The 111,011-nt window shown below is 42.7% G+C and overlaps 3 protein-coding genes and 1 pseudogene across 4 annotated transcripts; all 4 read right to left on the bottom strand.

Moving 5' to 3' along the window:
* Positions 1–3,128: 3,128 nt before the first annotated feature.
* LOC112217815 lies at positions 3,129–4,319 on the bottom strand (annotated as a pseudogene).
* Positions 4,320–8,748: 4,429 nt separating this feature from the next.
* On the bottom strand, positions 8,749–12,970 carry LOC112217806 (tripartite motif-containing protein 16-like protein). The gene is made up of 7 exons (XM_024378356.2): positions 12,286–12,970; positions 11,992–12,087; positions 11,214–11,447; positions 10,531–10,690; positions 10,369–10,428; positions 10,177–10,230; positions 8,749–9,751 (listed from the first exon to the last, which is right to left on the bottom strand). The coding sequence occupies exons 1-7, from the start codon at positions 12,820–12,822 to the stop codon at positions 9,207–9,209; spliced, it is 1,686 nt and encodes a 561-aa protein (XP_024234124.1). The 5' UTR covers positions 12,823–12,970; the 3' UTR covers positions 8,749–9,206.
* Positions 12,971–14,603: 1,633 nt separating this feature from the next.
* On the bottom strand, positions 14,604–27,179 carry LOC112217803 (striatin-interacting protein 1 homolog). The gene is made up of 21 exons (XM_024378343.2): positions 27,008–27,179; positions 22,459–22,528; positions 22,283–22,357; positions 22,055–22,189; positions 21,792–21,912; positions 21,593–21,661; positions 21,389–21,495; positions 21,174–21,301; positions 20,912–21,094; positions 20,576–20,796; positions 20,368–20,433; positions 20,173–20,236; positions 18,108–18,179; positions 17,919–17,993; positions 17,719–17,816; positions 17,505–17,631; positions 17,220–17,320; positions 17,070–17,136; positions 16,782–16,886; positions 16,464–16,668; positions 14,604–16,275 (listed from the first exon to the last, which is right to left on the bottom strand). The coding sequence occupies exons 1-21, from the start codon at positions 27,113–27,115 to the stop codon at positions 16,028–16,030; spliced, it is 2,445 nt and encodes an 814-aa protein (XP_024234111.1). The 5' UTR covers positions 27,116–27,179; the 3' UTR covers positions 14,604–16,027.
* A 10,919-nt stretch (positions 27,180–38,098) lies between these two features.
* Positions 38,099–105,616, bottom strand: LOC112217821 (S-adenosylhomocysteine hydrolase-like protein 1). Of its 2 annotated transcripts, XM_024378380.2 has the most exons (18): positions 105,444–105,616; positions 105,098–105,282; positions 59,218–59,329; positions 58,979–59,122; positions 56,448–56,548; positions 53,761–53,863; positions 48,723–48,817; positions 48,475–48,581; positions 48,253–48,369; positions 45,459–45,522; positions 44,584–44,672; positions 44,148–44,218; positions 43,845–43,939; positions 43,567–43,665; positions 43,415–43,483; positions 39,571–39,649; positions 39,068–39,188; positions 38,099–38,850 (listed from the first exon to the last, which is right to left on the bottom strand). In XM_024378380.2, the coding sequence occupies exons 2-18, from the start codon at positions 105,272–105,274 to the stop codon at positions 38,844–38,846; spliced, it is 1,650 nt and encodes a 549-aa protein (XP_024234148.1). In that variant the 5' UTR covers positions 105,275–105,282; positions 105,444–105,616; the 3' UTR covers positions 38,099–38,843. The 2 variants fall into 2 exon arrangements, with proteins under 2 accessions (XP_024234148.1, XP_024234158.1); XM_024378390.2 differs by lacking the exons at positions 105,098–105,282; positions 105,444–105,616 and adding an exon at positions 87,612–88,006.
* Between the last annotated feature and the right edge of the window lie 5,395 nt (positions 105,617–111,011).

Here is a 111,011-nt window from a genome sequence, read left to right as displayed (position 1 = left end):
TTACAGAGGATTACTTTATTTATTTTTTTAGCACAATGTTCAAAGCCATGGTGTTGATGATTGAATTGACTATATTTATTTTACTATATAATATTCTGTGTATGTTGGTGTACATTTCATTGTATATTTGAATATTTCTCCATTTTGTAGCTGGTATACCTTATCTGTGATTATGGGAGTGTAAAATTAGTGGGAAGATGGTTTGGGGGGGGGATACAGTACGTTTACCTTGTGGGATCCCAATGTAGACTTTATGATGGTGTATTGTCGAACTCTGGCGAGCTCTGGTTCTCATGTGTTCCTCTCTCAGCTGCTTATAAAGAGGCGTAGCCCTCCAGATAAGAACACATGGATAAGCATCTCCATACAGTAGGTTACTGCACTATCCCACCAGTCTTTGGTTTAAGTTCTAGTCAAGCTTTGTTTTAGTCATTGGCCTGGAGCCAGTTGCTCTTGTAATTGTACCATGTCGAAATCGCTCACATTAAAAGTCTGTAAATATTAGTGTCTGTAGGATTCTACAACCAATAACAATCAAATTATTATAAAGATAGAACAAAACTTGTGAAATATTTAAATGTCTTAACACTGCAGAACTGTTTTAACAGATCATGTGGAAGAAAATACTATTGAATGTGAATATGAAAGCACTTTTTCACTTAATCTAAAATAAGTATTGTTTTGTTTTTGTTTTGTCTGCATATTGGTACGCTCAATGTTTGCCCTAGCTTGGGTACAGTCTGTGTTAAAGCAATATCTTATTATATATATTATACTGCTGGAGCTATGGGAGGCTAAAACCTCTATAGGGAAAATAAATAGTGGTCAGACACTGCCCCTTTGTAGCTAAAGTGTTATAGTGAATCTCAACATAATATATGAGTGTGTGGATTTGTGTATTTGTGTGTCTGAATCTGTGTTAGTGTAGTTTTCTTCTGATAATAAGTGGGTGCAGGGCCTTACCAAGCACTCTCTCTTCAGCCATGATGATTGTACAGTATTGAAGCTACATGTGTAATAATGATTTGTGGATATAACTGCACATATCAATAAAGAATAAACAACTTGGAAGTGATTTGTGTGGAACTTTTAGGACAAGATATACAGTTGAAGTCAGAAGTTTACATACACCTTAGTCAAATACATTTAAACTCAGTTTTTCACAATTCTTGACATTTAATCCTAGTAAAAATTGTCTGTCTTAGGTCAGCTAGGATCACCACTTTATTTTAAGAATGTAAAATGTCAGAATAATGGTAGAGAGAATGATTTATTTCAGCTTTCATTTCTTTCATCACATTCCCAGTGGGTCAGAAGTTTACATACACTCAATTAGTATTTGGTAGCATTGCCTTTAAATTGTTTAACTTGGGTCAAACGTTTCGGGTAGCCTTCCACAAGCTTCCCACAATAAGTTGGGTGGATGTTGGCCCATTCCTCCTGACAAAGCTGGTGTAACTGAGTCAGATTTGTAGGCCTCCTTGCTCGCCCACGCTTTTTCAGTTCTGCCCACAAACTTTCTATGGGATGTGATGGCAACTCCAATACCTTGGCTTTGTTAACCTTAAGCCATTTTGCTACAACTTTGGAAGCATGCTTTTTCCTCCAAATATAACGATGGTCATTATGGCCAAACAGTTCTATTGTTGTTTCATCAGTCCAGAGGACATTTCCTCAAAAAGTTTGATATTAGTCCCCATTTGCAGTTGCAAACCGTAGTCTGACTTTTTAATGGTGGGTTTTGGAGCAGTGGTTTCTTGATGGCTGCGTGGTCCCATGGTGCTTATACTTACGTACTATTGTTTGTACAGATGAACGTGGTACCTTCAGCCGTTTGGAAACTTCTCCCAAGGACGAACCAGACTTGTGGAGGTCTACAATTTTTTTTCTTGGCTGATTTCTTTAGATTTTCCCATGATGTCAAGCAAAGAGGCACTGAGTTTGAAGGTAGGCCTTGAACTACATCCACAGGTACACCTGAAATTTACTCAAATGATGTCAATTAGCCTATCAGAAGCTTCTAAAGCCATGGCATGATTTTCTAGGAAGCTGTTTAAAGGCACAGTCAACTTAGTGAATGTAAACTTCTGACCCACTTGAATTGTGATTCAGTGAATTATAAGTGAAATAATCTGTCTGTAAACAATTGTTGGAAAAATAACTTGTGTCATGTACAAAGTAGATGTCCTAACCGACTTGCCAAAACTATAATTGGTTAACAAGAAATTTGTGGAGTGGTTGAAAAACGAATTTAATGACTCCAACCTAAGTGCATGTAAACTTCTGACTTCAACTGTAGCTAGCTAGATTTGGCTGGACCTTATCCTGGAACACTGTGTTTGGTGTATAAATAATAAATAGAACATGGGAGGATAGGGTTTCCTAAAACTAATAAAATAGGACATAACCATGGCCACAGTGGAACCCCATCACGCATGTTCTCACTCTCATTTAGTACTGTACACAGAGGAACATATTGTATACACAGGAAATGGGAAAATGTCATGGTTCACAAGGATAATTTATTCATATTTAAATTCATTATAAATACCTTTGTACAGATCTGTAACGAAATCCCTTGGATAGAGCAACAGATGACACACATCTGTATAAAACTTGTTATTCCTCCCTCACTGTGGCCTCAACAGATGTTTTGGCAGAGAACAGTTAAAGGACTTATTGGAAGCCCATGAATGACCATTGAATTAGATAGTGCAAGAGGGCATGTATCTGAACACATTCAGGCTTCACACATCAGAACACAGGCGTTAGACATTTTATTAGACAACTTTTTGAGTTGTGTATGATTATTACAGACAGATATTGTGGTGATATCACGCTCACACAAATGTGGCATATGTGTATAAGAAAATGACTTGACTGAAACTTTCATACATAGGACCTTGAATAGTCAAGTAGTCCTTTCCCATGTTTGCTTAAAGATGATAAAATGTAACATTTTATGATGTTAAATATGTTATAATATAGCTATAATGTCCAAATCCGGTATAATGGAAATATCAGGACTCAGTCTTTACCTCCAGGGTCTCATAACCAGACTATGCCTGGGATTCAATTAAAGGCACATAGGACTCTAAGAGGGAAAGAGAGATAAATGTTGAGCTTGTTTTCTGAGCAACAAAAATAGGGATATTAACATAATAAAATAATATAAATATACAAATACTACTGATGATATGAAATACCTGAACACGACCTCTCCTCTCCTAACAGGCTTCGTTTTGGCTGCTCCCCTCTTGGAGAAGGCTGGCTGAGTGCTCCAGACAGGGCAGGTGTTGCCTCTTCTTCTTCTTTGGGAGCTTTTGTTGGGCCATGGCCAGGGAGTAGTACAGGCGGAAGTTATTGACTATGACTGGGACAGGCATTGCTATGGTCAGAATGCCTGCCAGAGCACATAGAGCTCCAATTACCATACCAGAATAGGTCATGGGGATAATGTCCCCATAGCCCACGGTTGTCATGGTAAAAACCACCCACCAGAAGCCCATGGGGATGTTACTGATATTATGTTCATCATGGTCAGCCTCTAGGTGCTCTGCGTAGTAGAACAGGGTGATGAAGATGAGGATTCCAATAGTGAGGGAGACAGCAAGGAGGCAGAACTCTTAAACGCTGGCCTTTAGTGTGTAGACTAACACACGTATGCCCACCATGTGGCGCGTCAGCTTAAAGACCCCCAGCATCCTCACAAAACGCAGCACACGCAGGAAGCCCAGGGCATTACTGCTCAGCCCCAACTCCAGGAAGAAGGGCAGGACGGCTATAAAGTCAATGATGTTCAGTATGTTCATTACAAACACCAGCATGTTGGGACAGCAGGTGAAACGGACCAGGAACTCAAAGATGAACCACACCACACAGACGCCCTCCACCATGGTCAGAGCAGGATTGTTCACGATCTCATAGTATGTCACCTCTTCGGTGTGGTTCCCGACCATGACTAGCTTTGTGCGGTTCTCCATCGTGTGGAAGTTCTGATGTGTCTCCAGACAGAACGCTGTGATGGAGAGGAGGATGAAGAAGAGGGAAACAAACACAATGACCTGCAAAGGACAAGGGGCATCATCTGACTGAGTGGATCATGTCATAATGATTAAAAACACAAACAACACATTATGAACCAGGTTGAAAGTCTGATTTATTCATTTCTAGGTTTGATTTATGTGTTGAACACACAATGGTATCAAAAAGGCTGTTGATCAGTGAGATTGTTAGGCTCGTGTGTTGTCTCCTAAACTGACTCAATCCCATGGCTGCTGTTTCATATGGAGCCACGTTACCTTCCATTTGGGTGACATGGCTAGATGGGAGTTACATGACTGAACCTTTTAAAAGGACTCTGAGGGTGAATCTCAATTGTATTTTCTTGATTCCTCACATCCTCTCTCCTGATTTCCTTCTCAAAGCATATTGGTGCAGAATATCTGAGGTTTGTCCCCTGTGAACCTCTCCTGCAATGTTTTAAGGAGGATATAAGGAATCAATCAATTAGAATTGAGATTCACCCTGAGGCATCACTTCTGGTGAGGCTGCTTTTAGTTATTACCGTCTAAAACATATGGAACAGCCTACTGGATAATCTGAGGGTAGCAGAAACATTGGACATTTTTTAAAGAAAACTTGAGATGCACCCTTTAGCCTTGCTTTTCCTTACTTTAAAATGTTGGTTCATACAACTACTTTTGTACTAGTTGTTATTATTGTCATTCACTGTCTCCAATTATTATTATTTAATTTGTATTTGTTTTCATTACTTGTGAAGTGAATTGTGTTGCTACAAGGCAGCAATGAAATGTGGTATAAACATTTATTTAGAGTTGTATTTGTATTTATTAGGGAACCCCTAGGCAGCAGCTACTCTTCCTGGGGTCCAAACACATTAAGGCACTTACATCACACATAAAACAAAAGATAAAACAGTACATCATCTAACATTTTTATACCACGACATATCTACAGTACAAAATGTATAGTACCACCATACAACAATATTGTAATGTACGTGCATGTGCTAGTGTGTGTCTCTTCACAGTCCCTTCTGTTTCACAAGGTGTATTTTTATCTTTAAAAAAAAAAGTGATTCTACTGCTTGCATCAGTTACCTGATGTGAAATAGAGTTCCATGCACTCATGGTTCTATGTAGTACTGTGCGCCTCCCTTAGCCTGTTCTTGACTTGGGGATTGTGAAGAGACCTCTGGTGACATGTCTTGTGGGGTATGCATTGGTGTCCGAGCTGTATGCTAGTAGTTTAAAAAGACACCTCTTTGCATTCAGCTTCTCAACACTTCTTATAAAACAAGTAGTGATGGAGTCAATCTCTCCTCCACTTTGAGCCATGAGAGATTTACATGAGATTTATATTATTAATGTTAGCTCTCCGTGTACATTTAGGGGCCAGCCGTGCTGACCCGTTCTGAGCCAATTGTAATTTTCCGAGGTCCCTCTTTGTGACAGTTGACCACGGCTGAACAGTAGTCTAGGTGAGAAAAAACTAGAGCCTGTAGGACCTGCCTTGCTGATAGTGTTGTTAAGGCAGAGCAGCGCTTTATTATAAACAGACTTCTCCACATCTTAGCTACTGTTGTATCAATATGTTTTGACCATGACAGTTTACAATCCAGAGTTACTCCAAGCAGTTTAGTCACCTCAACTTGCTCAATTTCCACATTATTTATTACAAGATTTAGTTGAGGTTCAGGGTTTAGGGTTTAGTGACTGATTTGTCCCAAATACAATACTTTTGAAATATTTAGGAATAACGTATTCCTTGCCACCCATTCTAAAACTAACTGCAGCTCTTTGTTAAGTGTTGCAGTGATTTCACTTGCTGTAGTAGCTGACGTGTATAGTGTTGAGTCATCCGCATACGTAGACACACTGGATACCATTATGTTGGAGGCGCTTCCATTGAAGAACACCCTCTGTGTTCTGTTAGACAGGTAACTCTTCATCCACAATATAGCAGGGGGTGTAAAGCCATAACACATATGTTTTTCCAGCAGCAGAGTATGATCGATAATGTCAAAAGCCTCACTGAAGTCTAACAGAACAGCTCCCACAATCTTTTTATGATCAATTTCTCTCAGCCAATCATTAGTCATTTGTGTAAGTGCCATGCTTGTTTTTTCCAAAAGTTTACTTAGGGTTGGTAACAGGCTGATTGGTCAGCTATTTGAGCCAGATAAGAAAAAAAAGCCCTCTTAGGTAGGGGAATGACCTCCAGGCCTGAGGGCACACATTTTCTAGTAGGCTTAGATTGAAAATATGGCAAATAGGAGTGGCAATATTGTCCACTATAATCCTCCATCCAAGTTGTCAGACCCCGGTGGCTTGTCATTGCTGATAGACAACAATAATTTTTTCAACTCTTCCACATTTGCTTTACAGAATTCAAAATTACAATGCTTGTCTTTCATAATTTGATCAGTTATACTGTTGATATCACATACATTATCAAGCATTGCACACATATTACCCAGATACTGACTGTTATCACTTGGTGATCTATAGAAGCTTCCCACAAGAATGGGCTTTAGGTGAGGAAGATGAACCTGTAGCCATATTACTTCGACAGTATTTAACATGAGCCTCACTAAGCTTTACAGGAATCTGGTTCTGATTATAAAACAGCAACTCCTCCACCATTGGCATTTCTGTCTTTTCTATAGATATTTTAACATGTTTTTGGTTTTCTATTATGATTATCTTGGGTATTTAAAAGTATTATGGAGCATTTCCTGGACGCCCCCCTTTTCCCCATGTTCCCCTTCCCTTTACCTATTTAGTTTTTTTTGCAGTATGGGTCCACTAGGCCTTAGGTATGGCAGTACCTTACAGTTTTTTGACAGCTACGCTACGACTTGGAACTAAGAAACCTGCTGCTAGTCTACATATTTTGTTTACAGTTTAAATTTGATCGCTTTGACTTTGTTCATCGATGGAATACAGCCTATGAAATTACCCTTTGTTTGTTTTTACACTATTGGAGTTTTGGATTCCCTGTTCTGTGGTTGCTTGGAAGCGCGTCTGACTGCGGCATCACACACCTGTGGCCTCAAGGCAAGTTTAGAATTGGATTAAGAATTGCCTTCATACATGTGCACATCTTATCATGTGCATCTGTGCCTGTGTGTGTGTGTCTTTTCCCAGTCCCCGCTGTTCCATAAGGTGTATTTAAAAAAGAAAATCTGATTCTACTGCTTGCATCAGTTACCTGATGTGGAATAGAGTTACCTGTAGCCATGGCTCTATGTAGTACTGTGCACCTCCCATAGTCTGTTCTTGAATTGGGGATCAAGAGGTCAAAGTGGATTTTTTTTTAAATTAGGAGAGAATAAATAATACATACCGTGGCAACCATAGACGAGAATGGGTTGTCAAATAGAGTACATTTGTTTGGTTTCCACCTTTTGAAGCAGCTCTGAGAATTTGTTGTGTTGTCTTCAACATCGAATCGATCTGGAAACTCTTCATTGTGGCACACATTTGAATGAGATGGCCCGAACGCTGCAAGGGTCTCTTCAGCATCCCTATGTTGGCAGAATGTTATCCAGCAACAAGGTTCCACAGCTGCCTCGTCGACCTCCTCTTCAAAAAGGGGACCGCAGACATCTGTTGGACAGTGAAGCTTGCCGGTTCTGTAATAATTCAGAACATTGGAGAAAACACCTGGATGTCTGTCTAATAATAATTCAGTGAGGTCATGGTCGGCAGGGTAGCCTAGTGGTTAGACCGTTAGTTAGCCCACCATTCCAGGGCCGTCATTGAAAATAAGAATTTGTTCTTAACTGACTTGCCTAGTAAAATAAAGGTTTTTAAAAAATGGTCCATCAGTTTAGCTAAACGGGTACCGGGCAAGCTCTTGAGAGTGGCCATGGAAGTTTCATGACGCATGCCAGCAACATTGATCACAACCTTTTTCCTGACATCCTGTTTTCCGTCCCAGTCTTCCCGTAGACATGTTTTGGATGAGGTCATGGCGTGGGTCAAAGTATGGCCCTGAGAGGACACACACATTGAGCAGATCAGGACTTGGAGTGGAGACAATAGCACGTCAAGGAATGTTGTTTAGTCTATGGTCCTCGTTTGCACCAAAATTGTTGAGAAGATTCAAAACGTTTTTTTTAGGCCCAGGGGTAAAGCAAAAACACATTGGGGCAGGCTATCCTCTCTCTCTTTTGGTAGTTCAGTTTGGGAAGAAATCATGAACCTTCCTTTTATTTATCAGTAGCCCACCCTGTAGGCAGGCCCCTGTCTGCATTCCAAAGTGCCACTCCTTCTGACAGTTAGGGGTACAGCCACATTTTTGCCTATTACCAAGTTTCTATTCAACTTGATTTGATTTCAAAATAAGTAGGACATCCAAACACAAATCTGTGGCAAAGAACAACCTTTGGAAGACAGTTTTCTGGAAATTTTTCCATCAGTGAACAACCCCTGTCACTTTCACCTTCATTGTAAGCATTAACAGTATATAATAATAAGAACATTAATATTTAAATTAAATTAAGGTACAAATGGTTGAATTTTTTTTTCAAGTTCCTTGATTTTTAACATTGACTAAACTTTAAATCTTTGAAAAGTGCAAGTGTAAAGCAGTAACTACTGGACTAATGACCCCATCCTCTCATGTCATCCTGCTGTATAAGGGACATGACACTGCCCTCTAGTGTGAAATAGTCAGAAAAGGTATGTCATAAAAGTTGTATAAAACAACACTTTAGCACTTAATTTACGTGATTTTATTTTTATAAAAATTGTATGAAAAATGTAAAAAGGTTTCAGTAGATATTACAAATACGTCGATATTACAAATGTAAAGAGGGTACAAGCTGATTTTAGAGGTTTACAAGCTAATAAAACCAAGATATGATCCCCCAAAACAGCATTCTAAAGCCTTTTAACTGTTATCCAGGATGTATACCATGTATATAGCTTTATTTTGAACTTCTATCCACAGTCTACACTTTCTAGTATATTATTTTCTATATAGGGTTGCAAAAATCTGGTAACTTTCCCAAGATTCCCAGAAATCCTGTTTGGAGGATTGTGGATTTCCTGCTTATTCCCTCCTGATTCTGGGCATTATCCAACCTGGATTTCTGGCAAACATGGAATTTGGGGAAAGTTACCAGATTTTTGCAACCCGATCTCTATGTCCTAGTTTTACTCTCATGGTTAGAATCATTCATGCCTCAGATTACATAGTGTGATGCAACTCTCCTCCCCAAGCCAGAACCCTGGGTAGAGGGGTTCAGTGAATGTGAACTTCTTGGTTCTGTAGAGTAACTCCATCTTATCTGAGACTTCATAAAATGTTATGGTGCCATCCTTAAATTGCAGGTAAACCCCTAATCTGCACTGGCTGGGGGTTGCACAGAGTGCAACACCTTCACTGTTGTGGCACACAGAATAGCCTTTAGAACGGTCAAGGCTCCAGGATTGGTCACTGGCCCCAAAAGCGGATCTCTTAGAGACTGATTTTCTGTCTATGCCCCAATAGGCCAGGGCAATCTCAGCCTTGTTCCCCACCACTTCCACCTCCCAATAGCAGCGCTCAGCTTCAAGCCCCTTCTTGCACAGCACCTGGCGACGGTAGTTAAACCTCTCAGAGTGAGGTTGGACCGGTTCCTTCTGCTTTTTAGCATCCCATCTCACCATTCTGCCGTCCTCTGAGAGGGAGAGGTCCTTGTGGGCAGTGTTGGGGTCCAAGGTAAGCTCACAAGCATCTGAAGGATCAAAGACGATGGTAAAATGAAGTTCATGACCATGTTCATAGAAAGCCAGTATGAGGGTTAGCGCTCAGGCTAGAATGAAAAGCATACGTTTAGTCCTTGATGAAGGCATAAGGCCGAAACGTATGCTCTGTTTCTTTAAAAAAAAAATGTATTAGCACCTTACACTTTCACTTTTTGTATTCTTTTGAACATGGTCTAAATTAATTCTATTATTTTTGCATCTCGGTCTCCTTGGGATATTATTCCTCTCATGGTTTTGAGTGCGAGTACTTTTTGAACTCTACATGATCATGTTCAAACAGCATTATCATGAGGTTGGTTCAGATCCGTTTAAAAATAAATCTCTTTATTACTATGTTTCTGTTGTAAAGGTTGAGTGAAGATTCGATGTGTTACACAAAGAACATAGGACTCACACTGTAGAAATTCTGTTCTGGTCGTAGGCTCTGGGGTCTGTGCAGCACTGATAACTGTGTAGGTCAGGAGAAAGGCTCAGTTGTGGTTAAAGTTCTTGTTAATTACAAACTCTCATTACTAAGGGTCAAGTAAAATGTGACTGATTTTCTGAAACACTTGGGATAACACATAAAAAGAAGGATAAGATTCACCTGGAAGCTGCTCAGGTATGACTCTATGGTCTGGAGACTGGGAACCTCCATTTCCAGCCACTGTTGAGACAGATCATAAAATCCTTTAGAAATGTATTGTATATTGGTCTGTCTGTCTGCCTATGTGTACGTCTGTCTGCGGTATACCTCCCTTCAACTGACCAGTTTGAGACACTGTACGGATTTCCTCCTCAGCGAAAGCCTCTAGTCGATTCCCAAACTCTGAGACAGCACTCCTTATGGCCTCAAAGGGGAGGTGTGGATCCGTCGAGACACTGGACAAGTAAGGGGGTTCTGGGAGGTTAGAGAGAGAGGGCAACCTCTTTTTTCATGATAGAGAGGGAGATAGAGAGACTTGAAAATGATAGAGTTATCATTATTAGTTGTGAAAATTCACCATGTCATCATGCATACACTTGTGAACCTCAGAACCAGATCCTATATCTATCTACTACAGCCTGTGATCAGTAGCAGTGTGTGGGTAAAATCACTGGGGAAGCCATGCCACCCCCCCTCCAAAACAAAACGAGCCATATTGCAACCTATGTGTTGTGAGAATTGTGTTGTTTGCTCTATAACTTGTTAATTCATATGCCTTGCGACCGTGATATACTGTATAGGCCTAAAAGGGCTCCAAAGTGGCTCAGCGATCTCAGGCACTGCATCTCTTTGCTTGAGGCGTCACTACAAACACCCTGGTTCCAATCCAGGTTGTATCGCAACCGGCATTGATTGGGAGTCCCATAGGGCGGCGCACAATTGGCCCAGCGTCGTCCGGTTTTTGGCAGGTGTAGGCCATCACTGTAAATAATACACACCACTGCCTGTGATACAACTAACCATACCTGGAGGAAGTGGATATCATCATCTGTCTGTGAGAGCTGCCCCAGCTCAGCGTCTCTCCTCTTCAGGGCAGCCATGTCTTTCTCCATTCTGCACAGGGAGCTCTCAGCCTGAGCCACTGCAGCTGTCTCGTGGGCCAAGATCAACTCTCTCACTGTGGAGTAGTGCCTCTGGAGGGAGTCGATCAGCCCAGAGAGAACGCCCTCGCAGTGCTCCTCAGCAGCCCTACCACCTTCCTGTTACACATACAGTCAGGGACAGACTTAGTGATTTACGTTTGTTCTTAATTTCAGGACGTTTTTAAATAGGCCATATAAAGTTAACACATTGGCATTACATGTCAGGGCCTTCGTCAAAGCTTTTGGGAGTGTTTTTAATGTGCACCCTTATGTTGACATTACTCCAACCCCTTTCAGTGCATTGAATGGATGTAGGTGGAGCAATGTCTGACGAAGGCCTTGTAGGCCGATATGTAAAGCTTAATAAAGAGCAGTGACACTAGCAAGAGCAGCATGCAGAATTCTCCTTTTTTTCTCTCATGTTATTCAATTGTTACCATACACCTGCATCAAAAGACACTGTAGCTCAAATGTGCCTTTAGAATTTTGAAACACATTGGTCATTAAAATCTGTCAGTGTGGGCCACCTGGGGCAGTACACACCCATGAGTTAGGAAGGAGACTGTGGCCTTGCTGCTATGTTACTATTATAGTTGGGTTTGTCCAGAGAGCATTGTAAATAACTATATTGACTTCCTTGTCTGATCTACTGTATACCCACCTTAACCCTCTTTATGTTCTCTCTTAGGTCCTTCTGCTCCTGTTCCCTCATTTTGATCCTCTGCTTGGATTCCTTCTTAATGTCCTGGAGCTGTTCCTGTGGGGGGCAAATTTATCTGCAGATTAAATATTTACAAGGTCAAACCAATAATAACCTCATAAATCTTGGAACGCACACGGTAATGAAGTGTTATTTACATACTTATTTGAATTGAATCACTAAGGGATCAACTGAGAATTATACACATAACCTTTGGGATACTCGAAGCGCCAGATTTGAGATAAAGGTCAGTACCTGCTTCCTTTTCCGTCCCTCTTTCGCCAAAATTTTTTTATGTGCTTTATGCTCAACCAGGGCACATAGAGGGCAGATGCATTGATCATCATCACAGCAGTAAATCTCCAGCAGTCTGCCATGTATAGGACATACTCTGCTCTTCGGTACCTCTGAGACTCTAGTGGTTTTGGGTATCTTCGTGGGTCTGGCCCAACCCAGAGCATGACTGGGCGAAGGGCCTGCCTCCTGACCGTCTTCAACAGGTCTGCGCTTACCGCCAGAACCCACATTATTTCCACACTTGGACTTCTTCATTCCTTCTACCATTTCAGCCAGAACAATGTTCTTGATCAGGATAGGCCTCAGCTGAAAGGAATCTTGGCATTCAGGGCAGCTGCAGAAACGATCACCCTTTTCTTCATTGTCCCAGAAGTCCTGGATACAGATCATGCAGAAACTGTGTCCACAGGGAATAGCAGCTGGATTACTGAGCACCTCCTGGCAGAGTGGACAGCTGAGGTGGTCCTTCCTGACAGATATGCGAGACACAGCCATATCTGAGAACAAACTATAACATGTTGGTCTTTCTTTTCCGACAGGAAGAGAACAGTTTTGATTCTGTGAAAAGGCACGCCTTGTGGTTTCATGGTATGTTTGAGAGCTGAGAGGGAGTGGTGAGTCTGAACTGAAGCCAAATGGGAGGATTTCAAAACCTTCAAGAGAGTACTGAAAGAGTAAGTAAATCAAGGTTTATTTATTGCTTAGTCTTATTCTGTTATCATTGTGTATAAATAAAGCAAAAAAATAGTAATATATACAGTATGTATAAAGACATACAATGCTAAACATATTGACATGATAAATAAGGGTTTTTCCAACATCCTAAAGTCATACGATGTCATAATTACATTTCTCCATTTTAGATTCTCTCTTCAATAACCATTATAATAAATCAGGCAGATGTGGAGTCTGCTTGCCAGACTTTTCTCACATCTTTTAATTCTGTAATTCACTACCTTAGTTAACCCACGTAAGAGAGCAGCAGAAGGGTTCTGGAAACCTTGGTTTTACAACCGGTCTCAAAATATCCTCGGTTAAAAAAAAGTTGTATAAAAAGGTTTCTCACAAATCCCTCTTCTAAATTCTACAATTTACAAAAAGTATAAGAACAAATTTACTCACCTACTTCAGATATCCCCCAAAATATATTTTACCAACACATTTCAAGAATGCTTAAATAAAATCAAGTCAACTTGGAACTATTGAAAAAGAAAATGGCATCTAGAACTATTCCATCTCAATTTATTGTTGGAAATAATACCTAGAGTGATTCTGATGTTATTTCATGTGAATTTAATGTTTTTGTGAATGTGGGTTCCTCTCTGTCAAATACAATTTAGAAAACCACTTAGATTACATGAAGTGGCATTTCCCTTCTATGCTCCAGTTTGATCCTTCTGCTGTAATGGAGGTAATTGGAAACAAAGATATCAGCAGCAGGTCATGAGATTGGTGCCTCTCTGGTGAAATCAGTGTCTTCCTTGATTACTGAGCCTCTAAGGTATATCTTCACCAAATCAATGCAAACTGGTATTGTTCCTAAAAAAAGTGTAATTGCCAAAGTTATCCCACCCTCTATAAAATCTGGGGATCCAAGATCTTTTACAATTCATCACCCAATATCTGTACTACTATGTTTTTCAGAAATCGTAGAAAAATTGGTGTATAAAAGAATGTTGAAAAAAAACATGGTTTGGTTCATCAGGCTTGCTTCCTAACTCTATACTATAGCTTAATTGACCCATATCTCATTACGGTAAAAACTTCTGGGCCGATACATATGCCTCGTACCTACAGAAATGAGTCATCATATAAAATACATTTGCAAGTCTAGCCACCTCCTCTAATTACCTGGCTCCATCTGCACCTTTGTTTAAGAAACTCAATATCCTGTCTATTTACAACATTAAGGTACGCCAATTATGCACTTTCATCTACATATACCTCCCAGACAGTTTACCTAAACCTGTTAACGGATTCTCCCTGGAAATCCTGAAATCCATCTACATAATGCAAGACACTGCGATAACCTTCACCCTCCCCACTGCCTCACATAGAGAATTCTCTATCAGATACAGAGGTACCATACTCTGGAATTCTTATGTTCACATTGCCAAACCTCATCATCCATCAATACGTTCAAGCGAAGACTGGGGGTCCGCCTGATGAACCAAACTACCCAATAATCCACTCCATGTCTAACTCTCACACAGATGCACACACACATAGTCTTGTATAATGAGTATATCATGTTCAATTATAATTAATATGCTTTGTTTAACTGATGGAACATACTTTATTTTATGTACTTATATTTATGTACTTATATTTTTCATAAAAGCCCTTTTGGGCTTCCAACCTCTCCTGCACACAGTTTCTACCATTCTTTGTTTTATCTGTACGGTTTCGTCTTTGGTGCAAATAAATAAAACCTAACACAAAAAAAGCAATAGCGGTGGTAAATTAGTATAAGCACAACGCAACTATACAATTATCTTAGAAATGAGGAGTTAGCAGGTGGGCATAATTGTTCTTGAGTAAAAAAAAAAAAAACATTAGCTAGTGAAGAGTGAGTGAGAACCACTTTCTTGCCTCACTCTCTCAAACATACTGTGCACACACACACAAAATTATGATTTGTTTCCCAAGTTCTCAGCCAATACGGTTGTGTAGTGGGCAACATGAGTTCCTGTTGCTTTAGGTTACAACATTAGGCTGTAAATTCCATTAAAATGTCTTAATACCAATCTAAATTGTCTCCACCATGGTTGATAGAGGTGTGTGATTCATACAAGCCAACGGTCACTCAGTGAGAAGAGTACTAATGGAACATCAAAAGCCTGGTCAACAGGGGGTTATATCAGTAACCATAAGACATACTGTACACACACACACAAACACACTCAAGCAACCCTTCCCTCACAATCTCTCTTCCACACACACACTTTATTTTGTACTTCCTAAGGGTTATAATAGTGTACTATAGTGCTTGAAGGGCAGAGTACTGCTCCGACAGCCAGGGGAGTGGCATCATGGCAGGCTGGATGTGTAGAGTTGTGTGTAAGTAACAGAATACAAAGGGTTTACATCCCCAACCATGGAGGTTGAACAAGGCTGATAAAACCTATATCACTCTGTAAAGGTCCAGTTGAAAACTAGAAAAGGCTCTACATGGGGTAAATCAAGACCTGGTTCACCTTGGCCATGCGTGACACCACTCTCCAAATGGGATATGCAAAAAAACACATTTCCATTTCACCACACGCTTGTACAGGTTACACACTTGTACATGTGTGAAACAGGACAAATATAAGCACCCCCTATTTGCACTTTTTTTTTTTACGAGTTATCTAGTGCCTGGATTCAGATATTATAAATGATTGATCCAACTGTGAAGGGGTAATGCTAATGCGCAAGGTCCACATTTAGGTGACTTAGCTGTTGACCCTCTAACTCTTGAATATCCCTTACTGACTGTTATTTTCTCTGCATGAGGTAACAACACAAGGATCATGTTTGTTATGGGGACTCTTGTCTGCGTAATTTTCAGAAACAAATGCAGTGCTCTATGACTGCTGTAACACGTATGCTTTTTCAGCACTAAACGATGTGGAGATGTAGACTAGTGTTGCCACCTTGGGGAGGTGTGTTCAGAAAACCTTCCTATAGCACCACCTCCCACCACCACCCAGCCCTGTTATCATTGCAGAAGCTCCTCCCAGGATATGGGCTTGGAGAAGACTTCTCGCTCTAGCCAGAGGTCATAGTTCATCTGGAAATCCTCCGGCAGGTCGACGCGCTGTCCAAGAACGCTCTGCAGGCAGTTGTCCACGGGCAGGAAGTCAGGGTTCCTCTGGTTGTTGTCGTAGCGGCGGCTGTTGAAGCGCTCAATGTTGGCGCGCAGAGCACACTCCTCTGCCTGGAAGTCCCAGGGCCGCGCATCCAGGTCTGCCATCAAAGAAACATAGAAGCTCATTACTTGGGGTTCTCATACCCCAAGCTACATAGGGTGCTTACACTTAACAGTTCACAGTCACTGTGGGGAAATATGAGGCTATCAATCATCATATCAAATCACTGACTGAAAAACACAATGGACACTTTGTGGGTTGATTTTGGTGTTGAATGTGACTCACCATTACCGTAGGCCCAGTCGTCATTGAGGCGATGGCGGACCTTCTGGTATATGGCAGACATGGTCTTCATGTTGCTCTTCCTCCACTGGCGGCCCAGGTACTTGGTTTGCACTTTGAGCAGCTTGAGGACGTACAGCTGCATCATGGCCTGTTTAACCTTCAACGCCCTCTTCAATATGGGAGCAGATTTGAACACCACCAGCATCTGACAGAGAAGTACAAGGTATGCAATTATGACATAAAATAATCCCAGATTGATGTCTGTCCTAGTGAATAAGAGTAACTGTATTGTTTTGGTTGGGTGGGTCTCGCCCTCACCATGGTTCTGGAGTGCTTCCACTTGGTCAGCTTGTTGAGGATCCTCAACAGGTTGATACAGGAGAACAGGTTCCTCCAGCAGAACTGGTTGTTGTCGCCAGCCTCCTGTAGAACACAGACAAACCAACCATTGGGTAACAACACCTCACCTCCAACCTTTGACTACTGTAACATTTCCATTAGGTACAATGGTGTGTCCCCCTTCTACAAAAACATTGCCCAGGCGTTTTGAGTTCAGATATTACAATCAGTATTTTATTTATGTGAGGGAAGGAGTGTGAAACTTACCAAACTCTCTGCAGTAAGTTCAGGGAGCTCATGCACCACACAGTATGGGAAGTCCAGCACAGAAATACTGCAGGAAAGAGAATGAGAGGTGATTACTAAAAGGGTCTCAGATAATCAGAGTCTTGGAATGGCTCAAATTCCCCAACGTACCTGTTCTTGGCTGTGATGTAAGAAATTATGTTCTGGTTGAAGAACTTGAGAATGAGAGGAATACAGTTGGCAAACACCAGGTGCTGAGCCATGTACTCAAACTGTCAAATTAAATAAATAAAAAGAAACAGAAGGGTAAGGGAAGGCCACTCACAAGTGTATGGTGCTTGTGAGAAATGACCACTCCTATTAAATGGTTATCAATACTTGGTAGATGAGGCTAATTCAGGGTTTTGAGAGTTTGCCTGTATGTGGTGGTAGTGGTTGAGTGTCGGTTGCCAGTACCTGGTAGACGTGATTGAGTTTGAAGTGTTTGAGCAGCAGCAGCAGGATGGCAGAGATGGCCTTAACAATGATCTCCTTGTGGCGGTTAACATCCACACCAAGCTTCATGCTCTGGAGCACCGTGGTCCTGCAGATACAGTATTCAAATAATAAAACCCTTTCAGTTGGAACTCAACAGAATACAGCCCCCTTTCAAATCAAACAATTGACTCACGGCATCTCTTCAGGTAGCACATCTGCCAGGATGTTGATGGAGTCTGTCTTGGCCTTGGAGGTGGGGGCAGCAGCTAGCAGGATCTTCAGCAGGGCAATCTGAGAGGGAGAAGAGTCACAGGTCAATTCTGCCAAGGGTTAGAGGTCATAGAAATGCACTGGAGACCTAGATTCAGTATACAAGAGGAGCAGAACACTCACCATGTACTGAGGCAAGCTGGGAAGAATGCCCTGGTATAGCAGCTCAGTGGAGCACATCTCCACATCCTCTTCCCCCTATAAACAAACACAAAACATGCAAAATAATGTTTTTTAAATTAAAACACATCGCCCTTTCTCTAGGACAGTGATATTCCAACATACATTTCAGTGATATGCAATGGCACTCACCCCTGACAGTGGAGTTTTCTGAAACTCATCCTCCTTGGCAATCTGAATCTCAGCTATAGAGATGTACTTATGCTGCAAGGAAATAGAAACAACTGTCATTGTAAAGAATTCCCACTGCCAGTGGTGCTCTTATCACAGCTCACTCCACCCATCCCCCGATGCTGCCAGAGAGACTGGGGGTTAACACTATAGAATTGCTATAGCGGTCATTTAGACTGCTCATGACTTTCATTATTTTATTTCTGACATTTTTTAAGTCATGCCCCATCCGTCCTCGACTTTTCCTAAAATAAATCTATAACACAGTTGTTTAAATCTTAATTCACAAACAGAACTGGACTTATAACCAGTTTAGTGCATGTCCTTTTTTTAATGGCTTTCCCCCCATTATTGCTTTTGTGATGATTTTCACTATTTATCAAGCACACTTAGCACTTATAATGATGTTTAGGCTACTGATGCTTTCCATTAGACCGTGCACCTTGATGGTTGGGGTAGGATACTTTTCTTATTTTGTTGTTATAAAAAGAAGCTGTTAGGGCTTTTCAACACATATATGTGTTCTATTTCATAGTTGTAACAAACGCAATTCACAAATAAAATGAAAACTTGAATTTGTGTTTTTACATATAGCCTACAGTAAGATAAACCTGTGGTCCCAAACAGGGGTACTAAGACCACTAGGGATACTTTAGAAGAATCATGAGACCATAGGCCTACTGGTAAAATTCACAATTAAGTTGAGAATTTTGATAACTAAAAAAAACAAAACAGATTGGAGTCTTAAAAAAAGAAGAAGAAAAAAGTATACAACTATAGTATTTCCATTAGTTTATCTCAATGGTTCCCAACCTTATTCAGTTACTGTACCATCCAACAAAAAGTTTTCAAATGTTACATAAGACATTCATAAACACAACCAAATCATTATTTTTACGATAGCATAAATAGAATGTATTAATTACACTGTTATAACGTTATTAGTAGCTTGAAGGAGGGCCCCTTGAGACCCAGTGGTTCTAGTGTTAATAAACCTGCCCCTCAAAATCCCAGTGACATCTGTGACCAGGCCACTGATCGGTTGCTAGGGTCAGGTTGCTAGATGGCAGGACACCAGACAGCCCTTCGGCTTACTCAGTCTCTGTCCAAGTGGACACGTGTGATGGAGTGTGGATTATTTTAAATCACATAGCCTACAGTCGGAAGGCCCGCAATTTGGGCAACGCAGAAGGCAAGTATCAAATAGAGATGACTGTTGAGTTGCGACTGTCAGTGAAAGGCAGAGAGATTTAGCCAAGCATATCGCAACATTAAAAAATACAATTGCGGAAAAACAGTTTGGGAAGCAAATAGCTATCGCTGTAAAGAGATGACAAAGATTTTAATCTGTCTTTTAGTTTAAAAATTCTCAACTTAATTGAGCGACCAGTAAGTAGCCTCGTATCTTATTGGCACTAGCTGAGAACATCGGTCATATCCCCAGTGAGTGTGCATATTCACTGTCTTTATCATTGGGTCAGTGCCACTTTTGTTTGTTTTTGAACAATAATTTCCCTCCTCCAGGTTAGATGGACGTCATATTTTATGTGTCTCCCCTTATCATTGGCCGATTATATGGAAGAAACAACGTTTTCATTGATCTGTTTGTCAGTGTAAGAGTAGGATACCGTGTAATTTTTGTAGTATTAAAGAACAATTCTGCTAATGTCTCCATTCATATAAAGTACAGTAGAATTGCATGAAATGTGTTTATAAAAGGCCAACAAGAGGCCTATAGCCTCAATGTGCTGCATTGAACAGTATTTTTTTGCAAACAATGATTGAGTTGTATTATTAGCCTAAATTATGAGTTTCCAATCTAATTATCACATTAGTAATAGTCGGCCATCTTACATAGAGTACTTTCACCACTGTTTATCCATCTGACTGGGAAAGGTGCGTCAGGGACCAGCCCAACTGGAGAATGGCTCTCTTTCAGGCATAATGCAGCAATATTATGCAATATCTAGAAAATGTCTCCATGTTTCACAATGTTTGAGACTTGTTGAGTACTGTATAATATAACCTGCTTCAAGGTTCTGATGCTTTCATGGATGGGTCTGGGTAGGCCGACAACTGTATCTGTGTCACTGCAATACAAATACAGAAATAACCATGAAATCTAGGTCAAGGATCCTCGAAAAGAAACGACATTAAAATGGATTAAATCTCTAGAAGATTTAATCTCTATTAATGAAAAAAAGACACCAACTGAACTTACTTTCCAAGCGTATAGCCGATAAATTTGCTTCTACTTGATTCCAGGAAATGTTCTATGTCCTTTTCCCTGTAAAAGCATTAAACAAAACTCTAGTCATAAACTTTAGGAACCCTATACAAGACACATAAAATAACAAAGCACATCTATAGAAACAGCACTAATCTGTAGCAAATGTCTCCCTGATGTCTCATTCAGCCCCGGACTGTACCTGACTTTGGGGGCCCAAGGCAGGCCCTTGGGGAAGTTCACCCTCTCTGAGGTGGGGTGTAGGATGGGTGGGGGCATGACCTCATCCCGTTCCATGGGAAAAGGCTCCGCCTCCATGGAGTTGTCATTGTCATCGTTGTCGTCCTCATCTTCACGAGGTTCATCTGACTTGTAGGGGTCCTTCTCATTGAAGGCGTCCAGGTTGTCCTGTTTTATTAGGGACTGTAAGAGAGGAGGAGTATTTTTCAAATAAGCCTTACACAATAGTACATTGAGCAGGTGTTAAACAGGGGAGGCGTAACTTTTGTGTGCCGCATTGAGACGTGGTAGAGGTTACCTTGTGTTCACGGCGTGCCCTTTTCTGCTGCTGTTCGATGAGGTCAGAGGCAGATGCGGGGGGCGAGGCTGCCCTCATGCTCCTGATGACCCGGATGCTGTCCTCTGGGAGGGGGGGCAGGCGAAGCTCCTCCCGCTTACGCACCTTAATGTTCTGGAGCTGCTCAAACCCCCCGAGGGTGAACTGGGGCAGAGGAGAGTACATGTTGTAAATTGGATATGCAAGCCAAAATCCACGAAATATGATAAAATCTCTCTCTCACCAGTATGCTCTTCCACAGCAGCATCAGAACCTTCTTCATGGGGAAGTGGGGGGCGTGACCACTGCAGAACTTCGTCACCATGCCAAAGAGCATGACAGAGATGGGCTCGTTGTTGTACAGAGGAGAGCCTGGGAGAGAGAAGGGAAATAGAAAAGACTAGTTATAAACTAGTCCTTGACAAAACCCTTCTATCTAATAGAAACACACACTCCTACCCAGCTCTGTTTTAAAGGTCTCCCTGGTGCCCCTCCACTCAGGTGAGTCGGCTGGGTCCTCCTGCTGGATGGTCACCACCATCAGATACATGATGTTGAGCAGCACCCTGGGGAACCAGAAAAACACCCCAGCATCAGAGGGGGACTCCCATACACTGGTGTTTAACTATATAGAGCTGCAGGAAAGTCAGTGTCTAATCTTACCTGAGGTCTGTGCTGTCAGCCAAGGAGATTGCTGGCTTTCTGACTGCACTGCTACAGGCAGCACTGTTACTGTGAGAGAGAGAGAGGGGTTGAAAAGAGGAAAGAAAGAATCAGCAACCTGATTTTGACCACATTTTGTGTAGCAAAGAAACTCCTCCCAAAAACAATGACATCTCACTGATTTGTAGTTCCAACTTACTCAACCTCCATGTTGAGCAGCTCCACAAGGGCCGTGAAGGTGCCAACATCCAGCAGCAGGAAGATGTTATACCTCATCCAGTGCTGCACTTCTGCCTCAGAGCTGCACTCCGCAAATGTCCCTGTAGAGCCACAGGTGGGAAACATGACTTTAGTGCTGAAACACTGTTTGCTTACTGCATCACTATAAAAACATACGGAAACAGCTGTCTCTTCCCAGGCTTCTTTAGTCACAGCAGGCTACTAAACCTGCTGAGGACTTACCCTGAACCATGTAGAGGATTGCCCTAGACACCTTCAGCCTCTTCTCCCTGGTGATCACCTCCAGGCCGTCAAGTAGACGCATGGCGTGAGCTCTGTGTTGAGCCACATCCAGCTCGGTCCATTTCTTGTCAGACACTGAGACAGGGCAGGAGCAAAACACTCTCAGTAAGAGGTACTGTATAACCACACTTGAGGAAGACAATGCATTCAAGTTGAAAAGGTGCATACCATGAGTTCGGAATTCCTCCTCAAAGCATTTTCTGTTGAGAAGAAATTCTGGTCCTTCAGTGTAACTGTATAGCTCTGGAGAAGAGATGTAGGCATAGCTGGTACCAAATTCGCAAGAGAACCTGTCACAGAGGTCAGTATTTAAAAGCAATAAGGAGTGTCCAGTAATACCTCACCTGACAGTTCAGCAGACCACTTGTCTGTATCTGCATACTCAAACTCAAGGTCTGGAGACTCGGAGAAGCCCTGTGTTGGAGCACAGACACAAATACAGTGCATTCTGAAAGGATTAAATTGTTTCGTTTTTTTCTCCTCAATCTGCACACAATACCACATAATGACAAAGCAAAAACAGGTTATTAGAAATTTTAGCAAATGTATTAAATATAAAAAAGTATTCAGACCCTTGGCTCAGTACTTTGTTGATGCAAAGCACACCTGTATAGCACACCTGTATGTATAGCACACCTGTATTTGGGGAGTTTCTCACATTCTTCTTAGCAGATCCCTTGGACTGCGCCGTTCATCATTCCCTCAAGCCTAACTAGTCTCCCAGTCCCTGCCACTGAAAAACATCCCCACAGCTTGACGCTGCCACCACCATGCTTCACCGTAGGGATGGTTCCAGGTTTCCTCCAGAAGTGACACTTGGCATTCAGGCCAAATAATTCAATCTTTGTTTCATCAGACCAGAGAATCTTGTTTCTCATGGTCTGAGAGTGTTTTAGGTGCCTTTTGGCAAACTCCAAGCGGGCTATCAAGTGCCTTTTACTGAGGAGTGGCTTCCTTCCGTCTGGCCACTACCATAAAGGCCTGATTCATGGAGTGCTGCAGAGGTGGTTGTTCTTCTGGAAGGTTCTCTCATCTAAACAGAGAAACCCTGGAGCTCTGTCAGAGTGATCATCGGGTTCTTGGGCACCTCCCTGACAAAGGCCCTTCTCCCCCGATTGCTCAGTTTGGCCGGGCGGCCAGCACTAGGAAGACTGTTGGTGGTCCCAAACTTGTTCCATTTAAGAATGATGGAGGCCACAGAGTTTTTGGGGACCTTCAAGGCTGCAAAAACATTTTGGTACCTTTCTACAGATCTGTGCCTCGACACAATCCTGTCTCAAAGCTCTAAGGACAATTCCTTTGACCTCATGGCTTGGTTTTTGCTCTGACATGCACTGCCAACCATGGGAATAGACTGGTGTATGCCTTTCCAAATCATGTCCAATCAATTGAATTTACCATAAGTGGACAATCAAGTTGTAGAAACATCTCAAGGGTGATCAATGGAAACAGGATGCACCTGAGCTCAATTTCAAGACTCATAGCAAAGGGTCTGAATACTTAAGGAAATAAGGTATTTGTTTTTTATTTTAAATAAATGTGCAAACACTTCTAAAAACCTGTTTTAGCTTTGTCATTATGGGGTATTGTGTGTAATTTGAAGAGGAAAAAAATAAAAGTAATCAATTTTAGAATAAGGCTGTAACGCAACGTGATTTTTATTTCAACTTTATTTAACCAGGTAGGCCAGTTGGAAACAAGTTCTCATTTACAACTGTGACCTGGCCAAGATTAAGCAAAGCAGTGCGACAAAAACAACACAGTTACACATGGGATAAACAAACGTACAGCCAATAACACAATAGAAAAATCTATATACAGTGTGTGCAAATGTATTAAGATTAGGGAGGTACCACAATAAATAGGGCATAGTGGCAAAATAATTACAATTTAGCATTAACACTGGAGTGATAGATGTGCAGATGATGATGTGCAAGTAGAGATACTGGGGTGCAAAAGAGCAACAAAAAAACAATATGGGGATGAGGTAGTTGGGTGGGCTATTTACAGATGGGCTGTGTATAGCTAAAGCAATCGGTAAGCTGCTCTGACAGGGTCTCCAACTTCAGCGATTTTTGCAATTTGTTCCAGTCATTGGCAGCAGAGAACTGGAAAGAAAGGTGGCCAAAGGAGGTGTTGGCTTTGGGGATGACCAGTGAGATATACCTGTTGGAGCACGTGCTACGGGTGGGTGTTGCTATGGTGACCAGTGAGCTGAGATAAGGCGGGGCTTTACCGATCAGACTTGTAGATGACCTGGAGTCAGTGGGTTTGGCGACGAATATGTAGCGAGGACCAGCCAACGAGAGCATACAGGTCGCAGTGGTGGGTAGTATATGGGGCTTTGTAGATAAAACAGATGGCACTGTGATAGACTGCATCCAACTTGCTGAGTAGAGTTTGAGGTTAGTTTGTAAATGACATCGCCGAAGTCAAGGATCAGTAGGATAATCAGTCTTACGAGGGTATGTTTGGCAGCATGAGGGAAGGAGGCTTTGTTGCGAAATAGGAAGCCGTTTCTAGATTTAATTTTGGATTGGAGATGCTTAATGTGAGTATGGAAGGAGAGTTTACAGTCTAAACAGACACCTAGGTATTTGTAGTTGTCCACATATTCTAAGTCATAACCGTCCAGAGTAGTGATGCTTGGCGGGCGGGGATTGGTTGAAGATCATGCATTTAGTTTTACTAGCATTTAAGAGCAGTTGGAGGCCACGGAAGAAGTATTGTACATTGAAGCTCGTTTGGAGGTTTGTTAACAGTGTCCAAAGAAGGGCCAGATGTATACAAAATTGTGTTGTCTGCGTAGAGGTGGATCAGAGAATCACCAGCAGCAAGAGCGACATCATTGATATATATACAGAGAAAAGAGTCGTCCCGAGAATTGAACCCTGTGGCACCGCCATAGAGACTGCCAGAGATCCGGACAACAGGCCCTACGATTTGACACACTGAACTCTATCTGAGAAGTAGTTGGTAAACCAGGTGAGGCAGTCATTTGAGAAACCAATGCTATTGAGTATGCTGATAAGAATGCGGCGATAGACCGAGTCGAAAGCCTTAGCCAGGCCGATGAACATGGCTGCACAGTATTGTCTTTTATCCATGGCGGTTATGATATCGTTTAGGACCTTGAGTGAGGCTGAGGTGTACCCATGACCAGCTCGAAATCAGATTGCATAGTGGAGAAGGTACGGTGGGATTCAAAATGGTCGGTGATCTGTTTGTTAACTTGGCTTTCAAAGACTTTAGAAAGGCAGGGTAGGATAGATATAGGTCTGTAGCAGTTTGGGTCTAGAGTGTCTCCCCCTTTGAAGAGGGGGATGACCGCGGCAGCTTTCCAATCTTTAGGGATCTCAGACGATAAGAAAGAGAGGTTGAACAGGCTAGTAATAGGGGTTGCTACAATTTCTGCGGATAATTTTAAAAGAGAGGGTCCAGATTGTCTAGCCCAGCTGATTTGTAGGGGTCCAGATTTTGTTGCTCTTTCAGAACATCAGCTATCTGGATTTGAGTGAAGCGGGGGGACTTGAGCAAGTTTCTGCGGGGGGTGCAGAGCTGTTGACCCGGGGTAAGGGTAGCCAGGTGGAAAGCATGGCCAGCCGTAGAAAAATGCTTATTACAGATTACAGATTTATCGGAGGTGACAGTGTTTCCTAGCCGCAGTGAAGTGGGCAGCTGGGAGGAGGTGCTCTTATTCTCCATAGACTTTAGTGTCCCAAAACCTTTTGGAATTAGTGCTACAGGATGCAAATTTCTGTTTGAAAATGCTAGCCTTTGCTTTCCTAACTGACTGTGTATATTGGCTCCTGACTTCCCTGAAAAGTTGCATATCGCGGGGTCCATTCGTTGCGAATGCAGTACGCCACAGATGGTTTTGTGCTGGTCAAGGAAGGTCAAAGCTGGAGTGAACCAAGGGCTATATCTGTTCTTAGTTCTACCTTTTTTTGAAATGGGGCAGGTTTATTTAAGATGGTGAGGAAAGCATTTTTAAAGAACCAGACATCCTCTACTGCCAGGTTGAGGTCAATATCCTTCCAGGATACCCAGGCCAGGTCAATTAGAAAGGCCTGTTCACTGAAGTGTTTGGGAGCGTTTGACCTCAATACTTGCCGAAAGCACTGTACCTCGTACATCTGCACATTAATCTGGTACTGGTACTCCCTGTATATAGCTACATTTTTGTGTGTACTTTGTTTTATTCCTCGTGTTTACTCAATGTTCTAGTAGTGTAATATGAGTAAATTCAAGAGGGTGGCTGGCACACAGCGTTACCATTTTAATTTAAAAAATCTACATTGTTGGGAAGGGTTCTTACATGTACACGGTAAAGTCTACACTAGTTGTATTCGGTGTATGTGACAAATAACATTTGATTTTACAGTAAGTGTGTATTTTGCAATTGTGAAATTATTTTTTATGTGATTATGTAGAGAGCAGGGATTTAGCTATGTGAGACTCGACACACAGGTTATTTTGCTGTATTGGCTTCCAGAGAGAATTCTAATTTAAATAGAACGTGTTAAATCCTTGGATTATAAAGGAGTAACGTTAGGCTCATTTAGTCCATTATTAAGCTAGCCACCTAACTAGCTAATGTAGTTACTAGTCGGTAAAGTAAACTAACGTTAGCTGGTTAACGTTGGACAAGTGGCAGTTTCAAATTCAGGGATAACCATTCTAATATCGTATTTTTGTTACAGAGAGGTCGCTATACTTCAGAACAGTTGTAATGGGTAAAAACGGACTGGGGGCTCAATAATTAAATGAACGTTAGCTAGCAGCAGGTATCGGCTAGTAAATTTGCTAATTTAGCTAGTTCTAGCTAGGATTGTTGACAGCACAAACACGATGCAGAACGTACTTCAATAAACCATCACTTTTCTTCCTTACCTCCGAGTCTTTTCTCTGATTACGGACAAATTCACCCCTACTTTTGTTGGGTAACATAGCCCTCTGTTTGTTGATAATCAATCCACCACTATTACCACCAACGTCCATCTCTGATTCAATAACAAAATCACAGTTTCGAAACACAGAGGCGCAACATCGCGAGACTTCGGGGAACGCTTTGGAAACAGACCAGACTGGTGTTTGGGGTTTGAGAAGGAAACATTCTTTCTTAGTTGTTATTTTTTTCCAAATCTAAAGGCACAACCTAGATTCGAGACAATGTCCTAAGTAGTCGAACATTTTATTACTCCAACCCCGTGAAAGTGACACACTCACACGTTTTATTTTCGTCAAAAACAACTTTATATCGAAGGAGTGGCTTTGATTTGACGGCCTGCACTTGAGCATTTCATTGTGTTTCTACGCATGAGTTTAGCTAGCCAACGATTGCGGAGAGATGTACTGCTTGGATTCTTTACCTACGATAGGAATACGCTGAAACATTTTTATGTAATTGATTTTTTTATTCTTTTGGCCAAATTTCATATTCACAAATTTAAATTTGCAAACAAAAAAAAACATTTTCTTACCCTACAAAAATAAACTGAACTCTATTTTAAGACACTTAAATACTAACAAAAAAGCTGTTAGAATTATAAGTGTATGTATGTCCCTTAAGGTCCTTGTGTAATGTGATATTGTACCCCCTTGCTCAATTGTCCATTGTATGTAATCTATATATACTTGTGTTCCCTCATGTACTTTCTGTATTGATTTGTTGTTAATAACAAACAAAACTAAAATAATAATAAGTTTAGCTAGCCAACGTCGCCATGACATCGCCTACAACTTCTACAAGCGTGATTGCTATTGGAAGGGCAGATTTACTGTATCTTCATACTGCCTGACAAAATTCTTCTTCTTCGTATGGCTTTCCGGCAGACTAGACGCTTTCTTTAGTGTCTCTGCCTTTCACAGGTCGGAGTGTGAATTGTACATTTGTCACCAATAAAGGGAAAACGAGAAGAATAAATCGCACCACCATCGAACCCAGAGGTTCCCAACCAGCGGTACTAGGACCTCTTGCGACCCGTCATTCAGTGCAGGTGAGGCAGAGACACATTTTTAGCCCCCCAAAATAATATATTGCCTAGTTGCATGTTATTTTGGCATTAATACGTGCCACATATCAGTTTGCAAACAATGTAAAAAATAATAATATATATAATTGAGTTAATAAACCTACATACAAACATGGTCTCTTTTTTGTTTTCTTGAGTAAGGCTGCTCCAAAATGCAGGTGTTTCAGACTAGCTCAGCGCTTTCTGTGGTGGTGGGGCAGCCAGCAGAAAATACAGAGCGTTGTGCCGTGATTGGCCCAGTGTTCTGTCACTCATGGGGACTTTACGTCACTGCCAAGTGTAAGAGGAGACGGCTGCTGCCATAGAAGTGCCCATCCAAGAAGGCTCAAGGTCATTGGCCACAGACAAAATAGCTTCAAATCACGTTATATCTACAGTAGCTTTGATTGGACTGATCATGTCAACATCATACCTTCAAGATCTTAGCTAGCAGTCATCATCAAGAGAAATTATAGATACCGTATCGGTGCTCATCGGCCATTGGACATAAACATTACACTCAATTGGTTTCGAAGGAATCAATGACAGTGGCTATGTGTTCCCAAATCTGTGTTTAAGGGGCTCTTTTCCCAGTTCAAAATGATAAACATTCAACATTGGCCATGCTGTCAATGAAGCAAGATTTGTGCTGAGGTCAAAACAACGGTTGACTTGGAAGACCGCCGCGCCACCTTCCTGCACAACAATGTGAGTCCAAAAATGTATTGTATGCTGCTTCATAAATGATGTAATATGCCAGGGAGAAATGTATACGGTAGCTAAGAAAGTAATATTAAGTGTATGTTGTGTAGTAACATGTTAGTAGCCCATTTTCCTCACCCTAAAAATTTGGTCTATTTACCCCTCTTAATTTCGCCTATTGTTCTGACTGTTCTTCTGTAGCCTATAACCTGTTTTAGAGAAATGTAATCATTGAATATTGTAAGAGCTTTCATTGTCTGCTTGTATGCCCCCTTTATTTATCCTATGGTTCTAACTTGGTGTACAGGGAGAGCACTGTAAGAACGGCCCATGTTCTGAATTCTGTCGCTGTACATTTCAAAAGTGCTAAACAAATAGTTATATTGACTAAAGTTCATCCTAGCTCGCTAATGTCTTAATCGAAATTACTGGATTGCCTCTTATCCGCTTGTCGTGTTTTTATGCCATAGTTTGTACATCTCAATTGTCATTAGAAACTACATTTGTTTAAGCAAGTCAGCCATATCAGCTATGTTTTTTTAGAAAGCAGTAAATGAGGCTGAATGAACTGTTTTGCTGCCAGACAAGGCTCCGCTGATAGCCAGGTGTAGCATTGGTAAGATGTTAGGACAGCTTTATGTAGGCCCTAACAGTTTGGGGGCACCGTTTGTCACCGTTATAGTACAATTAATGTATTGTTTAGTGTTGTGTCGTGTCGTGGTTTTCCTGGCATGCATTCCACTTAATTTAACATTTTTCACTGACTAGGACCCCTTGGTTCACTGGGCCTGTCCACATGGGGTACTAGTACTTGAGAAGACTCATGAGACCTGTCGTGTCTTTGGCTATGCCGGATTAAGTGATATGACATGCAATTCTATAAAATCCTTTCTCCGTAATTAATATTACCTGATTGAGCTAATCATGTAAATGTAATTAACTAGATAGGTGGGGCACCACAAAATAATATTTATAGAGCTGTTATCTTCCGAATAAACTCTTAAAGACCTAGTCATATTTTACATCAATAGCAGTCAATATTAATCGTCACCTTAATCGTCACCTGTCCGGGGGTGTCCTCGGATGGGGCCACAGTGTCTCCTGACCCCTCCTGTCTCAGCCTCCAGTATTTATGCTGCAGTAGTTTATGTGTCGGGGGGCTAGGGTCAGTTTGTTATATCTGGAGTACTTATCCTGTTCTATTCGGTGTCCTGTGTGAATTTAAGTGTGCTCTCTCTAATTCTCTCTTTCTTTCTCTCTCTCGGAGGACCTGAGCCCTAGGACCATGCCTCAGGACTACCTGACATGATGACTCCTTGCTGTCCCCAGTCCACCTGGCCGTGCTGCTGCTCCAGTTTCAACTGTTCTGCCTTATTATTGGACCATGCTGGTCATTTATGAACATTTGAACATCTTGGCCATGTTCTGTTATAATCTCCACCTGGCACAGCCAGAAGAGGACTGGCCACCCCACATAGCCTGGTTCCTCTCTAGGTTTCTTCCTAGGTTTTGGCCTTTCTAGGGAGTTTTTCCTAGCCACCGTGCTTCTACACCTGTATTGCTTGCTGTTTGGGGTTTCAGGCTGGGTTTCTGTACAGCACTTTGAGATATCAGCTGATGTACGAAGGGCTATATAAATACATTTGATTTGATTTGATTTAATTCAGTCTCATCTGAAAGTTGTACATTCTTGGTTATCTTCACGAACCCTGGCTAACAAGTTGAATCAGCAATACAAAATTGGGTTTAATTATGTATTTACGAAATACCTAACTAATCACACAGAATTACATATACACAGAATGAATTATACCTTGATTACAAATTACATCATAAAGGAAAACGTCCCTGGCGGGCAGAACAGATATGACAGCTGGTTACACAAAAGAAAAGGGGTTGGGTTTGAGTGAAAGAGCGGGAAGACTGAGGAACAAAAGGGAGAAGCTGTGCTATCATAAATATAGTATCTTATGCATTCTAAATTACTGCCCATTTGGAAAAGGAAAATGCAATAAATATTTACTCTGAGATGCGCTTCGGTAGATTGGTGGTAGATGGAAGGCCGTGTTGCCAAACCGAGTCCTTTGAAGAATGTCTCTGGTGGTCAATTGAATGCGTTGTAGTAACGTCGTTGTGTGGTAGACGGGATACTCTGTCTGTTCTTTCCTAGCCCGCGTTTGCAGCTGCTGTTGTGCACTAAATATATAGTGAAAACAATAGTGGTCCTAAAATGGAGCCTTGAGGAACACCGAAATGTACAGTTGATTTGTCAGAGGACAAACCATCTACAGAGACAAACTGATATCTTTCTGACAGATAAGATCTAAACCAGGCCATAACTTGTCCGTGTAGACCAATTTGGGTTTCCAATCTCTCCAAAAGAATGTGGTGATTGATGGTATCAAAAGCATCATTAAGGTCTAGGAGCACGAGGACAGATGCAGAGCCTCGGTCTGACTCCATTAAAAGGTAATTTGCCACCTTCACAAGTGCAGTCTCAGTGCTATGATGGGTCTAAAACAAGACTGAAGCGTTTCGTATACATTGTTTGTCTTCAGGAAGGCAGTGAGTTGCTGTGAAACATCTTTTCAACATTCTTTGAGAGAAATGGGAGATTCGATATAGGCCGATAGTTTTTTATATATTCTGGGTCAAGGTTTGGCTTTTTCAAGATAGGCTTTATTACTGCCACTTTTAGTGAGTTTGGTACATGTTTATTATGTTCAACATAGGAGACACAGGACAACTGAGCTTTGGAGGAATATGCAGATTTAAAGAGGAGTCCGTAATTTGCTTTCTAATGATCATGATCTTTTCGTCAATGAAGTTCATGAATTTATCACTGTTGAAGTGAAAGCCATCCTCTTTTGGGGAATGCTGCTTTTTAGTTAGCTTTGCAACAGTATCAAAAATACATTTTGGATTGTTCTTATTTTCCTTAATTAAGTTGGAAAAATAGGATGATGGAGCAGCGATGGCTCTTCCTGCCTTTCCAAGCTAGTCGGAAGACATCCGGTTTGGTGTAGCACCATTTCCGTTCCAATTCTCTGGAAGCTTGCTTCAGGGCTCAGGTATTTTCTGTATACCAGGGAGCTAGTTTCTTATTTTTATCTTTATTTAACTAGGCAAGTCAGTTAAGAACAAATTCTTATTTTCAATGATGGCCTAGGAACAGTGGGTTAACTGCTTTGTTCAGGGGCAGAACAACAGAGTTTTACCATGTCAGCTCGGGGATTCGATCTTGCAACCTTTTGGTTACAAGTCCAACGATCTAACCACGAGGATACCTCCTGCTCCCACTCAGTCGATGATGGCTCCAAAAGCCTTTTGGAGTGAGTCTGTGGACTTTTCCATGTGAATATTAAAGTCACCAAAAATGTGAATATTATCTGCCATGACTACAAGATCCGATAGGAATTCAGGGAACTCAGTGAGGAACGCTGTATACGGCCCAGGAGGCCTGTAAACAGTAGCTATAAAAAGTGATTGAGTAGGCTGCATAGATGTCATAACTAGAAGCTCAAAATATGAAAACACAGTCGTTATTTTTTGTGAAAATTGAAATTTGCTATCGTAAATGTTAGCAACACATCCGCCTTTGTAGGATGTGCAGGGAATATGGTCACTAGTGTAACCAGGAGAGGCCTCATTTAGCACAGTACATTCATCAGGCTTAAGCCATGTTTCAGTCAGGCCAATCACATCAAGATTATGATGAGTGATTAGTTAATTGACTATAACTGCCTTGGAAGTGAGGGATCTAACATTAAGTAGCCCTATTTTGATAATGGCAGGAATGGAGGAGGTCTTTATTCCAGTGAGATTGCTAAGGTGAACACTGCCATGTTTAGTTTTGCCCAACCAATATCAAGGCACAGACACGGTCTCAATGGGGATAGCTGAGCTGACTACACTGACTGTGCTAATGGTAGACTCCACTAAGCTGTCAGGCTGGCTAACAGCCTGCTTCCTGGCCTGCACACTATCTCATTGTGGAGCTAGTTGATAACCTTAGCAGTAAATGCAAGAAATCCTACCTTACTAAAACTCATCCTCTCTCAATCTCTCTTTAGGCCTACTCACTGGGGGGCTCCCAGTCGAATGGCTTTGGAGGTTCACTGTGTTTCTCCCTTTCCAGTCCTAACCTGTGAGAGTCTGTCACTCCCCTTGATACAGGTGTTTATTAGCTATCAATTCCATTATTTCCTGTAGTGTTCATGATCTCTCAACTTGTGGCCTTTATTTTCTGTCTTCCTGTAGCATAAAAGCTGCAATTGAAGTGTAGACCGTGGCTCAAAGGGACCCACCCGGTTTGCGTCCAGAAGCTTATGCCGCATTCAAGTACTAGTCGGACCAAGGAAACTCTGACATTTCCAACTTGCTAACTGGTTGTTGTTACACACGTGCCGCATTCAATGAAATCAGCAAGTTGTACATTTCAGAGTTTCCTAGTTCCAACTAGCATGTGAACGCGGCATTACTCCAAAAGGTAATTGAGGACATCACATCAGCAGTGACTTGACCTGTCTCCCAGCTTCCTGTCTACAGAGTGAATCTTGGGTGGTGGTGGAAATGGTCACCAGTCTTATTCCCAGCGTTAGAGCCAACCCAGCAGATAGAGACTCCCCTGAGGGAGAGGGATCCGCCAGCAAGGCACTTGTCGACCTAATGATTTGGGTGGTGATATCTTTGCTTTAGGAACTTGCTGGTACTCTGCACTTCACAGATGCTTTCAATCATACGAAGCAGCTACATATCTTCTTCTGGGGTCAGGATTGTGCGCTCCATACTTGATGACATGATGAGTGTGGCTGGTGGCCCCACTGTCCTGAGAAAATCCTGAGTGCTGGAGATAGAGGTTACAGGAACTATCATGACAGCTGTCAGTCGAACATGCTGACCACACCGCTCGCTTTACGTGCGCGAACGTTGCAAAATAAATGTACACGTACATATTATTCAATCATTGCATACACACTGCTCGCACGTGTCTGCATAGCCAGGCGATAAAATAGAACTTGGTTCTATTTGTGACGCTTGACGTGCTGCAAGTCCCACCTCTCCCATCTCCTCATTGGTTTTTAGGAGCAGATACCTACATGGGTGATTGAACGATGAACTGAGGTCCATACTCCAGTCCAGTTGGTGGTGGTAATGCACCTTAAAGTTGTTTGCCGACATATAAAGTCCAAAGAAAGAAGACTGAAAGAGGAGAGGTTACTAGAAACTAACTCGGTTTACCCTTTTATCTGTGGATTAATTGTCAGAGTAGAGGACATTGTGCATTTCAAGTAAAATAACTACCCAATGTTTATTTTTTAAATTTAACTAGGCAAGTCAGTTAAGAACAAATTCTTATTTACCATGACAGCCTACCCCGGACGACGCTGGGCCAATTGTGCGCCGCCATATGGGACTCCCAATCACGGCCGGATGTGATGCAGGCTGAATTCGAACCAGGGACACGTCTTGCACTGAGATGCAGTGCCTTAGACCACTGCGCCACTCAGGAGCCCAGGACAAATTAGCTAGCAACAGCAAGCTAGATAGCTAAATTGCCATGAATGTTTAATGCTTTTCAACCTGTCCCCAAATTAATGTAGTTGGTTCAGAGTTCACGTGCGCCCGGTCCAGTCAGTGTCTGTCAGCTATTCACGTGACTGCAAGACTGGACCCTGCTCCTGCATAAACTTCTGCTTTATCTAGAACTCTGAGTCACATCTTGGCAGTAAGTTCCCTCTTGTCCATGGAGAACGTCTTGTGATTGGTTTTCCAACCCTGCACACCATTGTGACCAAACTTCTGGACCAAATCTACTGTGGTGCAGCAAAGGAGGATTCCATTCGCGTCCTGAGGGACTGGCCTTTTCTGGATGATCTTGGTCAACAAGAGGTCAACTTATAACCAGCAGAGGTGAAAGAGATTGTAGCCTCTGCATATAATCAACTGACCCAGCACTCAGAATCCAAGATGATCGTTCAGTACAATGTCCCCTCTAAGAGCCAAATGGTGTCCAGAGACATCACCTGTCTGATTGTGAAAGCCATGAAGGTCTTTCCCAGTGGCTACTCTGGGAGATACCCTGTGAGACCTGGTGACTGGGGAGCACTGCAGAGTGGATGAGCACAAAACGGTGAACTACTGGACCATAATGTAACTTGGAACTGTTCCAAATGCCCTCTTTCTACACATTATTGACACGTGTGTATGGCATCTTTGCAATTGACCCTACAATTCCAGTGAATGGTGAAGATGTGAAGAAGCACTTCTGCTTGGCACAGCAGCTTTGGGTTGTTCACCAAAGCGCCAAAGAGCGAAGCTCTCCTATGAGCCTTGAAGAAATGACCTGTTTGTGAAGAGAACCTGGACAGGTTGACTCTGACCTGGGAGACATGCCCTACTCTGGATACGTTGCAGCATTCTCTGCAAACCAACTGAATATTGATGCCTTCATGGAGGACAAGGAGCCGTGCTTTAATGTCTCCCACATGGTCTGCTGAAAAGTTGCTGTATTTCTAGAGCCCGTCTGCCATCAACAACAGCCCTGCAGTCGTTGTAGGATCAGAAGACTATGAATACAGTTTGTTAGTCAGACATGCTATTTAGTGAGTCACAACTGTGGTGCTATTTTGTCGGTTTACAGTTGAGGAAACTTTGCAGCCTCGTATGCACTTGGCAGATTGACACTGGAGGAGAAACCATGTGAGCCAACAGAATATAATGGATTTGGAGGTGAATACTTAAAATACTTCTTTCAGGTGATCATTAAATCACCCATGAAAGGAAGTTTCCTCCGCTGTTTGGAGGGCAGTGTAGCCTGTGGCAGCTGTAGACATCCTAGCGCTAGACCAAGCCTGCACTAGACCAAGCCTGGACTAAAATACAGTCATTCTTGGCCCAGTCTTAAAAAAATGTAAACAGCCAAATCAAATATTGTTTATACTTGAATCTATATTTTGTCATTTACAGCACTGTTCACATGAATAAATAGTTTATTCATTCCATTTACTTAGTTGTTTTTCAAAATGTCTATATTGTGAATTTGTATAAAAAAATAGTTGCTTAAGTAAAAAACCCTCTTACAGTTAGTTCCAGAATTGGACCTTGATCACATTAGGTAAATAATCACTTGTTAAACAATGGTGCACTAGCAGGTTTTAATTCAAACACAGAAAAGTTTATTAAAGGGATCGGTACACATCAACCAACAGAAAGCAGAAAAATAAATAGCAGCATCAGAGAGCAGTCAGATTAAAGTAAAACAGCTTGAGTTGACTCAGCCAGACTATACATCAACCACTCAGATAATACACAGAAAAATAATACATAGTACTGTATAATTTAACAATATAATTTAATTTGCAAAGCTCAAATAAAAAAGGTAGTTTTGTCACAACCAGAGATACATAAGCGATTCTCGCATCATGTACATCACAGTGCTCCTTGCTTTACATCAGGGATGTGCACTGGCGCCCCACGGCCCCCCTTTTGTAGGCCTGCGGATCAATTTCACCAAAAAAATAAAAAAAATACATTTTAGGAACTCAGTCGGGGTCTCAACTTATTTTTGATAGTTGGAATAGTAGAATACACAAGGTGCAATTTCGAAATTTGGTTGTGTGCATCAGTTTCTGTTGTTATGTCAGTCACCGACAGTCACTCAAATAGCCCAAATTGCAGAACACTGTTGCATACAACATCCAAATGACCCTGGACTTGTGAGCTGGTCAGATAACACTTAACTGCTAGACAGTGTTTCATAAACTGACTATATTTGTCAGTTATTACGACATCCTGCGAGTCGTTATGGTTCTGACATTATAAACAAATCTAAAGTATGGGAGATTCAATGAACTAAAACAGAATTTAAATTCAGAGGCCTTGTAAACAACACAGTGCATGTAAAGGCATTCTGTTTTTACTTCATGGCATGCTTTTGGTAGTGCTATACAGACAATATCCAAGGGTAGAAATAAAGATTTACTGTAACTTCAAAAAGTCCAAAACAGGTCAATTCAAACTACTATGTTCTCTTACAATGGAAGTAACTAAATGCTGACACATTAAGCAGTTTGGGTACCCCCAATAAGTACAAATATTTATATGAGACCACTACAGTGATGCACATCTTGGTGCATAGTGATTATACTGCAGAATCAGAACACTGTTGGACAGCTTTCAAAGAGGAATAGAGTGGACAGACATAATCCTACAACTGATGAATATGTGCAGTAGCAGATGGGTCACAAGGCACTGTCACTTGACCAGTAACCAAAGTTACGACGCCAATACCCCTCCAACAATGTCCTTCTCACACATATGTCCTTGGTTGTAATGCTCAACAGCTTTAAGTAGTGCAAAGAAGAAAGCGCTTTATCTCACAGTTGCATCAGCTAATATATATACAAATAAAACAGTATCTGTTTCACACAGCTAAAATGGAAGGACAGAAAACACTGAAAATTGTACACACAGATGTGGTCTGTATTCAACCGACTCAGTGTCCCATGTTACCAGACCAGAGTGACAGTGCATGTCATTTTAAATGCACCGGTAATACATACAGATTATTTACCCTGTGTAATATTCATCAGCAGGTGGAACTAAAAAACAACATTACTCAACTGAATAACCACTCTCCTTATGAAGTAGACCTTTCAATGTGATGGTGAAATGAAAACAGGCAAGTATGGATGCAGAGAACAGACAGAAGGACAACATGGTGATCAGGAACGTTAAGTGAAAAACATTCACATCACACAAACAGGGATACTAGTTACTACTAGTAATAACAATACTAAAATCAGCCAACTACTGTATTTAAAAAAAAAAATCACGTCAATAAACCTAATTCCACATTGTTTAGACCAGGAATGGAGAAATAGCAATGCACTATTGTCCTTGTAAGTCTGATAAGACTCCTACAATGCAAAACATTCCAGTATTATTACCATATTACCATGTGAGACTCAATCAAAACCAGTGCCAGATTGGATAGTCACTCTTCTGGTTGCACATACCTTTCTGTATATTACACTTATAAATGTTGTTAGTGAAGATAATTGCATTTCTGTACTGTACATGCACACATGTACTATTCAAAGAAAATCATATACTGTATGTCTGCCCTTTAGTCTATTCATTTAAAAAAAAAAAAATTAACCTTTATTTAACTAGGCAAGCCAGTTAAGAACAAGTTCATATTTACAATGACGGCCTAGGAACAGTGGGTTAACTGCCTTGTTCAGGGGCAGAACGACAGATTTTTACCTTGTCAGCTCGGGGGTTCAATCTATCAACCGTTCGGTTACTGGCCCAAACGCTCTAACCACTAGGCTACCTGCCGCCCCAATACAGTACAGTCAGTACAGGTACTCATATTTTCAATAAAACCTCAGTTCTGTTTCAGAGGAAGAGAGATAGAGATCAGTAAAATGACAAGCTGGAAGTAAACATCTCTATGGGTATACACATGGTCCAGCAGGAAATGTGACAATGCCTTTAAATGGGACATTGAGGTTGAGTCTTTCTAGTGTGGAGGCCATTTCTCCCTGTTCCCTTGGCTGGAATGTAATTATTTGAGAAGAGCGACATCAATGCAGACAGAAAATATAAATCTCAATTACAACAATCCCCTTCCCTACACAATCAATTGGCACAATAATAAAGATCTATCAAACTACAAATAACACATCAGAAAAATGTCTATTCTACTGGAGAGTGGGAATGAAATCAGACGTGTATATAAATATCTCAAGCAGACAGCTGAGTTTAGGTGCTGTACTTTCAATTGGTCATTGATGCCCAGTGGGGTCCTGTATGTTGGTTTGTTAGAGTGTGTATTTACAGAACTAATGGTGAAACTAAACACACAAAACAGCAAGTGAAACAGGGTAACACCTACTGTAGAAAATGAAGGAATAGGAGCTTTATACATATATATATATATTTCATTATCTTATCCATGCCTTGTCCAAGTCAAGGAGTGCAGAGTTGTGGTCCGTTCATGCAAGCTAATACCTATGAATACCAAAAATGAAAATATTAGTCAAATGTATGTACTGTTATAAAAACCTTCACTTAACTTGATTGTACCAATAAGAACATTTGTTGTGGCTGTGGGGGATGATGTTGTTGTGTTGTGGCTGTGGGGATGAAATGCAAAAATGAAGATAAATCTGACATAAATCTGATATTTTGGTGACATTTAAAGGGATGTTAGCAGGGAAATGTGTACCTGTAGTAGTTGGGTTTGAATGGGCCATTCTTGTTGAGGCCCAGGTACTTGGCCTGCTCATCTGAGAGCTCCGTTAGGTGGGCATCAAAGGTGGACAGGTGCAGGCTGGCAACATACTCATCTGAGACAATCACAACATACATACAATTATAGAAGTAATAAGCAATGTTTTTATAATTGTATTCAACAAATATTTGTGTCTGTATGCTTGAATACCAAATAAAAGTTACAGAATTGATTTGTAATGTCTCATTCCCATCACCAGATGGCATAAGTAGGGCCTCAGAGACTAGTGAAAGTGGTTTGCACAGCTTGTCCAAAACAGGCATTTGTGAAACAGTATTATGTCCACAGAGACAGGGATAAAACAGCTAAAGCAGGAATTGTGTTGTGTAGCTAGCTAGATCATAACATAATTATAACTATCACTAAAGACATTATTTATCTGTATTTCCTTGTAACGCACCAAACATGGCAGGGTATAAGGGCTGTCCATTACTCACCCATCTTCTTGGGAAGCAAGTAGACATCCTGTTTGTAGCGGCCCTCTGGAGCATTGTACAGCTCAATAAGAGCCAGAGCCTGTTGGAGAAATGAAGCACAATACACAATCATGAGTATACACACAAACTCAAGAATAGATGGGTCGTTACAACAATTAGGTGCCTTTTGATTTGTGTAACTACTTTTGACTTCACGTTATTTAAACCGTGTCATAAAGAAACATGTTCAACGTCATAAAAAAACACGTTATTTTATTAAATGTTTTTGTAGTTGTTTCTCTGTAATACTACTAGTCACCTAGCAATTTTATGAAGTTGGCTTTAGCCCAGATAGCCTGAAATGTAGCTAGTTATCAATCAAGTTAGAGTAACTAGCTTGTCTAACTATCTTAGCTGGCATGCCTGCTGGCAAGGTTGGTAGAGTTTAGAAAAGTAAGCAATTACTACATGTACTGAAGACTCACATAACTTTCAATCTTTTACCCATTGTTTACCAGTGATGCAGAGAAGCATATATTGTTTATTTAAACAAATTACCATCAGGCAGGAGGATACAGACAGCTCAAGAGGTATGCTTAGATATACAGAAAATAAAACGTTTTTATATATTTATTTATTTATTTAATTTGTACATATGATCATGGCTTTAGATTGCAGAAAAAAGCTATAACTTCCAGATGGGGGGCGAGCCCCTCTCCTGACCACACACCCAGACATCCTAACGTACCTTGTCCCCTTCCGATTTTTGGGGTGCATGTGTAACACTGGTCAACTAATGTTGAACACTTATCGTTACTAGTGAGATTCCAGTAACCAATCATATTATACTATATTGCTATTGATATTTAAGTTGACAGCTATTACAAATCAGCTGTCAGAAGCTGCATGACAGGCAGTTTATTTTGAGCCAATCAAAACTCAATATTCTCTTAGTCCCTCTCCTAACCTCACGTTATACACCAGTCGGCGCCAACATGCTGAGAAAAAAAGAGCTAGAACGGAACGTGAAGAGCTACTGCCATTCCATAGAAGAAAAACTAAGTTAAAAATCAAGTTGTATGAATCTGAACTAAAAGGAGAGAACTGGATATTAACACTCACTTCTATATACAAACGTACTGTGAAGGGATTGAGGGAAAGATTGACGCCAGGATTTGGTCAGGTTTTTTGAGTATGGATTCAGTTCCACCAAGGATGGCGAGCCGCCGAACCCAGGACATCGATAAGAAGATTTGAATGCAAAGATTTATTTTCCTTGGAGAACACTAAATTTGCACTGCCATACTACGGTGTGATAGGATTTTTCTTGCAAGACATTGCAGTGGGATTGTTATAAGCACATGCTACACTTAAACACCTTACAGTGTTTATTGATAGGCACAGTCACTCACATTGATTCCATCGTAGTGATTTATAAGTCAGTATTTGGGAATTGGTTTGTGTTTTTCTGTGGATTCATGTTTATTGTATTGCTATTGAACATTGACATCAGAGATTCTCAGATTAAGATAGAGTTGGGTGCACCCTAGCAAATTATAGGCAGGATATATGGCCGATATCTAAGTCTATTGTACTATTGAAGTATTTCAATCATATTGAACTCTGTCACGACTTCTGCCGAATTGTTTATTTTAGTGCTTGTGCACGTTCCCCGTGAGCGCACAACGGGTTATTTTGTGCCCATTTATCTTGTTGCAGTTGGTTTTGCTTAATAAATATCGGGTTATTACCCAGTTCTGCTCTCCTGCGCCTGACTTCTCTGCCGCCAATTACGCACTCCGCTACAAGCTCATTGAAGCTCATTTCACATATCAATATTTACTCAAGGTGATACATTTTTTTGTAAGTATTTTTTATTTACAAATACAAGCCAGCATTCTTTTCCTAAATTATTCAGTTGTGTGGTTTTCAATTCACCCGAACCTAACTGGTCCAATAGAGTTTAATCTTGAACATAGTGTTAAGCAATTCTTACACATAATGCCCCTGGATGGGGGTAACTTGTTGATGCACAAGGTGCTTAAGTTCAGAATGGCTGTCAGTCAAAACCCATACAGAGTTTTGAAGCAGAGACCCTGAACTCTGACATCAAGTATAGCATGTTACTGTACAGCCACTGCATTCCAATTATCAGTGTCCAAATCTGCCATTTTCAAACTGTTTATGGGTATGAGTGTACAGGGCTACATGAAAAAATTACTACAGTAAGTGTCAAATAAAGTAACAGGGTTGACGACTTAATCTTAAATCGGCCATGAATCCCCTTGTTACAGGGGAAATGGAAGCTTGTTGTGTGCAAAAGGGAGGGGCAATTAAATGCAAGCTTCACAATTTTTGTTTTTATTGCTAAAACATGTCAAGCCTCTCTCTGTGGCAAAGGGAAATGGGGATACCTGGGGTAACAGGCAGGGTTGATGTGGTATGCCCCACCAATAAACATCAGAAAATGGCCATAAAGAGTAGAACCAGCTCACTTGCTTTTACACTACGATCCATTATTACATGTTCAATGTTTCTTTTGAAAAAACTTTTTAAAGGAACAGTTTCATCATATTAAAACGAGAGTTCTGTGCACGTAACAGGGTTTACCTTAAAATGAGGGACAGGGTTGTTGTTGTTTTTTTAATCTTAAAATGAATCACTAATCACATTTAAAAAAAATAATCTTCAGAAATGACCTTGTCAGAGCAACAAAATAATTAGGGCTTTACAATGATGGTGAATAACGTTGGGATTGAGTGGGTTAAAAACTTCCTAGAAGTCACCAAAGATGCTATATACAGTAGCAATATGTAACTTTTTGGGATACCTAACCAAATTCACGTAGAAAAGTGAGTTATAGATCTGTCATTCTCATTGAAAGCAAGTCTAAGAAGGGTTTACATGTGCGTTATATATATGCTTCCCGTTCTTAAGTATTTTACTTTCGGGTTTGTACACCAGCTTCAAACAGCTGAAAATAAATTTAAAAAATGTTGGTTATGGAAAATATATTTCACAGTGGTTTAGATGGTAAAGGCGTGGCCATGCACACCTCCAACTCAATCATCAAGTTTGCAGACGACACTACAGTGGTAGGCTTGATTACCAACATGACGTGAAGGCCTACAGGGAGGAAGTTAGGGCCCTCGGAGTGTGGTGTCAGGAAAATAACCTCACACTCAACATCAACAAAACAAAGGAGATGATCGTGGACTTCAGGAAACAGCAGAGGGAGCACCCCCCCTATCCACATCGACAGGACAGTAGTGGAGAAGGTGGAAAGTTTTAAGTTCCTCGGCGTACACATTATGGACAAACTGAAATGGTCCACCCACACAGACAGCGTGGTGAAGAAGGCGCAACAGCGCCTCTTCAACCTCAGGAGGCTGAAGAAATTTGGCTGGTCACCAAAAACACTCACAAACTTTTACAGATGCACAATCGTGAGCATCCTGTCGGGCTGTATCACTGCCTGGTACGGCAACTGCTCCGCCCACAACCGTAAGGCTCTCCAGAGGGTAGTGAGGTCTGCACAACACATCACCGGGGGGAAACTACCTCTACCCCTCCAGGATACCTACACCACCCGATGTCACAGGAAGGCCAAAAAGATCATCAAGGACAACAACCACCCGAGCCACTGCCTGTTCACCCCGCTATCGTCCAGAAGGCGAGGTCAGTACAGGTGCATCAAAGCTGGGACCGAGACTGAAAAACAGCTTCTAAATTCAGGCTGTAACAACAAAATGTGGATAAAGTCTAGGGGTATGAATAATTTCTGAAGGCAGTGTAAACCCACAGACTGCTATCTGCAGCACTACTCTAGCTGCTTGTTAGCTACTGTGGGGAGTGTCTGTATTACCTGGGTCGTGGCAGTGATTGACAGGACGAAAGTAGGAACTGTGGAGCAGCTGAGGTTCAGAAGACGACCCTAAGGGAGAGAAACATTTTATTTGCTATGTGGTAGTATATGTGTATGTATGTGTGTGTGTGTGTGTGTGTGTGTGTGTCCACCTCGGCCAGCAGGATGACCCTCTTGCCATCAGGCCAGATGACATGGTCCACCTGAGAGCGCACTCTCTCCCAGGTCAGCTCTGGGGTCCGCAGGCTCGCCTGGGGAGCAGGTCACACAGATCAGCAGACCAACACACTATGCACTCTCAAGCACACTACTAAAAGTCTTAATATGAAGTACATTTTAAACAATCATGAACTTCATTTTCCCTGGAAAGGCTCTGTTGATTTTTACGTTCTACTGTAGTCACAAATTGTGTTGTGTTAAAGTTCCTCACCACGTCAATCTCAGTGTTGGAGTGTCCCATGTTGCACACGATGGAGCCGTTCTTCATACGGTCCAGCTGGTCCCTAGTCACCACGTTCTTATTCCCTAGGAGACCACAGGAAAAACACCAGTCTAAAACTTCCAACAAAATTCTCTCGATTAGATGATACAGAGGGCCATGTATGTATGTCAATGCATATATTGATCGTGAGAGGCATGTACTGGAAGCCCATAGATTAATGTATTTCCATATAAAAGCAGTCCCCTGTACAGAAAGTTGATTACATAAGTAAGGTAGTTTGATGTTGTTTACCAGTGCATGTGATGATGATGTCCACCTGACGGATGACCTCATTAAGCTTGACCACCCTGAAGCCATCCATGCTGTTCAAACATGGGGAGAGACGGGTTAGTAAGAACAGATGGGGGTAGACAGGTGCTCTGCCTACAGTAGAGTTGGTTAGTACTGGTCTACGAGTGCCATTCAACTTATAAGGCTCTATTGTTGTATTTAAAAGGTTTAATATGCTGCCATCTAGTTTCTATCATGTTATCCTAATGATGAAAGCCAGTTCAGGTTTTCGGGTTTATATTTTGATGGAGAATTTCTGTTTCAAAGGTTTATCTTAGAGCAGGACAGAGAGACTCCTCTGTCCAGAGGGTTTTATGGTCTAATTCATGGTGTCATTTCTCTGGGTCAGCAGTGCTCTACATTTGGCACTTTCTGCTTCCAGTTTCCTGTCCCTCACCAGGCCTGCAGGGAGCAAATGGGATCAATCTCTGTGACGTAGACGATGGATCCCATGGCTTTCAGTGCGGCAGTGCAACCTTTCCCAACCTGCAGGGAGAGCATATCGCATTAGAATTACATAATATGATCACATCACATTGACCTCAATCAACAGAACAGGCCACAATGGACCCACAAAAGAACATGCATATCAGTAAACATTGACGTCCACATTAAAAACTCCATAGAGGCTTTAGACTAAATATACAATAACTTAGCATGACATGGCATTGAACTCTTCAGTATATAAATGTACAAGTATGTACTGTATAGGTGATTATCATTATACAGAATGCACATATTTTTTATAGCAGGTTTAGCATAGCCAGCACAAACACAGTCTCTTCAAACATAACTACATATACAATATGAAAACCCTGTGATGGAAATAAAAAATGTGTGCTATTCTAATAACCAATTTCTGTGTTCATTCAAGTGACTGATTGAACGAATCCTCACTAACAGTATCTGCAATTTGGCAGTACGCCCAAAACCTTTTTTAGAGAAAGGAATATCTCAGTTTTAAGGTCTCAGCTTAGAGAGAAGAAGCATTATGAGGTATTGGTATGTCACATGCATGACCCAGTATTGGTCGATAACATGAATGAAGCAAATGTTAATGATTAATTAATTATAAATAAGCTAAATCATGCAAATATAACTTGTCTGTATATAAGAGAACTAACGGAACTGCCCCGGGGGGAGCAACGGAACGACATGTGTACTTTGCATTGCGTTAGTTGGAACCTCTCCAGCGCGCTGATAATAAAGAATAATGCATTTTGGATTGACTTCCGAATGTCCCTGTGTAGAATTTCCATGACACCCCCTTACCTCGCCATAACCACAGACAACCACCTGCTTTCCTCCAAACATCACGTCCGTGGTCCTCTTCAGGCTGCAGACAGAAACATGGAGATAGAGACAGGGGAAACTTTAAGATACAGGAAGTTGGCCTTTCTATGTTAAGTTGAAACTCCAGAAAGAGTGAAGTGGGCAGTAGCAGTCCATAAAAGCAATTTCCCAGGCCACTGGATCACACAGGCCATGTTGTTAGCCTGATGTATTGGCCTATTGTGTGTGTGTGTGTGTGTGTATATATATGTATGTATGTATGTATGTATATATATATAAATAACTCACACACACACACATATATATACACATACAGTACCAGTCAAAAGTTTGGACACACCTACTCAATCCAGGGTTTTTCTTAATTTATACTATTTTCTACATTGCAAAATAATAGTGAAGACATCAAAGCTATTGAATAACACTTATGGAATCATGTAGTAACCAAAAAAAGTGTTAATCAAAATAGATCTTATATTTGAGATTCTTCAAAGTAGCCACCCTTTGCCTTGAGATGGTTTGGGATGTGTTGGACCGCAGAGTGAAGGAAAAGCAGCCAACAAGTGCTCAGAATATGTGGGAACTCCGTCAAGACGGTTAGAAAAGCATTCCAGTTGAAGCTGGTTGAGAGAATGCCAAGAGTGCAAATTTGTCATCAAGGCAAAGGGTGGCTACTTTGAAGAATCTAAAATAGAAAACATATTTTGATTTGTTTAACACTTTCTTGGTTACTACATGATTCCATGTGTCATTTCATAATTGTGATGTCTTCACTATTATTCTACAACGTAGAAAATAGTAAAAATTAAAACCCTTGAATGAGAGCGTTCAAACTTTTGACAGGTACTATATTTGAGATATATATTTACAGTATTTGATCCACAAAAAAATCAGATACATAGTTAAATATTATATATACAGTTGAAGTCAGAAGTTTACATACACTTAGGTTGGGGTCATTAAAACTCATTTTTCAACCACTCCACAAATGTCTTGTTAACAAACTATAGTTTTGGCAAGTCGGTTAGAACATCTACTTTGTGCATGACACAAGGCATTTTTCCAGCAATTGTGTGCAGACAGATTATTTCAGTTATAATTCACTGTATCACAATTCCAGTGGGTCAGAAGTTTACATACAGTAAGTTGACTGCCTTTAAACAGCTTGGAAAATTCCAGCAAATGGCTTTAGAAACTTCTGATAGGCTAATTGACGTAATTTGAGTCAATTGGAGGTGTACCTGTGGATGTATTTCAAGGCCTACCTTCAAACTCACTGACATCATGGGGAAATCAATTGTAGACCTCCACAAGTCTGGTTCATCCTTGGGAGCAATTTCCAAATGCCTGAAGGTACTACGTTCATCTGTACAAACAATAGTATGCAAGTATAAACACCATGGGACCGCACAGCCGTCGTACTGCTCAGGAAGATGATGCATTCTGTCTCCTAAAGATGAACGTACTTTGGTGTGAAAAGGGCCAATCAATCCCAGAACAACAGCAAAGGACATTGTGAAGATGCTGGAGGAAACAGGTACTCACTGCCTCTTTGCTTGACATCATGGGAAAATAAATAAATTGTTGACCTCCACAAGTCTGGTTCATCCTTGGGAGCAATTTCCAAATGCCTGAAGGTACTACGTTCATCTGTACAAGTATAGTATAAACACCATGGGACCATGTAGCCGTCATTCCGCTCTGGAATTAAATGCGTTCTGTCTCCTATAGATGAACATACTTTGGTGTGAATAGTGCAAATCAATCCCAGAACAACAGCAAAGGACCTTTTGAAGATGCTGGAGGAAACAGGTACAAAAGTATCTATATCTACAGTAAATCAAGTCCTATATCGATATAACCTGAAAGGCTGCTCAGCAAGAAAGAAGCCACTGCTCCAAAACCACCATAAAAAAGCCAGACTATGGTTTGCAACTGCACATGGGGACATAGATCGTACTTTTTGGAGAAATGTCCTCTGGTCTGATAAAACAAAAATATAACTGTTTGGCCATAATGACCATCGTTATGTTTGGAGGAAAAAGGGGGAGGCTTGCAAGCCGAAGAACACCATCCCATCCGTGAAGCACGGGGTTGGTAGCATCATGTTGTGGGGGTGCTTTGCTGAAGGAGGGACTGGTGCACTTCACAAAATAGATGGCATCATTAGGCAGGAAAATTATGTAGATATATTGAAGCAACATCTCAAGACATCAGTCAGGAAGTTAAAGCTTGGTCGCAAATGGGTCTTCCAAATGGACAAGGACCCCAAGCATACTTCCAAAGAAAATTTGTGGGCAGAACTAAAAAAGCGTGTGCGAGCAAGGAGGCCTACAAACCTGACTCAGTTACACCAGCTCTGTCAGGAGGAATGGGCCAAAATTCACCCAACTTATTGGGGGAAGCTTGTGGAAGTCTACCCGAAATGTTTGATCCAAGTTAAACAATTTAAAGGCAATGCTACCAAATACTAATTGAGTGTATGTAAACGTCTGGCCCACTGGGAATATGATGAAATAAATAAAAGCTGAAATAAATCACTCTCTACTATTATTCTGACATTTCAACTTAAAATTAAGTGGTGATCCCAACTGACCTAAGACAGGGAATTTTTACTAGGATTAAATGTCAGGAATTGTGAAAAACTGAGTTTAAATGTATTTGGCTAAGGTGTATGTAAACCTCCGACTTCAAGTGTATGCACAAAGAGCAGTGAGGTGTCGAAGCGAGGGAACATTCACTTGTATGCTTGAAAGGTACATTTAACACCTACCCATCCAAGATAGACTCTCTGCAGCAGTAGAGGTTGTCAAACTTCTGCTTTGTCACAGAGTCATTTACATTCATGGCTGGCACACACAGCTTGCCTGCTTTGGACAGCTGGTACAACCTTTAAGGCAAAGAGAAAGTAACTAAGTAACTAAGCTCAGAGTTACCTGTTGGTCTTATGAACATGTATGATTGAGAATGTATTTTAAATCAGAAATAAAACCACCTGTGGACCCCAGTCACACTCTCCTCCACAATGCCCCTGATCTTCTTGAAGCCGTTGGGGTATTTCTTATACACCCAGTGAGTCAAGTCCCCTCCGTCATCAAGGATCTACCACAGACACAGCAAGAAGAGATAACATTCTCAACAAACAGTGACAACACGCAAACACATATCAGTAACACAAAATGGTCAACAAGGGCGTTTGTCTTGCTGTTAAAGGAGGGTAATTGACAAGAGTTCTATGGGTACCATGTTAGGCTGCCACCCCTCCATGTTGATGCACTTGTTGATACACCACCAGAAGTCATCCTCCGATTCCCCCTTCCAGGCAAAAACAGCCACACCTGCAGAAATGACAAGGTAGTTGGGGGAATAAAAGGGGTTTAGAAATTACAATATTTCTCCAGATCAGACATATGTCGCAACAAATATAGAAGCTAAGGCCCTTTTTAAACAGCAGCACAGGGTCCTGAGCCATTAACAAGACCCTTCATTCTAGAGAGAGCAGAACCAATGACGTTTGAACACACGGTGCTTGATGTCCGTATAATCTGTTGTAAAGTCATTAATATAACGACCTGCAGCTTAACTCTAGACATCTGGACCTGCACAACGGTCCAACCACAACACCAAAGAGCCTAGAACAGCCCCTGCCTCTGTAGGCTCCTCCAGGTAGACTTACATAACCCTGCTCACTAAACACCAGGGCCGGGACGATACTCGTTGGTATCGTGGCAAGGAAACAAAACACAAAGTTGATTCAACTTCTTTAGGAAAACAGCCTTAATGTTGGAAACAAACATTATGTTGTCATCCAGAGTCACATGTATTTATTTTCCAAGCTATAGCACACAATAATTTACATACAGCAGGTTTTTAATGATCAAAGAGTAATGTCTGCTTCGTGTTTTAATTTTTGCCATGGAAAGAATATTGCAATTCTGGTCTCATCCCGGCCCTACTAAACACTTCAGCTCTCTACCATTAAAGCCCACTTCACACCCTCATAAATCACTCAGGAAACGGGTGTCAATAGCAGCCAGAACTACCAGTATTGACATCAGTATTGAACAGTCATGTAGGATTTAAGCTACACTAGTTTATCGGGGTTAGCTTCACTGTAGGCCTATTCACCTATACTGGTATGTGTGTCACTATACTGCTATTTGTGTCATGACCAATTGTCGTGAACTGACCTAACCATTGAGTATTTAACATTGTGTTATAAAGCCTGCATTATGATGTTATAAGCATGGCAGAAACAGAGGGCCTGAGTAAAGCCCTCCTTATGTTTATTTATTTATTTATGTGGATTAGCTTCAGCAGAAACAGCAGCTACTTTTCCTGGGGTCCACAAAAAAAAGAACAAGTAACAAAACACAGATAGATCCGGACAGTCACAAATTTAAAATATAAAAACAATACAACAACAAAAATGTGTGTTTGTCTCCCCTTACAGTCCCTGCCGTTCAATAAGATGTGGTTTATTAAGTTTTTTTAAAGATAATTTTGTTGTTTGCTTGAGTAAATGGAGATTTGAGTGTTGATAGCTACTTTGAGGTAAAATGTACTTACTATGACAGTAAAATGTGGTTTTCACATTGTGCCATCTTAAGATGAATGCACTAACTGTCAGTCTCTCTGGATGACTAAAATGTTAACTTGTGTCAAAAACGCAGAACATCTTTTTATAACAGACATGAATAATGGGGAGATGAAGAGTGTAAATAATTAAGATACCTTGATATTTAATCTAACGGGACCAACTGTTTGTTACCGTTTGTTGATCACACATTCCCTACGGAAGCTCTCATATGGGCAGAAAGTACGACAGTGCAGAAAATAGTGGGAAATGTTAGAGATATTTTGACCTGCATAGGCGAGAGACGTGCTTTGATAATGCAACCTATGGATTACAGAATAAAGTTAGGAATTTTCATGCGAGACAGGAGTCAGGATTTGGGGTTTCAGTGGAATTGGGACTAGATAGGAAAATAGTCTATCTCTAGGACAGGAGAACATAGCATTTTCCCTCAAGCCTCTGAATTGTTAACAGACTTAATGTCTGACAGAGATGTCTATGTAGTGAATTGTGCATAGGCCTATCAAATATGTGACTGTCTGAAGAGTCACGATGACAACTCAAAGAGGCACACATTATTTTATAGTCTATACCGTAAGGGTTTGCTGTAGGGTTTATCAAGTACATTTGGGTCAGGTGTCAATTATGCGTCTTCTTTGAATCTATGGTAACTTTGTGTGAAGTAAATACGCTGGGCTAAAGGCTTCCATGTGAAAACCTGTTTGGATAATGAGCCATTTTATTTTTTGCTAATCTGTTGCTGCGCATGTTGTGTATTTTGTGGCATTGCATTAGTGCCGACATTGGGGAAAATGTCAGTCATTTCCAGGTCGTCATTACATTTTTTCTGGAAATGTGAAGTGATCCCGGTTGCCCATGTTAATCCCTACTTGGTGGCCAACAGCAGCACCCCAAAAGAAGAGGCTTTAGATGAGGCAAGTGAATTTGCAACTAAAACAGTTCAACAACATCTGACATGAGATCCTCTCTAAGCTTTACTGGAATATGGCTCTGAATATATACAACACCCCATAGGCATTCCTGTCTTTTCTGTAGATGTACAAGGATATGTCTGTTCTTTAAACCAAGAGGGGATAATAAGCTAGGTCTCTTGTTTCTAAAGCTGTTATCCAGTGATTTTTAGGAGAGGACCAGACATCAGGTAATAACTGCAGCAGGACAGAAGGCCTTCTGGTAATTTCCACCCCAGAGAGAGCAGAGCAGGCAGGCCGAAACAGAAGCTGCCAGAGGACAGTTCCATAAAGACCAACTGTTTATTAGAAATAGATACTGTGACAGATGTCGCTTTACACAATGATGTGGGAAAGGGAGGGCTTACGTAAAAATATAATTACCAAAAAATAAAGTGGTACACAAAAAAAAACTATCCTAAGCCCTGCTATTGAATTGGAGGAGTGGGGAGATTTTGAAAGCTCTATGATTATTCTGCCATGCTACTCATCCCATATGACCATACAGCTAGAAACATGTTATACAGTACCTGGGCTTAGAACCTCTATTCTACTGACAGTTTTTTCTTAGTTAACCTCCTATCTAGTCCTCAAATCCCTGCATCTTTCTCTGTGTGTACAGTGCATTTGAAAAGTATTTTTCCACTTTGTTAGATTAGAGTTATTGTAAAACATATATCTACACACAGTACCCCATAATGACAAAGCGAACACAGGTTTAGAATATTTTCAAACAGAAATACCTTATTTACATAACTATTCAGACCTTTTGCTATGAGACTCGAAATTGAGCTTAGCTGCATCCTGTTTCCATTGATCTTCCTTGATGTTTCTACAACTTGTTTGGAGTCCACCTGTGGTAAATTCAATTGATTGGACATGATTTGGAAAGGCACACCCCTGTCTATATAAAGGTCCTACATTTGACAGTGCATGTCAGAGCAAAAACCAAGACATGAGGTCAAAGGAATTGTCCGTAGAGCTTCGAGACAGGATTGATGGGAGAACTTTCCAGAAGGACAACCATCTCTGCAGCATTCCACCAATCAGGCCTTTATGGTAGAGTGGCCAGACAAAAGCCACTCCTCAGTAAAATGCACATGACAGCCCACGTGGAGTATGCCAAAAGGCACCGAAAGGACTCTCAGACCATGAGAAACAAGATTTTCTGGTCTGATGAAGCTAAGATTGAACCCTTTGGCCTGAATGCCAAGTGTCACATCTGGAGGAAACCTGGCACCATCCCTACGGTGAAGCATGGTGGTGGCAGCATCATGCTGTGGGGATGTTTTTCAGCTGTAGGGACTGGGAGACAAGTCAGGATCGAGGGAAAGATGAATAGATCAAAATAGAGAAGTCATTGGTGAAAACCTGCTCCAGAGGGCTCAGGTCCTCAGACAGGGGCGAAGGTTAACCTTCAAACAGGACCACGACACAGCAAAGACAACGCAGGAGTGGCTCGGGACAAGTCTCTGAATGTCCTTGAGTGGCCCCGCCAGCGCCCAGACTTGAACCCGATCGAACATCTCTGGAGAGACCTGAAAATAGCTGTGTAGTGATGCTCCCCATCCAACCTGACAGAGCTTGGTAAGATCTGCAGAGAAGAAATGGGAGAAACTCCCCAAATACAGGTGCTAAGCTTGTAGCGTCATACCCAAGAAGACTCGAGGCTGTAATCACTCCCCAAGGTGCTTCAACAAAGTACTGAGTAAATACCTTTATTTATTTATTTTTTATTTATCTAGGCAAGTCAGTTAAGAACAAATTCTTATTTACAATGACGGCCTACAACGGCCAAACTCAGACGACTAACTGTGCGCAGCCGTATTGAACTCCCAATCACGGCTTGTTGTGATACAGCCTGGTTTTGATATAACTTATGTAAATGTAATACTTCAGTTTTTTATTTCACTTTGTTATTATGTGGTATTGTGTGTAGATTGATGAGGAGAAAAAAACGATTTCATCCATAGAATAAGTCTGTAATGGAAAAAAATGTGTGAAAAGTCAAGGGGTCTGAATACTTTACAAATGCACTGTATATACCTACGTACAACTATCTATCTACTCCCTTCATCTGGTCAAGTCAGTAGGTTTCTGGCAGGCTTGCTGTATGTACGGTATGAACATTGCTGGCATAACTCACACGTAGAAAATGTCAACACTGCTGAGAGTGGGTCGTAAATGGTCAGAGGATACTGTGTTTGTAGGACAAGTTAATCAGCCCACAGCCTATGCACCAGTTCTTCTCCCAGCTTGTGCTGTGTGACTGGTGATATTTACTGTAATGCAATCTGAATCTGTTGTGAACTGCTCAGGCTAACAGGCTGTGAAAAGCAAAAAGATCCCGCTACGGAAACACATATACTTAACAAACACCCAGAAACCTAAGAGATATGCGTGTCTTGGTGCTGTAGTTCATTGACTAGAGGGCAAGTCTGATGTTCTCTGTGCTTTCCAGGACTTTATTGAGAACATCTCCAAAATGTCTCTTTAGTTTCAAACGCCACAGGGAAGCAAATCACCCCCAACATTTAGCCCGCTCATGTAATTAATTACATATTAATACGAGTTAATGTATATTATGCAGAAATAGCACCAATTAATATGAATGTGATGAAACACAACTTTCAAAAACCTCTTATGAAGTACAGTCAGTCTCTCATTCTGTTCCACATAGAAGCCATTACTGTAACAAAGCTGTAAAGTAGTCATGTTGAAAGCTTCTACTTACCGATCTCTGAGAGGGCAGCTGCCACCTCGTTCTGTGTGGAGTAGATGTTACAGGCTGTCCAGCGACACTGGGCCCCCAGTGCCACCAGAGTCTCAATCAACACCTGAATGCAGAGCGAGGAGGTTGAATAAGAGGAACAAGGAACAAGAACAATACAGAGATGTACAGGTAATATTTTGTAACATAAATAGCTAATGGGCAATACAGAACACAAAAGAGAGCAGACCATTCAATATATTTAGCTTACTGTATATACAGTACCAGTCAAAAGTTTAGACACCTACTCATTCAAGGGTTTTTATTTTTTACAATTTTCTAGATTGTAGAATAATAGTGAAGACATCAAAACTATGAAATAAATCATATGGAATCATGTACCGGTACCCCCTGTATATAGCCTTGTTATTGTTATGTAAATGTTTTGTGTTCTTTTTTGATTGATTTGATTTTTCCCCTTTTGTTTATTGCTTGAACTGCATTGTTCGTTAAGGGCTTGTAAATAAATATTTCAAGGTAAGGTCTACACCTGTTGTAGACCTTACCGAGCTGGTCACGGGTGCACCTCAGCCACGCTCAAGATCCTAAGGTCCTAAACGATATCATAACCACCATCGATAAAAAAACAGTACTGTGCAGCCGTTTTCATTGATCAGGCCAAGGCTTTCGACTCTGTCAATCACCGTATTCTTATCGGCATACTCAACAGCCTTGATTTCTCTAATGACTGCCTCGCCTGGTTCACTAACTACTTCTCAGATAGAGTTCAGTGTGTCAAATAAGGAGGGCCTGTTGTCCGGACCTGTGGCAGTCTATGAGGGTGCCACAGGGTTCAATTCTCGGGACGACTCTTTTCTCTGTATAAATATCAATGATGTCGCTCTTGCTCCGGGTAATTCTTTGATTCACCTCTACGCAGACGACACCATTCTGTATACATCTGGCCCTTCTTTGGATACTGTCTTAACAAACCTCCAAACAAGCTTCAATGCCATACAACACTCCTTCCATCTGCACATCTATCACTCCAGTGCTAATGCTAAATTGTCATTACTTCGCCACTGTGGCCTATTTATTGCCTTACCATCCCATCTGGTTTGCACTTACTGGAACTATCATTTGTTTTTAAACAGGACAATGACCCAACACACCTTCAGGCTGTGTAAGGCCTATTTGACCAAGGAGAGTGATGGAGTACTGCATCAGATGACCTGACCTCCACAATCACCCAACCTCGACCCAATTGAGTTGGTTTGGGATGAGTTGGACTGCAGAGTTAAGGAAAAGCAGCCAACAAGTGCTCAACATATGTGGGAACTCCTTCAAGACTGTTGGAAAAGCATTCCAGGTGAAGCTGGTTGGGAAAATGTCAAGCGTGTGCAAAGCTGTGTTCAAAGGTAAAGGGTGGCTACTTTGAAGAATCTAAAATAGAAAATATATTTTGATTTGTTTAACACTTTTCTGCTTACTACATAATTCCATGTGTTATTTCATAGTTTTGATGTCTTTACTATTATTCTACAATGTAGAAAATAGTAAAAAATTATTAAAAACCCTTGAATGAGTAAATACTGTAAATATATAATAGCATATTAACAGCACCAATATATTAAATCTTAGACACTAACGGGGTATAAAGCCTTGTTCACGCAGCAGGCCTTAATGCTCAAATCAGTTTTGTTTTTCAAATATGTTTTGGACTACTGACTGTTCAAACAGTAAGTTACAAGTGACCAAATCGGATGCGAGTCCAGAGAGCAGTCATTTGTGAACAAAGCTACACTAGTTGTCATAGTAACAACATGTGTGAGTGTGCTGGGGTGTAGGCTGATTGGTGGTTGCGCTTGTGCTTTCTATCACTCAGAAGTTATATAGCATGCTAACAATGCCTGCCATGGACATTTCCCAGTTGTTTTGAATGTTCAAAATCCTAGGGAAAGAACACTTTTAAAGCCTCAAAGTTTAAGATTTTTGGCTAGCCACAGCAGTCGGCCAACTAGGTAGCTGTTAAGCTTCTAGCACATTCACTCATTTGTTTGAAAACAATTAACAAGCTAGTTAGCTACCACATGTTCTTGTCAAATTGTCAACAGAGTAGCTGGCAAGTGAAAAGATATGCTGAATAACAGTCTAAAAACCACTTCAGGACAAATAAATCAGATTTGACTGTTCAGACAAGTCACATGGCCAGGAATCAGATACAAAGGTGGTTTGAAATGTGGCTTGAAATATCTGATTACATGTGATTTTTGGCTGTTCAGACTGCAGGAAAAAGAACAGATTCAAATCAGATATGCAAATAAATAGAATTCGAGTCACTTCAAACCGCCAATGTGAACAAGGCTTTAGAGACGCTGTACATTATTTATGGACTGTCATGAGATGAGCCAGCTATCATTTTTAGTCACAGACCAAATTGTAGCAGAGCAGTGGTGGTTAGGTACAGTAGAGATACTGTTGGAAGAAAGATCATACTGCAGTCATGGCACTGATATTTGGCCTAAGTACGGGAGAGATATTTCACTGCAGCAAAGCTTGGGTAATGGAAACAGTGTAAGTTAGTGTAAACAACAGGGCCAACTTGGTTACTGAAGAAGCCTCTGTGACCTTCAAATCCTACTTCATTAGGAGAAAGATGTCCCCGTGTAGCCTTGGCATTATGATAGGTAAGACAGGGATAGTTATCTTACTGCAGTCTGGGCAGTGATGTGAGTGCAGCCAACGATTTTAGCCCCAGCAAGTGGCTTCTCTCCCTGGGCTCTCTTCCTGAGCGAGATTAATGCTGACATATCTGTGAGGAGAGAGCGAGCAAGCGACCAAGAGAGAGAGAGAGAAGGGAGTGAGAAAGTGGGGTGATAAAGAGAGCAAAGGAGATGGAGCGAGAGAGAGGGAGAGAAAGAGATCCCAAAACGTGATAGCCACATTCAGAGTAGACACCAGAAAAGTGGTCTGACTATAAAGACCTTCCCACAAATATCTCTCATAATTGAGGGTCTCAAAGATTTTCCTGCATCAGAACCTTCTTAGCTCCATAAAATCAAATGCCCTAAAATAAGCAATGCCATCTGCAACCTGCCAATTCATTAGAGGATGAACACTCCATATCAAGCTCTGGGGTTGTGCTGACAGTGTTATGGGTGTAGATTAAGCTGCAACACGACACCAATAAAATACATTTACTCATCCTTACACTGTAACAATTAATCCCAGTGCTCAACTTATTATGTCCCATTTCCAGCAAAGGATGGATTTGAAATTATACAATGACTATGGGGTTAAAGTGCAGACTGTCAGCTTTCTTTTTAGGTTATTTTCATCCATACCAGGTGAACCATTTAGAAATTACAGCACTTTTTGTACAGTCTCTGGCTCCCCCATTTTAGGGGTTCAAAAGTACATTTACTTATATGTGTATTAAAGTAGTTAATAGGTAAGTTTATGGTCCCATACTCATAGTCATTGCATGCTACATCAAGTTTGTGACTCTACTCTGCTATTTGTTTTGGTTGTGTTTCAGATTATTATGTGCCCAATAGAAATGAATGGTAAAGAATAATAATTCTGGAGTCACTTTTATTGTAAATAAGAATATAATGTTTCTAAACACTTCTACGGTCACGCCCTGGTCTAAGTATTTTGTGTTTTTCTTCATGTATTGGGTCAGGCCAGGGTGTGGCATGGGGTTTTTGTATTGTGGTGTGTTTTGTCTTGGGGTTTTGGTGTGTATGTATTGGGATTGTAGCTAGTGGGGTTATCTAGCAAAGTCTATGGCTGTCTGGAATGGTTCTCAATCAGAGGCAGGTGTTTATCGTTGTCTCTGATTGGGAACCATATTTAGGCAGCCATATTCTTTGAGTTTGTCGTGGGTGATTGTCCTTAGTGTCATTGTTCCTATTGCTTTATTTATTTACACAAGTATAGGCTGTTTCGGTTTTCGTTACGTTTTGTGTTTATTCGTGTTTCACGTTGTTCATTAAACATGGATCGCAATCTACACGCTGCATTTTGGTCCGACTATCCTTCACACCTAGAAAACCGTAACATCTACATTAATGTGGGATGCTACCATGATTACTGACCATCCTGAATGAATTGTGAATAATGATAAGGGAGAAAGTTAGAGGTATAAATATCCTATACCCCCCCTAAAAAAATGCTAACATCCCCTGTTATTGTAATGGTGAGAGGTTAGCCTATCTTGGGGGTATGATATGTGCGTGTCTAACTTTCTCACTCATCATGCATCCAACAAGTTTGAGTCACAAGCTTGATGTAATCATTACGTGCTAGGAATATGGGACCAACTAATAAAAACGTCACTACTTTAATACACATGAATTTGTCCCAATACTTTTGGTTCCCTAAAATGGGGCCAATGACAAAAAGTGATGTAATTTCTAAATAGCTGAAAATAACCAAATTAAAGCTGACAGTCTGTACTTTAACCTTATAGTCGTTGTATAATTTCAAATCCAAAGTCTGGAGTACAGAGCCAAAACAACAAAAAAATGTGTTACTGTCCCAACACTTTGAGCTCACTATGTTTCTCTCTCTCTCTCTGATGTAATGTAGTTGCACTTCGAATGACTGATCAGCGAAACCAGAGCCTAATAATACGACACAGGAGTCGTTTCTGAATCCCTTAAGAGCAGAAGCCATATCTGCAGACAGATTGACCTCAACCAATCTAAATATAAATAACATTCTTAATACAGATAACAAGCTAGACTCTAGCTGCTAGAGTATTTCAGTTATGCACAGAACTGAGTGATGCTGTTCTTTCTTATGACAGACTCTCCCCTCCAATCAGTGTCTCTGTCAATCTGACTTGGCCAATCCTTGCCTTGGAGGGTGAGACTCTAGTACATTTCCGCGCAACAGACCCAAAGTCCTGGCAAGAGCAATATTTAGATGTAAATATACTTTACTGTCCCTTGTTCACAGAAATGTATTTGTTGCTCATTGCAACCTGATTGACGCCAGTAGTGGTTTAATTGACATTTCCCGATATTACCTAGGATCAAAGACCCTTACCCATTGAGTCGCCTAAAGAGATTCATACCATAAGACAGCAAATTTCAAGAACATGCTTTAAATAACCAACAACCAGTACTTATACCTCGGAGCACCCTTGGGATGTTGACGTTTATCACTGGTCACTGATTGTCTTGTATTGTTCTTTGTGTGAGAGGTGACAGGTCACAGAACCATGTTATCCTACCTTGTTCTGCAATCTCAATCTCGCGGCGACCAAATTCGGCATGTTTGATGTTCTTCACACAGAAGTCGTTGGTGCCCTTGGAATTGACCTGTATTTTGTCCCGTGGTGAAGTTTCATCGTCAGAGCTGTCCGTGTAGGACGCAGCTGGGAAATCAGACCGATAGGAAAAGTCAGCAAGAAAGGGGTCAAGCAATCCATTCATAGCTCTGTGCATGTGCGTGTTTGTGTGTGTATAGTACCTGAACTGTAGCTGTCGGTGGATGACTGAGAGATCGATCGAGACAGGGAGCGTCGTCCTGCCTTGGTAGGAAACCTGCTGAACTCTTGCTTGTCTTCCACAAACTGGATTTGCTGAAGGAGCAAAAGAGAGTACAATTTATACATCCCTAACTTCAATTCACTTGAAACATGGATCAAAAGATTAGAAGATCTGGTCTCAAGAAATCACCCTACACCTATAAGAATAACAATACTTTCCATGTAACAGTAGCCTAATGGTATTCCATTGCTAATAGATACAGTGCCTTGCGAAAGTATTCGGCCCCCTTGAACTTTGCGACCTTTTGCCACATTTCAGGCTTCAAACATAAAGATATAAAACTGTATTTTTTTGTGAAGAATCAACAACAAGTGGGACACAATCATGAAGTGGAACAACATTTATTGGATATTTCAAACTTTTTAACAAATCAAAAACTGAAAAATTGGGCGTGCAAAATTATTCAGCCCCCTTAAGTTAATACTTTGTAGCGCCACCTTTTGCTGCGATTACAGCTATAAGTCGCTTGGGGTATGTCTCTATCAGTTTTGCACATCGAGAGACTGAAATTTTTTCCCATTCCTCCTTGCAAAACAGCTCGAGCTCAGTGAGGTTGGATGGAGAGCATTTGTGAACAGCAGTTTTCAGTTCTTTCCACAGATTCTCGATTGGATTCAGGTCTGGACTTTGACTTGGCCATTCTAACACCTGGATATGTTTATTTTTGAACCATTCCATTGTAGATTTTGCTTTATGTTTTGGATCATTGTCTTGTTGGAAGACAAATCTCCGTCCCAGTCTCAGGTCTTTTGCAGACTCCACCATTCTTCCAGAATGGTCCTGTATTTGGCTCCATCCATCTTCCCATCAATTTTAACCATCTTCCCTGTCCTTGCTGAAGAAAAGCAGGCCCAAACCATGATGCTGCCACCACCATGTTTGACAGTGGGGATGGTGTGTTCAGGGTGATGAGCTGTGTTGCTTTTACGCCAAACATAACGTTTTGCATTGTTGCCAAAAAGTTCAATTTTGGTTCCATCTGACCAGAGCACCTTCTTCCACATGTTTGGTGTGTCTCCCAGGTGGCTTGTGGCAAACTTTAAACAACACTTTTTATGGATATCTTTAAGAAATGGCTTTCTTCTTGCCACTCTTCCATAAAGGCCAGATTTGTGCAATATACGACTGATTGTTGTCCTATGGACAGAGTCTCCCACCTCAGCTGTAGATCTCTGCAGTTCATCCAGAGTGATCATGGGCCTCTTGGCTGCATCTCTGATCAGTCTTCTCCTTGTATGAGCTGAAAGTTTAGAGGGACGGCCAGGTCTTGGTAGATTTGCAGTGGTCTGATACTCCTTCCATTTCAATATTATCGCTTGCACAGTGCTCCTTGGGATGTTTAAAGCTTGGGAAATCTTTTTGTATCCAAATCCGGCTTTAAACTTCTTCACAACAGTATCTCGGACCTGCCTGGTGTGTTCCTTGTTCTTCATGATGCTCTCTGCGCTTTTAACGGACCTCTGAGACTATCACAGTGCAGGTGCATTTATACGGAGACTTGATTACACACAGGTGGATTGTATTTATCATCATTAGTCATTTAGGTCAACATTGGATCATTCAGAGATCCTCACTGAACTTCTGGAGAGAGTTTGCTGCACTGAAAGTAAAGGGGCTGAATAATTTTGCACACCCAATTTTTCAGTTTTTGATTTGTTAAAAAAGTTAGAAATATCCAATAAATGTCATTCCACTTCATGATTGTGTCCCACTTGTTGTTGATTCTTCACAAAAAAATACAGTTTTATATCTTTATGTTTGAAGCCTGAAATGTGGCAAAAGGTCGCAAAGTTCAAGGGGGCCGAATACTTTCGCAAGGCACTGTATGTACATCAGGGGTGTAGTATATATGTATGTCAGCCTTGAGATAGAAATGAACAGATTCCTTATTCTGAGAGAGCACTAGAATTGTTAATGCTTTCACAGATAAACCACTGTGGTGTGCTTTTGGAGCTGAATTGGGTATGTGCTTGTGGCCTAGTTTGTTTACATGCAGCCTTGTCTTAAAGTGGAGAGGAGAGAATGAAGTGTGATAGTTACTTTGTACACTGACACACATCAAGGTAATCCTATCTTGAAAAGGTGAGCTTCTATATTTATTGCATGGAATCCAAAATAAACGTGTTATGTAACCCAAAATATTGCTGTTAATTGAAAAGTGAAGTCACTTCTAACTATAAAACTGGCCAACTGGACAAACCATGGAAATTGTACTTGGAATAATAGCCTTGTGTCACGACTCCTACCGAAGGTGGTTCCCCTTCCCGTTTGGGTGGCGCCTGGAGGTCCTTTGTAGACAAGATTCTCAGGGACCTGCACGGGCAGGAAGTGGTTGTTTATATCGATGACATTCTAATCTACTCAGCCACCAGCGCCGAGCATGTGTCTCTGGTACGCAAGGTGCTTGGTAGACTGCTGGAGCATGACCTATAGGTCAAGGCTGAGAAGTGTGTGTTCTCCAAACGAGCCGTCTCCTTCCTGGGTTATCGCATTTCCACCTCGGGGGTGACCGCATTAAGGCCGTGCGTAATTGGCCGACCACGGTAAAGGAGGTGCAGCAGTTTTTGGGTTTTGCCAACTACTACCGGAGGTTTATCCGGGGTTTTGGCCAGGTAGCGGCTCCCATTACCTCACTGTTGAAGGGGGGCCTGGTGCGTTTGCGGTGGTCAGCAGAGGCGGACAGAGCTTTCAACAGGTTGAAGGCGCTGTTCACGGATGCACCCATGTTGGCGCACCTGGATCCCTCTCTAGCATTCATAGTGGAGGTGGACGCATCCGAGGCTGGGGTGGGTGCCGTGCTATCACAGCGCTCGGGTACGCCACCAAAACTCCGCCTCTGTGCTTTCTTTTTGAGGAGGCTCAGTCCAGCGGAGCGTAACTATGATGTGGGGGACCCGGAGTTGTTAGCGGTGGTCAGGGCTCTGAAGGTGTGGAGACACTGGCTTGAGGGGGCTAAGCACCCCTTTCTCATCAGGACCGACCACTAGAATCTGGAGTATATTCGGGCAGCTAGGAGACTGAACCCACGTCAGGCAAGGTGGGCCATGTTCTTCACCCGATTACATTTTACGTTGTCATATAGACCGGGCTCCCAGAACGTAAAGGCTGACGCACTGTCCCGCCTTTACGACACGGAGGATCGGTCCACCGAGCCTACTCCCATCCTTCCCGCCTCGAGGCTGATGGCACCAGTGGTATGGGAGGTGGACTTGGACATCGAGCGGGCGTTACGGGCGGAGCCCGCGCCTCCTCAATGTCTGGCTCGGCGGAAGTACGTGCTGCTTGGTGTCCGGGACCAACTGATTCGGTGGGCTCACGTCCTACCCTCCTCGGGTCACCCTGGGGGGGCAATGACAGTGGGGAGCCTCCTGGAGAGGTATTGGTGGCCCACCTTGGCTAGGGACGTTAAGGTTTATGCCTCCAGAGTAAGGCTCCTAGGCGCCTTCCTAGAGGGAAGTTACAACCCGTAGATTTCCTGACCGATCTCCCCCTGTTTCAGGGGAACACTACGGTTTGGTGATTGTGGATCACGGATCAAGTCCTGCCGTCTCCTCCCGTTGCCTGGTCTCCCTACAGCCCTAAAGACTGCGGAGGCATTATTCACCCACGTCTTCCGGCACTACGGGGTGCCGGAGGACATCGTCTCTGATCGGGGTCCCCAGTTCACTTTTTTAATTTTTAATTTCACTTTTATTTAACCAGGTAGGCTAGTTGAGAACAAGTTCTCATTTGCAACTGTAACCTCGCCAAGATAAAGCATAGCAGTGTGAACAGACAACACAGAGTTACACATGGAGTAAACAATTAACAAGTCAATAACACAGTAGAAAAAAAGGGGAGTCTATATACATTGTGTGCAAAAGGCATGAGGAGGTAGGCGAATAATTACAATTTTGCAGATTAACACTGGAGTGATAGATGGTCATGTACAGGTAGAGATATTGGTGTGCAAAAGAGCAGAAAAGTAAATAAATAAATACAGTATGGGGATGAGGTAGGTAAAAATGGGTGGGCTATTTACCGATAGACTATGTACAGCTGCAGCGATCGGTTAGCTGCTCAGATAGCAGATGTTTGAAGTTGGTGAGGGAGATAAAAGTCTCCAACTTCAGCGATTTTTGCAATTCGTTCCAGTCACAGGCAGCAGAGAACTGGAACGAAAGGCGGCCAAATGAGGTGTTGGCTTTAAATCAAATCAAATCAAATCAAAGGAGATGATCAGTGAGATACACCTGCTGGAGCGCGTGCTACGGATGGGTGTTGCCATCGTGACCAGTGAACTGAGATAAGGCGGAGCTTTACCTAGCATGGACTTGTAGATGACCTGGAGCCAGTGGGTCTGGCGACGAACATGTAGCGAGGGCCAGCCGACTAGAGCATACAAGTCGCAGTGGTGGGTGGTAAAAGGTGCTTTAGTGACAAAACGGATGGCACTGTGATAAACTGCATCCAGTTTGCTGAGTAGAGTGTTGGAAGCAATTTTGTAGATGACGAAGTCGAGGATCGGTAGGATAGTCAGTTTTACTAGGGTAAGTTTGGCGGCGTGAGTGAAGGAGGCTTTGTTGCGGAATAGAAAGCCGACTCTTGATTTGATTTTCGATTGGAGATGTTTGATATGAGTCTGGAAGGAGAGTTTATAGTCTAGCCAGACACCTAGGTACTTATAGATGTCCACATATTCAAGGTCGGAACCATCCAGGGTGGTGATGCTGGTCAGGCGTGCGGGTGCAGGCAGCGAACGGTTGAAAAGCATGCATTTGGTTTTACTAGCGTTTAAGAGCAGTTGGAGGCCACGGAAGGCGTGTTGTATGGCATTGAAGCTCGTTTGGAGGTTAGATAGCATAGTGTCCAAGGACGGGCCGGAAGTATATAGAATGGTGTCGTCTACGTAGAGGTGGATCAGGGAATTGCCCGCAGCAAGAGCAACATCATTGATATATACAGAGAAAAGAGTTGGCCCGAGGGTTGAACCCTGTGGCACCCCCATAGAGACTGCCAGAGGACCGGACACGTCCCGGGTATGGAGGGCGTTCATGGAGCGTCTGGGGGTCTCGGTCAGCCTGACCTCCAGTTATCACCCCAAGAGTAATGGGCAGGTGGAGAGAGTGAACCAGGAGGTGGGTAGGTTTCTGCGGTTGTATTGCCAGGACCGACCAGGGGAGTGGGCGAGATACATCCCCTGGGCTGAGATGGCCCAGAACTCACTACGCCACTCCTCTACTAACGTGTCCCCATTTCGGTGTGTGTTGGGGTACCAGCCGGTCCTGGCACCATGGCATCCGAGCCAGACCGAGGCTGCTGCGGTGGAGGAATGCGTGCAGCGCTCCAAAGAGACCAGGAGGGACGTCCAGGAATCCCTCCAACAAGCCAGTGGACGGCAGAAAAGGAGTGCTGACCGCCACCGCAGTGAGGTGCCCGTGTTTGTACCGGGGGACAGGGTCTGGCTCTCGACCCGAAACCTACCCCTCCGCTTGCCCTGCCGGAAGCTGGGGCCGCAGTGTGTAGGGCCCTTCAAAGTCCTGAGGAGAATAAACGAGGTGTGTTATCAATTACAACTCCCTTCCTATTATCGCATTACCCCTCGTTTCATGTGTCTCTCCTCAGGCCGGTGGTAGCTGGTCCCCTGCAGGACGGTGAGGTGCCGGAGGTCCCTCCTTCCCCTCTGGACATTGAGGGGTCCCCGGCGCACACGATAAGGGGCATTCTGGACTCGAGACGCCGGGTGAGGGGCCTGCAGTACCTCGTGGACTGGGAGGGGTACGGTCAGGAGGAGAGGTGCTGGGTACCGGTGGGGGACATTTTGGATCTGTCAATGTTGAGTGATTTCCATCGCCTCCATCTGGATCGCCCTGCGCCTCGCCCTCCGGGTCGACCTCGAGGCCGGTGTCAGCGCGCGGTCAGGGGGGGGGTACTGTCACGACTCCTACCGAAGGTGGCTCCCCTTCCCGTTCGGGTGGCGCTCGGCGTTCGTCGTCGCCGGCCTACTAGCTGCCACTGATTCTTTCCTCCCCCTCCTTGCCTGTTTATTGGTTACACCTGTTATGTATTGTGGTGATTAGTTGGGATTTATTAGCCAGCCGGCCCGCCTGTTCTTTGTGTGGGATTGTTTGTGTGACATTTGTGCATGTTTGAGACTAACGTGTTTTTTCCTGTTCGCGGGTTTTGCTGGACTGTTTTAGTCCCCGTGTTTGGGGCATTTGTTTTTGTGAGCGCCCAGTGTTTTGTGGGGTGGCCTATGTTCGCCGTGTGTGCATTAAAGAGCACTACCATGAACTCTCTGTTTCCTGCTCCTGACTTTGCACCCACTACACCCAGATCGTTACACCTTGCCAGATCAGAGGAACTTCAAAAGTTCAAAAGCCATCTTTAGTGGTGTGTGACATCTTGCACCTTAGAAGAGGCTTAGCATAGAAATAAGAGTTCCACTGAACTGGCAAGGCTATTATTCCAAGTACAATTTCCATGGTGTGTCCAGTTGGCCAGTTTTATAGTTTTTGAGGAACAAGAAATAGGCCTATAAAGCAGGACTCTCCAACCTTTTTCCTGGAGAGCTACCATCCCGTAGGTTTTTGTTCCAATCCTAATCTTGCGCACCGGATTAAAATAATCAGATGGTTGATAAACCGAATGAAGTTAGTTACAACTGGTGTTGAAACAAAAACCCAGAAACAGGGTTGGAGAGCCCTGCTATACACTAGAAATAAAAATGGGTTAAAGAGATTCTCTGGTGAGATTCAGAGATTCTCTGGTGCTTTTGTATACTTTTTAGCCAATAGTTATGAATGTAGCACTCACGAGCCAAAAGTGGTCCCCGATAATGGTGCATTACATATGTGCACCACATCATTGCGCTCTCTTGCTCTGCTGTGTATGCATCTTACTAGCAGTCACTCAAATGGCAAGGGCTTGAAGCTCATTAGCAAGAACTCGAATTGCTAGGGGGCTGGCCCATGCAGTGGAAAATGTCGTGGCACAGCTTCCAGTAAAGTTCTTCAAAACTAGGAATTTCGTGGCTCACTGAGGTAAGACAGTAATTCTTCAAGGTTATTGTAGTTAACAAAAACTGAAACTGAAAAAAAACCTGGAAAAATGTTAGTAAACTGAAATAGAAATAAAAAACAAACTATGCTGAAATGATTATCGTTGTCTGTAAAACAAACTAAAATAAAACCATCAAATTGTTTCTTTTTTTCCTTTTAAACATAAAAAAAAATCTAAAAATGGGGTTTAAGCTTTATTTCGAATGGGGTTTTCGAGCTTCTGAATCTGACGGGTAAATATGGCCAGTAGATGCCAAGGTTTCAAATAGGTCTAGCTTGTGCATCACTATCACTAGATAAAAGGGAAGAAATCTGAGGGCAAGCACAGAGCGTGACAGGGCCAAGCTAGAGCAGCTTCTGAAGTTGTTGGAGCCATTCGAAATCCACAACGACCAACTTCAAGCTGACAGCCAGTTGCTGTCTTATGTGGTGCTGTGCATTTTTAAACTTGAGGAACACTTGCAGTGAACTAGTGTTGCAAAACAGTTGGCACAGGTCCTACTGAAGTCACTGTGTAAGCGCTGCGCATGTATTTAAAAAAATAAATAATTTATTTAACCTTTATTTAACCAGGTAGGCTAGTTGAGAACAAGTTCTCATTTGCAACTGCGACCTGGCCAAGTTAAAGCATAGCAATTCGACACATACAACAACACAGAGTTACACATGGAATAAACAAAACATACAGTCAATAATACAGTAGAACAAAATAAAACAAAAAGTCTATATACAGTGAGTGCAAATGAGGTAAGTTAAGGAAATAAATAGGCCATGGTGGCGAAGTAATTACAATATAACAAGTAAACACTGGAATGGTAGATCGGCAGAAGATGAATGTGCAAGGTAGAGATACTGGGGTGCAAAGGAGCAAAATAAATAAATAAATACCAGTATGGGGATGAGGTAGGTAGATAGGCTAAGTACAGGTGCAGTGATCTGTAAAATGCTCTGACAGTTGGTGCTTAAAGCTAGTGAGGGAGATGTGAGTCTCCAGCTTCAGAGATTTTTGCAATTCGTTCCAGTCATGGGCAGCAAAGAACTTGAAGGAAAGACGACCAAAGAGGAATTGGCTTTGGGGTTGACCAGTGAGATATACCTGCTGGAGCAAGTGCTACGAGTGGGTGCTGCTATGGTGACCAGTGAGCTGAGATAAGGTAGGGCTTTACCTAGCAGAGACTTGTAGATAACCTGTAGCCAGTGGGTTTGGGGACGAGTATGAAGCGAGGGCCAACCAACGAGAGTGTACAGGTCGCAATGGTGGGATGTGTATGGGGCTTTGGTGACAAAACGGATGGCACTGTGATAGACTGCATCCAGTTTGTTGAGTAGAGTGTTGGAGGCTATTTTATAGATGACATCACCGAAGTTGAGGATCGGTAGGATGGTCAGTTTATACTGACAGTGGTGGAAAAAGTAAACAACTATCATACTTGAGGAAAAGTAAAGATACCTTAATAGAGTAATTGAGTAATTGTCTCTGGCCCCCTCCCAGTTAGGGGGAGTGATGAGCTCTACAGCAGAGTCTCACAACTCAATCGCTGGTTGAAAACTGTTTTCTGCCCCTCCCAAAAGTTAGAATTTGTAGATAATTGGCCCTCTTTCTGGGACTCACCCACAAACAGGACCAAGCCTGACCTAGCTGGAGGGGTGCTGTCATCTTATCTACCAACATAGACAGGGCTCTAACTCCTCTAGCTCCACAATGAAATAGGGTGCAGGCCAGGCAGCAGGCTGTTAGCCAGCCTGCCAGCATAGTGGAGTCTGCCACTAGCACAGTCAGTGTAGTCAGCTCAGCTATCACCATTGAGACCGTGTCTGTGCCTCGACCTGGGTTGGGCAAAACTAAACATGGCGGTGTTCGCCTTAGCAATCTCACTAGGATAAAGACCACCTCCATTCCTGTCATTATTGAAAGAGATCATGATACCTCACATCTCAAAATAGGGCTACTTAATGTTAGATCCCTTACTTCAAAGGCAGTTACAGTCAATGAACTAATCACTGACCATAATCTTGATGTGATTGGCCTGACTGAAACATGGCTTAAGCCTGATGAATTTACTGTGTTAAATGAGGCCTCACCTCCTGGCTACACTATTGAACATATCCCCCGTGCATCCCGCAAAGGCAGAGGTGTTGCTAACATTTACGATAGCAAATTTCAATTTACAACAAAAAAAAATGACGTTTTCGTCTTTTGAGCTTCTAGTCATGAAATCTATGCAGCCTACTCAATCACTTTTTATAGCTACTGTTTACAGGCCTCCTGGGCCATATACAGCGTTCCTCACTGAGTTCCCTGAATTCCTATCGGACCTTGTAGTCATAGCAGATAATATTCTAATCTTTGGTGATTTTAATATTCACATGGAAAAGTCCACAGACCCACTCCAAAAGGCTTTCGGAGCCATCATCGACTCAGTGGGATTTGTCCAACATGTCTCTGGACCCACTCACTGTCACAGTCATACGCTGGACCTAGTTTTGTCCCATGGAATAAATGTTGTGGATCTTAATGTTTTTCCTCATAATCCTGGACTATCGGACCACTATTTTATTACGTTTGCAATTGCAACAAATAATCTGCTCAGACCCCAACCAAGGAACATCAAAAGTCGTGCTATAAATTCACAGACAACACAAAGATTCCTTGATGTCCTTCCAGATTCCCTCTGTCTACCCAAGGACGCCAGAGGACAAAAATCAGTTAACCACCTAACTGAGGAACTCAATTTAACCTTGCGCAATACCCTAGATGCAGTTGCACCCCTAAAAACTAAAAATATTTCTCATAAGAAACTAGCTCCCTGGTACACAGAAAATACCCGAGCTCTGAAGCAAGCTTCCAGAAAATTGGAACAGAAATGGCGCCACACCAAACTGGAAGTCTTCCGACTAGCTTGGAAAGACAGTACCGTGCAGTACCGTAGAGCCCTTACTGCTGCTCGATCATCCTATTTTTCTAACTTAATTGAGGAAAATAAGAACAATCCGAAATTCCTTTTTGATACTGTCGCAAAGCTAACTAAAAAGCAGCAATTTTTAGAAAAGGCTGTTGCGCAGCAACTTACTGCCTTCCTGAAGACAAACAATGTATACGAAATGCTTCAGTCTGGTTTTAGACCCCATCATAGCACTGAGACGGCACTTGTGAAGGTGGTAAATGACATTTTAATGGCATCGGACCGAGGCTCTGCATCTGTCCTCGTGCTCCTAGACCTTAGTGCTGCTTTTGATACCATCGATCACCACATTCTTTTGGAGAGATTGGAAACCCAAATTGGTCTACACGGACAAGTTCTGGCCTGGTTTAGATCTTATCTGTCGGAAAGATGTCAGTTTGTCTCTGTGAATGGTTTGTCCTATGACAAATCAACTGTAAATTTCGGTGTTCCTCAAGGTTCCGTTTTGGGACCACTATTGTTTTCACTATATATTTTACCTCTTGGGGATGTTATTCGAAAACATAATGTTAACTTTCACTGCTATGCGGATGACACACAGCTGTACATTTCAATGAAACATGGTGAAGCCCCAAAATTGCCCTTGCTAGAAGCATGTGTTTCAGACATAAGGAAGTGGATGGCTGCAAACTTTCTACTTTTAAACTCGGACAAAACAGAGATGCTTGTTCTAGGTCCCAAGAAACAAAGAGATCTTCTGTTGAATCTGACAATTAATCTTAATGGTTGTACAGTCGTCTCAAATAAAACTGTGAAGGACCTCGGCGTTACTCTGGACCCTGATCTATCTTTTGAAGAACATATCAAGACCATTTCAAGGACAGCTTTTTTCCATCTACGTAACATTGCAAAAATCAGAAACTTTCTGTCCAAAAATGATGCAGAAAAATTAATCCATGCTTTTGTCACTTCTAGGTTAGACTACTGCAATGCTCTACTTTCCGGCTACCCGGATAAAGCACTAAATAAACTTCAGTTGGTGCTAAATACGGCTGCTAGAATCCTGACTAGAACCAAAAAAATTGATCATATTACTCCAGTGCTAGCCTCTCTACACTGGCTTCCTGTCAAAGCAAGGGCTGATTTCAAGGTTTTACTGCTAACCTACAAAGCATTACATGGGCTTGCTCCTACCTATCTCTCTGATTTGGTCCTGCCGTACATACCTACACGTACGCTACGGTCACAAGACGCAGGCCTCCTAATTGTCCCTAGAATTTCTAAGAAAACAGCTGGAGGCAGGGCTTTCTCCTATAGAGCTCCATTTTTATGGAACGGTCTGCCTACCCATGTCAGAGACGCAAACTCGGTCTCAACCTTTAAGTCTTTACTGAAGACTCATCTCTTCAGTGGGTCATATGATTGAGTGTCGTCTGGCCCAGGAGTGGGAAGGTGAACGGAAAGGCTCTGGAGCAACGAACCGCCCTTGCTGTCTCTGCCTTGCCGGTTCCCCTCTTTCCACTGGGATTCTCTGCCTCTAACCCTATTACAGGGGCTGAGTCACTGGCTTACTGGGGCTCTCTCATGCCGTCCCTGGAAGGGGTGCGTCACCTGAGTGGGTTGATTCACTGATGTGGTCATCCTGTCTGGGTTGGCGCCCCCCTTGGGTTGTGCCGTGGCGGAGATCTTTGTGGGCTATACTCAGCCTTGTCTCAGGATGGTAAGTTGATGGTTGAAGATATCCCTCTAGTGGTGTGGGGGCTGTGCTTTGGCAAAATGGGTGGAGTTATATCCTTCCTGTTTGGCCCTGTCCGGGGGTGTCCTCGGATGGGGCCACAGTGTCTCCTGACCCCTCCTGTCTCAGCCTCCAGTATTTATGCTGCAGTAGTTTATGTGTCGGGGGGCTAGGGTTAGTTTGTTATATCTGGAGTACCTCTCCTGTACTATTCGGTGTCCTGTGTAAATCTAAGTGTGCGTTCTCTAATTCTCTCTTTCTCTCTCTCTCTCGGAGGACCTGAGCCCTAGGACCATGCCCCAGGACTACCTGACATGAGGACTCCTTGCTGTCCCCAGTCCACCTGGCCGTGCTGCTGCTCCAGTTTCAACTGACCTGAGCCCTAGGACCCTGCCCCAGGACTACCTGACATGGTGACTCGTTGCTGTCCCCAGTCCACCTGACCATGCTGCTGCTCCAGTTTCAACTGACCTGGGCCCTGGGACCATGCCCCGGGACTGCCTGACATGATGACTCCTTGCTGTCTTCAGTCCACCTGACCGTGCTGCTGCTCCAGTTTCAACTGTTCTGCCTTATTATTATACGACCATGCTGGTCATTTATGAACATTTGAACATCTTGGCCATGTTCTGTTATAATCTCCACCCGGCACAGCCAGAAGAGGACTGGCCACCCCACATAGCCTGGTTCCTCTCTAGGTTTCTTCCTAGGTTTTGGCCTTTCTAGGGAGTTTTTCCTAGCCACCGTGCTTCTACACCTGCATTGCTTGCTGTTTGGGGTTTTAGGCTGGGTTTCTGTACAGCACTTTGAGATATCAACTGATGTACGAAGGGCTATATAAATAAATTTGATTTGATTTTGATTTGTTTTAGAAAATTACTCATGTAAAAGTCACCCAGCAAAATTCTACTTGAGTAAAAGTCTAAAAGTATTTGGTTTAAAATGTACTAAAGTATCAAAAGTAAAAGTCTACATCATTTCAAATTCCTTATATTAAGCAAACCAGATGGCATTTTCTTGTTTTTCTATTTTATTTACAGAAAGCCACGTGCACACTCCAATATTCAGACATAATTTACACATGAAGCATGTGTGTTTAGTGAGTCCGCCAGATCAGAGGCAGTAGGGATGACCAGGGATGTTCGGTTGATAAGTGCATGAATTTGACTATTTTCCTGTCCTGCTAAGCATTCAAAATGTAAAGTGCACGTTTGGGCATCAAGGAAAATGTATGGAGTAAAAATTACAATATTTTCTTAAGGAATGTACAGTCATGGCCAAAAGTTTTGAGAATGACACAAATATACATTTTTCACAAAGTCTGCTGCCTCAGTTTGTTTGACGGAAATTTGCATATACTCCAGAATTTTATGAAGAGTGATCAGATGAATTGCAATTAATTGCAAAGTTCCTCTTTGCCATGCAAATGAACTGAATCCCCAAAAAACATTTCCACTGCATTTCAGCCCTGCCACAAAAGGACATAATGTCAGTGATTCTCTTGTTAACACAGGTGTGAGTGTTGACGAGGACAAGGCTGGAGATCACTCTGTCATGCTGATTGAGTTTGAATAACAGACTGGAAGCTTCAAAAGGAGGGTGGTGCTTGGAATCATTGTTCTTCCTCTGTCAATCATGGTTACCTACAAGGAAACACGTGCCGTCATCATTGCTTTGCACAAAAAGGGCTTCACAGCAAGTATATTACTGCCAGTAAGATTGCACCTAAATCAACCATTTATCGGATCATCAAGAACTTCAAGGAGAGCAGTTCAATTGTTGTGAAGAAGGATTCAGGGCACCCAAGAAAGTCCAGAAAGCACCAGGACCGCCTCCTAAAATTGATTCAGCTGCGGGATCGGGGCACCACCAGTACAGAGCTTGCTCAGGAATGGCAGCAGGCAGGTGTGAGTGCATCTGCATGCACAGTGAGGCGAAAACTTTTGGAGTATGGCCTGGTGTCAAGAAGGGCAGCAAAGAAGCCACTTCTCTTCAGGAAAAACATCAGGGACAGACTGATATTCTGTAAAAGGTACTGGGATTGGACTGCTGAGGACTGGGGTAAAGTCATTTTTCTGATGAATCCCCTTTCCGATTGTTTGGGGCATCCGGAAAGAAGAAGAAGCTTGTCTGGAGAAGACAATGTGAGCACTACCATCAGTCCTCTGTCATGCCAACAGTAAAGCATCCTGCGACCATTCATGTGTGGGGTTGCTTCTCAGCCAAGGGAGTGGGCTCACTCACAATTTTGCCTAAGAACACAGCCATGAATAAAGAATGGTACCAACACATCCTCCGAGAGCAACTTCTCCCAACCATCCAGGAACAGTTTGGTGACGAACAATGCCTTTTCCAGCATGATGGAGCACCTTGCCATAAGGCAAAAGTGATAACTAAATGGCTTGGGGAGCAAAGCATCAATATTTTGGGTCCATGGCCAGGAAACTCCCCAGACGTTAATCCCATTGAGAACTTTTGGTCAATCGTCAAGAGGAGGGTGGACAAACAAAAACCCACAAATTTTGACAAACTCCAAGCATTGATTATGTAAGAATGGGCTGCCATCAGTCCGGATGTGGCCCAGAGGTTAATTGACAGTATGCCAGGGCGGATTGCAGAAGTCTTGAAAAAGAAGGGTCAACACTGCAAATATTGACTCTTTGCATCAACTTCATGTAATTGTCAATAAAAGCCTTTGACACTTATGAAATGCTTGTAATGCTTGAAATACTTTAAAGTACTACTTAAGTATTTTACACCACTGCATACTGAATCGTCTTGCAGCCATCTTCGATCCACCCCTGCAGCAGCTTGCCTGATGGATCCAAGTGTTTCTCTGGCACTTCGCTTAACAGAAATGGAGCCACTGATGAGGGAAGCGGAGTCTTTTGTACTTCAGCAAATTCAGAGAGTACAGCCGTGGAGCAACAGGACCCCAGGAAGATGCCAATACGATAAATTCAGCAAGCATCTCAAAAGAAAAATAGCTTCCTGAGGTTGTGATTGTGTCTGAGGTCACTGTCCAGCCGGAGGGTCAACCTGGCAGGACACAATGTGTCCCGTGTGATCTGTGGAAATACCTGGAAAAGGTAAATGGGGGCATGTTCACGGCGTCACCTCTCCAGTTCTGGCAGGCAAAGGATGGCGGTTTATCCGCACTGTGGCATTGGTTTCTGACCCTGCATTCCAACCGTTCGTGGAGATAGAGAATACTGCCTGTGGACAACTGTCATCAGGCTTGAGAAACCGAACGACCGCCTCTCTGAACTTAATAGATTTGTGAAGAAACTTTGTATTGCCTATGTTTTTATTAACCCTATTTGAAAGGGATAGTGAGATATACATGTTTAATATTACATAAACATAACATGTTAAATGTGCCATGACATAATTTGTTATTTTTTCCTCTCTTTGTCAGATAAAAAGTACTTGATTCATCTTACATCTACTAATATAAAAACATTGGATTGGTGTAAACATGAGCAAGAGTGTCTTTCCACCATATTTAATACTGGAATACTTTTCCAACCATCTTGAAGGAGATCCCACATATGCTGAGCATTTATTGGCTGCTTTTCCTTCACCTCTGTGGTCCAACTCATCCCAAACCATCTCAATTGGGTTACACAGCCTGGAGGTGTGTTGGGTCATTGTCCTGTTGAAAAACAAATGATTGTCCGAGTAAGCACAAACCAGATGGGATGGGGTATCGCTGCAGAATGCTGTGGTAGCCATGCTGGTTAAGTGTGCCTTGAATACTAAATACATCACAGATAGTGTCACCAGCAAAGCACTATCATACCTTCTCCTCCATGCTTCACACTGGGCACCACACATGCAGTGATCATCTGAACACCTGATCTGCGTCTCACAAAGACATGGCGATTGGAACCAAACATCTCAATTTTGGACTCATCCGAAAAAAGCACAGATTTCCACGGGTCTAATGTCCATTACTTGTGTTTCTTGGACCAAGCAAATCTCTTCTGCTTATTGGTCCTTTAGTAATGGTTTCTTTGCAGCAATTCGGCCATGAAGGCCTGATTGACACAGTCTCCTCTGAACAGTTGATTTTGAGATGTTTAAGTTACTTGAACTCTGAAGAATTTATTTGGGCTGCAATTTCTGAGGCTAGTAATTCTAATGAACTTATCCTCTGCAGCAGAGGTAACTGGGTCTTCCTTTCCTATGACGGTCCTCATGAGAGCCAGTCATCATAGCGCTTGATGGTTTTTGCAACTGCACTTGAAGAAACTTTTTAAAGTTCTTGAAATGTTCCCTATTGACTGACCATCATGTCTTAAAGTTATGATGGAATGTTTCTCTTTGCTTATTTGAGCTGTTCTTGCCATAATATGGACTTGGTCTTCTATCAAATAGGGCCCTCTTCTGTATACCACCCCTACCTTGTCACAACACAAGTGATGGGCTCAAACGCATTAAGAAGAAATTCTACAAATTAATTTTTAAAAAGGCAGACCTGTTAATTGAAATGCATTCCAGGTGATTACCTCATGAAGCTGATTGAGAGAATGCCAAGAGTGTGCAAAGCTGTCATTAAGGCAAAAGGGTGGCTACTTGAAGATTCTAAAATATCTTTTGATTTATTAAACACTTTTTAGGTAACTACATGATTCCATGTGCGCTATTTCATAGTTTGATGTCTTCACTATTATTCTACAATGTAGAAAATAGTAAAAATAAAGAACAACCCTTGAATGAGTAGGTATGTCCAAACTTTTGACTGGTGCTGTATGTCCTGGCCATGAAGATATATGGAGTCCTCTAGCAGGGTTTCAACAACCCTCTCCTCAGGCCCCCCTGCAGACGTTGCACATTTTTGTTTTCACCCTAAATTGCACACCTTATTCAATTAGTCAAAGGCTTGAGGACTAATTGAGTCAGGTGTGCCAGTTTAAGGTTAAAACAAAAATGTGAAACGTCTGGGGGGGGCCTAGGAGAGGGTTAGGAAACCATTAGTGTCCAAAAGCCTGTGCTAGCATGGTCAGCACCATTGAGAACTGTCACCATTTTGATTTAGTCAACTGGGCGGGACTTCCAACTTCATTGGCTAATCCCTCCTGACCCAGTTGGCATGAACTGATGACCCGGTTGTATTTATGACAGCAGGGTCATCAGGATGGATCAGCCATTGAGTTTTACTTGTGAAGAAGGAAATTGGCTATTTCAAGATGGAGATGGCCCCAATGGCGCTGCCCATGCTTTCACAGACGCCATCATGACACAGATACAGATGTTATGTCTATCCAAGTCTATGGTCCATCACCTTATATATTACTGCCCCCCAGTGGCACGAAGTGACACCCACCCCACAAAAAAACAAAACATAGGCCTACAAATGGCTCTTAGCCTCCCACGCATTGGCTACTTTCTGTCCCCAACACTAAAACTAAATATAAAAATGTAATTAAATGTTTTTAAATCAAACAAAGTATACTAAACAAAAATATATAAGCAACAGGTAAAGTGTTTGTCCCCTGTTTCATGAGCTGAAATAAAATATCCCCGAAATGTTCCATATGCACAAAAAGCTTATTTCGCTCACATTTTGTGCACAAATGTGTTTACATCCCTGTTAGTGAACATTTTGCCAATATAATCCATCCACCTGACAGCTGCGGCATAACAAGAAGCTGATTAAACAGCATGATCATTACACAGGTGCACCTTGTGCTGGGGACAGTAAAAAGGCCACTCTAAAATGTGCAGTTTTGTCACACAACACAATTCCACAGATGTCTCAAGCTGAGGGAGAGTGCAATTGACATGCCAACTGCAGCAATGTCCACCAGAGCTGTTGCCAGGTAATTGAATGTTAATTTCTCTACCATAAGCCACCTACAATGTCATTTTAGAGAATTTGGCAGTAGACCACATGTAACCACACCAGACCAGGACCTCCACATCCGGCTTCTTTACTTGCGGGATCGTCTGAGACCGGCCACCTGGACAGCTGATGAAACTGACGAGTATTTCTATCTGTAATAAAGCCCTTGTGGGGAAAAACTTGTTCTGATTGGCCGGGTCCTTGAGCCCCAGTGGGTGGGCCTGGATCCCAAGTGGGTGGGCCTATGCCTTCCCAGGCACACCCATTGCCGCGCCCCTGCCCAGTCATGTGAAATACATAGATTAGGGCCTAATGTATTTATTTAAATTGACCAATTTCCTTATATGAATGGTATCTCTGTAAAATCATTGAAATTGTTGCATGGTGCATTTATATTGTTGTTCAGTATAAACAAAAACTAGTAAATCAAGTCTGAAAACTAATTGAAACTAAAGTTGAAGAAAAAAACGGAAGAAAAAACCCCCAGAAAAAACAAACAAATATTTAAATAACAAAACCCAGATTCACATGAGAAACACCTGGTTCATCACAGGGATTGTGCATGTGTGCTGGTGGTGTCACAATTCCAGGTAATGTGTTATGAATCATGACAAAATAAAACCTCACCCATGTCACACAACACAACAATGCTAAGATATAAACCTCTTTCTGCTCAGGATGAACACAAATAGCCTATGCTTAGCAAAAAGGTCCTATAGCTTCTTGGGTCTTTGATAGCTCCCAGTGTTTAGAAAACTACAACCTTAATATTTTGATATTTTTATTATGTTAACTAGGAAAGTCAGTTAAGAACAAATTCTAATTTATAATGACGGCCTACCTAACAAAAGGCCTCCCGCGGGGACAGGGGCTGGGATTAAAAATAAAAATATAGGAAAAAACACACATCACGACAAGAGAGACAACAACATAAAGAGAGACCTAATACAACAACATAGCATGGCAGCAACACATGACAACACAGCATGGAAGCAAGTTAGCAACACAACAACATGGTAGCAGCACAAAACATGGTACGAATATTATTGGGCACAGACAACAGCACAAAGGGCAAGAAAGTAGAGGCAACAATACATCACGCAAAGCAGCCACAACTGTCAGTAAGAGTGTCCATGATTGAATCTTTGAATGAAGAGATTGAGATGAAACTGTCCAGTTTGAGTGTTTGTTGCAGCTCGTTCCAGTCGCTAGCTGCAGCAAAATGAAAAGACGAGTGACCCAGGGATGTGTGTGCTTTGTGGACCTTTAACAGAGTGTGACTGGCAGAACGGGTGTTGTTTGTAGAGGATGAGGGCTGCAGTAGATATCTCAGATAGGGGGGAAGTGAGACCTAAGAGGGTTTTATAAATAATCATCAACCAGTGGGTCTTGTGCTGGAGATACAGAGATTACCAGTTTACAGAAGAATATAGAGTGCAGTGATTTGACCTAATAGATCTCTCATTGGCAGTGACCCCTTTCATAGCCAAGACATGCTTGGCTGACCCACTCTTCATTCTACATGCAGTTACTGGGGAAGTCTAAACAGAGCCAGAGGTTAATGTGGGATAATCTCCCCAGTATTTGAAGAATCCAGTGAGAACATTAGCATGTTAAACTGCGGCTGGAGGCCAGAGAGGGACGAGAGGGAGAGGGCGGCTGGAGGCCAGAGAGGGACGAGAGGGAGAGGGCGGCTGGAGGCCAGAGAGGGACGAGAGGGAGAGGGCGGCTGGAGGCCAGAGAGGGACGAGAGGGAGAAGGCGGCTGGAGGCCAGAGAGGGACGCTGGATATGTACTGAATGTTAGCATGCCAGAGGGTCTACATGGATTGAGGGCAGTGGGACCATTAATGAACTTCAGACCAAGGTCTTGTTTGATTTTCACTCATCGATGGCAAATTGCTCTAACCATTTTGCACAAGAACATTCCCCAAACAATTGTGTCGGTATAGAGGATAAAGTACCAATAGGTAGGGCCTATAAAATAAAAACATTTTCCCCAAATTCCATTTTCTTCATTTAGTTTTCCAGGTTTCCATTTCTGTTTTTTAGGATTTCACTCTCAAAAAATCAGACTTTTTAAATAGAAAAACAACCAAATTGGACATTCTAAGTCCACAACAATGCCTAAACCACACCAGGAGACCACTTGAGTTCTGGGGGGAAATGACCCTTTAATGCAAGTGTACACCAGCCAGAGTCTGTTGTTTGGTTAGCGGTGTTCCTGTAGCACTCATGTGATTGCAGATTTTGCTAACCAAATGGCCAATGGCTTGACGCAAAGAATCATGCTATAATTCTGCCAGGTAGGAATAGGTTACTTTGTAGTTAACATTTATTTGAGAAGGTTTTTGGGAAAGTGTTACTTACCATCTACAGCGCATTTAGAATCTATTCAGACCCATTCACTTTTCCCACATTTAGTTTTCGTTACAGCCTTATTCCAAACTAGATTAAATAGTTTCCCCGCATCAATCTACACACAATACCCCATAATGACAAAGCAAGAACAGGTTTAGACATTTTTGCAAATTTATTAAAACTCAAATAAAAAGATCACATTTACCTAAGTATTCAGACCCTTTACTCAGTACTTTGTTGAAGCACTTTTGGCAGCGATTACAGCCTTAAGTCTTCTTGGGTATGACGCCATAAACGTGGCACACCTGTATTTGGGGAGTTTCTCCCATTCTTCTCTGCAGATCCTTTCAAGCTATGTCAGGTTGGATAGGGAGCGTCGCTGCACAGCTATTTGCAGGTCTCTCCAGAGATGTTAGATCAGGTTCAAGTCCGGGGTCTGGCTGGGCCACTCATGGACATTCAGAGACTTGTCCCAAAGCCTGTGTTGTCTTGGCTGTGTGCTTAGGGTCGTTGTCCTGTTGGAAGGTGAACCTTCGCACCCAGTCTGAGATCCTGTGCGCTCTGGAGCAGGTTTATCAAGGATCTCTGTACTTTGCTCCATTCGTGTTTCCCCTTGATCCTGAATAGTCTCCCAGGCCCTGAAAAGCATCCCCACAGCATGATTCTGCCACCACCATGCTTCACCGTAGGGATGGTATTGACCAGGTGATGAGCGGTGCCTGGTTTCCTCCAGACATGACACTTGGCATTCAGGCCAAATAGTTAAATCTTGGTTTCATCAGACTAGAGAACTTGTTTCTCATGGTCTGGGAGTCCTTTAGGTGGCATTTGGCAAACTCCAAGCAGGCTGTCATGTGCCTTTTACTGAGGAGTGAATTCCGTCTGGTCACTCTACCATAAAGGCCCGATTGGTGGAGTGCTGCAGAGATGGTTGTCCTTCTTGAAGGTTCTCCCAACCCCACAGTGGAATTTTGGTACCCTTCCCCAGATCTGTGCCTCAACATAATCCTGTCTCTGAGCTCTACGGACAATTTATTCGACCTCATGGATTGGTTTTTGCTCTGACATTCACTGTCAACTGTGGGACCTTACATAGACAGGTGTGTACCTTTCCAAATCATGTCCAATCAATTTAATTTACCACAGGTGGACTCCAATCAAGTTGTAGAAACATCAAGGATGATCAATAGAAACAGGATGCACCTGAGCTCAATTTCGAGTCTCATAGCAAAGGGGCTGAATACTTATGTAAACACGTTTTTTACATTTTGTATTATAAAATGTACTACCATTTCCAAAAATTTGTCATTATGGGATTGTGTGTAGATTGATGAGGAACAATTTTGACTTAATCTATTTTAAAATAAGGCTGTAACGTAACAAAATGTGGAAAAGGGGAAGGGGTCTGAATACTTTCCGAAATGTTTTAAATGTTTTATTTATTTATCTAGGCAAGTCAGTTAAGAACACATTTTCAGAAGGTTGTTGGAAAATACAAATCACTAACGCATTTAGTTCATATGTCTTGTGATTAACTTGGGAAAATTAATGCATTTTCTATTAAGTTCAACACATTTAGTTGATTTCCTACTAGGTTCCATCCACTTTTTTACACTGTTGAATTCTGTTTTTCTTCATGATTCCGCACACGTTTTCTGCAACATGGATTCTATAGGGCATGACAAAGCGCAGACATGTAAATCCAATCGATAAATCTCTATTCAAGGTTAACACTCAGTTGACAGTGGTGGAAACTGTAGTGGTATTTAGTCCATTATGCTATATTTAACATTTTACCTTCATTTAACTAGGCAAGTCAGTTAAGAACAAATTCTTATTTTCAATGACAGCCTAGGAACAGTGGGTTAACTACCTTGTTCAGGGGCAGAATGACAGATGTTTACCTTGTCAGCTCGGGGATTTGATCTTGCAACCTTTCGGTTACAAGTCCAAAGCTTTAACCACTAGTCTACCTGCCGCCCCGCTAATGTAATTGTCTTCGGTCCCTTGTCTCAGATGGACCATTTTAGAGACTACAAACAGACATACACCGAGCCACAGACACCTGCAAACAAAGGACATCCTTAATTTTTGCAGCCCACACATTACTTAGGGTGTCTGACACAAACAGTATAATAGTGAGCATTGATTTCTTAAGTTTAATTTTGGTTTTGCTGTCTAGAGGCAGGACAAGTGCCAAGTTGGCAGTGTTCCCATAAATTCCAGCGGTAGCAACCTATTCCTGAAGGTTGAGTCTGGGTCACACTGTTCAGGTTGAATGCACATACCTCCACATGTCATGCAGGTGAGGACCTGGGTGGATAGTGATAGGTTACAGAGAATCACCAATGGAAATGTTTGCTTTGATTGTATCTACCACTGTCAGCACATTTTGTGCTCATATCACATTTTGTGCCTGCAGGACACTGATTCCAAAACCAAAAGCTTTTTCTTTCTTTTTTAACCAAGAACCAGGGTGCTTGCATGCTCAGAAACTGAGATTTGAGATCAATTCCTTGCAAACAGCAGTAGCTATAACTCTATCCTCCTCCAATGTGAGTCCTTAGGCAGGGAGGGATGGATTGGGAGGTTTTTGCATTTACTTTGGAACGCTGTGCACAAGCTCAATCCTTTCTTTAATTAAGCTACAACTGAAACAGAACACAGTCTCAGCATTGAAAAGAACCCGGGCTCAAAGTCCAGAGGCACTCTGCCAGAGCACTGTGTACAAAGAGATTGATTGTTTTCTTGGTCCGTGCGTTGTTGTAAAGGTATACAGTATGTGTAAGCGTGTGATGCTGAAGTGACTATGTGTCCCTTTACTACTTGGCATACACAAGACTTGCTACCTCAGTCCCCTAGAGTTGCTTTAATTTCAAGTCATGTTAACACATTTTTTATGTCACGTGCACAAGTACAGTAAAATGCCTTTCTTGCAAGCTCAAAACCCAACAATGAAGTAATCAATATCGTACAAAAAATAACAAGGTACAACAAAAACACACAAATAAAAATAAGAGAAAGTAAGAAGCTATATACAGGGTGGGTTCCAATACCATATTTACAATGTGCAGGGATACTGGAGTGATAGAGGTAGATATGTATAGGAGTATGGTGACTAGGCATCGGGATATCTGATAGAGTAGTAGCAGCATAACGTATATGATGATTGTATTTCAGAGTGTGCGAGTGTGTGTGGAGTCACCGGTACCCCTTGTCCAAAGAGTTTATGGCTTTAGTCTAACAATTTTCCAGGGCTTCCTTTCACACTGCCTAAAAGGGGTCCTGGATGTCAGGGAGCTCGGCCCTAGTGATGTACCTGGCTGTCCACACCCTCTCTGTATAACCATATGATACTGTTACTGTTACCATACACCGAGCAGTGATGCAGCAAGTCAAGATTCTCTCAATGGTGCAGCTGTAGAACCAGCGCCTTCGTCACTACTTTGTGCATGTATGTGAACCATTTTAAGCCCTTTTTGATTTGGACGCCAAGGAACTTGAAGCTCTCGACACACTCCACTACAGCCTCAGCAATGTGGATGGGGGCGTGCCACCCCCCACCATTTCCTGTCATCCACGATCAACTCCTTTGCATAAGTGATGTTGATGGAGAGGTTGTTGTTGGTGTTGTTGGAGTCGTGCGTGGTCACGCAGTCGTGGGTGAACAGGGAGTATAGGAGGGAACTAAGCACATATCCCTGTTGGGCCCCCGTGTTGAGGGTCAACGTGGCAGGGGTGATGTTGCTTACCCTCACCATTTGGAGACGGTCCGACAGTCCAGGATCCAGTTGCAGAGGGAGGTATTCAGTCCCAGGATCCTAAGCTTGGTGACAACCTTGGAGGGGATAATGGTGTTGAACGCTGAGCTGTAGTCAACGAACAGCATACTCACATAGCTATTCCTCTTATCTAGTTGGGTGAGGGCAATGTGGAGTGCAATTGAGATTGTGTTGTCTATCAATCTGTTGGGTAGGAATGCAAATTGTGGGTCTAGGGTGTCTGGGATGATGGAGTTGATGTGTGCCTGATTACAGATGTGAGTCCTACAGGGCGGGAGTCATTGTGGCATGAAGCCTTACAAGTTCTTTGGAACAAGAATGATGGTGGTCAGTTTAAAACATGTGGGGATTACAGACTGGGACAAGGAGAGGATGAAAATGACCGGTAATATGCCTGCCAGCTGTTCTGTGCATGCTCTGAGAACGTGCTCCGGAATACAGTCGGGCCCTGTGGCCTTGCGAGTGTTGACCTGATTAAAGCCCTTACTCAAGTCGGCCTTGGAGAGCAAGATCACCCAGCCCTCTGGGTCGGTGGGGCCTTCACACACACCACAGTGTTTATTGTCGACGCATGCATAAAATGCATTGAGTTCGTCTGGTAGAAGGCATCATTGGGCAGATCATGCCTGGTTCTTCCTTTGTAATCCGTAATGGACTGGAGCCCCTGCCACATGCGGCAGAGCCTGTGTAATATCATTCCACCATATTCCTATACCAGTGGCGGTCAGTGCCGTTTAAAATGAGGGAGGGCGATAATTTTTTCTTCATGAGCATGGCCAGTTTATTGGATGGCTCATTCATTTCCCATCCAATCAGTTCAAAGTAACAGTGATAGGTTTAGGCTACTACATGATACTCACATTTTCCCTATACCCATCATGAGGTTGCTACAACCTAGCCTATGAATGAAAGTTACAAACGTTGGTCCAAACAGGTCGAGAGAAAAATATGAGGTGACAGTGACACATGGACAAACAGTGAAACATTCAATACCGGATTGCACACTCTTACCTGCATCTAGCTGATACAGGGTGCAATCATTAGTCCAACAGTTGCAAAATAGTTTCTATTGGACAAATTCAGGTATGTTCATCCCTGTTTTGTTCAGTTTGCTTCCTTTTAAAAATGTTTTTTTTTCAACAGAATCGGCTAAATAAATACACCCCTGATCACGCGTAAACACAGTTCAATTTCATAGCAGCCACGTTGTATTCCTTCTCACATCTAACGTTATGCACTCTCCTCCACTCACCTTGTCCCATCGCTTGTGGACTTCAATGCACAACACATTAGCTGTAAGTGACCAGACGAAAAAACTTTTCCAATCCAAATCATATCATAACTGCTACACATAGCCTACATCTTTGTCACTATATTAGCTAAAGTAACATCATAGTCAACATAGCTAATCGAACTAATGCTTTAGTCAACCCGCTACAATCATGCAGTAAAGTTAGTGTACAGTCAAGTATGCAGTTACACTGGCGGGCCGTGGTGGCAATAAATGAGTAAAACCAAAAGCTTACCTTGACTTGGAAGAGTTCCAGTGTTGTGTTGGATAGTCATAGCCAGCTAGCTAACATAGCATCCCTCTGTTTGAGCAGGGTGTTTGAGTAGGCTAAATTAGCTAGCTGCATTTGCTAGCTAAGCAAGTGAAACTGAAATAATATTACGAGATGTCTTGCTTCTTCATTTTGGAAGATATTAATTTGTTCAAAAACTGTTCAACTATTGTCTTCTCTCTCAGTCAACCATTCACAACATTTTTTTGCACTGCAGTACTAGCTAACTGCATCTTAGGCTTTCAGTACTAGATTCATTCTCTGATCCTTTGATTGGGTGGGCAACATATGTCAGTTCATGCTGCAAGAGCTCCGATAGGCTGGAGGATGTCATAATTACTGTGTATGTCTATGGAAGGGGGTGAGAACCATGAGCCTCCTAGGTTCTGTACTGTCCCTTTGCTCATTTGAGGACTCTGCGGAGGTCGTAGTCCTCAGCAGTAGCCTTAGGGTTGTCTGCGATAGCCTTATGTGCGTTAGCCCTGTCCTTTAGTTTAGCAACAACCTCTGTGTTAAAGCTGCAATTTGTAACTTTTTGTTGTGAGTTAATAGATCACCTAGAAATGTGAGTTATAGATCTTGTAAGGGTTTTCCTTCTCTTCGTTAGAAGGATCGGACCAAGATGCGGCGTGGTAAGTGTCCATGGTTGTTTATTTAAAACATAAACTGAACACTCAATGAATACAAAACAATAAACGTGAACAAAACTGAAACAGTACCATGTGGCGAACAAACACAGACACGAAAACAATCACCCACCAAAACAACAGTGAAAGCCAGGCTACCTAAGTATGATTCTCAATCAGAGACAACTAACAACACCGGCCTCTGATTGAGAACCATACTAGGCCGAACACAGAAAACCAACCTAGAAACACAAAACATAGAATGCCCAACCAACTAACATCCTGACCAACTAAAACAAACAAATAACACAAGAACTAGGGTCAGGACGTGACAGATCTTTCATTCTCATTGAAAGCAAGAAGCGGTAAATCTGTTCTATGCGCATTATTTCTATACTTCCTGTTCTTAAGTTTAGTTTTTGCATCTTTTACTTTCAGTTTGGACATCAGCTTCAAACAGCTGAAAATACAATATTGTTGGTTATGGAAAATATATATTTCACAGCGGTTTAGAAGGAACAATGATTCTCTACACTATGCTTGCCTTTGTCACAAACTGAAATTAGGCGAACTATTCGAATTTTAGCAACCTTAGCAACCAGGAAATGGCGGAGAGATTTATGCAGTGCATCTTTAATCCAGGGCTTTGATTGAGGAAGCAGTAAACCATCACAGTGGGGACAATGTCGACGATGCATTTCCTAATGTCGCCAGTAATGGAGGTTGTTAGATGGTCGATGCTATCGGCGGCACCTCAGAAAATATTTCAGTCAGAGATAGCAAAAGCAGTCCTGTAGCATAATCTCTGATTATGATGACCATTTCTCAAAGGCAAGAGTTATGGTACTTCCTGTTTGAGCTTCTGCTTGTAAACAGGAAGCAGGAGTATGGAGTCATGATCCGATTTGCAGAATGGGGGACGAGGGAGTGCCTTGTATGCTTGCTTGTGGGTAGAGTAACAGTGGTCTCTGACTTTATCACCCCTAGTGGCAAAGAAAGCATGTTGATGGAAGTTGGACGTGACGTGTCTTAATGACGCATAACTAAAATCGCTGGCAACAAGGAAAGCAGCCTCTGGATGAAATTTTCCTGCTTGTTTATAGCCTTCTACAGTTCGTTAAATGGAATGGAATGTGGAATGTATACAACAATCAATAACAGCTTAAAATTCCCTCGGGAGGTAGAAGGGTCGGCATTTGACCATCAGGTACTCCAAGATGAGTGAACAATGGGTCCACTGTGCTCGAGTCAGCACACCATGTTGTTGTTGATGAAGAGGCAAACCCCTCTTCCTCTCTCGATTTCCCTGACTTCACTGTCGTGTCCGCTCGGAGAATGGAGAATCCATCGAGTTGGATTGCCATGGCGGATATCTTGTTCAAAAGCCATGTTTCAGAAGAACAGAAATACTTGCTGTTACGCAAGTTCCATCGGTAGCAAATGCGTAATTGGAGGTCAATCATATTATGATCAAGTGACTGTACATTGGCCAATAGACTAGAGGGAAGAGGTGGCCAGTTTTACCTTTGCTTTAATCTCACCAGAACTTCCCCTCTCTTGCCTCTAACGCAGGCGTTTCCTCTTGATACCCCGAAAATGGGGTTGTAATTACAGAAAAAGCCCAGGGCAGAGGAGTCTAAATTGAAGCCGGAATTGAGGTAACTGCCAATCGGACGTTCGAAAGTTCTTGTCGGCTATAAGAACTGTTTCCACTATAATACTCTCTATTGCAGGGGGTCGGCAATAGGCGGCCCGTGAACCAATACCGGCCCACAAGTGACTTTTTCGGGGACCCCAAACAAATACATAAAGAAATATTTTGCTGAATTTTAGTATAATTTAGGAAATCTGTTGCCAAGTAATCCCACAAATAAAAAGAGATGTGATTGTGTCAATGTAATCAAGTTATGAAATTATTATTTTCAAATATAATCTCTTTTTGGGCTTACTTGTGTTCAATTTGCAGTGTGAAAATTATTAAAATTATGTTCCAGCCCGCAGTTTAAATCTAGTTTCCTAACCCTGCCCTATCGCATTCAGTCAATTATCCACTTCATTTTTGTAGAGAACCGGGACCGCACAACAGCAAAATTCAGTACACATCCATAATCCTCTTTCAGAAAGCTGACCTCTATCAATTGCAAAGAAAAACATTTGACAGCATATGCTTAGAGGGGAGATTCTCTATCTACCTTACCAATATAACTGAGCAAGTTAGCATTAAAATGGTTGCATTGTAACTTTGCTACAATGTGACTCATATCACCTTAAGGGTGTTGAAAGTTCACAACCTTTTGAAAAATAATTAACTGAGCTGAAAAAAAGGCAAATATAAAATTACTGATTATTTTATCTTCCTAAGTGAGACACGGTCAGGCTGCATGGCTCAGTCATAGAGGGTTTTTATGGAGCAGTGCTTAGAACTACTCCTCACCCTCTCACTCACCCTCTCACTCACCCTGTGTCTGTGTGCCTGAGCCATGGCTCCCGCTTGTAGCTCCATACCCCCTACTTGCAGTACAGGCTCCATGTTCATCCCTCACCAGTGCTCAAGCTCTTCTCCTGGCTGTTACGTTCAGCATCTGTTATCATAGCAATATCCACTCCAGGAGGGCAAAAGAGGGCTATACCGTAGCCCCCACCATCAGCCACCTGACCAATCCCCTTCCCTCCTCTCTCCTTCTGTCCTTAACTTGAGTCGTTTCCCAGTTTGCAGTATTGTCTCAGTCTGGATCTGTTCCCTCTCACAGTCTCTCTGCTAATGTTCCATTCCCTTCGATTTTGTAAGTTTCGTGCCCCTTTCCATCCTGTGAAATCCCGGCAGTGGCTGCTTGCTAATTGAGCCTGAGGTCATTGGCTAATAAAAAGGATTGAAAGGGAATTAAAGCCTATTTCCATAAGCCTAAAAGCACTGCAGCAGATCTGACCAGGCCCACAGATATGGTCCAGCCTAAAAATACCCACTATTCTGACCCATCCTACTTACACCAAATTGTTCACCACCACCACCACCACCAGTGTGGTTTTAGAGTGAGCAGTCAGTCATTAGCCATTTAATTCCATTAGCCAATAGTACCCGCACCTGGCCACCAAGCCAACGCCCCATAAGTCACCATGCTCCTCTATGATGAGGATCAGCAGTGACCCCAGTGACCTCATTAAAATATAAACCATAATAAAACGTACTACCATACCAAAGGGAACTTTTATTTAAGCACACTTCATGCTTCACTGGGGAATATCCAACTGCCATGTAAGTGTCTGTTGCTTAAAAAATGTAACTGAATTTATGAACATTTTCTAACAGACACTTATAACAGGTTCTTTAGATCAGTCAGGCCGGAAAATTGTGGTAATATCATATGAAATACTACGGTAACCTAAAATGTTGGGACCATAAGTATCATGACATCTTAGTAACATGATATTACCAGTATACCGTGCAACACTAGTTCTTAGAAGATTTCTTTCAGAATAATTATATCAGTGATATTTCTCACAGCCTAGCACTATCGGTGTTTTGATTAGACCAATTATGACACCGATTATTGGAGGACCAAAAAAAAGCCGATACCGGTTAATCGGACGATTTTTATATATATATTTGTAATAATGACAATTACATCAATACTGAAGGAACAATGAACTCTTATTTTAACTTAACATAATACATAAATAACATGTCACGACTTCCGCCGAGGTTGGCTCTCCTGCACGTTCGGGCGGTGCTCGGCGGTCGTCGTCACCGTCCTACTAGCCACTACCGATCCCTTTTCGTGTATCTGTTGGTTTTGTCTGATTGGTTTCACCTGTGTGTTGTTTAGTTAATTAGTGTCTGTGTATAGTGTCTGTGTATATATAGTAGGTTGTCCCACCCTTGTTTTGTGCGGGGTTGTTTATTTTGTCATCTATGTCTGTCGGTGTGCCTTGTGTTCTTATTTTTCTCCGGTTCGTCTTTTATCCTGTGTTGGATTGTTCACCCTGTGTGTATTTGGGTTGACCGTGTTTCTTGTTCACCGGAGAATAAACTTTCATATCGCTATCTGCTCTCTGCGCCTGATTCCACCCACCTTGAGTAGACGTGACATAACATCTATTTAGTCTCAAATAAATAATGAAACATGTTCAATTTGGTTTAAATACAGCAAAAATTCAGTGTTGGAGAAAAAAGTAAAAGTGCAAATATGTGCCATGTAAAAAAGCTAACGTTTAAGTTCCTTTCTCAGAACATCAAATCAAAAATCAAATCAAATTTTATTTGTCACATACACATGGTTAGCAGATGTTAATGCGAGTGTAGCGAAATGCTTGTGCTTCTAGTTCCGACAATGCAGTAATAACCAACAAGTAATCTAGCTAACAATTCCAAAACTACTACCTTATAGACACAAGTGTAAGGGGATAAAGAATATGTACATAAAGATATATGAATGAGTGATGGTACATGAGAACATATGAAAGCTGGTGGTTCAATATTCCCAGCTAAGAAGTTTTAGGTTGTAGTAATTATAGGAATTATGACGCGTCGACTATTTCTCTCTATACCATTTGTATTTCATATACCTTTGACTATTGTATGTTCTTATAGGCAGTTTAGTATTGCCAGCCTAATCTCGGGAGTTGATAGGCTTGAAGTCATAAACAGCGCTGTGCTTCAAGCATTGCGAAGAGCTGCTGGCAAACGCAGTAAAGAGCTGTTTGAATGAATGCTTACGAGCCTGCTGCTGCCTACCACCACTAAGTCAGACTGCTCTATCAAATATCAAATCATAGACTTATAATAAACACACAGAAATACGAGCCTTTGGTCATTAATATGGTCAAATCCGGAAACTATAATTTCGAAAAAAAAATGTTTATTCTTTCAGTGAAATACGGAACCATTCCGTATTTTGTCAAATGGGTGGCAACCCTAAGTCTAAATATTGCTGTTACATTTCACAATCTTCAATGTTATGTCATAATTCTGTACATTTCTAGCAAATTAATTACGGTCTTTGTTAGGAAGAAACAGTTCGCAACGATCCAGGCGGCCCAAACTGTTGCATATATCCTGACTCTGCTTGCACTGAAGTGACATAATTTCCCTAGTTAATATTGCCTGCTAACATGTATTTATTTTAACTAAATATGCATGTTTAAAAATATATACCTCTGTGTAATGATTTTAAGAAAAGCATTGATGTTTATGGTTAGGTACATTTGTGCAACAAATGTGCTTTTGTTAAATCATCACCCGTTTCATCAAGTTGAAATAGGCTGTGATTCGATGATAAATTAACAGGCACTGAATTAATTATATGCAACGTAGGACAAGCTAGTTAACCTAGTTAATCGCCCATGCCGATTAATCAGTCGACCTCTGGTTTTGATACACTTCTCTTTAAAAACCTAATTGTTTTACTCTCATGTCTGCTAGTCACGAGATGCGCTTCAAAAAGTAGGATTAATATAGGCCTACAAATGTCATCCTAAACTATATTAAAGAATCCATCTTTCTGGTGCTCCTTACATTCTTATTGGTGGCTAATTTTTTAAAAGTTGGCAGTAGTGTGTGTATGCTTTGTGGGAGAGAGAGTGGTGTGTGTGTGTTTATGTGAGAAAATGGAGAGAGAGCGCGTGTGAGGGAGGGAGTGTGTGTTACAACTGAAGAGTAAAGGTTTCAGGAACCCTCCACAGCCTCAGAGGATCTAGATATTTTTTCTAACCTCTCTGCATTACAACCAAATTATGACAAGTGTATTATATTTTGTATTGGATCATTAAAAAAACACAACTTTTACATTACTGTCTTGTCACACATGGAGCTAACAAAAATATATGAAAATGTCTGCTCTACTCAAAATTACAACCAACTAATTGCAGCATTACTGCAAAAATGGAAGAGGCAAGAGGAAGGGGGAGAAAGTAAGGAACTTGTCTGTCAGCCATGTATTAACTTCTTACGGCTCATTGGGACGCTAGCGTCCCACATCGACAACATCCGGTGAAATTGCAGAGCGCGAAATTCAGAATACAGAAATCGTAATATTAAACATTCATCAAAATACAAGTGTTATACATCAGTTAAAAGCTTAACTTCTTGTTAATCCAGCCGCTTTGTCAGATTTCAAAAAGGCTTTACGGCAAAAGCACACCATGTGATTATCTGAGGATAGCGCCTCGCACACAAAAGCATTACATACATTTCCAACCAAGCAGAGGCGTCACGAAAGTCAGAAATAGCGATAAAATAAATCACTTACCTTTGAAGATCTTCATCTGGTTGCAATCACAAGGTTCCCAGCTACATAACAAATAGTCCTTTTGTTTGATAAAGTTTACTTTATATCCCAAAAAAGCCATTGCCATTGTAAAAAGCCACAGACATTGTAATCAGTGGTGAGCTGGGGGAAAAAATCCCGATGGATTGCCTGCCATATCAGTTCTGTTATACTCACAGACATTTTCAACCTCTCCCTGTCTGACTCTGTAATATCAACATGTTTTAAGCAGACCACCATAGTTCCTGTGCCCAAGAACACTAAGATAACCTGCCTAAATGACTACCGACCCATAGCACTCCCGGGGTCCTTAGCTTAGTCATGAGCTTTGAGGGCACTATGGTGTTGAATGCTGAAATGCAGTCAATGAATAGCATTCTCACATAGGTGTTCCTTTTCTCCAGGTGGGAAAGGGCAGTGTGGAGTGCAATAGAGATTGCATCATCTGTAGGTCTGTTGGGGCGGTATGTGAATTTGAATGGGTCAAGGGTTCCTGGGATAATGGTGTTGATGTGAGCCATGACCAGCCTTTCAAAGCACTCATGATGCAATCTCTATTGCACTCCACACTGCCCTTTCCCACCTGGAGAAAAGGAACACCTATGTGAGAATGCTATTCATTGACTGCATTTCAGCGTTCAACACCATAGTGCCCTCAAAGCTCATGACTAAGCTAAGGACCCCGGGACTAAACACCTCACTCTGCAACTGGATCCTGGACTTCCTGACGGGCCGCCCCCAGGTGGTAAGGGTAGGTAACAACACATCCGCCATGCTGATCCTCAACACAGGGGCCCCTCAGGGGTGTGTACTCAGTCCTCTCCTGTACTCCCTGTTCACTCATGACTGCATGACCAGGCACAACTCCAACACCATCATTAAATTTGCAGATGACACAACAGTGGTAGGCCAGATCACTGACAACGATGAGACAGCCTATAGGGAGGATATCAGAGACCTGACCGTGTTGTGCAAGGACAACAACAACCTCTCCCTCAACGTGATCAAGACAAAGGAGATGATTGTGGACTACAGGAAAAGGAGGACCGAGCACGCTCCCATTCTCATCGACGGGGCTGCAGTGGAGCAGGTTGAGAGCTTCAAGTTCCCTGGTGTCCACATAACCAACAAACTAACATGGTCCAAGCACACCAAGACAGTCGTGAAGAGGGCACGACAAAACCTATTCCCCCTCAGGAGACTGAAAATATTTGGCATGGGTCCTCAGATCCTCAAAAGGATCTACAGCTGCACCATCAAGAGCATCCTGACGGGTTGCATCACTGCCTGGTATGGCAACTGCTCGGCCTCCGACCACAAGGCACTACAGAGGGTAGTGCGTACGGTGAATACATCACTGTGGCCAAGCTTCCTGCCATCCAGGACCTCTATACCAGGCGGTGTCAGAGGAAGGCCCTAAAAATTGTCAAAGACTCCAGCCACCCTAGTCATAGACTGTTCTCTCTGCTACCGCACGGCAAGCGATGTGGGTGCGCCTGACTCCACACCCACATCTCCTTGGGGAGTTTTGACAGAATCCCGCACCTGATATCATGGAGTCAGCAGGAGCTGACGCGCCCACCCCGTCCATGCAACAACATACAGCGGTATTACACCGTTTGGGGACAGCTATGGCTCAGGTGTTGGCGAGAATGGAGAGATGGGAGAGGAGCGGCCTCCCTACCCCGTCTCCAGCCACTCTCCATCCCGCACCACCACCCTCTCTGGCGGCGTCCGGCCCCAGCGGGATTCGACTCGCTCTCCCGAGGGACTACGATGAGACGGCTGCCGGGTGTAAGGGGTTCCTGCTCCAGCTGTAGCTGTATCTGGTGACCGTTCACCCGACTCCCTCGGGAGAGGAGAGTGTCAACGTCCTCGTCTCCTGCCTTTCAGGTAAAGCCCTGGAGTGGGCCAACGCGGTCTGGGAGGGCCCGGACTCAGCGAGGGACCATTACCCAGAGTTCACCCGCCGCTTCCGGGCAGTGTTCGATCACCCACCCGAGGGCAGAGCGGGGCGTGAATGGCTGTTTCACTTAAGGCAGGAGACGAGGAGCGCGCAGGATTTCGCGCTGGAGTTCCGGACCCTGGCCACCGGCGCGGGGTGGAATGACAGGGCCCTGATGGACAATTATAGGTGTAGTCTGCGGGAGGACGTCCGCAGGGAGCTAGCCTGTCGTTACACTACTCTCACTCTGGCCCAGCTAATAGACATGTCCATCAGGCTGGACAACTTGCTGGCTGCTCGCAGGCGTCCTGACCAGGGTCTGTTCGTTCCACCCCCCAGCGCTCCTGCTCCGACAGTGGGTGCTGCTGCTGCTAGGGCAACCAGAGCAGGAGCCTCCTCCTGCACCAGTTGTGGTCGGAGAGGACTCACTGCTGACAGGTGCTGGAGGAGCTCGTCTGGGAGTCGAGAGAGCAGGCAGAGCATGACTCGAACACCTCAGGTGAGTCAGCACCCAGCTCACCCAGAGCCCCCTGTTGGTCATATCTATGTGTTGATTTCCATTCCTGATTTTTCCCCTCAGTCCCAGCTTAAGGCGCTAGTCGATTCAGGCGCAGCAGGGAGTTTTATGGACCGCGGTTTCGCGCGTAAGTTAGGGATTCCCTTGGTTCAGATAGACTAACTCTTCCCTGTGCACACCCTAGATAGTCGACCGTTAGGGTCAGGGCTGATCAGGGAGGCCACGGTTCCACTGGACATGGTGACACAGGGGGGGTCATGAGGAGCGGATTAGTCTCTTCCTCATTGATTGTCCTGCGTTTCCAGTGGTGCTGGGTATTCCCTGGTTGGCTTATCACAATCCTAAAATTTCATGGAAACAGGGGGCTCTTAAGGGTTGGTCAGAGGAGTGCTCAGGTAGGTGTGTAGGAGTTTCCATCGGTGCAACGACGGTGGAGAGTCCAGACCAAGTCTCCACTGTGCGCATTCCCCCCGAATATGCCGATTTGGCAATCGCCTTCTGTAAACCTCCAGGTAAACGCCGCACTTCCCAGGAGTCACGTGTATCCCCTGTCACAGGAGGAGACGGTGGCTATGGAGACATGTCATCGAATCTCTGGGACAGGGGTACATTCCCTCCACATCACCTGTCTCCTCGAGTTTCTTTTTTGTGAAGAAGAAGGAGATAGGCCTGCATCCGTGCATTGACTATAGAGGTCTAAATTCCATCACAGTGGGGTTCAGTTACCCGCTACCTCTCATCGCCACGGCGGTGGAGTCATTCCACGGAGCACGCTTCTTCACAAAACTGGATCTTAGGAGCACGTATAACTTGGAGCGAATCCGGGTTGGACATGAGTGGAAAACCGCGTTCAGGACCACATTTGGCCATTATGAGTACCTCGTCATGCCTTATGGGTTGAAAAATGCTCCAGCAGTTTTCCAATCCTTTGTTGATGAGATTCTCAGGGACCTGCATGGGCAGGGTGTAGTGGTTTACATCGATGACATACTGATCTATTCTGCCACACACGCCGCGCAAGTGTCTCTGGTGCACAAGGTACTTGGGCGACTGTTGGAGCATGACCTGTACGTCAATGCCAAGAAACGTGTGTTCTCCAAACAAGCCGTCTCTTTCCTGGGGTATCGCATTTCCACATCTGGGGTGGTGATGGAGTGTAACCGCATTGCGGCCGTGCGTAATTGGCTGACTCCGACCACGTAAAGGAGGTGCAGCGGTTTTTAGGGTTTGCCAATTACTACCAGAGGTTTATCCAGGGTTTTGGGCAGGTGGCTGCTCCCATTACCTTACTGCTGAAGGGAGGGCCGGCGCGTTTGCGGTGGTCGGCGGAGGCGTACAGAGCTTTTGGTCGTCTGAAAGCGTTGTTTACCAACGCTCCCGTATTGGCGCATCCGGACCCCTCTTTGCCATTCATAGTTGAGGTGGACGCATCCGAGGCTGGGGTTGCAGCCGTGCTATCGCAGCGCTCGGGCGCGCCCCCGTAGCTTCACCCCTGCGCTTTCTTTTCAAGGAAGCTCAGTCCGGCGGAGCGAAACTATGATGTGGGGGATCGGGAGTTGCTGGCTGTGGTAAAAGCTATGAAGGTGTGGAGACATTGGCTTGAGGGGGCGAAACACTCTTTTCTTATCTGGACTGAGTCCTTGCCAGACAAGGTGAGCGATGTTTTTTACCAAGTTTCGCCTTACTATCTCTTACAGACCAGGTTCCCGTAACGCGAAGGCCGACGCACTGTCCCGTTTCTATGATACCGAGGAGAGGCCCATCGATCCCACCCCCATACTTTCGGCCTCTTGTCTGGTGGCACCGGTGTTATGGGAGGTGGACGCGGATATCGAGCGGGCGTCTCAGTTAGAACCACCTCCACCACAGTGTCCAGCGGGCCGGAAGTACGTCCCGCTTGGTGTTTGTGATAGATTGATCAGGTGGGCCCACATGCTACCCTCCTCTGGTCATCCGGGGATTGAGAGGACAGTGCGGGCTCTTAGGGGGAAGTACTGGTGGCCCACCTTGGCTAAGGATGTGAGGGTTTATGTTTCCTCCTGTTCGGTGTGCGCTCAGTGTAAGGCTCCTAGACACCTGCATAGAGGGAAGTTACAGCCCCTCCCCATTCCTTGGTCACACCTGTCTGTTGACTTTCTTACCGATCTTCCTCCGTCACAGGGGAACACACGATCCTGGTCGTTGTGGATCGGTTCTCTAAGTATTGCCATCTCCTCCCTTTGCCGGGTCTCCCTACGGCCCTACAGACTGCGAAGGCCCTGTTTACACACGTCTTCCGGCACTACGGGGTGCCTGAGGATATAATTTCTGATCGGGGTCCCCAGTTCACTTTCCTGGTTTGGAAGGCGTTCATGGAGCGTCTGGGGGTCTCGATCAGCCTGACCTCTGGTTTTCAACCCAAGAGTAATGGTCGGGTGGAGAGTGAATCAGGATGTGGGCAGGTTTCTGCTGTTGTATTGCCAGGACCGGCCTGGAGAGTGGGCGAGGTTCGTCCCATGGTCCGAGATGGCCCAGAATTCACTTCGCCACTCCTGTCGATGTTTCAGTGCGTGTTGGGTTATCAGCCGGTCCTGGTACCGTGGCATCAAAGTCAGACCTAGGTTCCTACGGTGGAGGATTGGGTGCAGCGCTCAAAGGAGACCTGGAGAGCCGTCCAGGAATCCCTTAAACAGGCCAGTGGGCGACAGAAGCTGAGCGCTGATCGCCACCGTAGTGAGGCCCCCATGTTCGCACCAGGGGACAGGGTCTGACTCTCGACCCGAAACCTGCCTCTCCGCCTGCCCTGCCGGAAGCTGGGTCCGTGGCTTGTTGGGCCATTTAAAGTCCAGAGGAGAATAAACGAGGTGTGTTATAGGTTACAGCTCCCCCTTAACCCCTCGTTTCATGTTTCTCTCCTCAGGCCGGTGGTGGCTGGTCCACTACAGGACGTTGAGGTATGGGAGGACCCTCCGCCCCCCCTGGACATCGAGGGGGGTCTGGCGTACAATGTACGGTCCATCCTGGACTCTAGACTTCGCGTGGGGGGCCTGCAGTACCTCATGGATTGGGAGGGGTACGGTCCGGAGGAGAGGTGCTGGGTGCCGGTGGGGGACATCTTGGACCCATCTCTGCTGGGTGAGTTCCACCGCCTCCATTCTGAATGCCCTGCGCCTCGCCCTCCGGGTCGTCCTTGAGGCCGGCGTCAGGGTGGGGGGGTACTGTCATGTACTGTGGCTCCTCTCCCTATTCGGGCGGCGCTCAGCGTTCGTCGTCGCCGGTCTACTAGCTGCCACCAATCCTTTTTTTGATTCTGAACTTGTTTCTCCTGCGCCTGATTCCACACCCACATCTCCTTGGGGAGTTTTGACATATATCCAATGGTATGTATGACAAGACTGCTGCTTTCGTGCCTCCCAGATAGCGCAGTGGTTAAGGGCGCTGTACTGAAGCGCCAGCTGTGCCACCAGAGACTCTGGGTTCACGCCCAGGCTCTGTCGTAACCGGCTGTGACCGTGGGGTCCATGGGGCGACGCACAATTGGCATAGCGTCGTCCGGGTTAGGGAGGGTTTGGCCGGTAGGGATATCCTTGTCTCATCGCGCACCAGCGACTCCTGTGGCGTGCCGGGCGCAGTGCACGCTAACCAAGTTTGCCAGGTGCACAGTGTTTCCTCCAGGTTGGATGCGTGCTGTGTTAAGAAGCAGTGCGGCTTGGTTGGGTTGTGTATCGGAGGACACATGACTTTCAACCTTCGTCTCTCCCGAGCCCGTACGGGAGTAGTAGCGATGAGACAAGATAGTAGCTACTAACAATTAGATACCATGAAATTGGGGAGAAAAAGGGGGTAAAAAATTCAACAACAACAAAAAAAAGACTTTCAGGAATGGAAACAATTTACAGGTAGGTGGAATGTATTTCTCCCAATGGTACTACAGCAGGGAAAATCAACAACTAAGCGGTCATAGTGGATAAACTACAGACGAGAGAGATTTGGGCAGAGGGGAATGGAAAGATTAGAGAAAATAGGTTAAGGGGATCAGTGACATTTAGTGCAGCAGAGAGAAAAAAACAGACGGGCTGACAAAGTGTCAAGAGTAGTGTATCGCTTTTAACCTCTCTGAACCACCCATACCGGATCCGGGATAATTGTCATCGGCAACGCTGAATAGCATAGCGCCACAGTCAAATAATAATACTAGAAAATATTCATATTCATGAAATCACAAGTGCAATATTGCAAAACACAGCTTAGCCTTTTGTTAATCCACCTGTCGTCTCAGATTTTGAAATGACGCTTTACAGCGAAAGCAATACCAGCGTTTGTGTAAGTTTATTGATCGCTCAACAAAACAATAAGTACACTTAGCATCAGGTAACTTGGTCACGAAAATCAGAAAAGCAATCAAATTAATCGTTTACCTTTGATGATCTTCGGATGTTTTCACTCACGAGACTCCCAGTTAGACAACAAATGTCCCTTTTGTTCCATAAAGATATTTTTTATATCCAAATACCTCAGTTAGTTTGGTGCGTTATGCCCAGGAATCCACCGGAAAGGGCGGTCACGACAACGCAGACAAAAATTCCAAATTATATCCATAATGTCCACAGAAACATGTCAGACGTTTTTTATAAACAATCCTCAGGGTGTTTTTCAAATATCAATTCGATAATATATCAACCGGGACAGTTGGCTTTTCACTAGGACCGGGAGTAACAATGGCCGCCTTTCTCTTTTGCATACAACTCACTGAGAGCCCCCACCTATCCACTTACGCAATGTGGTCATTCACACTCATTCTTCAAAATAAAAGCCTGAAACTATGTCTGAAGACTGTTGAAACCTTGAAGAAGCGATAGGAAAATGAATCTGGTTGATATCCCTTTAAATGGAGCAATGGGAGGCTATGGAACGTGGAGTTTTCTAAATAGAAGCCACTTCCTGGTTTGATTTTTATCAGGGTTTTGCCTGCAATATCAGTTCTGTTATACTCACAGACAATATTTTGACCGTTTTGGAAACTTTAGAGTGTTCTATCCTAATCTGTCAATTATATGCATATTCTAGCATCTGGTCCTGAGAAATAGGCGGTTTACTTTGGGAACGTTATTTTTCCAAAAATAAAAAGTGCCCCCTAGTTTCAAGAGGAGTAGTTTGTGGATGTATGCTCTTTTAAAAAAGTGCAACAGTGGCTCTGTTGTGTTGTATAACTGCCCACTGAACACTAGCAAAAACACTTATCCCACCAGACATGCCACCAGGGGCCTTTTCAGTCCCCAAATCCAGAACAAATTCAAGAAAGTGTACAATATTATATAGAGCCCTTGCATGTTACTTCCTTCCATCTTATATTGCTCAAATAAACAGCCAACCTGGTTTTTAAAAAACAGATAAACACCTCAAAAAGCTTCTCCCCTATTTGACCTAGATAGTTTGGTGTATGCATTGATATGTAGGCTGCATGTGCCTTTAAAATGTTTTTATGTAGTTCTGTCCTTGAGCTGTTCTTGTCTATTGATGTTCTGTATTATGTCATTCTGTATTATGTTTCATGTTTTGTGTGGACCCCAGGAAGAGTAGCTGCTGCTTTTGCAACAGCTAATGGGGAGCCTAATAAAATATCAAATACCACCCACACATAGCTAAGGTCAAGTCCCAGCATAACTGCTCACCTGTAGCTCCTTGTCTGTATCTGTCCTTACATTTTCTCTACAAAAGAATAATAAGCCTACACTGTATTGGAATTATCATGTCAAATAGGCCCATAAATCTGTGAGAACAAACTGAAATGTAACAAAAACCTTTCGCTCTCACTCTGAAACTGTATGTCCACTTCTATTGCTCTCAGACTCACTTCCTGCTGGACTCCAACCAATGATGTGTATAAACCCTGGATTGCTGATGCTATGTTTTGGCCATGGAGAGGCTTTGAAGCCATACTGGCACTCAGAAAAGCAGAGCTCCATAGGAATGAATGGAATTCTGCAGTATTTAATTTAAATTTAAAGGACAAAATCACATGCATTTAAGTATTTTTTGTTTTGGTGGGGATATTGACATTAATACTTTCTAAAAAAAAAAAAAAGTTATAATTTAAAAAAGGTACTTAAAGGTTTTTATACATAAAACCCTGTCAGTCATCTAGTGCACACATAAATCATTGATTCGAACCAGTGTTGCATAACAACCACCAAATGTGCGTGTGTGTGTGCATTCATTGAGTGTAACATTGCACCTCTGGCTTGCATAATATGCCAGGCTGCTTCTGGGTGCTAACGGAGGAGAGCGCTCCAAGCTAATGTTTATTCAGAGCATGAGAAGGTGAGATTGTACAGGGTAGTCTTTCTAATGCTATCCAAGCTGATTTTCTGAGTTCATATAATACTATTATTACCATATTTCCTATGCCTTCCATGGATGATAAACACCTAAGTCAGTAGGTTTTAGTAGCTACATAAAAAAAGGGCACTTGTTTAATAAGTTACTAGTGACACAGGACATGGCACCTGCACACTTGCTGACCATATAGTCTTAGAGCTGTACAGTGATGTTGCAGCAGGTGTTACTGATGTTGCAGGTAGGACCCGATATGAAATGGGAATGGGGCTTTCCCACCCAGACCAGATATGCATAAATGTATTTGTTAATGATAAAAAAGTAATGTTGTTATTAAAGTAATGACTATATGCTGTGGCAGAACCAGGGTGAAATTCCCCTTTAATTGTGTTTTTTTCAAGGTGTGTTTGTATGTGTGTGAAGTTTCTCCACTTTGCCTATTCCTGGGTGCTAAAATTCGAATAGTTCGCCTAATTTCAGTTTTGTGACAAAACAAGCAGTTTTGAGAATCACTGTAATTATCTAAACATCTGAAATATATTTTAATTAACCAAAAATATTGTATTAAAACCCGAAAGGAAAAAGAAGGGTGCAATTGCGGCCAGCAATTTGAGGCGTTCCTGCAGGTGTTCCCCCCTCGAGCATCCCACTGGTTCCTTCATGAAACCAGCTAGCTAGCTAGGACACGGTGTCCCCCCAGCCTCCTGCATGTCCTTCACCCCACTTGACGGGAGGAGGAGTGACACTGTGTGCTGGCTAGCTAACTGATTTTATGCAGGAACCAATGGGGTGCTTAAGGGAGGGGTTTCATGAAGGAACCAATGGGGTGATGGGGGGGGGGTATCTGCAGGAACGCCCCAAATTGCAGACTGCAGTTGCACACTATTGATTAAAATACACTAAAACTTAACAGGAAGCATAACAATTGTGCACATAAAACAGATCTACAACTTACTACAATTGCTTGTAATGAAAATGACAAATCTATAACTTACATTTCTATGTGAATTTGGTCGGGTCGCCCAAAAAGTTACATATTGCAACTTTAAATGCATACTAGGCCTTACTGTAGCTGACAGCTTGTGGCCAATAAATCTAATTCCATTAACACTGTGCCCAAGTCTGGTTATGGGAGTGGCGTAGCATTATTCAGGGCAGGTGTCACATCAGTTTGCAAACAATGTAAAAAATAAATAAAAAACATTTATAAATAAACATTGAGTTAATAAAGCCGCATACAAACATGGTCTCTTTTTTACTTTCTTGGGTAAGGCAGCTCCAAACTGCAGGTGTTTCAGCCTACCACAATGCTTTCTGTGATGGTGGGGCAGCCAGTGGAAAATACGAGTGTAGACGTTGGTAATGTTCTCTAGTTGCGCCATGATTGGTTTAATGTTCTGTCACTCATGGGGACACTACGTCACCACAAAATCTACAGGGATAGCTTGAAAATTCAAGCCCCTTGGGTCCTGCAATAGAGTTACATTAGAAGTGCCCATCCAAGAAGGCTCAAGGTCATTGACCATAGATAAATTGACGCCAGATCACCTTATATCTACCGTAGCTTTGACTGGACTGATCATGTCATCATACTTTCAAAACCTTAGCTAGCAAGCTAGACAAGCAGTCATCGTCCCGAATCAAGTCGACAATCTACTATTCGATCCTTGTCATATGAAGAGAAACTATAGATCAAATGTATAAGTGCTCATCGGCCAAACATTACACAAGTTGGAAATCGCAAATTCAACCGTGAGTGGTTTGGAAGTAATCAATGGCTAACTGCAAGCCTTGCAAAGCTATCACTAGCCTGCTATTCAGTGGAGTGGGTGTGTAGTCCAAGTCTGGGTTTAAGGGTTTCTTTTTCTGAGCTTAAAAGGATAAACACTTAACACCATGGGGCCAGAAAAGGTTGTATACATTGTCAACCCAGCATGACTTCTGCCGCGTTCAAAACAACTGAAATCTCAGAACTGGGAAATCTCAGACTGGGAAATCTCTCAGGCTTTGAACGGTCATCCAACTCGGAATTCCAAGTCGGAAACTCAAGCCTCTTTCTAGAGCTCTAACTTGAAGATCACTGACGTCATGATTCAACCTTGTTTCCCCCCCAGAGTTCCCAGTTGTCTTGAAATCACCATAAACCCAGAAATGCCAGACTGATGACAAAGTTTGATGACAACATTTGCCCACAGAAAGGACCGCCGCGCCACCTTCCTGTTCAAGTGAGCACAGAACAACAAGGTGAGTCCAAAAATGTATTGAATGCTGATGCATAAATTATGTAATATGCCAGGGAGATATATCTACTGTAGCTATGAAAGTAATTATATGTGTATGTTATAGAGGTCGACCGATTAATCGGAATAGCCGATTAATTAGGGCCGATTTCAAGTTTTCATAACAATCGTAATCAACGTTTTTTGACACCGATTGTGGCCGATTACATTGCACTCCACGAGGAGACTGCGTGGCAGGCTGACCACCTGTTACACGAGTGCAGCAAGAAGCCAAGGTAAGTTGCTAGCTAGCATTAAACTTACTTTATAAAAAACAATCAATCTTAACATAATCACTAGTTAACTACACATGGTTGATGATATTACTAGTTTATCTAGCTTGTCCTGCGTTGCGTATAATCGATGCGGTGCCTGTTAATTTCTCATCGAATCACAGCCTACCTCATCAAACGGGTGATGATTTAACAAGCGCATTCACGAAAAAAGCACTGTCGTTGCACCAATGTGTACCTAACCATAAACATCAATGCCTTTCATTAAAATCAATACATAAGTATATATTTTTAAACCTGCATCTTTAGTTAATATTGCCTGCTAACATTCATTTATTTTAACTAGGGAAATTGTGTCATTTCTCTTGCTTTCTGTGCAAGCAGAGTCAGGGTATATGCAGCATTTTGGGCCGCCTGGCTCATTGCGAACTGTGTGAAGACCATTTCTTCCTTACAAAGACCGTAATTAATTTGCCCGAATTGTACATAATTATGACATAACATTGAAGGTTGTGCAATGTAACAGCAATATTTAGACTAAGGGATGCCACTCGTTAGATTCACTGAAAGAATAAATGTCTTGTTTTCGAAATGATAGTTTCCAGATTTTACCATATTAATGACCTAAGGCTCGTATTTCTGTGTGTTATTATGTTATAATTAAGTATATGATTAGATATTTGATAGAGCAGTCTGACTGAGTGGTGGTAGGCAGCAGCAGGCTCGTACGCATTCATTCAAACAGCACTTTCCTTTATTTGCCAGCAGCTCTTCGCTGTGCTTCAAGCATTGAGCTGTTTATGACTTCAAGCCTATCAACTCCCGAGATTAGGCTGGTGTAACCGATGTGAAATGGCTAGCTAGTTAGCGGGATGCGCACTAATAGCGTTTCAATCGTGACGTCACTCACTCTGAGACCTTGAAGTAGTTGTTCCCTTTGCTCTGCAAGGGCCGCGGCTTTTGTGGAGCGATAGGTAACGATGCTTCGAGGGTGGTTGTTGTCGATGTGTCCCTGGTTCAAGCCCAGGTAGGGGCGAGGAGAGGGACGGGAGCTATACTGTTACACTGGCAATACTATAGTGCCTATAAAAACATCCAATATTCAAAGGTTGATGAAATACAAATGGTATAGAGAGAAATAGTTGACGCGTCATAATTCCATAATAGTCCTATAATTCCTATAATAACTACAACCTAAAACTTCTTACCTGGGAATATAAGACTCATGTTAAAAGGAACCACCAGCTTTAATATGTTCTCATGTTCTGAGCAAGGAACTTAAACGTTAGCTTTTTTACATGGCACATATTGCACTTTTACTTTCTTCTCCAACACTTTGTTTTTGCATTATTTAAACCAAATTGAACATGTTTCCTTATTTATTTGAAGATAAATTGATTTTATTGAAGTATTATATTAAGTTCAAATAAAAGTGTTCGTTCAGTATTGTTGTAATTGTCATTATTACAAATAAATAAATAAAAATATAAATCAGCTGATTAATCGGTATCAACTTTTTTTGGTCCTCCAATAATCGGTATCGGCGTTGAAAAATCATATTAGGTCGACCTCTAGTATGTTGTGTAGTAAGCTGTTAGAAGCCCATGTGCCCCACTCTAATAATTTGGTCCCTTTCCCCCTCATAACTTACTGTTGGTGGTGCATAGCCTATATCCTGTTATAGATAAATGTAAACATTTAATATTGTAAGAGCTTTCATTGTCTGTTTATATACCCCCTTTATTTATCCTATGGTTCTGACTTGGTGTACAGGTAGAATACCGTAAGAACGGCCCATGTTCTGAATTCTGTCACTGTACATTTCAAAAGTGCTGAACTTAAAGTTATGTTGACTACATTCGTCCTTGCTCAATCATTAATGTCTTAATTGCAATTATGGAATCCATCTTATCTGCTCATCATTCCCTTATACCATAGTTTGTACAGCTTAATTGTTCGTAGAAACAACATTTGTTTAAGCAAAAAAGCTCTGCTGTCGGGACAGATTTACGTAGGCCCCAACGGTTTGTGGGCACCGTTTGTCATCGTTATAGTGCAATTAATGTATTGTTTGTTTAGTGTCGTGTGTAGTGGCTCTGCTGGCATGCATCTAAAAAAATGTGTTTGCCCCACCAAGATATACATGCTAAAATCAACACTGGTTATGGGGGTGGGTGACAGACATAGACCGTAAGTTACTGCACCAAGTGTACACCTGCAATAATACTATAAATGCATTGAGAATAAATGGTTGGATTGCAGAAGCTACTAACGAAGTCAATAATATAATTGAATTACGTTATGTTTAGATGGGACATCCTGAATGGGACATGATGTGAAGATAAGAAAAGTAGCTAAATAAACACATACGTACATAGCTAATGTGTCTTACCTTTTTGACAGGTTTGTGAGTAGGGACCGCACTAAACGCAGCGGACGACACTGACAGTTCACCCATGTTCTTGCTCACTGTCATGGCTGAGTATTTTTCCGCCACGTTCTCGCTCTCCTTTACTTCTTTGCTGGCTTGTTTCAGCTCCAACTTTCCGTCCCCTAGAGTGTCCGACATTCCGATAACTAATGAAAACGTGCAACAAATTAGTTAGAACGTGGTAGTAGCTAGTTAGCTACAGAATTAGTGTTGCTGCCAACAGTTCGGTATTTTGAGGAAGAGTGAATTATTTGTGCAGCTGAAGAAACCATTTGATATATTAGTTGGCCATTTTATCTTTACAAACCAGTGTAGCAATTGCTGTCATAAAACGGCTGGTTGCCTGCGCAGTTCCTTCGCGTGCACCAAGCTGCAGTCTTTTTGCATAGCGGTCACCTGAAAATGTGCGCTATGGGGGGTGATATGAGCCAAAATTAAGCCTAGGCAACCTTACCACCGTGTGGCTATAGCCTGCCATTGAAAGTCTAACTGGCATGACATGAGACCAACGCCTTACTAACGTCTGCGTGACGCCTGCGTGTTAATAAACCTAGGCAACAGTACCACCCTGTGGCTAACCTCTGCGTGACGCCTGCATGTTCATGAAAGTCATAAGGTGCATAAGGTGTATTTCCTGTTATCGCTAATGGCCTAGAAAATTTTATGTCCAATCTATAGATAATTTGTCTTTCCCTCAACACCTCATGGGATGGTATAGTATCTAATCTCGCTGTATACATATCTAAATGTTGTTAGCAAATCACAGATGGTGTTGTTACCAGTTCCCAGTATCAGACAACCAATAAGAGTTGTGACCGTGACTTTCAGTCGAATAGAGGAGTTCATAGGCTTTCCCAGAGGGTCCGTGCTATTCGGGTACCTTGGGATGTCTCTCCCGCAATCAACAACTCCCGGCCGTGACCGGGAGGTCCATGGGGCGGTGCACAATTGGCGTCGTCCGGGTTAGGGAGGGTTTGGCCAGCAGGAATATCCTTGTCTCATCGCGCACTAGTGACTGCTGTGGCGGGCCGGGCGCAGTGCCCGATGACCAGGTCGCCAGGTGTACGGTGTTTCCTCCGACACATTGGTGCGGCTGGTTTCCGGGTTGGATGGGCATTATGTCAAGAAGCAGTGCGGCTTGGTTGGGTTGTGTTTCTGAGGATGCGTGGCTCTCGACCTTCGCCTCTCCTGAGTCCATACGGGAGTTGCAGCAATGAGACAAGACAGTAACTACTACCAATTGGATACCACGAAATTGTGGTAAAAAAATAATAATAATAATTTTAAAAGGATATATTTGGCCTACTGTGTTGATATAGCAAATTTGGTTTATTTGAAAATAATTACTTTTTGTTGTTAACGAGTTGAAGGCACATAGGCAATATTATTTACTGTGTCAAGTAGGCTAATAAAAACATAATTTTATGTGTTAGTATTATTTATTTCATGGATGAATTCAATTGTACATGAAAATATACACACGTATTGCTTTAGGATATACATATTTTACTTTGTAATACACTACCCCGACATGCCATTGTGTGCATTTTTTCCACTGTTACTAGGCCTACACATTCACACTAGAGCTGAATTGAATGGGGAATGCATAAGTACTTTTCAATGAAGAAGGGAAATGAGGTACAACATACAACTTCAATCGAAGACCTTAAATCATGCCTGACGAGACCAACGAAATCATAACGGTATCCTTATATAGTCTGGATACAGGGGTAGCCTATTCTACAATAATGTAATTGAATGTGCTAGTATTATTCATCTAATTGATAAATTAAATCTCCCTCCACAAGCAACCAAATCCTCTTCTCCTGTTGAACTAATTTGGTGCCACACAAAAATGACTGTATATACATGCCCCTGTGCCCATGTCAGTGCAACATGATCCATCCAAGGCCTCAGCTGGATGCCTAAAATGTGAGAAATGTAAACAAGATGCTACAGTTGTGTGTGTGTGGATGGAGATCCAAGAAAAGACGTGAGAAGATGGCAAAGGAGATAGTGATGAGAGTGGGAGCAGTATGAAAATAAAGACCCATTGGGATCTAAAATGAGTGTGGGGTACCCTCTTGTGTCTCCTTTTTGTCAGTTTGAGGATACTACAGTCAACCATAGTGGAGGTTCTTGGAACACTGCTATTCAAGTCTGAGCAGAGGTTGACGAAAACCTTTTAAACGTGGTGGTACTATGATGCATGTTATCTTGAATACCAGGCAGATGTTTGAGTATAGACTGAAATGGTGTAAACTTACAGGCTAAACTTGAGAAAGGGGTTCCAACAGAGTTATTTTGCTGTCACCAAAGGAGAAACCTTTTTGGTTCCAAGTAGAATTTGTTTTGGTTCCATGTAAAACCCTCTGTGGAATGGAGCCCAAAAGGGTTCTACCTAGGCACAGAAGGGTTTCTACCTGGAACCAAAAAGGGTTCTCCTATGGGGACAGAGGAATAATCTTTTTAGGTTGTAGATAGCACCTTTTTCTCTGAGTGTAGGCCTACATTAGAGTGGTGGTTGCATGGTTTTCTGTTAAAAAAAAATAATGTAACAGGCCCTGTGCGTCTCTGGAGGATCTAGCAATCTAGCAAGAGCGAATCATTGTATCACTGACTCAGTATGACTATAATGAACATGTCTAACTTGCACCGTTATGCAATTATTAAGAGACTAATTCTGGCGACCAATGTTCCCGCATTAATTAATTGAGGCAAGCAGATCAGAGATGTCAAGGTGGCATCCAAGAATATGCTACAGTATGAGTATAGTGTAAATAACAACTACCAATAGAACTTCTAAATTATAAGCATTTAGTCAGTCAAATAATTACTCTGTAAAACAAGGAATGCAGTTACTCTATTTAACTAATAATTTAACTAATAATGAAAGAATTGACACAAACAATTACAGTGTACATTATACATTACAGAATAACAGAGTATATGACTATCACCAATAGGATAAAACAACATGGTAACACATTTCTTCAGTTCAGAATAGTCTCTAAGAGAAAACACGGTGTGTGTCTGATACACATACAGTTGAAGTCGGAAGTTTACATACACCTTAGCCAAATGCATTTTCACAATTCCTGACATTTAAACCTAGTAAAAATTCCCGGTCTTAGGTCAGTTAGGATCACCACTTTATTTTAAGAATGTGAAATGTCAGAATAATAGTAGAGAGAATTATTTATTTCAGCTGGGTCAGAAATTGGTCAGAAGTTTACAAACACTCAATTAGAATTTAGTAGCATTGCCATTAAATTGTTTAATTTGGGTCAAGCGTTTTGGGTAGCCTTCCACAAGCTTCCCACAATAAGTTGGGTGAATTTTGGCCCAATACTCCTGACAGAGCTGGTGTAACTGAGTCAGGTTTGGTCCTTGCTCACACATGCTTTTTCAGGTCTGCCCACAAATGTTCTATAGGATTGAGATCAGGACTTTGTGATGGCCACTTCAATACCTTGACTTTGTTGTCCTTAAGCCATTTTGCCACAGCTTTGGAAGTATGCTTGGGGTCATTGTCCATTTGGAAGACCCATTTTCGATCAAGCTAACTTCCTGACTGATGTCTTGATGTTGCTTCAATATATCCACATACTTTTCCTCCCTCATGATGTTCTCTATTTTGTGAAGTGCACCATTCCCTCTTGCAGCAAAGCACCCCCACAGCAAGATGATGCCACCCCCATGCTTCATGGTTGGGATGGTGTTCTTCGGTTTGCAAGCCTCCCCCTTTTTCCTCCACACATAAGGATGGTCATTATGGCCAAACAGTTCTATTTTTGTTTCATCAGACCAAAGGACATTTCTCAAAAAAGTACAATCTTTGTCCCCATGTGCAGTTGCAAACCATAGTCTGGCTTTTTTTATGGCGGTTTTGGAGCAGTGACTTCTTCCTTGCTGAGCGGCCTTTCAGGTTATGTCGATATAGGAATCATTTTACTGTGGATATAGATGCTTTTGTGCCTGTTTCCTCCAGCACCTTCACAAGGTCCTTTGCTGTTGTTCTGGGATTGATTCGCAATTTTCGCACCAAAGTACATTCATCTCTAGGAGACAGAACATGTCTCCTTCCTGAGCAGTATGACGGATGCGTGGTCCCATGGTGTTTATACGTTCATACTACTGTTTGTACAGATGAACGTGGTACCTTCAGGCGTTTGGAAATTGCTCCCAAGGATGAACCAGACTTGTGGAGGTCTACTATTTTTTTCTGAGGTCTTGGCTGATTTCTTTTGATTTTACCATGATGTCAAGCTAAGAGGAACTGAGTTTGAAGGTAGGCCTTAAAATACATCCACAGGTACACCTCCAATTGACTCAAATGATGCCAATTAGCCTATCAGAAGCTTCTAAAGTCATGACATCATTTTCTGGAATTTTCCAAGCTGTTTAAAGGCACAGTCAACTTAGTGTCTGTAAACTTCTGTCCCACTGGAATTGTGATACAGTACCTTCTCCGCTGTGCAATCTGGTTTCCGAGCCGGTCACGGGTGCACCGCAGCCACGCTCAAGGTACTAAACGATATCATAACCGCCATCGAAAAAAGACAGTACTGTGCAGCCGTCTTCATCGACTTTGCGAAGGCTTTCGACTCTGTCAATCACCATATTGTTATCGGCAGACTCAGTAGCCTCGGTTTTTCGGATGACTGCCTTGCCTGGTTCACCAATTACTTTGCAGACAGAGTTCAGTGTGTCAAATCGGAGGGCATGCTGTCCGGTCCTCTGGCAGTCTCTATGGGGGTGCCACAGGGTTCAACCCTCGGGCCGACTCTTTTCTCTGTGTATATCAATGATGTTGCTCTTGCTGCGGGCGATTCCCTGATCCACCTCTACGCAGACGACACCATTCTATATACTTCCGGCCCGTCCTTGGACACTGTGCTATCTAACCTCCAAACGAGCTTCAATGCCATACAACACTCCTTCCGTGGCCTCCAACTGCTCTTAAACGCTAGTAAAACCAAATGCATGCTTTTCAACCGTTCGCTGCCTGCACCCGCACGCCTGACCAGCATCACCACCCTGGATGGTTCCGACCTTGAATATGTGGACATCTATAAGTACCTAGGTGTCTGGCTAGACTGTAAACTCTCCTTCTAGACTCATATCAAACATCTCCAATCGAAAATCAAATCAAGAATCGGCTTTCTATTCCGCAACAAAGCCTCCTTCACTCACGCCGCCAAACTTACCCTAGTAAAACTGACTATCCTACCGATCCTCGACTTCGGCGATGTCATCTACAAAATTGCTTCCAACACTCTACTCAGCAAACTGGATGCAGTTTATCACAGTGCCATCCGTTTTGTCACTAAAGCACCTTTTACCACCCACCACTGCGACTTGTATGCTCTAGTCGGCTGGCCCTCGCTACATGTTCGTCGCCAGACCCACTGGCTCCAGGTCATCTACAAGTCCATGCTAGGTAAAGCTCCGCCTTATCTCAGTTCACTGGTCACGATGGCAACACCCATCCGTAGCACGCGTTCCAGCAGGTGTATCTCACTGATCATCCCTAAAGCCAACACCTCATTTGGCCGCCTTTCGTTCCAGTTCTCTGCTGCCTGTGACTGGAACGAATTGCAAAAATCGCTAAAGTTGGACTTTTATCTCCCTCACCAACTTCAAACATCTGCTATCTGAGCAGTTAACCGATCGCTGCAGCTGTACATAGTCTATCGGTAAATAGCCCACCCATTTTTACCTACCTCATCCCCATACTGTTTTTATTTATTTACTTTTCTGCTCTTTTGCACACCAATATGTCTACCTGTACATGACCATCTGATCATTTATCACTCCAGTGTTATTAATCTGCAAAATTGTAATTATTCGCCTACCTCCTTATGCCTTTTGC

The sequence above is a fragment of the Oncorhynchus tshawytscha genome, linkage group LG02, assembly GCF_018296145.1.
Source record: "Oncorhynchus tshawytscha isolate Ot180627B linkage group LG02, Otsh_v2.0, whole genome shotgun sequence".
NCBI lineage: Eukaryota > Metazoa > Chordata > Actinopteri > Salmoniformes > Salmonidae > Oncorhynchus > Oncorhynchus tshawytscha.
This window is presented reverse-complemented; position numbering and strand designations above follow the sequence as displayed.

Excerpts from the sequence above, each read along its gene's own strand:
- LOC112217806 (XM_024378356.2), bottom strand. The coding sequence starts at position 12,822 with ATGGCTGTGTCTCGCATATCTGTCAGGAAGGACCACCTCAGCTGTCCA. Across the intron at positions 10,691-11,213 it reads ATGATATCCACTTCCTCCAG|AGGTTGCCCTCTCTCTCTAA; the intron begins GTATGGTTAGTT and ends TCATGAAAAAAG. Across the intron at positions 9,752-10,176 it reads CAGAACAGAATTTCTACAGT|ATGCTTGTGAGCTTACCTTG; the intron begins GTGAGTCCTATG and ends TTGATCCTTCAG.
- LOC112217821 (XM_024378380.2), bottom strand. The coding sequence starts at position 105,274 with ATGTCGGACACTCTAGGGGACGGAAAGTTGGAGCTGAAACAAGCCAGC. Across the intron at positions 56,549-58,978 it reads GATTGAGATTGCAGAACAAG|ATATGTCAGCATTAATCTCG; the intron begins GTAGGATAACAT and ends CTCTCCTCACAG. Across the intron at positions 48,370-48,474 it reads AGTGTGACTGGGGTCCACAG|GTTGTACCAGCTGTCCAAAG; the intron begins GTGGTTTTATTT and ends TTTGCCTTAAAG.
- LOC112217803 (XM_024378343.2), bottom strand. The coding sequence starts at position 27,115 with ATGGACGTTGGTGGTAATAGTGGTGGATTGATTATCAACAAACAGAGG. Across the intron at positions 21,913-22,054 it reads AATCCTCTACATGGTTCAGG|GGACATTTGCGGAGTGCAGC; the intron begins GTAAGTCCTCAG and ends GTGGCTCTACAG. Across the intron at positions 21,302-21,388 it reads GACCTTTAAAACAGAGCTGG|GCTCTCCTCTGTACAACAAC; the intron begins GTAGGAGTGTGT and ends TCTCTCTCCCAG.